Below are 121,896 nucleotides of genomic sequence, written 5' to 3' on the forward strand. Positions count from 1 at the left end.
ATATGTGTTTTTTGTACGCTTTATAATAATTATTCTTTGAGGACTGGAACAGGTTTAATTATACAAGTTAATATACAAGAATTATTAAATTTTAATCTACTAAAATACAGCATGATGAAAATTCAGTTTGTTTTTCATCTACGATGTAGCCAATACAGCACTCAGACTTTTCTCCTACGGATTCGCAATATACAAACAAGGTGTGTTTATTTAGCTGCAGGTAGCCAAGGTATAGGTCTTTAGAATGGAAGTAAAATAGTCTATCCAGAAGCATTGCCGTGTGCACGAGTCCGATGGTCAGCCTGCGATCTGTCCAACCGTTTTCAATCGGCCTCCCCGTACATGGGTATCTCAAGCATCGAACTTCCCAACACGAACGAGACTGCTTCTTATCATTCCTGAGTATCCATTAAAATAAATCAGTAGTCACGGCGATGACGGATCGCGGTTATTGTTGTGGTAATGCGGGAACTCCTGACCTGTACGACGTCCCACGAGGGTACAAAACTTGGGTAATGTAACCTATAGGTTTTGTGAATTTCCTGATAAACTATGTGGTAATTTTATATGAAGAAGTTTGGTGAAAGATGTGGTGAGGAAATTAAATTAACGAAATACGAGAATACTTTTACAAGTTACACCATGTTTTTGTAAAATTTCTTAAGCATCTTCATTCCTTCTAATGTGGCTTCATGTTATAGACAAAGTAATACTGTAAAACAGAAATAAATACACAACATGTACTATACATTAGGGAACTCTGAAGAACTTTCAATTCAATTCAAATTCAAATATTCTTTAATGTGCACACAATACATAGAGAATACAAACAATTTAAACAAGATTTTACATAGGTGTCACAATGGCGGCCTTATTACTAGGTAGCAATCTCTTCCAGGCAACCACGAGCGAAGGTGAAAATTGTGGAAGAGATAAGTGTGCATGCGCAGACAAAAGAATACAAATATTATATTATTATAAATATATAAATAAATATACATATATATACAATAATACTATACATAAATACCAAATATATATATCACAAAATAATACTATACAATATACATAATTTATAGAACTATATTAATAGGAATAATGACTTATGACATAGTACAACACGGACGGACATACCATGAACTTGAAACATAAACATAAATTATATTTGAAACATAAACTTTCCTTGGGTAACGAATTCGTTTCCGTCAGGCGATAGCACGTTAATAAAACAACGAGTACCTATAGGTACTGGGTGTAACAAAACTATAAGTGATAATACATATTTTGGGTTTAAAGGCTAAGTGGTAAAAGTAATCAAAAAATGGTATAGTCAAAACCATACAATTCAACTCGAAATTTTGTGTGTCACTATGCAATTCGCCTCACTGCTTTACTATTAAAAGTTAAATTTATTTTAAAAAATCTGTAAATAACGTAATTACGTATAAGATATCTGGGTAGACATGCTTCCTAGCTTATCATGTAGAAACTCCGAAACCCACAAAATCTCACTTAAAAAAAAATTCATAATCGTTTTGCGTAACTTACACAAACTCCTCCTAACTTCAAAGAACAAAACACATGCCTATTCATGTGGAAAATGGCAGCAATCGTAACAAAGAGTCGATAAGGAACATCACTAGATGATGGATGACGTGTCGCTAGGGAGGGGACGCCGGAAGTGACGCAGAATTAACGAAACACCCTCACTACAGAAAAACAATGTGGAAAATGTAATTGTCTGTGTTGTCACCGTCATGGAAACTGCTGTTTCAATTTTATCTCTACTAATATTCTAAATGCGTGTGTCTGTCCGCTACCGCTTCACGCCTAAACCACTGAACTAATTTTGCTGTTTGGTATGGAGATACTTTGAGTCCCGGGACGTTAAGAGGAGTTAAGACGTTGCTGGTCCGACAAGGCTTTATAAAAGGAGAACTGTCAAAAATGGCGTTTTTGTATTGCATTGCATTTAAAGCCTTGTCGATCTCTGTGGTTATGGTTAAATATGGCTTCTTGATGGCGCCCATTTTTAACTTTAACCAAAGATTTGACATTTTGCATGTAGCTAAAGTTACAGCCGTCATATAGTCTTGATATTATGAATGTAACTGGTTAGTACCAAAGAGTATATAAAGTTGATATTAACATAGCTGCTCAAGAAAAGAAAACAATGACACATTAATTTGGTCTTTGCAAGAATTATTATACAATTTTGTTTGCTACGTAGATAAAAAATTTTGCAATGTAATTATTATACTTACTTTAACTTAAAAGACGAATGTTGACAAATGTTAGCAAATATATTCCACTTTGAATAAGTTCCAATAACAAAACTACACGCGCCGTATTATGTAACAACAGAATTGGACTTGAAGAATGGATACAACAAAACCCCTTGCAATATGCTTTAATCCACAAAATGGTACCGAATTGGAAACAGAAGCAAATAGCGATTGACATGCGGCAATAAAACGTGTTAACCGCATAAGCAGATTTCAGAAGTCAATTTCCAAATTGCCTGCGACCATAACCCCTAGCTTGTCAACCGTTTTGTTGCTTCTCTCACCCCACCAGGTCAGAAGACCTTTCTTCCCTCCCCGAATGGCTCAAACAAACCTTTTGCAATATCGATATCAAGATACAGAGGAGGTCAACGTAAAATGGTTGGTATCATAAAGAAGCGACGCGGAGAACAGTCAACCCTACGCGTCGATCAGAATTTTTAAGCGTTCAAACGATTTTATGCGCTAGGTATTATAGGGTTAAGGGTGAATTAACAGTCGCAGTGTTTGTATAATACGCCGCCTTCCAATAAAGCAGATCAAACATTGTTTAAAAAAACACAAAGAAAATAATCCATTTAGTCGCGTGGCGCAAATACTTCCGTAAGGGACGCAATAGTAATGAGATCAAAAAGCGTTCGAATTTCGAACCGGTATCGCCATTATGAATGGCCCGAGCCGGGGGTTAAAATGTACTTAAATGCAATTCGAATTTTCGTTTCTGGAATGTTCTCTTTTTTAATTTACATTCGTGTCCATGGCGAGGTTGTTTTCAGCCATTCATAGTTAGCATGAGTGATCTTTTGTGAGTGCTCTCTGCGAAATTAACGCAATGTTTTTAGCTTTTTGCAAATCAAAATGACCCTTTTATTTTGTTGTGGACTGTTTTCTTGTGGGACACGTTACATACACGCCGAGTGCATTTTATTTCCATGCTATTATGCGCGAACATTTCGTATTTACATACTTTTTCATCATGAATAAACCACGATTTCCATTTAATTCCAAATATTGTTTGGCTTATTTCTATTTTACTACATGTAATATTTACAAAAGTTATTAAATGAGTAAAACCTGTAAATAAAAGTAACTTTTTAAATGTAAAAACTAAACCGCTTCGTTCAATATTAATATCAATTTCTTTGCCCGGGAGTCGGGACGTATAACGTCCTCTAATGTCAAAAATGGCGCGTTAAAAATGTATTATCTGTGAAATATTTGACGTTTTGTCGTTTTTCGTTTTTCAATGGGCACTTGGGATGGGTGAGGCGTGCAACCCTATGTGTGGCCGACCACGTGACACTTATCCTTAACTACCCGATTAAAGTTAGGGGTGATACAAACGGCTACTGGATTTTTCTTTGATAAAATTTATCCTTTGCCTTTCCTGAAGTTTGTTCATAAAGGACTACATTATTAAATAGGTTTAGCAGGTTAATCTGAAGATTTTACTGACAGTGACGGAAAGACATTGTATTGTATTTTTAATATTAGTGTAGGCCACCGACATCTAAGAAAGAAACAAAAATTTACTTTATCAAATCTTTTCAGTGTGACTGACCTCCACAGGTTACCGTAAATCTAAAAAAAAATATTAAATTCGACTTCAAATAGCTACAAGAGTTGCCTTTACATATAGTATATACTACAGTCTACACTAAGCCTTAAAAAAACAAACAATAGGGTTAAGGCGAAAACGAATTAAAAGAAACCGAAATCAATCTCCCGATTTCGTTAAGAAATCATGTCGTGCGAGGGCTCCCTAAGCTAATCTATTGGAAACCATTGAAAAACATCACTTAAGGAACGTATACGAGTGGCCTGGAAAAGCGGAAAAACCGGAAAAGTCGGGAAATAGCCAATTGGACAGGGACGTCGCTCGCTACATTACCCACGGGGCTTGGCAACTGTAAAATGGGTGAATTTAAAATAAGGACCAATAGTTTTTGATAATGGCACATTACAAAAGAACTTGCTGCTGGAAAAATAGAAAAGGTTGCGTCTTTAGCCCTCACTAAATAAAAAAAAAAACAAATTATTAGAATATTCACGCTGTTGATTTAAAAATTTAATTTTGTGTCTTTAGCAGGTTTTATATTAAAACAAATGATATTAACTCAACAATAATATTATGAACTGTGCTTTACATACTTAATTAAATACTTAGGGCCTGTTTCATCACTTTCTGAGTAAGTGGCGAATAGGCTATTCACAACTTTTTTGACAGATTCTCCATACTTTATGTCAAGTTAAGTGGTGCATAGCTTATTGGACACTTATAAAAAAGTAGTGAAACAGGCCCTAAATAGTGTACAAAATCAAAAAAAGAAAAAAGTAGCTACGCGTTACGCTACGAGCCAACTACGAGCTACGAACTCGCTACGAGCCTCTACGAATATTATTTTTAAATACGTCGCCTATGCTTTAAATACTAATGATTCTAAATGTGAGGTAGCTGCATAATATTTTTTTTTTTACCATAATACAAGTACAATACAGTATTTTAACTCTGCCGAGCACTTGAAATAAAATTCTATGCAGCAATTCTTATCTACTTTAAGTTTTCTGAAAGCACACTAATTTGGGATGTGTCTGATTTATGTTGTGGTCTAGACTGAAGATAACTGTAAATATCTACTGTTTATTAACAAAGGCGACTCCGATGAAAAATAACTGAGAACGCTAAAAAAAAAACAAAATAGGAACTGTTATGAATTTTAATAAGACACTTTTAACATGACATCAATTTGGTGCGGAACCATAAATTTATTAAGCAACACCTTCGTAATGTGACTCCGTTGTTTTATATTAAAAGTTAGAAAGTAATTTTGTCATACCCCGATAAACCTTATAGTTCTTACTTCATTGGAATAAAGTTGAGAATCGCTTGATTATTTCGGTGTAACAGTTTTCGTCTGCAAATAATTTTTGGCGCAGAATTTAGGGTGGATGAAGTCAGTACCACGTGGTCTTATGGATCCATAATCACAGCAGGGGGTCGTGTTACTAACGATCGAATATCATTTTTACCCAACAGCGACACAGCGACAGAAGTATGGGAGAGCCATGCTTCGGCACGAATGGGCCGGCGAGACCGGAGAAATACCAGGTTCTCACAGAAAACCGGCGTGAAACAAACAGCGCTTGCGCTGTGTTTCGCCGAGTGAGTGAGTTTACCGGAGGCCCAATCCCCTACCCTATTCCCTTCCCTACCCTCCCCTATTCCCTTCCCTTCCCATCCCTACCCTCCCCTATTACCCTATTCCCTCTTAAAAGGCCGGCAACGCACCTGCAGCTCTTCTGATGCTGCGAGTGTCCATGGGCGACGGAAGTTGCTTTTTATCAGGTGACCCGTTTGCTCGTTTGCCCCCTTATAAAAAAAAGGTGGTATGTTTTTTTATGTAAGTCAGTGTTTTTTAACCTGTGGGTCGCGAAGCTTCTAGGGGTCATCGCTAGAGGTCGAGAAACCCAATTCAGATAAGTTTCAATAAAAAATATTAATATACAGGATGCAACAAAACTAAGTGATAATACTTTAGGGAATAGGAAGTGTAAGTGCCGCTTATACAATTATTGAATCAGAAATTTCTACAAGAATTCGTGCGTTCTTTTATTACAATAAAACTTAATGTTATAACTTTTCTTTAATTTCCTAAGATTTTAATCAGAATCTGTAAACAGTAGGGACTTTGAAAGAACTTTGAAAGAGCCAAAGAGTGAAACATTAAAGGACTTCCTAGGCGGGTCGCCGCAAATGTCGTAGACGTGCGGTCTTGCGGAAAAAGTTCCTCCACGTCGCGTGCGCCGATGTACTGTATTAAAGAATGTCGCAACTTGATAGGTAGGAATTAGTATACAGTCTACAGCAGAAAATCGGATTCCTATATAGAAGTTTTAAGACTAGTTAGTGTAAATGTCGTCATAGGAGGTCTTTGTAATAAGTGAAAACACACGAACGCTGATGCTACCTGGCAGTGGCACCAGCATGTTGGTTCGCATTTTCCACACACTTTTAATATGCTGAATGCTATAAAATTTTGTCAAAAAATGCTTGAAACTTTTTGACATTAGATTAATAATTGTTTGTCCAGCTTCATTCTGAAATTGTTGACAGAAACGACATTGTACTGTTTTCGTTTCAGTACGCAGATATATTTCTCTAAGCTTCATTTTTTTTTATTATTGATTTAAAAAAATGTAATGTTTGTTCTCTAAAATTATAATATAAGACTTTAAAGTTCCCAAAAATTGCTGTAGCGGAAACCCAGTCAGCAGTTATTCCAGCGGCGACATTTCGAATGCGACATCCCTATCCTGTATGTCGATGTCGTCTTATATCTCGCGTTAATATTGTGAGGAGTTCTGTCTTTGTTGTTGTCGGGAATTCTTTCGTCCGCTTTGTTTGTATAAATTAATTCTGGAATATGACGGTAGCGACTACAAGTATTTCAGCTATTCAGGCTTTTGATTCAAATGCACGTCAAAGAATAACTTAGTTTTGTTTGCTACTTAAGTCCTTCGACAAATAATAATAATTTTACATTTATGTAGAGCAGTGTTTTTCAAACTTATTTATGACGCGACTCCCCTAACAAAATATTTCACGACCCCCCCATTGGCTTTTTTTATCATGTATGTATTTTTGAAGATTTCCTTCTGTTAAATTGCATCCTTAATCTTTTTTTTTTTTAAATAACATAGTCCTCTTAACCTTTGGCGACCAGAAGCTTCACAACCCCCCTGGTGGTTGGGACCCACAGTTTGAAAAACACTGATGTAGAGAAGTCTACTTTATAACTAAACTTCGTTTTGCTTAAAAAGAGAGCTACCGTTGATAGGATTGCGTTAGTACCCTAAAGTTTCAAACAGCGATTGTAACGTTATGTTATTTTTTTACGTGGTAGAGCCATGCTTCGGCACGAATGGGCCGGCTCGGCCGGAGAAATACCACGGACTCACAGAAAACCGGCGTGAAACAGCGTTGCGCGCTAAAACTTGCGCTGTGTTTCGCTGAGTGAGTGAGTTTACCGGAGGCCCAATTCCCTACCCTTCCCTTCCCTATTCCCTTCCTTACCTCCCCTATCCTGTAATCCTATTCCCTCTTAAAAGTCCGGCAACGCACCTGCAGCTCTTTTGATGTTGCGTGTGTCCATGGGCGACGGAAGTTGCTTTCAATCAGGTGACCCGTTTGCTAGATTGCTCCCTTATTTCTTTTTTTTTTTTTTAATTAAAACCAGTATTTCTAAATCCTTTAGATAACGTACAAATAGACGTTTAAAAGAGTCTTGTAAGACAGGGTTGGAGACTAATCAGTAATCACTAATAGTGACTACGACTTACTGCCGCATTCAGAGACGAAAATTAATGACCTAGTTGTAATTAAATGTATTTTGGCATTATCTATCAAACTCTTCATTAAATTATAGTTTAATCATCATTAAATGTCTTTGAGTGCGGCGTTTAGTTAAATAAAATTACGGTCTTACATTACAGAGAAAAACAAAAGAAAAGCCGTTTCCCCAAAACTATAAAAATGCACACGGTAGAGTAATTAACCGGTTTCCTTAAACCAAGCTCTCCCTGATTTTACAAGGGTTTTTGCGAGTGCGACGTGATGATGCATTGTTTTGCTAAAGTTGGTGAAGATCCTGGGCGGCTTAATATCTCTACTGTATATTATTATAGTGTGATATAAGGAAAGTGTTGTTTTGGTTAATGTCGGTGCTGGTGTCGCTCCGGCGGTCATATCCGGTTCCGGCCGCCACACGCGCCAAATCGCCCGGCTAATTCGGCGATCGTTTGTCTATGCTTGTCTGTGTTCCTTTGTTTTGGCGGCCATGTTGATTTGTCGTGTGTTATGATTTATATGATTGTTTATATGTATGTTCTGAATTGTGGCCAAGATGCTTTCGTTAATTTAAGCGTCGAAATTCTAATAACAAATACTTATGGAATTATCAACACAACGTTAATTGGCTAGATTTCATACATCATCTATACTCTGGTCTCTATCTATACAGAATTTAGACACTGAAACTAACGAAAGCATCTTGCTCATAGACCTATCTATAAAAAAACGAATGTATTATATTCTGTAAGATATTATATTTATAGATAGGTCTATCATGAGCAAGATGCTTTCGTTAGTTATATTCTTGAAAATAAAATATTACATGTTTTTTAAGTTGTACCAGAGACCAGCCATATTTATTACTCTGTGGTTGTACTTAATAATGTGCCAGTCCGTCCCAAATAATAATCAACCGATTATGATGTTTTCATCGAAATATTTAGGTTTATATTCATGTATATATATTATTTTACACTACTGAATGACTGGAAACTTAATGAGTATACATCTTGTATATAATTCTAATTTCTTCAAACACCCTCAAGTCTCAACATACGTTATCAACGATCACAATTCGGGAGGAAAGAGCAACAATCGTTTAATCACGTGATAGTTAGATGGTCGTTAAGCGTCACACGTTCGTGGAGGGGGGTAGGAGGTAGGAGGGAGGGGGTCAGCTAATGAACTGTGTGTATTGGCAGGGCGGTGAATGAGGTAGTGGTGCTGGATGTGGCCTGATGGAAAGTGAGTAGGAAAAGTGAAAAAAGCTGAAAAAAATAAAATGATTTTATTGTTGCCCTGAAAGTTAGTTGACGCAGGGCAAGGCATATTTTGCCATGGCAACAATAAATACGGTATCTATGGTTTTCAAGAATTGCCATGCTGAAATTCATCAAAATTCACACTATAATATTCATTAAAATTGTTTGAGTGGTATCACATATCTATTACATTTTAAATAATATTAGTAATTAGTATGGATCCATGCGCGAACGAAAGATAGAAAGAGACAAACTGCGACTGCGACTTGCATGCCAATTGACAAAATCAGTAGTACCCCAATATATATATATATATATTATACTTCGTTCATTTTTCTAGCCAGTCCGTTACGTATTGTGTCCTAGGGACGAAGCAGCATCAACGTTGAATTATAATATTAGGATGGCGGTACTGACTAAAATCTATTTGTTTTTATATATTTTTTCCTATCTCATCCAGTAAGTGACGGGGACAGCTGGCGGACAGCGGTTAATTACGTGCGATGTGCGGACTGCGGTGCGGACTCACGAGAGAATGATTGCCGGAGTAACGATGGACACAAGAGGCCAGGACATCAGCGGATATCAAGTGTGTAGCTTATCTATGTTTGGAAAGGCTCTATGTAGGGCTTTGATACCTGAGCTGGATAAGCTTAGGTATCATAGCCCTGAGGAGAAAGGCTCCCTTTGATGCCCGGGGAGCCTCTCAGTGAAGGCAGGCGGCGGCGCAGGCTGCTGCAATGATGTGGTGCCAGAAGCGGCAAGCGCTGCGGAGGACGCGGTGCGATAACGATCCCGCTCCTTCGCGTGTAGCGTTGACGAGGGCATGGGGGGGTTTTAGTCGGTAAACCTCCGGTGACCCGGAGGGAGTCCGACATACCCCTGCCCCTTCCCCCGAGGGGCGGGGGATGCGTAATGCATTTCCCCTCAAAAAAAAAAAAAAAAAAAAAAAAAAAAAAAAAAAAAAAAAAAAAAGGTATCATAGCCCTACATGGCATGTTTATAACAATCACCGTCGACTGTCGAGCAGCCCAGCTTGATGATCAATATTTAGGATTTTTTTTTTTTTATTATAAAATTGGGGCCGTCTATAGACTGTTCGTCCATATCCTTTTTTTGTTATTTTATTATTTAGATTTTTCGCACCAAGGATAATTGAAATAATATTATGAATTTTAATTAATTGTGGTCCATCACGCCATGGACACTTTTTTTTTATTTTTTTTATATATATGTGTATATGTATATTTAATAGAATAGAGTATAATATGTTATACATATAATAAATAAATATATACATTTATTGTTTTATAAATTGCATAATAATAATATTAATGTTTTGAACGGTGAGGTCCCAGTCGGTGTGGCGGCCAGTAGATCCGACATTTTCCGATTTCCTTAGATTTTATGCTGCTCCACCCTTTGCCTTTAGATGTTGTGACATTGGCTTGGTGGAGAGGGGTCACTGAAGCTGGGTGGAGTTTCTAGGTTGTTAAAAAGATATCGTTCTGTGTCGAATCTACCCGCCATGTGGCTTAGGACTTTATCGTTCCTGTCTTTTATAGCCATTTTTATATTATAATCTTTTATGTGTTCGGTTGACACCTCCGTGGCTCTTTTTATGAAGCTTGCCACAGCGTCTCCATCAGTGTCAGTGTAATAGACACAGGTGTTAGTGTGCCGGGATATAGCTACAACTGCATGAGGAACGCTGTCATGGATTGCCAGCTTTCGGGACTTGGTCTGTATGATGATCACCGAAGGACTCGTTAATCCCTGAGCTTCATGGATTGTGAGGACGCGAGAGTCCGTTCCCGATCCATAGCCTGTATTAGTGAGGGCTGCTTTCTCCTCTTGTGTGTGGACAAGATACAGGGTATTTAGATCGGTTTTAGGTATTCTCGCTCCTGTATACTTCATTAGCTTTAGGGACCGCACAATTTCCTTCGATGAATAGATGTTATTATAGACCATGTTTAAGGCGTATGCCACATCCATAGGGCTCCTGTGTGTGCAAGACAACTCCTGGGTGATGCTGGTTACCAGGTTTGGACGAGTGTAATTAAGTTTAAAGAGGTTTTCACGCTCTATAAACGGAAGTTGGTTAATATCTCCAATGAGGATGACATCGTTGGCGCCTGTTAACTGATTCGCCATGACGATTGAGCCGAAATGGTTCATGAGGGCCTCGTCAACTATCAACCTTTTGTAGGTTCCTTTTGTCCCATTTACCAGCAAGGAGGCCATGGTACGAACTTTATCTTTAACTTTGTTGCCAGTTCGTAGCGATAGCCTTTGCTTTAGATCCTCGGCTGCTTCGATTGTAGTTGTTATTATAACGTCTGTTTCCTCATTGAAGTTATTAATGATCCAAGTTGTCTTCCCACATCCAGGAACTCCATTGACCCACGAGCAGTTGATAGGTTTCGCGAATATGTCCCAGTCCATGCTAGATTCGGGGTCCCCAGATAGGACTTCTGCCATTTCTATTATCCTGTCTTCCAGCATTATTCTGGTACATTCCGCTATTACCACTATTGGATCCTCAGATTTTGTAATAAATTTGAGTGTTCCCGTGCGTTTTGTCTCTTCCTCGTCCAGAACCACGAATCCGCAGTCGGCACTTAATGCCGCCATATACTGCCCTGTCATCGCCCCGGCAATTATTGTGGAGGTGACATTGTCGTATATGGCAGCTTTTGCATCCTCGAGTCTCACTTCTAACAGCTTTTGATTTTTCCGCTGATAGGCTTGCATGATCTTATTGCAGGTCAAGAGCTTTATGGTCTTGTTTGCTCTTATTATTGCCTGGAACTCGAGGAAGGCATTTATTATATGATCTTCGGGGCTCTGGGCCAGTCTGAGTTTTGGCGGGAGCACTTGCCCGAGATCGGCCCTATATCTTTTGTTTTTATTTGCCGGTGTTTGTGTAGATGGTTTCCTCAAAAAAGCCTCCATTGCTAAAGCCTGCCGATTTGTTTGTGACGAAGCCTTGATCCGAGAAAGGGTGTTTTTATCCTCGATCATTCTTTCACGATGAAGTACTTTTTTGATGGATCCCACAAACGCTTTTAATTTGGCCATTGAGTTTAGTTAGCAATATTTAGGATTAAAAATGTTCCGAAACAATACATTACTATGCTTTGATTTTGATAGTGTTTAAAAATTGTATAGTGTTTACGCCATAATATATTCGCAGTAAAAGAGAGAGAAGTATCGATGATTTAATGTACTAAGGGCCTGTTTCACCACTTCCTGATAAGGCTATCCACTAATTAACTTGACAGATCAAGTATGGAGTACTGTCAAAAAAGTTGTGAATAGCCTATTAGGCACTTTATCAGAAAGTGCTGAATCAGGGCCTAAATCTACGTGCTCTGCGATTTTAGTTATTATCAACACTTTATGCTGAGATTATCGGATCCTCCATGATATAATAATAGAATCTAGAGCCAAGACCCTAGTGTCTCTAGATTCGTCGTAGATAGGTCGTTAGTCGATAGGTCGCAGGTTCGATACATGCAGTGACGGATTAGCCCTTAATCAAATTAAGCAATTGCCTAGGGCATCACGTCTGAGGGGGCACCAGAAGAGTAAAGGTTCAAAGACCGATTCTAGTTGAGATACGGATAGGTCATAGGGGGGCCCACAGGCATGGATTGCTTGGGGCATCAAGTAGCCTTAATCCGTCACTGGATACCTGCGTTGTTTACAATTTACAAATCGCTGTGTTGATGGCCGTACATGTCAAAACACGTCCTCAGTAATGTCATTTCGGTAGCACAGTTTATGTTGTGTTGTTGATCACTGGTGTCGTTACAAGCTAGTTAAGAGTTATGGGCTGTAGGTTCCATGTTTATTGTTGTTCTTGTTGTTGTGTACCTTGTTTACCTGGCTATTGGCTAATCAAAGGACTAGGTGGTAGTTCTTTTGCTTGTTATGTTTGATAAAGGAATTGCATAGACATTGGATAATAATAATTTGGTTTACTTATCAGAAGTAGATTTTGTCCGCAAATTACAAAGTACATTATCGCGGGATAAAATCTAATCTATGTTATTTTCAAGACTCAAAGCATGTCCATACTAAACTTCATAACAATCGGTTAAAGATAGTTTAAACAGAGAGGTAAAGGATACAGATAGGGAAACAGACTTTTGTATTTGGGATAACTTATGAGTGTGGATTAACAACTTTATACTTACTGCTTATTTGCTTAGTAAGAACCAGAAGATAAATATGTTTATAACACTCATTATCAAGTGTAAAGACTAAAGCCTAATCAGGAAAAATAAAGAATAAAATTGAAAATGTTGCCAATTTAAAAAGTAATTAATAAAAAGCGATCAGTTCTTATATCATCAATAAGGTAGTTCATTATCCGAACTCATTTCGGAGCCCTCGGGCTGCCCCAAGTGACAAACTCATAAACATTTGTCTCTGGTCCGACTGTCCAACACTCCATTACAGGACCGCCAATTTAAATAGACCCTCGCCGGTTCCGCTCGTTATACGCCCATAGCTCATTGTAATTTGGCGGTATTATTTATTAAGGACCCGAAACGTTTAACCGATTCCCGTTCCAAATTTGAACAAATTTACAATGGCCGCCCGGCCGCCATGTTGCTTGTCACAGGGGTCGCTAATTAAATTATAGCTTGTATTAAATTCACGTGAGACGAGTGGGTTCTGTTGGGATTAATTTTGTAAATCGCGTCTTAATTTAATAAGCCGTATCATATGTTACATGAATCAAAGTACAATCAGAGTAATTGGTCCAGATTCCAGACCTACTTAATTTTGCTGGATAATGTCGAGACTCGGGCCCGGCTGAAGAATTAGCAAAGCCGACTAACATTGATTTGACAAGAAAAGGTTGAGTAAATAAAATAAATTTGATATGTGTTTCAAATCTGGATTTCTGAAACAGGTAGATATTCTAAACAATCAGGTGTGGTGTGACAGTGACTATTTTGCCGGTTTCTCTGACTTGCCACTTGACTTAAGATGTACTGTTTAATAATATTATTATTTAGATGTGCTTATCAGCCCAAAGAATTAAAAATCCGGCCTATCCGGAAAAAGAAATTGCTAGTTGGGTAGTATGTATAATGTCAGAGTCATAGGACTATAATTTTTTATTAAATAGGTGTAGTTTTTCTACAGGTAAGCTATAAAGATACACCTAAGACCTAAGTGATCCAAGAAAATAATCTCATCCGTAACACAAGACGCAAATAATTCTGGTCAGATTTTACCTCGATATTCCTGTATGGACCTTATGTCCTATGAAGTTAAGGTTATGCCAGGGGTAAAATAACGTTGTACAGATTGAGAAGGCTACAGTGAGCGATGTGGTCACGTCGTGTGAGTTGTTACAACCGGTGTTTGGTGCACTGATAAATGTCGCAGGGTGACGTCATTTTTCCCTTCTTGTGGGGAAAATAGCGGGAACACACAATTGGGTGACCTAATACATTTTGTTATGACTTATTTAGTACTTATTCATAACTTTGTTGCATCAAAATTCCCGCTTCGTCCTCTAAATTCATTCCCGTCTTTAGGAAACTTCTTCGTCAGAAAATTTATAAGCATTTTAAACAGTTAATTTTTATGTTTATTTTTCTCCATATCTGTAACTCCAAGTAACGCTTATCATCATTAAATGAAACATAATTATTATTAAATATTAGGTGTCGAATATAATATATTTTAAGAAGCCATTCATTTGAAATGAACGTTGATTTTAGTGAACTATCTGATATCACTCAACATTAAATACTCTGAAATAATCTTTGCCGGTATTTAATCATATTTTTATAACCTCAAAACATTAGCCCAAGCCTTCAATACTCCAAATACTTATCTAATTTAAAAAAAAAGAAGATCAACAACACAAATCTCACGCGATAGGTTTCGTGACGTTCTCCATCTCGGGAGCCCCAGCGCGCCGAATGTCCTCTATAATTACCCGCTTTGTCTTTGGTTGACCATAACCATAAACAATCCGCAATTTATTTGGGGGCAACGACAAAATTACCCCCACGTTGGTCATACGAGTCTTAATTGTAAATGCGTTTTTTGGAACTTTGATGCAGAGTAATTGTAGTCAGGTAATTGGTTATTAACTCAATAATTCGGGTCAATTTTTTAGATATGCTAATATTTAATAAGCTTAGCATACATCAAATACTTTTCATCTATTACTTATTTAGCCTTTAAGAGAATCGAAATAAATTAAAAAAAATCTATTTCGATTTGCTTATATAAATTGTTAATCTGTATGCTATAAGTAATAACCGCATAAAATAATTTTTACTAATCCACTGAAATTCACGTAATGTTTTGTTTGTAAAATGTGTGTTAGGTTAGGGTATTAAATAAAAATTCACAAAAATACACCAACAACATCAGACGCACTGTGTCCAATCTTAAAAAGCAATTTACCTATATATCTAATAATTTGAAAATATATTATTAAAAGTCGAATTTATTACCAAAAATTACCCATGAATGCCCATTCTGCACCAACATAAACCTAGCAGAAGTGTCAGACGCTTCCACAAAGTGACAAGTATAGCTTTCCGTAAGCCTTTTTAAGCCAATAACGCCACCCAATGAAAATAACGAGATGGTAAATGTACCGAAACACCTTAACACCAAATTAGGCGATCCATCTAGGGGACGAGGGGCCGTAATATGTCGGGGACAGGCCAAAGGGGCCAAACTTACAACCCCACTTAATTAAGTAAAAACTCGTACGTAATTACGTACGAGTTTTTCTTGAGAACTTTTGTGCAATTTCTTGAAACTATGCACCGAATGTACTGCTTGACAATGAGAATCACTGTCGATATTTAATGTAATGTGAGGTAAATGACCCCTACATTAAGGGAAATACCTTAGAGGAAAAAGTATTTAGGTTTCTTTTTAGAAACGAAACGAAAAAGGCACTACTACATTTTCTGTCTATTTCTATCGTCCTAGTCAGTACTCAGTAGTCACACAAGAGTTATAAGACTTATAAGATAATATGTTATCAATAATTATCATACTACTACTTGCTTCCTAACATAGACATCAAATCCCATGGAAGCACTGTAATTTTATGGAATAAAAAGTAGCCAACGTGATAATGCAATGCCCGAACGAATTTCCATGAAAATTGAAGTATCATAAATGAAAACACCTTAACAGTTGTTACGTGAATTTGAAACAAACGAACAGACATTTTAATATTATGATTCATCTACAAACACATTGCACAAGTGGTAAATAAGCTTTTCAAGTTATTTAGAAAGATTCCCAAATTTCATTATTTTCTTTTAATAGGGCTTGGTCTACGTTCTGTCATAACTAGTAGCAATCCACCAACCAAGCTAAAAATACTTCGGTCAGCATGTCCTTTATCCCACGCTGACATCAGTAATAAAATAGAGACAGTATATAGTAGGAGCGTATCGAGCGTATCGCAAGCGCGGTGTATTTGTCACCGCCGCGATAAGCCTGTCGGTCCCTGTTGGACGCGCTCGTTTATCGGGCTGTGGGTCCTTTTGGGCCCGCTGTTTATCGGGCCGTCGGTCCTTTCGGCCCTGTCCTTTATCGCGGGCTGAGTGGGCATGCTTGTAGGACACTGCCGTGGTTTACATACGGCGCTTGTACTAGATTAGCGTGATAGACGTATGGCTTGCATATATGGAAGTTTTTAGTTGTACGCATCTAAGTTAGACCTTTGACTTAGCTGTGACTATGAAATGCTCATTGCTAGTACCTAATTTAAATCTTCATAGAGAAAAAGACTATATTTTATTAACTGAAGCTATTTCCTATCTCTTATTTACCACACTAACGGCCGAATCCTTAAAAGCTACCCACTTAAATAATTAAATGAATCCAAAATCACTGGATAGCTATGTCCACACTGTGCACTTTCATCTTCAATTTTCGTCATCAACTTTCATATTGGCGCATTCAATAATTGAATGCGTCAAGGAACGCAACGCCAATATTGTCATTTTTGAAGTATTGAATAGTCAGAGGGCATGCGTCGCGGGCATGCCTCTCGTTCGCTGTTTACTGCGCTATAACGCATGCCCTTGACGAACAGAAAAAGGCACAGTGTGGACAAAGCTGATGATGTTTATAAGGGCTTCTTAATATTAATAGGTAGAACTGGTGTTTAAATTTTTTGCAATTCAATTTATTTAATGCCTATCTCAAAGATGGATGGATGAATAGATGTAAATCGCATACATAACCTGACTAAGCAAATTATATTACTAATCTATTGACAAATGACACTCTTAAGCTCGGACCTAAGATTTAGGCGCTACGGTGAAACGTACCCTTCTTCACTACGGTCGGTTAAAAATGAACATTACAACACCCGATCTGACCTACACGTAAACTTGACCCGCGATAAAATCAGCGTCGATTTATGTTCGCGACATCGCGACACGTCGCTATCGAAGCCCGATATACAGCCGCGCTTTATCTGCACCTATAAAGTACCATCATATCGTCATAAACACTCAATAAATTGCTTTTGAAACTCGAGCGCGACGCCCGCTGAAATATGCGCCGAAGGCCGCCAGTTGAGCTGACTTTATTGATTGTGTACTAGACTCAAAAGAAAAGATTTTGCTATCATCACAAAATAAAATATTTTACATACGTTTATGCTAAACATAAAACTGTGATACTTTACGTCATTTTTCGGTATTGTGTATATTGTGAGTGACCCACACTCGGTTAAAAGCCTTACCTTGTTTTTCGAAGGATTTTGTCGACAAAATTTAAAGGTAAAATCATAATAATTTAGAAGACAACCGCAATAATAATAATTATGATACGTGGACGCTAAAGGTAGGAGAGCCATGCTTCGGCATGAATGGGCCGGCTCGACCGGAGAAATACCACGTTCTCACAGAAAACCGGCGTGAAACAGCGCTTGCCCTGTGTTTCGCCGAGTGAGTACCTAAGTTTACCGGAGGCCCAATCCCCTACCCTTTCCCTTCTCTTCCCATCCCTACCCTCCCCTATTACCCTTTTTTCTCTTAAAAGGCCGGCAACGCACCTGCAGCTCTTCTGATGCTGCGAGTGTCCATGGGCGACGGAAGTTGCTTTCCATCAAGTGACCCGTTTGCTCGTTTGCCCCCTTATTTCATTTAAAAAAATGAACTATTTGATTGTAGATAAGTAACATGTACAAATAGCTAAGTTCTGTAGGTGATACACATAAAATATATTAAAGATGACTATTTATATCCTTCCCCTCTGGATACGAACGAGTGTGGACGTGTCTATGTTACCAAAAATTCGATTTTATTAATATTATTTTAAATAAATTCGTAAATTTAAATAGTCAATTTCGCGTTGTGGTACCAGGAAAGCATAACTTCCAAGAGCTGTGAGTGCAATTGCACCAACAACTACCTATACCGTACTCTGTCGAACCGCTACGAGTGCTACGACACGTGAGGAGTGCTACGCGTAAAAGCTACGCCAGCGAACAGTGCTACGAACTAACCTTCACGCCGTGCGACTCCTACGCTCATCTGTGCTCCTGGTACTTCAACTTAACTACACAGCGGCCGGTGAGAATATTTGGAGCGGGAAGATTCAAATATACTTGAAGCGGACCCAAATTAAGTTTGTGCAAAATGCCTTTACGTCGCTCTCCCCCGCAGCCTCACCTCCCTTACTCGCCCGCACACTATGCAACTCCAATACAAGACTCAGATACGCCTTCAGAACGGAGTGAGTACCCAAGCGGGTCCAGACGCCAATCTAAACGAAGACGGGAGAGTGATGAGAACCTGAAGGACCTCAAGGATACCATGACTGATCGCTTTCTTGCCTTAACTAGTTCCATGGAGCAACGTTTTAATAAAATTATAGAGCAGAATAATGAGCTTAAGTCTAGTGTACAATTTCTTTCGGAGAAATATGATATAATTTTAGAGAAATTGAAACGGCTAGAAACGGAAAAAGAATCCGACAAAAAACATATATCATTGCTAGAGGAAAAGATAGAAGTATTAGAGAGGAAACAGAGATCAACAACGCTTGAAATACAAAATGTACCACCTTTCAAAAGTGAGTCAGTAAAAACAGACAACAAGGAGGAGCTACTAAAAATTCTGAAATCCCTTGGGACAACATTAAATGTCGAGATAAATGATCATGACATAAAAGATATTTACAGAATTAATATGAAAAATAAGTCGGCGAAACCTATAATCGTGGAATTAACTAGTGCGATAAAAAAAGAGAAGATTATCTACGCGACTAAAGACTTCAATAAGAATAAGACTAAGGAAGCCAAATTAAACACGAGCCATCTGCAAATTCTTGGGCCTGAAAAACCAATATATATTTCGGAAGCTCTTACATCTAAAACACAAAAAATATTTTATCTTGCAAGACAATTTGCGCGGGACCACAACTTTTCTTACTGCTGGACAACGAGAGGAAAAGTCTACATACGTAAGTCCGATGGCTCTCCTTTTCATCGCATAGAGACAGAACAAGATCTATCTAAACTCAATAATAATATTTGACTCTGTAAAATAACAAAGTTCCTAGTTTCGCAATTTAGTATTATGTTATTCATACTTAGTATAAGTCACATTCTTACGTTTATATTAATTTCACCTTGGCTTCTTACCTTAGCCTATTATTTGTATAAAAACTGTTACTATCTTATAAAATACTCTTTATGCTATATGAAATACGTAGTAATATATATTATGCTTATTTTACAAAAAGCGTCACATACTTTACATATTTTGCAACTAAAGAAAATTTTTACCATTATGTTACATTTATATTTACACATTTTACATCTGCTACCTGGAACACGACTTTCTCAATATGAAATACTAACAGATAAAACACATATAAGGAATCTTTGTATAACAAATACACATCTTTCTTTACTTAAGATACATCAAATAGTAAAAGCTATATATTTTATGCATAATATTCGATTCCACTAACAATCTAATGCAAAACGTAGACGAGTTTCAAAATTCTGTGACTATATCGTGTCAACCTGAGGACTGCACTTCTTATATACAGCATCCTACAATGTCCCTCAATATATTGCAACAGAATATACGAAGTTTAAACCGTAACATACATGAGTTGCATGTACTATTAAAAAGAATTAACATTTCCTGTGACATTATAGTGCTCTCTGAATGCTGGTTATCGCGTGTTTCCAAACTGCCAATACTAGACGGATACTACTCGCACAAAACAAATGACAACTTCAATCAAAACGATGGTCTAGTAATTTATACTCACCGTAATCTTGACTGCACTGTAGAAGAACCTGTACTGCTTGAAGCTAACTGTCTAACAGTTAAGGTACAAAATGACACAATAGTGATTGCAATATATCGGCCTCCCAGTTTCAGAGCAAGTGAAAAATTTATAGACTCCTTACACAATTTGTTGGAAAATTACAAATCTTACAAAAATGTTATAGTAGTTGGCGACATAAATATTGATCTCTTAAAGACGAGCTCTGACAACTGTGCTTATTTAGACACCATTAGCTTTCATGGCCTGCTTCCTGCCATAAATACACCAACAAGACAAAAATCTTGCTTAGATCACGTTTTGCTAAAAACTAAACACAGTGCCACTACATTTTCCTTAGGAACTACCATTACTGATCACGAGTCTGTACTTTTCAGCTTAAACACTGATATCCATAATTATAAATCAATAAGGCTTAAAACTGTTCTTAAAACTGATATAGACCAATTAATGTCAGATTGTAAAGAATACGATTTTGCTGAAGTGTATAATGAATCAAACTTAAACCTAGCCATGAATAAATTCATAAATATAATACAAAAATTAATTGCTAAAAACACAAAAAGTCGATTTATTCCCAGAAACAAATATATTATAAAACCGTGGATAACAGCTGGAATGTTGCGGTGCTTACACAATAGAGACAAATTACATAAAAAATTAAAAGCAAACCCAAATAATGAAATATTAAAAACAACGTACCTAAGGTATCGAAATCATTGCAACACTATTGTAAAGAAACTAAAAAACCAATATGACAGTGAACAGATAAATCTATATAAAAATAACTCCAAAAAGCTTTGGCACAAAATTAAATCACTAACTAATAACAATAAAAATACAGAATTACCAATCCAACTTTTAAAAACAAATAGCAATCCGGTAGAGTCAGTTAACGAAATAAATAAATACTTCTCTAATATAGGAAGGAACTTATCTGAAAAATTTAAACATGTGAACATCCCAGCATCTGAAAAAACTTTTAATCCTCCAAGCAAATCTTTTGTTCTTCTACCTACGGACAATCAAGAAATACTCAGAACAATTCAACTTTTAAAAAGTGACTGCTCTCCTGGTGTTGATGGTATAAGTGCCGACATACTGAAAAAACTGTCTACCATTATAACACCAGTTCTGAATGACCTAATTAATCGCTGTTTTGACCACGGAGTCTTCCCAGATGCACTTAAAAAGGCTGTAGTTCATCCAATCTACAAATCAGGTGACAGAAGCAGCGTCAACAATTATAGACCGATTGCGATCCTACCTACAATATCAAAACTGTTTGAACGACTTATAAATACTAGGCTGGTTAAATATTTAGAAGACAACAATTTACTATCGAACTCACAATATGGGTTCAGGCTAGGACGCTCAACTAACAATGCAGTACTAGATCTTGTTAACTTTATAGTTCAAAAGTTGGATAACAAAAAGAAATGCGTTACTATATTCCTGGATTTAGCAAAGGCATTTGACACTGTTTCTGTCCCCTGTCTTGTAGATAAACTAGAAGCCCATGGTATCAGAGGAACTCCACTGGCATTGTTAACTGATTACCTGCGAAATAGAACTCAATCAGTAAAAATCGGTGACAATACTAGTGAAGAACTTCCGGTCACTTTTGGGGTACCACAGGGAAGCATATTGGGTCCCACCCTTTTTCTGTGCTATGTAAATCAGCTCTGTGCACTTAACCTTCAAAAATGCCGTATCTCCGCATATGCAGACGACACGGCTCTTACCTTTTATGGAGACTCATTCGAAGAAGTCTTTAATTCTGCTCAAGTAGGATTTAACAAAGTGTGCAATTGGTTATCGTCCCATTCCCTTACTTTAAATGAGGATAAAACAAAATATATTGTGTTCTCAATTCAAAACCGTAAAGAAATAATTAATCTCAAGAACCAAATTTATGCACACAAATGTCACTTTTCTCCACTTTCAAATAATTGCAACTGCGCCAAAATTTCCCGTGTTAATAATATAAAATATCTGGGTATTGAGATTGATTCTAATCTAACCTTTGAGAACCACATCAATTCCTTAAGCAGCAAAATTCGGAAATTGTCTTACATTTTTAAAACACTACGGGAAGTGGCAGATAGACAGATTATAAAGTCAGTATATGAGGCATTAGTACAGTCCATAATATCGTACTGTATCACTACGTGGGGCGGAGCCTCCAAATCTAAATTACTAACCCTCGAAAGATCACAAAGAATGTTACTCAAAGTTAGCTTTAGAAAACCTCGCTTATATCCTACAACTAAATTATACGAAGACGCCCAAGTCCTTTTAGTCCGTCAACTTTATATATACCATACTCTACTACACACACATAATAATATACCACAAGAAGGCCGCAGAACACTTATAGCCCATACGAGACGTAGCTACGCTACATGTGAGCCTACAGCCGTCAATACATCTTTTGCTCAGAGATTTACTCAATATTTAGGTAGCGCCCTCTATAATAAATGTAACAAACAACTTTATATATCTAATTGTACCAGAACTGAATGCAAGAAACTAATTTATAAATGGTTACTAGGTCTTAATTACGAAGAAACGGAAAAGCTATTATTAGCTAGAATGTAAATTTATTTATTTATATACAAAAAGGTAAAAATCATATTTAATATTAAAATATTGTTATCTTATAATCATAATATATACAAACACAACCAACAAACAACACACAAACACCACATACACAATTACACTTACAACATACACACACCTAAATTAATAAGATTATTTTTTACTATTTACTTTAAATTAAGAAGGTAAGAATATCAATATGTTTGACGCATATTTAACGGATGTATAATATTATATTGTAATATACATATAATGAGTGTAACTAAGTGATGTTCACAAATTGTACACAAATACATATAATAATTTTGGTTGGGGGGGCCTGGAGATCTATATTACAGGCTTGGCCTAGTTTAGACTCCAGATCTCCCACAAGTTACAACTTAATAAATATGTGTAAACTATTAGTTTTTAAGTACCTTTATATATCCTTGTAATTTGTGGAGATGAATAAAATGATTTATTATTATTATTATTATTTACTACGTAACTGCAACTTTAATACCACGACTTTAGTGATAAGCGGCTAAACTCTAGAAAGTTCATATCCGGATGATCTACAGTAATTTCGTCGTAATATCACGACCGGGTATCCGGTAAGTGGTTCCCGGGTATACCCGGGCCGTTACCGTCAAACTGCCGGATATGGCGCACCTCGATCACTGATATGTCCCATTTGAGGCAGGGAGGGATTCCAACTTTTATCTTTACAAACTTTAGGTTAAGTTTTAGGTTGTGTTATCTTTTTTGGAAAAGGTAGAGTTTATGAAGTGTAAAATGTTAAGAAGGTTGATTTGTGAGTATAGTTATTTTATAATAAACTAACTGTCCCGGCAAACGTTTCTTTGCCATATAAAGTATTTCGCCCGTATTATTTTATTCAAGTGACTAAATAAGTATGTCACCATGGCAACGTCCATCGCTATCCCGTCGCACAAACAACGGTCGCCATCAGTCTCGAGTTGTAATAATTTACTATTATTTATTCAACAAATGCACTTATCAATATAAAAAGTACCCATTAGCCAATTCTCAGACCCACTGAATATGCATATAAAATTTGGTTAAAATCAGTAAAGCCGTTTCGGAGGAGTACGCGGCCTAACATTGTGACACAAGAATTTTATATATTAGAGACTATGCCAGTTGGCTACTGCTTTCATGGTCCAGAATTAGAACTTAGTTTTAGGCATTCATGATGGAATAACAAAATAAGCTGTTTTCAAGTTTAGTTAGTATCATCACCATCGTCGTCCACTGCTTAACATATCACCATCGCCCGTCCACTTCACCTTGCCCTAGGAGCGGCAGCCATCCTAAAATTAGACAGTCCTCCTTCAGCCTTCGTCAAATCGTCAGTTCATCGAGCTAATATTGCTCTTAACTGACGATTCCCCTTGCCATTACACCTGTATAGGGCATTCTAAGATACGCTTGCCTAGGTAGTGTTGCATCCCCAACCCGGGGCACCCATGATGGGTTTCCCCTGCGCACAAAAAAAAAAAAAAAAAAAAAAAAAAAAAAAAAAAAAGTGTTGTCACTTAAGTTGAGGTAATGCAGGCTGATCACCTTGTAGCATAGACAATGAAGAATTTTCAACTCTGTGCAACAGCAATCCAACGTTACCTTCAACTTTTTGATCTGTTCGTCTGTGCAATGCTAATTTAAGTAGATTATATTTGATTCCTATTTCCTTCAAATCCAACCCAGCCATCAATCGGTCGCGCCCCGAGAGGGCCGTGCACCGCAAAAATCATTCCTCCGTTAAAATATCAATAAAACAACCCGAGCCCGCGGGACGACTCGGCCTGATGGGACACTTTGTACCCGTAATGGCCGATTGCGGGTTTTTTATGAGATTTACATTTAGTGTTATTGCGGTCGGATGTATTGGGTTTGGGAGCGTGAATTATTGATGTAGGTCGTGTTTTAGGGAAGCTACTTAAGATTATTTTTTTTATGAAATAAGGGGGCAAACGAGCAAACGGGTCACCTGATGGAAAGCAACTTCTGTCGCCCATGGACACTCGCAGCATCAGAAGAGCTGCAGGTGCGTTTCCGGCCTTTTAAGAGGGAATAGGGTAATAGGGGAGGGTAGGGAAGGGAAGGGAATAGGGGAGGGTAGGGGATTGGGCCTCCGGTAAACTCACTCACTCGGCGAAACACAGCGCAAGCGCTGTTTCACGCCGGTTTTCTGTGAGAACGTGGTATTTCTCCGGTCGAGCCGGCCCATTCGTGCCGAAGCATGGCTCTCCCACGTATAAACCACAATTTGCACTGATACCGAAGCGAAAATTGGACGAGTGTTCGTTACTTCTTCGAGCAAAAACTAGTGTCCGACCGAAGGTCTATTTTTGGCCGAAGCCGAAGCCGAAGGTTTATAAACTTAAGAGGAGTCCACACCGCCCTTTTTTCCATACAAACGTTGTCCCCTGTTTCCTCCCTGGATAATGCTAGTAGAGTTATAATTTTTTTCCTGAATATCTACGGCCACTAATACGATGTCCCTATGTTTTCTTTTTTTTCATAATTTAATTATTAAATAAGATATGAACGTTCTAAAACCCAAAAAAATGGCCAGATTTTCCGCTGTGTTCAAACGTCCAGAAAACAGATTTGGCTAGATTATACAAAAAAAGCAAAACATAGGAACACAGCTCAAGCCTTTTTTTAATCTTTAATGAAAAAAGTACTTAAATCGGTTAAGTTTTGGAGAAGGAATCAGGGGACAACGAATCGTTGATTTTCTGGATTTTCTGCAGTTGTCTCTATCGCGTTCTGCGGTATAGGCTTGAGGTAAGGGAGACAGCTATAGATATTACGCGTGCTTTTTTTTCATTTCTCTAGCCCCTGGTGTATCCTCTTAATCGCTCGACTCTCGGTAATTAATTTTTAACCGACTTAAAAAAAGGAGGTTATCAATTCGACGCGTATGTATGTAATTATATTTCCAGAACTGCCCAATTTTCGTATGTTAGTCTGTAATCTGTATCAGCGTCTAAACAAATGTCCCAAATTACAAGTGTATGTATGTATGTTTTTATATTTGTGTTCGCATATCTCTGGAACTACCATTCCGATTTCAGTAATTCTTTTTTTGTTGTACTAGGTATTGTTCAACTTAGGGAATAGTGCAAGTTTCATCAAAATCGGTTCAGTAATTTTGGAGATAAGGAGTTTTAATTCTCAATTACGTATAATTTTGAAGTCTGTTTTATCTTTTTAAAATACAGTTATTTTCAATATGTCTACAAGCTACAATTAATTAAGTATTTCAGAACTTCAATATTACCTTAGATATTATATTGACTGTTTCATAGAGAAATTGATTTAAATTTAATAAAAGTTTGTGATTTCGTGATTTATTTATTACTTAATAATTTGTGGACTTAAGTTTAAGGAATGACTCAAATATGTAGTTCGAAAACGGCTGAGAATTCGGAAAAAGTGTATAGAATCAAAATTATAGAAAATTTAATAAGCTTTTTTTTATCGTACAAATGTTTTTTGCTACAACGCATCGTTTTTTAGTAATTATTAGCCAAAAACCAAAAATTAAGACTTTTGTCAGTCTCCCCTTACTCCAGCTCACCTCCTAGACTTCAAGACTTTTAGTATGTTTTGTCCCTAAGCAACCTGAATAAGTTTCAGCAGAAATCTCTTAGGTTCCCGCTGACGCATCCTACAACTACTTTATTGACTGAACTTTTGTAAAAAATAATAATTTCTTTATTATTAAACAAATAAACTAATAATTAGACCAATCAATCAGTCTTTGTTTTACTCGACTAGACCAAAACTAGAGTAATAAATAAAATAAACAAATAATAACTTCTTAATAAATAATTAAATGATTTATTAAGAACTTAGTGTTTGTTTATTGTATTTGACAGTGACTCCCAGTGGCCTCTGCATACACGACCGATCCGTCGCTCTCTCACGAGTCACGACTCACTCAGTCTTTCGTTCAATTTCGACGGTTGCTCGGACCTTCGGCAAAGCTTCGGCTTCGGCCGGGTTTTAGGCCGAAGCCGAAGGTTTCGCCGAAGGTAGTTTTTTTGGCCGAAGGTGGCCGAAGCCGAAGCCGAAGCCGAAACTTCGGTCGGACACTAGCAAAAACTTAGTCAAGTTGCGTTTGGTCGTTCGGCTTTGAAGTTAGAAATTGTATGAAAGACATTTACCGGGGGCCCAATTCCCTACCCTTCCCTTCTTTATTCCCTTCCTTACCTCCCCTACCCTGTAATCCTATTTCCTCTTAAAAGGTCGTCAACGCACCTGCAGCTCATGCTGCGAGTGTCCATGGGCGACGGAAGTTGCTTTCCATCATGTGACCTGTTTGCTCGTTTGCCCCCTTATTCCATAAATTAAAAAAAAATGCAATTGTAAAATCAATGACACAGCTATGCGACACACACTAATCAGTGTTATCAAATCCTTAGGCCTCCGGCTGCCTCCGGGTACCTCTCTCATCCGGCGAATAAAACTTAACTTTTGCCCTCAGCTAGGGCTGTGCAGTTTTAATAAAAAAACATAGTTACTTCCTACTTATTCTTGGAGGAATATGTTTTTCGATCTACGCATAAAAGTAATATTCATACATCATTATTACGTAATTGTGTAAGTACTATGAATTAGCAAGTACCAGTATTTTTAAGTTTATGTTCTTATAAATAAATAAATAAATAATATTATTATCCTTGTATAGTTTATATAAAGAGAAAAATCAAAACCCTCATGAATAAAACAAGACCAGGACAATTAAAGACGAAAGTGAGTACCAAGTTTGGGTCAATTTTCCTCTTCCTCATTCCGTTGTCATCGCACTATCGGGAGGACATCCCTTTGGACCCCTCGGGACCTCCGGGGGTATTTATTGGGGGTAATTAAAAAGAAAACAGACAAAGCACGCAGCTGATCGGAACGTGCCTCGAACGTTAACACTGGGGTCTGTAGGGCGGAGAAAAATCTTTGTCTATATCGGTAGAATATTTTTGTTACCACTTTTATTGTGTCATGCGTGCTAAAGAAAATCTTGTTGGAGGCGTTTTCAAACAATAATTAACCTATTTCTTATTCTTAGTCTACTCTATATCTGTGCAGACAAGCGATTCTATAATTTTAAAACTATTTCAGTTCAAACAAGTATCTAGTATAATATATTGTATTATATATACATATTAGAATATAATTTAGTTGATAAGTTTCATTACTTCTAGTTTTTAGTGCACAGTATACCCTAAATTAATTGTTTATTGTAATTTGGTATAATTTGCTTGGTACAAATTGCTCAATAGCAATAAAGCCGCCTTTGTGTTCATGTGTCCTTGTTGAATGTATGTTTATGTTTGTACAACTTTTTTGAACGCAATAAAGTATTTTCTATTTATCTATCTAGTATACAAATAAATTTCTGTAAAAGTGAAGCTAAAATTTTAAACTGTTTCAGTGCAAACAAATTGAAGCTGTTTAAAACGACAAAAACCGAGACTTTACTATACTAGGCATGTAACCTTACTATCTTTTTCTCAACCTACCTTTTCACCTACGAAATTTTATAATAATTTATTTTTGTAACAAATATCAATGTATTCTTCAACTACTCATAAAAATCGATAGCCAACATTTTTATATTTTTATCGATATGTATCGATAAAAAATGGATATGTACTCATCACTAGAGGAAATCCACGATCCGGTGGAGTGAAAAAGGAGTTTTATCAGTTGTGGCAATTCTTCGCAGTCCTGCTAGTTATTTATAACCACTAGAAGAAATCTGCATCTAATTACTAATATGTACTTTATTGCTTTGTAATAGAATATGTTTTCAAATTAAAATACTACTTGTAAAAAATTAAATAAAATGTTAATAGTATTGAAAAAGTACCTATTTAGTAATTAATATAAGGTTGTAATTAGTTTGTAAGAGGTTCTGTCATCAATATAAGTAAAAGAAAATAAAAGAGAGTTAACTTAGACAAAACATAACATTATAAAACAATTTTCCTCAATTCCTTACAGTTTGGTCTCAACGTAGAGGTCTTTAAAATGACCTACCTACGGGTTACCTACCGCTAACTACAACGTGATAAATGACATTAACAAAGTTAAAAAAATTAATCATAATTGTGTACAATTATCAAACAAAAAAATGAACTTTGACTGAATATGAATGGAAGCCCTTTATGAAGATTCTTCTACTAAGCGATAGCCTACAGGCTAGAAGGCTGAAGTTTTCAGTAGTTTTCAGCTATCATACATACACCGTCGTACTTAGGAACCTTTGATAGTGCGATTCAGAATTAGCCTGCTACACCTATAATAATTCCATGTCTAAAGTGTTGAGGCACGAAAAAATTCCGTGCCATGATATCTGGATCATACTCTATGATATCTAGAGATATCTAGAGATATCTAGAGTTGAGATGGGAAGGATGTAGAATGTACTTATATCCTAGCCCCTAGGTCAGATGTCAATTCAACTATTTAATGATCGAATAGCCTCAAAGGCATCTCGTAAAGTACAGTAATGTGGTGTGTCGGGTGTAAATAATATGGACAATTGATACGTTAGCGATATTCGCCGAGAGCCGACACCGCACCGCGCCATGCTGAGCGGTAATCGCCCTAATGTGCCGGTGGTACGGTACTTGGGAACCCATCACAGTATGCTTTACTATCTACGATTCAATAATTCAGCAATAGGCTACTTGACTTATATTCAATTTCATTGAACAAATGCATATTTCTAGTAGAACTTGGACTAGGAAACCGTATTTCACCTTTATCATCAAATAAAAACTTATGATTGATAAATAAAGTCGATTTGAAAATATGATTTTATGAAAAAATGATTTGTACTGACGAAAACGCTTTTGCGGTACTTCCGATTTGGATGTGACGTCATCGGACTCTTAATTTAATATATTTTATTTATCGCGCTCGTTATATGTACATATACAATTAGATGTTTATTTGTACATGATAAATAATAAGAATAAGCCTAAAAAGATTTGTAAAATATATTTTCCTGAATAATTAAAAAAAAACATCAGTTTTATATATTATCTCCATTTATGTAGACGGGAAATGAAATGGTCAAAACTTTTCTCCAAACGTTTTCAACATTACAAATGATTTCTAATTTCTTATTAAATTCTTTTACAATTTTTGGGCACTTTTAGACTCGTACATTTAGCACATAAAAAAATTAAATAAAGAAAGTATGAAATACAAAAAATATGACGTCACACTATGGCGGACAGTGTTGTGGTCAGTGTTTTCGGCGCCATTTAAAAGGCATATTTTTCCATCAAGATTTTTATGGGTACTGTTTAAACTATTAAAATATTAGTTTTTTGGTGAAAATGGATGATTCAGAGGCGATTAGCGTGAAGAAAAAAAATAGGTCAAGTAGCCTATTGGTAGTGATAGGCTACGTAACGCAAAATACAAAAAAATCTTTATACAACCTTTTCGAATCTCAAATTCAAAATGGTCCCAAAACATGTCAAATGGGTGCCTTGCACGCTTATTGGCTCGACATGTTGGTTTGTTAAAAGTTAGTTATTTCTGAAAACTTAGCATTTCAAATATCAAGTAGCAGTTTGCTGTTAACATCGAGATTTGAGTCTTTCTTTATGCATTGGAAATCGGGGAATACCACCAAAAAAATTCTCATACAATTATTTTACTCGACACTATAGACATTTACATCTGCAAATTGGCCAAGAATTTCAGTAGCTGAGAAAATGTACGAGAATTTCAGTAGCTAACAATATTGTACTATACTCCACTCGGGCTAACTTGTCGCTAACGGTCATTGACTCCCTGTCAAAAACTTGTCATTTTCCATATAAACCGCTATTGACAATGAAGTGTCAGATATTGTCAATCGTGGTTTTATATGGAAAATGACAAGTTTTTGACAGGGAGTCAATGACCGCTAGCCACAAGTTAGCCCGAGTGGAGTATAGAAATCCCTACTTTAGTAGAGCATACTCCCAACCAACTCTACCATCCTACAGTGCGTAGTTTATCGTCGTGTACGCGCGCGCTTTGTGTCGCCGGCTGCCGGTACATCAGCGCTATCGCGACATCTGACTGCGACTGTACCGCCGACAGCAGACGTGCTAGATGATTGTAAGCCTTATGCCAAAAGTTTAAGAGTTTAAGATCGTTTGACAACAACGAAAGATGCGTGAAAATTTCAGAAGTCTAACTACAGCGGTTCTTGAGGTACAGCCTGGAGACAGACGGACAGACAGCCTTGTGAGTTATGACAACGGCCAAAGCGCAAATGTCTTACTATTGCTGCCTCAGCGACAAAAGAAATTTCCCTCTGATTGACGAATCAAATTATATGCATGATGAAAAGCTCTGTACCATGGACGATCGACGTCAATCATGGGCAATCTCAATACGTACGTAATTGCTTGTTACAAGCCAAGCATACAACTTGTCCTAGCAAGCTTGTCCATGATGGACAAAGTTGAGCAGCCTAACAAAAGTTTTCCGTAATTTCTTAATCGTTCATCCTCAGGGTTAGCGATACGTAATCTGAAGATTTCATTTTCCATTACTCATTCTATCATTTCGTGATTATACCTAAAATATTTTAGGATCATCCAGCATCCTTAATGTTATTTTTGCTTATAAAAGGTGTAACAAAACTAAGTGATACTTTAGGGTATGTAATGTGTATATGTCCCTACTTCCTTGTATACAGGGTGTAACAAAAATAAGTGATAATACTTTAGGGTGTGTATGTGTTCCTTGTAGACAGTTCACTGTGAAAGTAGCAGCGCTGAAAGACCAAAATTTTTTTTCACTTTTGTATGGGGAAACTCGTGACGCTCGGACCCTTGCCCATACAAAAGTGAAAAAAAAATCGTCTTGCAGCGCTGCTACTTTCACAGTGAACTCTCTACAAGGAACACGTACACACCCTAAAGTGTTATCACTTATTTTTGTTACACTCTGTAGAGTTCACACTGAAAGTAGCGGCATGCTGAAAGAGTTCTTTGTTGTATGGGCAAGCACTTTAGCGTCATGAATTTTCCATACAAACGTGAGAAAAAAGTTACTCTTTCATCGCTGCTACTTTCACATCGAACTCTATATCAGGAGAACAATACACACCCTAAAGTATTATAGTTATCACTTAGTTTTGTTACACTCTGTATACTTTTATCATAATCATGAATTATGATAATTTCTAAGCTCCTATTAGTTTTAGCATGATAAAAATATATAGCCTATAGGCTTCCTCAATAAATGGGCTATCTAACACTGAAAGATTTTTTTCATACGGACCAGTAGTTCCAGAGATTAGCGAGTTCAAATAAGCCCATTCAAATAATTTCCCTCCGTTTTTTCCACACTTTCCTCTATTTGTTCTCTAGTATTAGTCTTAGCTTAACAAAATATAGCCTATAGCCTTCCTCGATAAATGGGATGGATCTAACACTGAAAGAATTTTTCAAATCGGACCAGTAGTTTCTGAGATTAGCGCGTTCAAACAAACAAACTCTTCCGCTTATAATATTAAGGCCCAGTAGTCCCTAAAATTAGCAGGTCGATGTCTGTCAGTACGAATATCGACGTTAAGGACATTAAAATAACATTCATATCAGCGCGCCTTGTACAGTGGCTGTTACGCGCTCGCCGCGTTCCTTGATAATAGAAATTAGGAGTAAAAACCTTTTGTTTTTAGTATTACACAAATCAAATATATCAAATCGTTTACGTTAGGTTACGACACATATACTACATTTTTTGTTTTTTATAGAAAGCGTGTAATTTAGCCATAAAATGATTTAATTAAGAGGATACCACACCGCCCTTTTTTCCATACAAACGTTGTCCCCTGTTTCCTCCCTGGATAATGCTAGTAGAGTTATAATTTTTTTCCTGAATATCTACGGCCACTAATACAATGTCCCTATGTTTTCTTTTTTTTCATAATTTAATTATCAAATAAGATATGAACGTTCAAAAACCCAAAAAAATGGCCAGATTTTCCGCTGTGTTCAAACGTCCAGAAAACAGATTTGGCTAGATTATACAAAAAAAGCAAAACATAGGAACACAGCTCAAGCCTTTTTTTAATCTTTAATGAAAAAAGTACTTAAATCGGTTAAGTTTTGGAGAAGGAATCAGGGGACAACGAATAATTGATTTTCTGGATTTTCTGCAGTTGTCTCTATCGCGTTCTGCGGTATAGGCTTGGGGTAAGGGAGACAGCTATAGATATTACACGTACTTTTTTTTCATTTCTCTAGCCCCTGTTGTGTCCTCTTAAGTATGAAAAACAGCGTTATAACAGTCATCTTTGAGATTTTTTTCTATCGAGCAGAATTTTTCCAAATTGTGCACCGATATACCTTTGCGTATAGGAAATTTTCTCAATTTTAAAACGGTACTTATTTTATACTTAAATAAAGACAGTTCCTTTACTTTAGTAAAGTGTTTTAAAAAACCCATTTTACGTAGTTGCAACAACCACAGCGCCACAAGTCTAGATTCTGTGCTGGTACTATTAACTTCTTATTGTTTTGCTGGTAATATAACTTATAACGGATTCTTTATCGTTTTAAGGCGAATACTTTGTAATTTAGTAATTCAGAGGGTTCACTTCACATTCTATTCCAAAAATATATTCACAATATTATTGTCTCTGTTAACGAACATTGCATTAACAGCGACAAAACCCCCGAACAAGCTATCTTGAAGATATATCTTCTTTAGGAGATTATAAAAGGCCTTAAGCAAAGTGCGTCCAATCCGTAATAAATATCGTCGTTGTTAATAGCACACGGCATACCTCCGATACAGCTAGATAGCCTAACTTCATCACCATTGATATAGCGGAATATATAGGCAGAGATTAACACATAATATATTATATGATACCATAATGGCACTGATGATTCTGATAGGTGCCGCAGAAAATATAGTCTGTAAGCAAATTCTTTGACTGAGATAGGCTTTGTTAAAGAAAGCGAGAGGATTTTGTTATTCAAAGTTGTTGTTATTCAAAGCGAGTTGTTTTGCTATTCAAAGTATTTCGCCCATATTATTTTATTGAAGTGACTAATTAATAAGTATGGTACCATGGCAACGCCCATCGCTGTCCCGTTGCACAAACAATGGTCGCCGTCAGTCGCGAGTTGTAATAATTTACTACATTTTTTTATGTTATTTATTCAACAAATGCGATTATCAATATAAAAAGTAGCCAGTAGCCGATTCTCAGACCTGCGGAATATGCATATAGGTAAAAATCAGTAAAGCCGTTTCGGAGGAATACGGTAACTAACATTGTGACACGAGAACTTTATATATAAGACTAAGGGGCTGTTTTACTTTTTCGTGATAAGTTCCGGATAGGCTATCCAATACCTACCTGGCATATATTCCATACTCCGTCTGTCAAGTTAAGTTGTGGATAGCCAATCCGGCACTATTAGGAAGTGGTCAACAGGCTCTAGTATTAATTAATATATTAGTATTTTTTCACTTTATCAATTTTCTATTGTAAATAAAGAAGGATGCCAAAAACCCAGCTTCGAATAACATTAGTTATTAAACTTTGGTAGATGTCTTGGACTTTTCGGTGAAAAAAGTCCTCGATGAAAGCTTTTAAAGACTTTCCTTCGCACGACAATTTTCCATCCTACCATTCTAAAATTGTGAAGCCTTAAAAGAAAGTAAACATGTAGATGATTTATAGGTAAAGTTGAACCAACATTTTAACGACCATCGGCCACATCTTCATCTCTCTCGCAACATAATATTGTATAGTCAGGCTGTTATTAGCAATATTTTAGGATCATCGAAGTCGTTAAAATTATGAGTATTTTATCGTTTTTATGTTTTTTAATGGTTCGGCGACATCTTATGTTCTCTTCCTTTTTTGGCGTGTTGTATGTCGACACAACAATGTTGACATATTTCTTTTTAGCCATACTGATGACAAAATTCTTCTCAGAATCCTTGTAGGCCAGGAGTTGCACTGATGTTTTGAGAACATAATTACTATGTAATTCAATAAGAAATATTTTCATTTGCTCCGCAAATTGCTTCAGAGTTCAGAGTAATAGACTGAATAGAGTATAACAATACTACGGTCTCACAGACAACGGGTGGAAAGATACAAAAAAGATGGAAGCTAAGTATCCATAATACATAATAATAATAATATAGATACTGTTGGGTTCGTTTTTCATATTCATTTTATATGTTTAATCTTGTAATCATTATTTAAGTTAACCCTAGCTTAATTTAGGCTTAATTACAATGGTACTATAGAGAAAAAATCTACATTACGTAGAAACCTACATGTTCAGTCCCTCCCATCAAGACTATAAGCCTTTTCGTTTTCTCAGTCACTCCCCGGCCTATGTCGCATTATACCTTGTAAATTATTTAATAAAGTGTCACATAAACATGTTGTTCGAAATTGGGCGCCCGCGGTTCTTAGAACGTGAGGACAATATGGAATTTGTGTCACACGACAATTTATTATCATTCGGTTATTGTTTTTTAATATTAAATTATTATTATTTACGTTTAAAATTTGTCCCAACGTGCGGCCTCTCCATGTTGGCTCATGATTGGACTGATATAAGCCCTTACAAACGTGTATATTAATCTATGATTGTCTTTTCTTTATGAAATTAGGGGGCAAACGAGCACACGGGCCACCTGATGGAAAGCAACTACCGTCGCCTAAGGACACTCGTAACATCAGAAAAGCTGCAGGTGCGTTGCCGGCCTTTTAAGAGGGAATACGCTCTCTTCTTGAAGGTTTGCAGGTCGTATAGGTCCGGAAATACTTCTGGTGACAGTTCGTTCCAAAGTTTTACAGAAAGTAACGCGAGTTGTCTATAATCGAATTCTATTTTACACGCTTTTGACTTCATAAACATGATGACAATCATGATATCCCATATGCCGCAAAAGCCAAAGTACAGAGGAATAGTACCTGAAAGGAGGATAGGCAGAAATGTATCTTGTTCAAAACCTATTAAATCAAATCATTACCTTTCGGGATTTAATAATATCTATTGACGTTTCACACCACGTCAGTCGAGCCCCGTGCTAAGTACCTGAAGGACTTGTGTTACAGGTACCAGACAACGGAAATTTATTTAATACTTTTATACTATACATATATTTAAGATTTTTATTTATTTTTTAATTTTATTTAATGATTTATTGTGCACAAGAAATATTAACAAAACAATGATTTACACAGTAAGACGACACAAAGGATCTGCTTATTTCTAATAGAAATCTCTTCCAGCAGCCCTACGGAGAGAGATTGGATAAGGATATCAGATAGGACGTGCACAATAATGAATGTAATATTATGTCAACATGTACTTCTTATAATAAAACTTATAAAATAATAGTAATAATAATAATAATGAACAAATACGATAATAAGATATGAATGACAAAATAAATAAATTATAAATATACCAATGCTAGCTACAACATACAATAAAATATAATAAATAGTAATATAACTATAATAAATAAATACTATATGTATATATAATAATGGTATTCAAATGAATGGAGATTCGAGGTAGTGCTCTTTCAAGCGTCTTTTAAAAACAGCAATGATGGGACTGTCACGGATGGTGTGAGGGAGCGAGTTCCACAATCTGACAGCATGAACAGTAAACGAGTAGGAGTAGAAGTTGGAACGATGGGAGGGGAGGGAAAGGTTAGACCGGACTTTGGACCTACAAGGGAGATCGGGATCTCGAGAGAAGTTGAATCTGTCGAGGAGGTGTGAAGGAGAGAGAGGATTGTGCAAGATGTTGTAAAGTAGACAGAGGGTGTGGGAGTTACGACGGTGACGGATAGGTAACCATTTAAGTTTTGTACGGTAGGCCGAGATATGGTCGAACTTTCTCAAGCCAAACACGAAACGTATACACAGATTCTGTAGACGTTCGAGTCTAGTTAACTGCTCCTCAGTGGCATCTAGGTAGCAGGAATCGGCGTAGTCTAGGATGGAAAAGATGAGTGTCTGGACAAGGAAAATTTTGGTATGTATAGGTAGGAAGTTTTGGAGGCGCCTCAGTGTGTGTAGTGAATAGTGGACTTTCTTGCTCACTTCGGTCACTTGCGGGTTCCATGAGAGGTTACGGTCAAGAATTACGCCATGGTTTTTGGCCGAGTCTGTGTAATCGATAACGGTGCCATCATAAATTACGCTCGGGACATTGTTTAAACGTTGAGACATGTATCTGCTGCCTATGATCATGGCTTGCGATTTGCTGGGATTAACCAACAGACCAAAAGACTTTGCCCAGATAGCTATTCGCTCAAGATCTGAGTTGATGTCATTGACTGCAGAGACGATGTCGAGGATGTGAGAATGACGGTATATTTGCAAGTCGTCTGCGTAGAGATGGAAGTAGTTATATCATACACCTATTTAATACACATCCATGACCCAGGAACATTGAAAAACTTTTTTGTTCCGTCGGCGGGATTCGAACCCGCGACCCCCGGCTTGAGTTGCCACACACTCTAACCATTGAGCCACGGAGGTCGTCAATTCGATTTAACATCATGACTTATAAAGGCGTTGGACCTTTATGTTTTACGCTGATTTCTCCAATGCCGTAGCAACTGCTGAAGCTGAATTTTAGCCAAAGCTCTCCAGCTCCTAATGAAGAATCTAGTTAAAGACAAGAAAATATGCGCTGTCACGAAAGGCAGCTTTTCGTCTAGAAAGATTTTCGTCTACATCACAGCCGTGTGATAATCTAAATAGAGCTGTGTACTTACTGTTGTTGTGATTAATAGTTTAAAGATTAATTGATTTATCATAATAAGCATTTTCTTTACTCATCCTCTACGTTTGGTCTGGTGAGTGGTACCCACGCTATGAAATTAGCATATGTATAGGTCGGATGGGCACTGACCAGTGATCTACCGATAACTGTCCCCATATTGTCACAATACTTTCATACCACACCGTTACTACTGTGTCCATTGTCTGATACAATTAATTTACAAACTGTGTACTGATTTAAAACTGCCTAAAAGGAAATCTTAGCTAAGCTGACTTCTAAACGTTGATTTTTCGATTTCGATTCCCTTTGTAGTGGTGAGTTTTTTTCTTTGCATAAGCAGTTCTATCATTTACTTGAAGTTTTTGGTTTGTTAATTTATTTGCCGAAAAACTCAATGATCGCAATGACTATAATAAATGTGTGACATAGAGTGGATATCTCCTACTCCCACCTTTTTAGGGTTCCGTAGCCAAATGGCAATAAACGGAACCCTTATAGATTCATCATGTCTGTCTGTCCGTCCGTATGTCACAGCCACTTTTCTCTGAAACTATAAGAGCTGTACTATTGAAACTTGGTAAGTATATGTAGTCCGCGAACGTGAACGTTGCGAGAGACTCTTCCAAATGTATATAATGGTAAAATGTGTGCCCCCCCCCCCCCTCTAACTTCTAAAGTAGGGGCACGATAATTCTAAAAAAATATATGATGTACATTACTATAAAAACTATCAACGAAAATTGGTTTGAACGAGATTTCGAACGAGTAGTTTTTTTATACGTCATAAATAGTAAACCTTTATTAAACCTTCAAGCGGTCGCGTGGCGTCGAATCGACTCCCCTTACTTTCGTTTATATTATCGACATTTCTCGTTGAATCTGTATCATTCTCTCAGTAGATTTTCATAATTTATTTATCTACAAAATAAATAGCTTACACTTACTCTCCGCACCCCCTTTGCAGCAAGGACCTCAATTGTTTTGGCCTCGGCGCCGGCGCCGAAAAGACTCCGCGCGCCTCTCTTATAATTTTATATGTAGTTTTCATATAATTGTGGCAAATTATGTGTTTATTTATAAAACTAAGTCGTCGGTGACCAATAACACCGAGTGTTATTGCTAGATGAAGAAAAAATTGGAACTAGGATAAGCAGGGTTCACACAAGATAAGCTACTTTGGATCACCGGATTTTATAATTAAGTTTTTAATATTTAATGTAAAAATACATTTAATTTTCTGGGTTATCTGTTTACTTTTAAAAAGGGTAATAATTAAATTTATGAAATAATAAATAATGTTGAATGAAAAGTGTTTTGTTTTCCAAATTCACCTACGACGTCTTTTAGGTTAGAGGGGCGGCAAATTTAGCTCCATTTTTTATCTTACAGAAATAAAAAATCCCACCAAAGACCACATAAGGTTACGGTGAAAAAGATATGAGATCTCATGTAGAGCCAAGCTTCTGAATCTACACGGCCTAACTCTACTGACCTAACTTAAACAAATTCTATATAATATCAGTATTAATATGTATGGCTTCGCCGTTTCGCTACAGCACAGGGTGAAACCTTGTGTGGTCGTCTCAGCAAAAATTTTCAAAAAATGTTTTTGGTGGGATATGAGTGTGCACTAAACTAACGTATTGAATTTCAAAGGTCAGTAATTATAGGGGCGGCAAAAAATTGAATTTTGAAAAAGTTTGAAAGGGCCTGAACTGGATAGAAGATGAACTAGGTGTTGGCATGATATTTTAGATGATATTTTAGAGATGATATTTTAGCTGCGAGTGTCCATGGGCGACGGAATTTTTTTTCGAACGGAAGTTCCATCATGTGACCCGCCCCTTTATTTCATAAAAAAAAGAAAAAAACTATTTGGCCGTGCCGTCCATCACTACAGTAGACAATGGACCCACGTCCTGTCCACACCAGTAACTCCGTGATGCGTGACAGCTGACAGGTCGTAACCCGCGCCACCCACACTCCAGCGACGGATATCGACGTGACACCACGGATTATGTGTAAGAGAACTGTTATAATGCACATTGCACATGTTAGTAGTGGTAGATGTTTTATTCACAATCTATACTTGCACATGTTGATAGTAGAGGTTTATCCGCAATTGTTCATGGTTTTGGAGTTAAGATTCTATCCTATCGGCATTTTCGATAATGGATATCCATTATCGAAATCTATATCATATGATAATGATATAGATTTCATATGTCACAATATTCATATCTTATATCTTTAAACGAGCAATTCTTGTATATATATATATATATATATATATATATATATATATATATATATATTTTCCGAGATTCCAATTATATATATATATATATATATATATATATATATATATATATATATATATATAATTGGAATCTCGGAATCGGCTCCAACGATTTTCATAAAATTTAGTACATAGGGGGTTTCGGGGGCGATAAATCGATCTAGCTAGGAATCATTTTTAGAAAATTTAATTCGTGTTTTAACGAATACCGAGCAAAGCTCGGTCAAATAGCTAGTAAATTATAAAGCTCTTAAAAGCTGGCTTAAAGCGCGAGCAACTCCACATGACTCTGAAAACGCACTAACATTTGATAGAACCACCAATTTTGATAGCATACGTGAGACCATGATACCATTGGAAGCACAAAGGGCCTTCTTAATAACACCTAAAACAAGAGGTGTTATAATTAATTTTAAGTGGCCCTATATGTTTCTGCTGTAACAGCGATTCTTCTGTCGTTGTTAATAATAATTCAGGTCCTGTCATTAGTAATATATTGTGTATCATTGAATTGACTCAAATTTCTAAGGTTGGGTTGCACCAGAGGCGTGGTTAAAGTTAAAGTTATGGTTATAGTACATATGGCGTCCTTTAGCATTAACTTTAACGTTAACTTTAACCGGAGAAATTCACATATGTCTGTTGCGTTATTTTTTTTTTATTGAAGCTACAGAATTGCAGATAACGGGATTGAGGGTATAAAAAATTGAATTATCCGTAAAAATCGACAGAAAAAATATGACACTGTAAAACATAGTAAATTTTCAGATATACGTATGAGCGGAGGTTAAATATGGCGTCCTTGGACGCCATATTTAACTTTAACCAAAGATTTGACATTTTGCACTGTAGTTATAGTTAAAGTTAGTTGGTGCAACCCAACCTAAAATTTTTAAAGTGCAGAGAAAAATAATTAGTAATAGAAATCTAGTTTACTCTAAACTCTAGTCACTACTACCATGTGATTTTGCTAACAATAATATTTTCATATCTAATTGATTTCGATGTTCGTATAGTTATTTAAGCGTGGAAATTTCATGCCTTGGCATTAATGGTATTTTCTTCAACTAAAAGGAACCCCCCCCCCCCCCTTTCACTCGAATACTTAGTCGAAGACTAGACAACTACTAGACGGTCACCCATCCGGTTTTTCGATCGTCCGCGTTGCTTAACTTCACCCTTTCAACTCGGCCAACTCACAATGCTCATTGTCACAGTTAGCGGTAGTTCCACCTCAATGGGACATTGTCAATATATTATATAGAGCAGAACGAGGTACGGTTATTTTGGGTTTTCCGAGTTTTTCCTACTCTTTCACGAGTTTCCCAAGGATTGGCCATATCGCAAGCACCCAGGAATTAGAGGAATCCACTGTCCATAACGATAAATTTATCAATTCATAGCATAAATTAATAAATAATATTCAGATATCTTAGATACCTGTATATATAAAACTCAAAGGTGATTGACATAGTGATCTATCAACGCACAGCCCAAACCACTGGACGGATCGGGCTGAAATTTGGCATGCAGGTAGATGTTATAACGTAGGCATCCGCTAAGAAAGGATTTTGATAAATTCCAACCCCGAGGGGTTCAGATAGGGGATGAAAATTTGTATATAATAATACTTCTTAACGCGAGCGAAGCCGCGGGCAAAAGCTCGTATTTTTATAAATTTTACAATTTTTTATGCGTCTCAACTCCGCTCCCGGGATAATTTCATACATCGTAATTCGGGACGGACAGAAAAGACCGAGGGGAATTGAGGATTACAAAATATACTTCCTACTTCTATATTATTTTCCTATTCTGAGCTAATTAACTGATTTGGGACTCGCAATGGAGTCCCAAATCAGTTAATTAGCTCGACACTCGGGTTTTCTGAGATCAAACGGAATAAATTTTTCATGGAAGGCTAGCACTGCAGATCCTGATTTACAGAAACAGTAAATTTAAGAACTTAGCAAATAAAATCTGTCCTGATTAAATCGCCATAATCCCAAGGACTTTTGGCGTCAGATCATTAAATTAATTTTTGATGCCCAAATCATATATTTGATTTCTTTGGCCTCGATTATATCTGTTGAAATGATATAATGTATGATGGTGGTATATTTTACAATAATTATGATGACGACCAAATTCACGGTGAGTGGGCTCGCGACTTCCGGTATGTCATCAGCATCACTTCCGTCCGCCATTACCGTCCTATAAAAAGATTAATTCCAGATAAATATTTTAACGCACATTATTTGATTTTTAGTTGTTTTTATTCGAATACCAGCCAAAAACTTTATTTTGTCAGTTTGTGTGTTATCTACTTTACTTTTCGCCATAGTGCCTAAAGTCTAAACTAAATTGGTAATCAATTTACAAATTAAATACTTACACGTCTTTTTTCATTATAAAAAATACGCGCTTAGTTTTAAATACTAAGCGCGTATACTTTATTTTTATTAAAAAAGACGTGTAATTTGTAAATAGATACCTACCCAATAAATCGTTTTTTGCATTTGCGCCGTTGGCACCTTTGTTAAAATTCTTATTTTTCGTCAATTCTAAAGGACTTTAGTCACTAGGTTGACTTCAGTAGTCTTGTTGTACATTTTACAAAAATAAAATTGTTCACTTTTTTTACAGAAGGTGAAATTAAGCGGATAACAACATGATGTGGTTGAAGATCATTGTGAGCGCCTTGCTGCTTGGGGCGGTGTTGGCACAAGAAGAACAGAAGAATGAAGAGCTAGAGGTAGAGGTACGTATTTTCTGTAATTCTATTAATATACTTAACTATTCTAATATTTAAATTCATTTATAATAAAAAAAATCTACCGCTCGGGAAAAAACTAGCATAATATTATGCCAGTGCTCGGCAAATAACCAGCATATATTGTTTTTTTCCGAGTGTAAAAAAAAATTAGAAACAGAAGATAGAAATTTTGACCCTTACAACTTTTCAAAAGAGTTCGAACCTTTTTTGTATGGAGCGGCATACCTAATAAGTTTCAAGTATTTTAAATGTCGTATTTTGGTTAACACCTATATGAAACATAACTGATACGCCAATCGATAGAGAAAATAATTACAAACAACAAATACTCTTTGACAAAATGTCGTAAAAGTTATACTTTTTGAAATATTTCAGGTTGTATCTTAAATGTATCTAAAATGTTATGTATTTTACATTTTCAAACTGAAATAACTCAGAAAGTATATTATTTACGACATTTTTTCAAAGAGTATCTGTTGTTTGTAAGCATCTTCTCTTTCGATTGGCGTATGTTTCATAGGTGTACACCAAAATACGACAGGTATGCCAATAAGGTTGGTTTTTGTATTTTATTGAATTTTTACCGCATTAGGTACTAAGTATCGGTCAGTGCCAAACTTTAATTAAATTAAGAAATTTAATAAAACCCCCGCCAAACAACTTTAAAAAGTAATGAAATAATATTTACTGCCTTTAAGTTCAAATAATTCCTAACTTGTGTAAAGTAATATTTTAGTCCATAATTGTCGTCACGGTGTGTCGGTGGACCGCCAAGTAAACTCCAACCTACAACCGCCAAGTCGCTGATTAACTCCATTCGGTTCACTGTGAACTGATCCTTATTAAATACTATAATGTTTAATGTGAAATCTCAAATCAAACATCCACATTAGCGGTAGGATCAGTTCACAGTGAACCGAATGGAGTTAATCAGCGACTTGGCGGTTGTAGGTTGGAGTTTACTTGGCGGTCCACCGACACACCTTGACAACAATTATGGACTAAAATATTACTTTACACAAGTTAGGAATTATTTGAACTTAAAGGCAGTAAATATTATTTCATTACTTTTTAAAGTTGTTTGGCGGTTTTTTTTATTAATTTCTTAATTTTATTTTATTTCATACTTTTTAAACTTGTGTTGGTTATATAGTGCAGAATAATTCCTATCAACAGAATCATATTATTCTCATGGTTACCATCTATCAATGTCCATTTCGATGAGGCCGTTAATATGAACCCAAACATGAAATCTCCACTTTGGGCTCATACAAAGCTCGGTTCCTATAGAATCCAGGTGATGCTGCAGCAGCAGCATGTAAATAGTTACTGTCTATCTACTTCTTACTGATTGTCGCAATTAAAATGAGCCCAAACACGACACCTCTGCTTCATGTTGGCAAGGAGTTGAATATACTATTGATTACCAGGTGATGCTGCAGCACCAGGTCAACTTTCCATTAATATGTATATACGTATTGTTTATTGACATGACAAAATGTCACGAACTAGAATGAAATATAAAACCCATCAAACGAATACAAGTTGCTAACGGCCTTTCATGAACCAGATAAACCCTGATTGTTGCACTGAGCAGGCTGATGATGATGAATTATGGCTAAGAACACTCTCGATCATGTCAGCTTTCAAACAAAAGAAACTAGATCAAAATCGGTCCATCCGTTTGGATCGCACACAGACAAACAGACAGACAGACACGTCAAACTTATAACACCCCTCTTTTTTGGGGGTTAAAAAGATTGAAATACAAAAAGTTAATATTTTGTACATAATATAATCTTTTATTTTCCAGCAAAACGACGACTCTACGCGAGGCCGTCGTGACGTCATAGAGGAGGAGAAGTACTACAACATCCGCGCCGACAACCAGCCCTGGCTGCCGGGACACACCACCACCACCAACAGCTACCACACCACGGAAGTCATCACTGACAAACCCACAGGCCGAGGCGCACGCGCATCCAACGAGAACTGGATAAAACTGCCCTTCCCCGACCGAGATGAGCTATCCAACGACCTCCAACCGCCCAAAACAGATTTAATCAACTCCAGAATGCCCCGCGTCAACTTCGTCACCCAGAATAAGCCGCTCGAAACGTCAGAATCGCGATCCGACACGACCCCGGATGATTTACGTACGGTCGTCCGCGACAAGCCCGTGTTCCCGCGCCAGGCGCTCTACTACCCGGAAGAGCACCGCTACTACGATGATCGATACTACGTCCCCGACGATTTATACCGCCGGGAACCGTACGATTTATACGACAGACGATACAGGCTGGACCGCTATGATGAATACGACGCGCCGCGGAAGCCCAAACGGATTATTTACTATGCACACCTCCCGGATGTCGTGCGACCCCCGCCCGATATCGCACCGATGCGGTACCGATACGACCCCTACCGACGCGACGACGACTACTACGCGCGCGCCGGACGATACGATTATCGGTTCCGGAATCGGTACCCCTACGCTCCTCTTCGAAAGGAGGAGAGAAGATTCGGCTACCGGGATCTCGCCCCAGCGGGTACCGTAGCCAAGGACAAGAAGGTAGACGACAAAGTCACCCCCACTCCAGTTCTGCCTAAAAAGGAGGAGAAACTCCGAGCCGATGATAATGCTAACAGGAATAATATCAACAGTCACCAGTATCATGATTCTAGCGACAATTTCTTCCTGAACCAGGTCAATAAAGGTTTCAATAATGGGATGAGATCTGATGATAGTTACTTGAGATTCGATGGACCGTTATTCCGCGGGACAGTAGAAGATCCGTACCAGAGGAAATACTAAAAAACATTGATTGGAAAAGTACTGTTTTGGATTTGGCCAACTTACAAAACTAATATTCGATTTTACTAGGTACATAAATGGATGTGTGAAGTTAAAAAAAAAACTGTATAATATTCTGATGTACTTAAGTATAAGACGTATGAAACATCTTACATGAAATTCATACGTTACTTTATTAATTTATCTATTATTTAAAAATAAAATTATTATTTAACTTTTAAGTAAAAATGTAATGTGTACTTACTTAGTCGATGATTTTCTTTCTATATCCCAAAATAATATTATAATAATTAAGAACCTGTTTATTAAATTATACAAAAATATTATAACAAACAGAATTGATAGCTCTACAAATACAATTTAAGTTTATGAATTTTCCCATACAATAATTAAATAAAGTAAATCTTTCAGCGCTGCAACTTTTACAGTCAAATCTATAACATTCGAATAATAAGGGACAATACACACCCTAAATATAAAATTTAATCACATAGTTTTGATACACTGTATAGTTTCTTTAGAACGAGCTGTGCCCAGTAAACTTCTGAGTTTTATCCATTTCAATGAAAACCTATTTTAATGTGAACTACAATCTAAATTTATTCAATAACACAGAATATCAGCTGTGAATTACTTTGTATAATTTGTCGCTAATAAATGTAGCAAGATGTCGTGTCGTAATTCCCGGGGCGAGTTGCACAGCAATAAATCGGCCGTTTAAATTAAAACGGGGGCGAAGATGAATTTCATTAAGAATTAATTAATGTCATTCTTAAACGGTTTTGTTTTTGGCGGGAATAAAAAACATCTGTCGGGCGACGCGTTTTCTTGAGGTAATTAAGCAATAAATTTTGCGGCCGGCAACATCTCGAGGTGCGGCCGATTACGCCGTTTAACTAAATGGATGTTCGCCGCAGTCTTATTATGGTGATTCTGAAGAGGGAAAATTGTATTCATTGAGAGATAAAAATTTACATGTTTGCTTACACGGTACACCGAAAAAAAAAGATAGAGTTTTACAAAGATTGTTCTTTGTAAAACTGGATGGATGGAATAAGGCCGAATTTTTAATATTATGCATGTCAATGATGAAAAACTCAAAGCAGATATGTTACTACCGCGCGCGTTGTGAAGATTCAAATACGGCCCAATTGGGCCGTCTGTTGCTTAGTCTGCATCGAGCGCAGTCACGAACGTGCCGCGCCTTGTCTTACCTAAATAAATTGAAAATGACGTCGTGCGTGTTTCGAAAATGTACCAATTATAACTCGAAAGTAAACAAAACACATGGAATCTCTTACCACATGTCTTAATTGCAATAAATACCTCGATTATTTACATTTTCAATTATTTTTTCGAACAATCTGGAAAAAAACCGAATTTTCGTCATAGCTTAGGCGAAGAAAGAGATAGCGATACGATTCGACGTTTAAAAATAGAACTGTCTCTTTTATGTAAATGGTTTTTCGTATCTTTTGTTTCACTTATCTGTCAAATTTGTCAATGTCTGCAATTTTGAATTTGAAAATTGTTCGGAAGAGATTTAAGCCGCAAAATAGTATGGACGTAACATATCTGTATAAATAGAATATCATTGATGCATGTGTTAGTCAAACAATTACTTGCACAACACTAAAACTTTGAAAGATATTTTGATATCTTTCGAGAGCAAAATATTATGCACTTAAAAATTTTCTTTGTTCTCCATTGGTTGTGTTGTGCCTTAATTACAAGTTTTACAACAACAAGCCTTTTGTATCTAGAGTCTAGACTCTTGACTTTAGAGCCTAAGGCCCTATTGTATAATCTCATTAATTTTAGACGCTATAAGCAATCTAAAAAATGACCAAATGATCCAATAGCTCATTCTAGCTCTACATAGTAAATAGGAAAAAGACAATAAATAAATGTATCAAATATAGATTTAATAATATATTAAAAATCTATATAATATATAAAACTCAAAGGTGAGTGGTGACTGACTGACATGGTGATCTATCAACGCACAGCCCAAACCACTGGACCGATCGGGCTGAAATTTGGCATGCAGGTAGATGATATGCTACGTCATCCGCTAAAAAAGGATTTTGATCAATTCTACCTCCAAGGGGTTAAAATAGGGGATTAAAGTTTGTATATAATAATACTTCTTAACGCGAGCAAAGCCGCGGGCAAAAGTTCGTAAATAAATAAAAACAATACATTCTTACATTATTAATAAGTAGATAAAGCCTAGGATACAAGCCTTCTCCAATCTCCATCTTCACTGCCATAATGCTAAACGAAGCAACACTCAACTTTAAACTCCAGAATAGGGCTCCTTACAAAACCGACATAACTAATTACATTTGAGGGCTTAGAAAAAATCCTACGACATGACAGCTTGTAATCGGGGGATAGATTTGGTGTTTTTTTCGTTTTTAACTGCTGGAGCGGAATTAATGGGCTCAGATAAATTACGGGCGATTAAACGGCGGTTAGGGGTGGGGGCACCGGCGCCGACGTGTTCTATTAAATGCTGAAAATCAATTAAAGTTTAAAAAGAAAATTAATTCTATGCCTGAACTCTAGTCTCTAGCTAATAAATATCGGTTCGAAGATTTTTCACCCTATTCAACTAAATCGGATAATGCTCTGACTTCTGCTTTTCTAAACCAAATATTTTCATGAAATGTGACACATATGAATACTTACATATGAATTAGAGGTATAGGAGGGGAAGAGCTTGATGTAATACTTTATTTTGTCATTAATTATTTTAATTAATGGCTGGTTTACAGGTATAGATAAGTAGTAAGTAACTAAATTTTAACATAATTTGAAGTGCCTGCCTGAAATGTGTCAAGTGACAAGCCCCGCCTGCCAACATAATAGAAAATAGTCAAATTTCTAATTTCCTTGTTTAGTACTTAACTAAATTTAAGTTGCTACTTGCTACTAAATTTTGTGTTTACTTGCAATAAATAACTTAAAATTAAGTTAAAATTTAGGTAACTACTTACTTATCAACTTAATACGTTGCTTAATACGTGTAAACCAGCCCTAAGTCCTTAATTACTATAGTATAATATATTTTTACAATTTACTTTTATCATTCTTTTTTTGACCGTTATCACTTACGACCGTCAATACATCGGGATCCGTACATAAATAATTCAGTTCATCAGACCTCGCCTACGGCTGTCCGTCTGTTTGTCCACTACTCCCTGCCGTCACTGTCATGTAAACACGTATTAGTTTCGACCCTATTAAACTTGATGCTGTGATTTGTGGAGGTTTCTGTGTTTAATGTTGTGGTCTATATTATTTGAAAATGGAATAAAAACAAACGAATTTATTTCCGAATAGCTGTTGCGATTTTGTTGTGTCGGAAATCGAAATTCGTGTATTGTGCATGCAGCATGTCGCATGATACACTTTGGCGATATAAAAAATACAAAATTTATCAAACTTGGTGTAGCATTCAGCGGGGCTAAAATGGTCGCTATGAAGAATCATGATATGAATCATAATATGGATTCATTTTTCTAAAATCGTAAAACGCAACTCTGCTTGCAATTCATTTCTGTATTTTTGTACTGATTTGACATATTTTGTCATTTTGACAGTTTTGACAATTCATTTGCTGAATCGATTGAGAGGAATTGCTAAATGTGACAATTTTAGCCCCGCAGGCTTCTCGGGAGTCGGGTATATATTCGAATTAAAGATAACCATCAGACCTACTAGGTACTAGTACCACAGAATATACAATAGTACAAGTACTAGTACTAGCTAACTCTTTTCAACAAGTGTCATAATATTAAAACTGTTGCATGTGAAAACATTCCAGTTTTCATCAAACATCCTCTTACTCTACTGCAAAATTATATCACAATAAATAGATACTGATAATGATACCTAATATCATAACGACATAACAAGATTCAATATCCCTCCGCGAAAGGGTAAGGGCGACAGATGCGGCGCCCTAGGGCTCCGGGCGGCGAGTTCAAACGGGACTACTGTCTTAGGGCGACGTCGTTAGTAACCTGACAATATTACATCGTCGACAGTACTTAATTGGATTTAGGCAAAATTTAGACGACAGGCTAAAGTAAATTTAGGGCCTGTTTCGTCACTTCCTGATAAGTGCCGGATAGGCTATCCACCACTTAACTTGACAGATGAAGTATGGAAAATCTTTTTTGACAGATTCTCCATACTCTATCTGTCAAGTTAAGTGGTGGATAGCCTATCCAGCACTTATCAGGAAGTGGTGTAACAGGCCCATGTCATAACTCATAACGATACCGTACTAATGATAAATGATAATAGTTAATTCTTAATACATATCTATTACTATTTTCGTGTTGACTAGCTACTTAGCTAAGCAGCGACAATATTATCAGCAGTCTGCCAGCAGCGTTTTTGTGTTCGTCAATGTTCGTACTCCGTACCACTGGTACCACGTTGTCACAGTATAGCAATATAGGTTAAATATATTGCTTGTGTGACCGCGTGATATTGGCTTTTAGTTGGTATATTTTATGTTGCTCTATGTATAACATCGACATCAGCTGTAGAGTCGTTTGCGCTCAGTGAACCGCCAACGTCCATACCACGTTGAATACACCGGTTCTCGTCCGATCACCGAAGTTAAGCAACGTCGGGCGCGGTTAGTACTTGGATGGGTGACCGCCTGGGAATACCGCGTGATGTTGGCTTTTTTGATGCTAAAACTTTTTTGTAGAATCACTACCATCTACTAATAATATTCTATAGGATTTGTTGAAGAAAATACTGATAAAATTCTTTACTTTCAACAATTCATAATACTTGGGAAATTTTGGGCTTGATTAAAATGAAGGTACATTACATTCGCCATCAAAACTAAGTAAGTACGGTATTGACACGGTTATAACAATTTAGCGAATTGCTTTTATGTGGAGATATGAGCTAGGGGTGGTTATTAACTTGTTACGTAGGGCTGTCACGATGCAATTACGAGCTAATAGTTAAAAAATATCATAATTATTAACTAAAATAAACTAGGTATTAGATAACGCCCGCGACTCCGTTGCGCCAAAATTCATGTATGGCGCCAGAACCGTCAATTTTCCGGAATAAAATGCATCCTATAATATTATGATAATATATCCTTTTTCGGGACACGAAGTATCTTCATATTCCATCGAAATCGATTCAGCGATTTTGGGCGACACTTTCGCATTATTTTTGTCACCATTGCGGAGTGCTGTTATTTTTTAAACCATAATAATAATAATATTATTAATTAAATAACGATATTATTTATACGAGCCCCACTCTTTAAATACTAATAAGAAAAAATATAAATAACAATGTCACTGTATCGCCAACCCTAAACAGTTTGAAGTTTAAACAAACATTCGAGGGTCGTCTGTCCCGTTGTCCCGGCCGTCCTTCCCGGGACATGCCGGGAAATTGATAATTTCTTGTCCGGGAGACGGGCATTAGTTATTCATTAAACTAGATATGATGCCGCGCCGGTCCGGCCAATTAATATTTATACTCGACCCTCATTGTCCCAGAAGTTAACCCCCGAATGTTCTGAAATTATTATAATAGTTCTGTGAGCCGAGTTACTAGTTTCGTTTAATAATAAATGTTACATTCTGCTTGACGTTCCAGTGGCAAGCATTATTACATGGGCGTACCCAGGTAGGGGCAGCTAGGGGCCCTTCCCCCTTAGAAGATAAATTAATAAACGTCAGTTTTCCTGGCAAGTGGGAATTAAAAACGTGTTACCTATAACCACGGAGCTAATACACGAAGCTCCGTGCCTATAACAGCTCTGCGCAAAATGTTTTGTGTCATTTACTCATAATCAAACTAATTAATAAAAGTCAAATATTTAGATTTTTTGTTTCAATATCAGACCGACCATCTTCTCGAAACAGGTATTTTTAAGCTGCCCCGCCCCTAGCTGAAACCCTAGGTACGCCCTTGGAGCGAAACCATTATAGTTCCTTTAATGTGCAAGAATCCTAGCATGAATAGACCATTCATGCTAGGATCCTAGCATGAATGCTTGACCGGTCTCAAGGAAACCCGGCGAAAAACAACAATATTCTATGTCATGAACACCAACACTGATGTCTAACAAAAAGGTAAGGAATCAAATGATTAAACAATATAGTTTTAAGCGCATTTAATCACAAATAATACTATAATTAATATAATATTTAGAAATAAATGCTAGTGTTACCAGAACGTATCAGAAATAAGCTTAGAATAAAGGCGAAAAATGTGACAATTTGAAGTTTAACAAAAAGTTACAAGTTTTTCCAAAACTTTAGTGTTCCTAAGTTGCAATACAAATTATTTAAAATCTTTATCAAATATTACAAATGTACTTAAGTTATTGTTCCTTTTAATCCACCTTTTTACCTTACTTTTATGAAAGAAGTGTTATCTTTTATCTTTAATGTTATTAAAATGGATTGAATGTATTAGCGAAATGTATAATAAATATATTTTAATAGACTCAAATCTGAGTTTATAAACGTGTAACTCAAATTATAACTAACGTACAACTAAGCATTAATTGTAAGGCCTTTAAAACTATATTAACCTTCGGCAGTATAGCGGAATATAAATATTATATTACTCCTGTCCGACATTGCATTTCTGGCTTGACCAATACAAGTGTATAAAGTCAATCTCTTGCTAACAAAACAGGTATATCTTGGTCTAACGTATGCTTATAAATGCATTTTAACTGCAGGCTTAACATGACCACAGTAGAAATGGCAAAAACGAGAAACAGTGACAATTTTTAGGGGCTTTCTCATACATTTCCCTTGCCAATCAGTCACAGTTTATTCTACCATAGAAAGCAAACATTTATATGATCATGCTAAGTGTGTTGGTTAATATAGAGGGTATTAAAAATAGAAGTAGCTTCCGCCATTTTTATAGCGTCCACCATTTTGTTAGCATCCGCCATCTTGTTACTCCATGGCGGCCATTTCAGCGGGCGCGGGCGGGTCGTTGCCGGCCTTCTTCTTGGATCCCGACACGATGTCGTCTATTCTGAGCAGCAAGATTGCGGTTTCAATCGCTGTTTTGTATACCTGAAAAATATACGCATACGTTAGCATACTATTATAAACAATAGGATAAATATTATAACAGAGATGTTTTCATACATTTATTGTTAGTACATTCAATTTATTCTAAATGAAAAAGAAACGCTATGTGCTACAAATGTTTTCCTTTTATCGTAATTATTTAACATTGAATTCCCTTGGGTTTCAAGTTTAATTTAATTTATTATTTTAAAATGTAGCGCATTGATATATCTTGTGAACGTTAAGCTAGCATCGAGTGAGTGTGCTGAGTTCTAGTTTCATCACAACTCGCCGTAAAGTAGACGACTTCAGTTATTATTATTTATGTCATGGAAATTGGTAGTCATTTTGTGGTCATCTCCACATTGTAGTGACAGCTTTGATTGCAATCTTTGCATGTTTCAAAGTAAAATAATAATACAACAACTGTTTTGCAGAATTTTCTCGGGACTTTCCATGTTCAGCAAACAGAGACAACGACACGACGAGAACAAACAAACACCTTCACAATATTAGTATACAATATACATATATGATATAAGGGCGTCGCCAGCTTATGAGTAACGGGGGGCAATATTATGAAGGAAGGATATACGCCTGGTACTGGAAGGAAGGATATATTACACTTTTGAAATCTTTGCCTCGATGACGATTGTAATAAGAACCGTTCTAATATCAATGTTTAAAACTTTACTACATTTGATCTCTACGGGGGCAACTGTCACATTTTACACATACCTGCAGTTTAACAGCTAGCGGCTCCCATATGCCCTTGGAGGGCATGTCCACGATTTCGCCCGTCTCGCCGTCGATGCCCGCGCCGCTGTGGCCGGCGGCGTGCTTGGCGCGCAACGCGGTTAGCGCGCGGATAGTGTTCGCGCCGCAGTTCTGTGCCAGCGTGCGGGGGATTATCTCTGTAATAAAGTGTCATGTTATTAAATGGAGTGATAATGAAATGTGTCATTTTGTTCCCAATTTGATCTGTAGCGTAATAAGAGTAACTTAGATTTGAGTAAGGCGCTGAGAGCACAGTCACAACCAGCAACGACACCAAAATATATGTGCTGATTGCTAAGATATCTGGACGCTGTTAAGTATTTGAGTACAAACCTACAAAAAACTACGTATTGAGTTATGAGTGTTATTTAGATTATTTAGAACAAGACTGCATTCATAACTCAACATTTAATTTTTTTGAGGGTTGAAACAAAAATTTTATCTAGATCGCAAAATGTTTAACTGACAATCAGCGAACAATAAGTCAACATGGTAAAGTACCCAATTATTACTTTAACACTGTAACTGCCGCACTCAAAGTGGAACATTAATTACTTAAATGTAATTAATTCAAAATTTTAAAATCTCAGGTGCAATTAATAAGATGACTGCCAATGATGGGGAAGTTTTTCCTAAAAACATCTTAAAGTATACTGCGGTAACATTTGTCATAGTTTAGCCTTACCGCAGTATTGTTTTTGTGTGTGTGTGTGGTTTCCCATGTGGTGACTATGTATGGTCCAGAGATGACACCATGGATATAATTATGGACCCCCAGGGGTCCGCGGACCACAGATTGAGAAACACTGCCTTAGTGAATACTAACCTAGCGCCTGCGTGACGGCACGGTAGGGCGTGTGGTGCGGCGCCTTCGCAGCTAACGCCAGGGACAGCGCCATCTCCGCCGCGCCGCCGCCCGCCACCAGACGCGGGTTCAGCACCTAGAAAGTATTAAATTAAAGTTTATTTATTGCTATTTACAAGATAGCCATGTCAGTAGGCTGCACTGCTACGCCTACAAGGCGAAAAAATAAAGTTTATTTACAGCTACTGCGCGACCACTTTGTTAAGTCGACGCCTTGATAATTTGGCTGTAGCAATATCGATTTTTCTCAGCAATTAGACTAAAGCTAAGAAATTAAAGTTCATTGTCAGTATTCATCATGTCTTTGTCTTTGAATTACCCATAGCATAACACGATTGGTCAACTTTTATAACACAGAATAATCAATCAAAAAGACCTCTATAAAATTGATCCATTTCTTGTTTTTTAGGCCGGCTAGGCCTCTCATAGAAAACAAGCAATCTAAAACATATCCAACACGGTTTTTTACTTTAACGCGGTGTCACCTTAATATTACTCGGCAATTGTAGCTTTTCTATCATAATTTCTATAAATGACGATGCGGCCATTGTATGAGCACTAATATTTTGGGGACTGCCTGAATATAGACATTAAGGCAGAAAACTTACATTTTTATTATTACAATAAACAACATCATTCAAATTAGTAAAACAGCCGTTAATTCGCCAAGACTGAATCTCAAACATTTGTATCTTTTACCATTTCGACTTAAATGATAAATCATACATTAGAAATGAAGTACTTACCAAATTCTTAGCAACATGGAGGGCGTCCTGGAGATTTCTTTCGATTTCATTGAGCACGTCCTTGGAGGCGCCACGCAAGAGAATTGTACACGCCTGAAATTACACAAATCTATATTAAAAATCAAAAATATAAGTTAAACATTATTCAGTTTGTTAGTGTAAACACCGTTACCCTTGAACCATCAAATGAGCCTGAGAACAACTTTTTCTATGAGAACAATGCTGGGAACTCAAAAAAATCCCAGAGTTCCCAGCATTGTTCTCATAGAAAAAGTTGTTCATTTTGACAGGTTCATTTGATGGTTTCAAGGATAAACACAACGGAGTTGCAGACGTCATCTAGTCTTGTATAAATACTTACTTGAATTTTTTATTTGCATATTACAACAATGAAAGAAAATTTAATTTGACATTAAGGACAATGAAGACTATACTCCACTCTGGCTAACTTGTCGCTAGCGGTCATTGACTCCCTGTCAAAAACTTGTTTGTCAATCGTGGTTTTATATGGAAAATGACAAGTTTTTGACAGGGAGTCAACGACCGCTAGCGACTCTGACATTGGCAACTCACCGAGGCGGCCATTTTTAAAAGAAGAAGAAGACCGCTAGCGACAAGTTAGCCCGAGTGGAGTTTAGTACTATTGGACTTTGGGCCTGCTGCCAATATTCAGTACATCTAAAAAATCATTTTTAGATGTACTGAATATTGGCAGCAGGCCCAAAGTCCAATAGTACTAAATTAAAATATTTCATTCATACCTTAGGGTTCTTGCACTCGGTCACAAAGGTGAAGTACTCGTCTCCGATCTTCTTGATCTCGAATTTCCCGGCCTGGGTGCCCACGTCCGACTCCTTCAGCTCCTCAGTACGGTTGACGATGGTGGCGCCGCACGCGCGAGCCAGGCGGTTGTTGTCGGTCTTGCGGAGTCTGTAATTGTGTTGTTTAATTTAAATTCTCTATGAGAAAACTAACGGCCACACTCAGACACATTCAATGATGATTAAACTGGTGATGATGACATAAAATCATCATTTAATTGCAGTTAAATAATTAATATTGGTCTCTGAGTACAGTAAATGTAAAAGTGGACACAGGTACGCACCTGTGTCCATGTGAGACTGGCGTCAATTTGTACTATTCTTTTCTTCTTATCAAAAATTCTAGCATGTTATTAAAATTGTTGGTGAGAGTAAATAAGCACACACTCTATCTCCTACAATTTTATTTTAATTTGATCTGTATTTGAGGATTTCTTAGCTCTAAACCAATACTAACAATATGTACCGTTTCTGAGTGTTTTATTGTTGCATATTGAAAGTCAAATACAATGAAATGAGACCTATAATAGTAGCAGCAGTGTTGCAGCCGATGACAACATAAATCTTGTTATTTTGCAAAGTGCAAAATCGACTATAATCTTAGTCGAATGGCCCTCCCTTGAGACTTAACAGTGTTAAGACAGACTACATACAAATATAATGAAGATGCATTTACTTACAAATATTTTGTATTACAATAGTGACAATGATTGTGTCTCAAAGATAATAACCCTAGCGGAATAGAGTAACAATGTCGAGCTGTCAAACAAAACCGAAATTGATTTACGTCTGTGTGTAAAAAATTGTTTATGTATACACTTACAAAAGCATCTTTCTAAGAGATTAAATTGTCAACGTGCCGATAAGTGCCGACTGGACGTCAAACGGATAAAAAATTGGTTCTGCTGTCATGTATCACACGTCTCTTTTTACCATGCAGTGTTACTGATAGTGACATCTCGCTTGCTCAGGCCTTTGTTCATCTATTCTGCATCTGGCCGGCAACGCACCTGCAGCTCTTCTGATGTTGCGAGTGTCCATGGGCGACGGTAGTTGCTTACCATCTCAGGTGACCCGTTTGCTCGTTTGCCCCCTTATTTAATTTTTAAAAAAATCTATTCCGCTAACTTTATTAGTTAACATTCACCCTTATACATAATATAATAATTCCTGTTATAGAATATTCACCTTCTGATAGCCGTAATGCCGGCCTTCACGAGGTAGTGCTGTGCGAGGTCGGACACGCCCTTCTCTGTGAACACGATGTCTGGCTTAAGCGCGATGATGTCTTCGCACTGACGCTGCACATGCTCCTCCTCTAATTGCAGAAGTTTAGTGAAGTCCTGGAATTGAAATAAAGATTGCTTACATGCACTAGAATGTATTCTGTAGGCCTACTACGGACGAGAATACCGCGTCCTGCTCTAACAACGTCATTTCACATTTGTTAGAGTAGGACGCAGCATTCTCGTCCGATTGTTTGAGTCTCAAAACAGTATCATGGTACAAGGCCTGTTTCTGTAAAACACTTTTTTTTTTAATTTTTTTAAAAATTAGTTTGTAGTAGTACTCTAGTTTATCTAGATCAGCTATACTCAACCTGCAGCCCGCGGGCCGCATGCGGACTTTATCAATGACCCTTCAAAAATTATTACAGTGACTATACTAGATTTGTCTTTATTGTTAGTTTTATACTGTCTTTTCGTTACATCAGCCATAACTTAAAGGACAGACTTCCTACGTCCATCAGCTTCATTCTAAAATAAAAACTATACAGGGCGTAACAAAACTAAGTGATACTACTTTAGGGTATGTACGTGTTTCTTGTAGAGAGTTCACTGTGAAAGTAGCAGCACTGAAAGACCAAATTTTTTCTCTCACTTTTGTATGGGGAAACTCGTGACGCTTGCCCATACAAAAGTAAAAAAAAATTTTGGTCTTTCAGCACTGCTACTTTCACAGTGAACTCTCTATAAGGAACACGTACACAACCTAAAGTATTATCACTTTGTTTTGTTACACCCTGGTTACTTGCTAAACACAAACTATATTTTACCTGTTCCCCGACAATTTCAATGTTGGTCTGACTCTCGCCTTTCTTGTATTCAAGGGGACAGTCGAGCAGGACGATCCTGGGGTTCTCGATGTATCTCCTCATCTTGGGATGGGTTACGTCCTTGTTGATCATCACACCATTCAGCACTTTCGACTCTTCGATTGTGCCACCAGGAATCTTCTCTACTTTTGCGTAGCTGGAAATTATAAGTTGGTAACTTCAGAACTTAAGATTCTTCTTCTATATAGAAGCATAAAGAATGTGACATACGCTTACTTTATACGTGGGAGAGCCATGCTTCGGCACGAATGGGCCGGCTCGACCGAAGAAATACCACGTTCTCACAGAAAACCGGCGTGAAACAGCCAAGCGCTGTGTTTCGCCGAGTGAGTGAGTTTACCGGAGGCCCAATCCCTTACCCTATTCCCTTTCCTTCCCTCCCATATTCCCTTCCCATCCCTACCCTCCCCTATTACCCTATTCTCTCCAAAAGGCTGGCAACGCACCTGCAGCTCTTCTGATGCTGCGAGTGTCCATGGGCGACGGAAGTTGCTTTCTATCAGGTGACCCGTCTGCTCGTTTGCCCCTTATTTCATTAAAAAAAAATGGCCTACTCTCATAAAAAAAAATTCGGCACTGCCTTTTACATACTTTGTAATTGTATTAACGCTTGGAAAGAAAAAAAATTTAATGGCATTTTATGGCTTCAAAGTAATAAAAGTAATTACTTTTTAATATCAACTTCAATTCTGCCATTGTCATTGATGGTCACAGTGTTGACAGCGTCCAGGGCAATGTCCACAGCCAGGTCGGCCCATCTGCCAATGTACTTGGTGCCAATGCAGGAGCGGATCTGTAACATGGCAACACAACATTTTGTTTGTCATATTAAATAATGAATTGAACTTTCATATTAAATAATGATTTTTTAATTTTGAAATTAGGAAGAAGTACTACATTAAAAGTAATACATTTAAAACTTACTTTAATTCAGATTGGGCAAAATGGGACTTATACTATGAACTAGCTGAAAGTAAAACTAGTATAATTTTTATCTCGAGCGTGTTCGTGTGTCGACTGACAACCTTGACTGACTGATAAGAACTACATATAATACTACATATAAATAAAAATTACTACGTTAAAGCACAAATCAATGGGTGTCACAGTTTCTCCATAATGTTTACCACAAAAGTGCTCAGCTGATGGGATATACTCGCTTTGCTCGCCCTGATAACCCTACTAAGTAGTAGTGATGTAACAAATGTTGGATTTTTCAGATTCGCGAATGTGATTGCCAATATTTATCTTCGACATTCGCGAATGCGAATGCGAATATTTTAAAATTTCAAAAAAAGCGCGCTATTCGTGGGCGTACCGAGGGGGGGCAGGGGGGGGGGGGGCAGGGGGAGGCAGCTGCCCCCCCCCTGGATCATGTTGACGTCCCTACTAAGTATATTATCTAGTACTTTCATCTATAAAAATAACGATTGCCATTTGTTTGCAATACAACTAAAAATTATTAATTTTTTATTCTTTATAAACACCTAGCTTATAAAAAATCTGATTTGCCCCCCCCCCTGGCCCAGAATCTGCGTAATTTGCCTCCCCCCCCTGGCCCAGAACCTGGGTAATTTGCCCCCCCCTGGCCCAGAACCTGGGTACGCCCATGCCGATATTGCTTATAGTCTGTCAAGAAAGTGAAGAAATTAAAAAGTGGCAACATAGTAGTGTCATCCCATTTTTCTTAGATTGATTTGAAAGGGAAAGACACTAAGATGTTGCCACTTTTTAATTTCTTCACTTTCTTGACAGACTATAATTGAATGAATTTAGTCACAGAAAGTTCATTCTAAAAGTTTTGTTTTGTTTTGAGGTTAGTTTTATGTTTTATGTTTCAAGTAAGTAATTGTTTAGATTTGAGAATGATAGTAAAGTAATAATATACTACTAAATGTATGCAAACCTTACATAGTTGTAACAAGGCTGATTAATGTTAGATTTCTGAAGTTCTTTAGAGATCTCTGAAGTTCTTTTTTCATAAATGACTAATGAGGCTTTAATTTACAATGTAGAAGTATGATTTAATAAAAATATCTAAGTGTTATCTATTGTATCATTATATTATTTCAAATGCATGCATATAATAATTTCCTTTTTGATTATTAAAACATTCGCTAAATATTCGCATAATTTTTGTGAATGCGAATGCGAATATTGAAAAATACGTGGATATTCGCTAATGCGAATATCCGTTACATCACTACTAAGTACGGTAGGGTACATATTAAGTCTTATGAATAACCCTACTTTTATGTAAAAAGCAAACAAACTTACAACTTCCTTCAACTTTTCTCTGTCATTCAAATCAACAGGTACTGATATCTTCTCCTGCAACAGCTGCACTGCATCTTCTAACGCCTGACGGTACTCTCTGATTATGACAGTGGGATGGATGTTTTGTGCGAGGAAAGGCTCAGCGACGGCCAGGATTTCTCCCGCCAGAACAATGACTGACGTTGTGCCGTCACCAACCTGTAATATTCATTTTAAAACATTTTATTGTGTTGTCTATGGTGAAAATCATGTGTGGAATGAAACATCATGTGAAACTTTGTGTATCATTCCAAATTCTGATGATATTTACAATGATATGATAAACTTACACAATGACTAAGACTAATTACTAATTATGTAAATAAGGTTTTTTTTTCAAAATATTATAAATAAAATAGCCAAAAGTGGTCAGGTCTCAACCACTCTTAAGATTATTTAACAGTCAGAAACAGAAAAAATAATATCCAGAGTAATAACTATTAAGACAATACAGTACAATGTGTTGGTCCTGTCTGATGATATTATGCAAATAAGTTGCTTAACAAACAAGAACATAATATTGTATTTGTATGTAATTTTTCTATAACTGTACACCTTTCCCGCGTTTCACTTGACGGTAAAAAACGATCAAAGCGTTTGAAATGCCTCCTATTTTGAGCGTTTTGATCGTTTTTAACGTCAAGTGGAACGCGGGGCCTTATGGACATTATATCACCTGACCATCTACACTTTTTGTATAAAATAGTAACAAAATTTATAACCTCTTCATCCTGTGTTCTCGCAATTTCGATCATGGTTTTGGCAGCGGGATGTTGCACGGTGATTTCTCGAAGGATAGCATTACCGTCGTTAGTCATTACAATACCGCCCATGGGGTCCATTAACATTTTCAACATTGCCTGAGGTCCGAGGCATGTTCTTATAACGTCCGCTATCGTCTAAAATAAACAAAACACACAAACTTTTGATGTAATATCATGTAATTAATTGTGAAAATGTTCATATTCTACATAAAACAGACATGATTCTACCTTTCCAGCATTAATATTTTCCAACTGAACTTTCCGGCCGGACTCACGTTTTGTGTTTTGACCTGTATGAACATTTTACAAACGTTAGTTTCATGAAATACAAGGGAAACAAATCTGAAACACTATTTACTCACTCAAAACTATAATAGGCTGTTGTCCGTACATTTTTAGAGATATAAAATTAAATTCTATTCAGTAAAATTAGTCACAATCAAAGAAAGAGATTTTAGAAAACCACAAATCGCGTGGTCTCAATTTTTTTTTTTAATTTTGACGTTTGCGGTTTGACAGATATCAACTCGACATTATTATTTTTTTATGTGTCAATACAGATTATTTAACCATCACCAAAATCCAATAAAATGGCGGGAAAATATAAATTTTGTAAAAGTTATTCTACAAGTTATTTAATTTCTTTTCCTTAGATTTAAGACGTATTATATTTTAATTTTTCTTTCACGTCGATCACGATCTTGTGGCACTTGGATACTTTGTCAGCAGTCTATCAAGAGTCAAGATTCAAACCACAATATTTACAGACGGTATTTGTCCAACATTTGCCACGAGATGGCTGCTCCTCGATCATGAATATTTCAGGAATCGAAGCGTCCTCTGCAAGCGGAGCCCCATATAGGTAAAGATATTAAACTTAAATATTAGATATTCAAATTTATACAAGACTCCTTTTTGAAATGGACTTAGAAAAAAAGCAAACATATCGGCTAATGGCAGGCGATTGATGCCACCTATTACAAAACAAGGTCCTACATGATTCATGAACACATTACACATTATTATTATGTTACTTGTAACTCCCATGGGGTTACCCACTTGGTCCTTAGAGTCCCGGGATAGGACTTCGATAATTTTGCTCACTCTGTTGAATTAAAGGTCCTACATTACACAATATTGTAACGAGGGCAACATATGGCGTGCCCTCTCACTCGCACATCCCGGGAATTTTGGAAAGCCCAAGCGTGCCCCAAGCCCCAACAGGCGACGCGTCCGAGACGCACCCGCCAGATTCCCGCGCGCTTCCGGCTCGACTAGTTCATAGTTCTTTTATTTTGTTAATAGTAATAATCCGTACTTAATTAAGATTTAAGAGTGATTATTTTTGTATGTGTTGAATACAATAAAAGGTGTAATATAGACTTTTTACTAATAATTTATCACACCCCCGGTCAACGCATTAAAATATTAATATGTTACTAATAGGTATGATGATGAGGTCAAAGAAATCACGGTGAAAAATAAGTGTTCCCAAAATTACAGCTCGATAGCATTTTTATTTTTTTTTGTCATGCGCCTTCAAAGTTAGATAATCAAGTCGATTTTTTTTTCAATTAAATTTCTTAATATTTGTATACCAAACGATAACTTATGCAATTAAAAGCAACTTTTGTTACGAAACCACTTTTATAAACGCTATATTTAATATACCTATCGAACAAAGTTCTCTCCCGATGCGTACAAACTACGAAAGAGTGACGTCAGTCTTTCGTAGCACTTTGTATGGAGCGTTTCAGGCAGGTCTATTTTATGAGATGTTTGAATTGTCATATCTTGGTGAATTTTTAAGCTATCAGAGTCATTCTTTCAGCGATGTTTCTATTTCTTAAGGGTCTTTCAATTACCAATAAGAAAAAAAAATCCCCGTATAGGACTTCGATAATTTTGCTCACTCTGTTAAATAAGCGATTTTTTGTAAGGCTGTCGTATTAGTTCTGTCGTGCCGGCGCGTTCATGCAAAACCATGGCTCTCTTACGCATTTCCCAATCCTTACTTTCTCACTAATATCATAAATGCGAAAGTGTGTCCGTCGACTATAATTATGTCCGTAACCTCTTCTCGCTTAAACTGCTAAACCGATTTTAATTTTTGGTATGCATAATGTTATTAATGCAGATACTTTGAGAGCCTATAACTTCCTGGTAAGGACATAACTAGGATAGTTTTTATCTACTCTTTATCCCGAAAAAATGTAAGGTACCCGCGCGATAAACAATTTTTGGCGCAACGGAGCTACAACCAGTTTATAAAATTTGCATTTTTCTTGTTTTTTTAATCCCATCATGTAAAAAAATAATCGGCCAAGTGCGAGTCGGACTCGCGCACTAAGGGTTCCGTATCTACTGTTATAGAGCAAAAATAGGCCAAAAATTGTGTTTTGTGTATGGGAGCCCCCTTTAATTTTTTTTTATTTTAATATTATTGTTTAAATATTAAAGTACTTACACATAATATTATAAGAACAAACTTTGTAAAAAATTCAAGTGCCTACCTTTTTCCATTATGGATGTAGAGCAAAATAGGCCGAAAAAATCACGTATGTTGTATGGGAGCCCCCCTTAAATATTAATTTTATTTTGTTTTCGGCATTTGTTGTTATAACGGCAACATATATTTACAACCTATAAAAATTTCAGAAGTCTAGCTATAGCGGTTCTTGAGATACAACCTGGAGACAGAGGGACAGACAACGAAGTCTAAAGTAATCTAATTAGTCCCGTTTTTTTACCCTTTGGGTACGGAACCCTAAAAACCATGTGCGCATAAGGTAAACTGTAAAGAAACGCTATATTTCTCATAATATAGGTTTATTTTAATAATATAAATTATTTATAATAACATTTTAAAAGTACACACATTTTCTACAATTTTACTGAAACAATTTACAATTTAATATGCTCTATTCTCTATATTTAAGAGGAGTCCACGCCGCCGTTTTTCTATACAAACGTTCTCCCCTGTTGCCTCCCTGGATAATGCCGGTAGAGTTATGATTTTTTTCCTGAATATCTAAGTATGGCCACTATAAGCATGTCCCTATGTTTTCTTTTTTTTCATAATTTTATTATTAAAAAAGATAAGAACGTCCAAAAACCCAAAAAAATGGCCAGATTTTCCTCTGTATTCAAACACCCAGAAAACAAAACTGGCTAAAATATACAAAAAAAAAACATAGGAACACAGCTCAAGCCTTGCTTTAATTCTTAATGAAAAAAGTACCTAAATCGGTTTGGAGAAGGAATCAGCGGACAACGAATCGAAGATTTTCTGTTCTTTTTTTAGAACTTTTGTCGTGTTGTCTCTATCGCGCTCTGCGGTGGGAGACTTGAGATTGGTGAGACAGCAATACATTTTCAAATACCTATTTTCAATTTCTCTCGCCCCTGGTGTATCCTCTTAATGTACGCATCACAAACAAATCTGTAAATAAGTACAATATGCTATTGAGTTTAGGTACCCTAACTTTACAAGATTGGTAATTTTTAGCATTCTAGCTAGCGGCCCGTCCTAGGTTTTTGGCCGCATGACCTGGGAAACACCTTTTTCACATTCTTGTCACTTTTTGATAAGTCCTGACTCCTGAGTTCCTGACAGAGGATTGATTTTATCGCGGCAAAGTGGTAACCGCAGTAAACGGATTTCTGCTTGAAATAAAGTTTGCTGAAAATATTTAGATTAAATATACAATATTAAAGAATGCCTGCAGTTGTAAATTTAATTCTATGAAAGACGTATTATCCACAGTATGTGCTGGCATTTTAATTTTTAGTGAATTAACCTACAAATTAAAATATTTACACAGCAAATTCATAGTCTTACCGCCGCGCCGTACACAGAGACATATTATTTTACTAACTGAACAATTTAATGAAGAGATTATGTCAAAATTTATTAGGTACTAAGTTTCCACTCTAAGTACGGCAGTCGGTCTTATTATTTTTATATTTTTTATGAAATAAGGAGGCAAACGAGCAAACGGGTTTCTCCTGATTGAAAGCAACTTCCGTCGCCCATGGACACACGCAACATCAGAATAGCTGCAGGTGCGTTGCCGGCCTTTTAAGAGGGAATAGGATTACAGGGTAGGGGAGGTAAGGAAGGGAATAGGGAAGGGAAGGGTAGGGAATTGGGCCTCCGGTAAACTCACTCACTAGGCGAAACTCAGCGCAAGCGCTGTTTCACGCCGGTTTTCTATGAGCCCGTGGTATTTCTCCGGTCGAGCCGGCCCATCCGTGCCGAAGAATGTCTCTACCACGTAAGAAAGCTCTTAGTTTTTGTCCAGCACATTGAAAAAGTCACATGACAGACAGAGACTTCGACCCTATAAATTACGCTGCGTAGATATTTCTAATAGGGAAGGAATAATTTCCTGTAAGTAAATTGAATTTGTATTCTGATTTTTGTATCTATACTTACCTAACTAGTTGTTACTGACTATGATAACACATGACTAGAACTGGTAACTATACACAATATTACATTGTAAGTAAGTATATATTTTTATGAGTAGTTTATATTTTAAATTATTTAAGAATTTTTTTTTATCAATAAATTAGAAGATACTACAATGTACGTTCATTAAATCCACGTGCGAGCTCTGAGAACTCGGTGCTAAAAAAATGTGGAAAAAATAGTCCATGGTCTAAACCTTCATGGTCTAAACTAATTTTATAAAATGCGAAAACGCCACGCCGGTCTGTCCTAAAAAGTGCATTGGATGAATTATCATATTATACGGGCCTGTATTCCCAGAAACGGACGATTTTCAAGATTTAAAAGTGACAGTAGACCAATGATATTCTACTTATGGCGGCTCTCGACATAGGCGAACGCGTTGGCCAACGCGTCTGCAGACGCGTTGGCCCAATGTGTAGAACGGGCGTTCGCGCGTTGGCCGTAGGTATTTAGACGTTGGCCAACGCGCGAACGCCCGTTCTACACATTGGGCCAACGCGTCTGCAGACGCGTTGGCCAACGCGTTCGCCTATGTCGAGAGCCGCTATTATACAAATCTGTTACGTCCATACTATTTTCCGGCTTAAATCTCTTCCGAACAATTTTCAAATTTAAAATTGCAAACATTGACCAATTTGACAGATAAGTGAAACAAAAGATACGAAAAACCATTTACATAAAAGAGACTTCTTAGATTCAGACTAAACGACAGACGACCCAATTGGGCCGTATTTGAAGCTTCACAACGCGCGCGGTAGTAACATATCTGGTTTGAGTATTTCATCATTGGCACAAACGAAGATTTTAAATAAGATTCTTATATATTTATCTGAGCTCGCACGTAGAGTTATTATTTTTCAAATTAGCCTAAAATATAATTAATCCGTGATATCATCTTCTAAGTCTGTCGATTCAGCTTTGGTGTCATTTTCGTCTTTCGTCTTTGTGTCCATTTTTCTGTCTGTATGCAAGGTTTCGTATACCCGTTTCAAATTCTTCATGATATAGGAGGAGCCGTTTGGTTTCCCAACATACCTATTTTGATCGAAGTATTTATCTGTTTCCGGATTCTGATTCCGAACGGGAACGGAAAAAGCCGACAAATGCCGAGGTTTCTGGCCGAAATCCTTCCCGATGCCCTTGTCTGGTCCCGTTTCGGGTCGCTCTGGATTGGCATTATTATCGGTTTCGGTCGGCATTCGTTTCCTATCGTAAATATGTCCGGAGACGCGAAGGTCTATGAAGAAGTTGAGTGGATCGACGCTGAATTGGGGATTGTAGAGTGGGGGATACCACATCGGCGGCGGTGGGGGTAGAATGAGATTAGAGGGAGGAATCGAATTCGCTTCGAGGGGACTCCTACCGACGCACGGCGCCGGTTTGGGTAGCTCCTCTGTTCCAACGTCTACGAACGTCGACTGTCTTCCAGGAGGTCCCGGGCTGCTCGGCTTCGGAGGGTCAGATTTGGGAGACAACCTTCTCGGAGGGGAACAAACGCGAGGCTGCTTGTCTACGGTCAACTCCAGGGGTACTTCCGGTCGTGTTTCGTGCTCCTTCTTATCTTCTTCGGGCTTGGGCCAGTCCCTGCGCCAGTCCTCGTTCTCCGCGAAGTATTTGTGGGCGCGGCGCTTGAATCGTCTGTGATAGTGAGGGGGGCGGCAGCCGTGTCTGGCGCTCACGAAGGATCGCAGCATTTCACTGAAGAAGAACGCGTGCGGCTGGAGAGGGAGCGCGCTGTAGAGGTACGGAGGTGTGGCTGCCAGCAGTCGAGACACCAGCTCGGTGTTCCGGATGTCACGGACGTGGGTCTTCGGTACTGCTTCCGGGGGCTTCTCCTCTTGAACGGAACCCATCTGGAAATAAACGACTATGGTTAATGGCACCCAAGGCTATGGAAACGGTTGAAAAACGTCAGTTTGTAATGTTTGCTTTAGCAAATTTTTACCAATATGAGTAACGCTTAGTTAAGTTCTGGTTCTAAGAATAAAAACGATATGGATGACGATATTAATAACAAAAGGAACACATTTTTTAACTGTTTGGCGAGTTCAATTTCAGATTCAACAGTGCAGTGCAACAATTTGTGTATTCAAATTCACTACAAACATTCTAACATCGCGCATCTGGGGGCACGGGAGTGCCCCCGCCAAGATGAGCCAAGCGAAGCGCGCAAGTTCACTATCTACCTTTTCTCGAAACGATTCGTCGTATTTTTGAACCCTCGTAACTTTGGTTTGAATAATGCCAGATAGCTGAAATTTTTAAGATATAATGACATGAGTATAGTTATTAAATGCGTAAATTTTGAATATCGTAGCTATTATACTTTAGATTTTACAGGTGTCCAAAATCCACAATTTGGTCACTGACTCACCGATCATCAAAACTGTTAGGGTACTTCCTGAAGTCTTAAAAGGCTGAAATTTGGTATGTAACATAATATTAGTACTGAAACAACACAAAAATTATCAAACCCAACTTAACCTATATCGGATATATCCGTACCATTATAGAGCAAAATTAGGCAAAAATTTGTGTTTTTGCCTAATTGCCATTTTGTTATTCGCCAGGGCTTTGAACTTAATATACAGTAACTAATGATAAATGGCCAGGCCACCGATTTTGACTAATGTGTAGAGTTTATAGATTCTCCTCGTGCGGCTGACACATTATAATATTATTATCAAATATTTTGCCGCGCTTTAGGGTAAAATTAAGGTTTTTAGATTTAGGGTTGTGTATGTAAGGTTAGAAACTTGGCTCTACATGAGATCTCACTACTTTTTGACACGACGAACTATAATATTATGTTCTCATCTTGGCAACATTTTTACATGAAAATGTTTTTGGTGGGATCGGTATTTCTCAAACCCGATGCGGCTTGTTAAAAATTCTAAAAAATTCTCGTACGTAGTCGTAGTTAGTCATGTTTATATATCGTGCCTATCTGCATCTATCTGTCTGTCGACATCGATTTTTCAGCTCAGCGCTGTTTTATTGCCAATATCGGAATTCGGTATCCGCGGCGTATCCCGCTTTGAGTTTCACTGACCTATTTTGGAATGCCAAATAGAGTAACGAGAGTTAATTTTTTGCGTTCCCTTTGCTCCCGCACTGGTATGTTTGTGATTTTGTTATTATTACTGAAATGACCGGATGTCTATCTAAAATTCATACAGGATAGCAATTGTACGCCTTATTCAATGCTTCTAAAACAGGACAAATAGACAGACATCTGTTACTCAAAGACTTCTATTTCAATTTGCTGTTACTTCGCTGGGAGGTAACTAAATAATCTTACGAACCTTAGAATTTCACGAAGATCTCGGTATTTTTGGAGGACATCAGTTCTCACAGATTTCACCACTTTTTTATATAAAATAAAAAAGTTTTTTATATAAAATAGATCTATTTTATATAAAATAAAAAACTTTTTTATTTTATATAAAATAGATAAAACTTTTTTATATAAAATAGATAAAACTTTTTTATATAAAATAGATAAAACTTTTTTAAATCTGATTGGCAAATCCCTAATCCTGTGCCATCTGCCAAAGTCTATGAAAGATTCCTCCTTTATTAATTGCTAACTAAGAACGAGAGTGAAACTACTTAGGAACTTATTATTCAATTAGAAACTACCCATATGGGTTAGAATAATTATAATTCATAACATTTCGAATTCCCGAAGTCGGCCATCTTGTCAGTATATTAATAAAGGATCCGAGCACGAATTAAACGCCGTATTACCATATCATTGAACGAGTTTCGAGTGATACATTGGATTTGCGACAATGGCGAGGGGGATCACAATAAATTCAGAGTGGCGTGTCTCTATTCAAACAGTTGATACGAGCGTGAAGCGGGATGAAATCTTACGTACGCGACGATGGGCAAACACGCCACCCTCTCGCGTTTAACTACACTCGTGTTCCTTTTTTGAATTCTTATTTTTTTTAATTCTTCATGCCAGCGCTCTTGGTCTTAATTCTACAGCTTCAAATTAAACTTTTTTATTTCTTCGCCCAGATAATTATTTTCAAATCTCATAGTCAACAGCAACATTGTTTTAGTCCACAATTGACACTGTTGAATATTGAATTGCGTATTTTTATGCCATCGGATATAATATATATAATTATTAATTGGGACTAGCTCACAGCTACATTATTAATTACAATTTGGATATCACCGAGGAAGATATTCACGTAGTCGAGTGTACCATCCGCTCTGAAAGGTACCGTGATATACTATCACACGTTGATTATTGAAATGAAGCGACCGTCGCAAATGTAATATTGTCATAGATCGTCAGATAAATGATCTTAATTGAAATGTTAAGGGATTTTGCAACATTTTAAAGTGAAAAATTTAATTGTGGAGTACCTATGACATTTTTCATACTCCTCTTACATTAAGTGGTCAATAAGACGTCCGAGTTAACTACAAGTTTTAATTCTTATCGTAATTAACAATTTTCTACCCACCTTATTATAAAGGGGGCGGTTACAAAGGATTTACTTAATTTAACCAAAGTCTTGCTGATCCTTGGGTTTTAAATCTTTTTGACAAACTCGACATAATAAGCGGAAAAAGTACGGTACTTTTTTTAAACCATCCCAATGATAAATCTTTTCCCGTCAAAAAGCATAACCGTTCATAAAAAGTGTCCGTTGAAATTAGCAGCTTAACCGATCAAAGAATATGGAATGTAATTAGGCCCCCGACTGTATTTAGATCCCGGGTGGAGGTAGAACGTTAATTTCCATATTAAAACCGTCACAAAGGAAAATTCAAAAACCTGGGGTGGATAGCAGAGATATGCGAAGCGTGGATGCGGTATTTACGTTAAATGCTGTGTTTTCTTTTTTTATTTATTCTTTTAAGTAACTTCCGTTTGAGGAAGTTGACTTTATAAAAATACGTTTTTTAGGGAAAGTCATAAAGCTTATATAAATTACATTATTAATTTTCATTTACAGTCATAGGCTTTTCGTTGATTTCGTTACAGTTCGCTGTTTAGACAGAGATTTATTTTAGAAAGTACTTTGTCCTTTAACATTAACTACGTTTTGAGGAAGCACTTGGGAATGAGCGTATTTTGCTGTTCTCATCCCTGATCCCGGCCTGTGTGCTGCTATATTATTGTTACCTGCTTTTTGTCATAGAGCTGGACAGTATCTGAACGTCTCTATGACAAAAAAATGAAACAATACTATCTCTGAACTTTAGAGATAGCATTTGGCCATAGTCCGTAGAGTTTACTTTTACCAGATGTTAATTATATATGCATAAATAAAAATGCATGCAATATAATTATATAATATAATTATATATTATATAATATTATATTGCATGCATTTTTATTTCATCTCCATTCCTCGCACCTAGCAAATATAACGCCACATCCACATTTCGCACATCCGCTCGCCACAAACAATATTTCGCCGCGATACGGGGTATGATAATCGCGTCAAAACGCACGTGAAGTGCCGCGGTGGGGCAGAGGGGGTAGGGGGGAGCGAGGGGGGAGGCCGGGGGGTGGGGGGGCGCTAAGCCGGTGACAGCGCCCGATTACCCAGCAGAGTGTACAGACAGACGGCTATGTGATTTATAGCCAAGGGATTTTGAACATTATGATTTTTATATGCCAATTAAGGTGTCACATCAAAGTTAATAATTGAACAGCATTCAAAGTCATTTAATGATTACTTAACTTTAATTTTATGCGGATTTTGACAGAATTTGTATGAGGTTGTGTTAAAATCTTTATTAAAATAAAGAATATAACAATAATTTAATCTCTTCGAGTCCGCGGACCGTAGAGTTTTTCGAGATAAAAAGTCGTTTTAACATTTATCAACGCCAAAACAGCCGTGTTTTATACTAAACCGTTAAAATAAGTAACTGGAACATAATATTACGTACGTACCAAATTGTTGGTTATCAGTTGACATACCAATTTCTGTTAAATTTCAAGATTGTCTCGATTAAAATATAAGATGAAGCAATCAACAATATTATCATTATTAGCATCAGGTTCGTACAAATCACTCACGGCCTCCCCCATATTTTTTCTTGTCATTTTCTCAACAGATTTGCTACGCGATAGCGACAGTATCAAATGAAGCGACGAGGGGGGAGGGTGGGCAGGGGGGGGGGGACAGCCACGTCGAGAAATGATAACAAAACTCCAGTGATGCCGAATAATGATTGTTATCACAGGTAGGTATAATGTGGTAAAGTTAAATTGAATATTTAATAATACGTTCTACTTAATATTGATTTAAATGTCTGCAAATTGAAACTTTATAGTTGGTAACATTATAGCCGCAGCTTGACATTTAGAGCGTCCGTGGCCTAATGGGTAGACCTTCGGTTCGCACTCCTAGAGGGTGCAGGTTCGATCCCGGGTGGAGGCGTGTACCTATGAGACATTTTCTGATCTCAAGTACATATTTACTATATATGTACTTAATAAGGGCGCACGTACGGTGAAGGAAAACATCGTGAGGAAACCAGAACATAGTTGGTCCCAGATGAATTGACTAGTTCTTTCCCCTGTACTAGGCCGACTATGATGCGAGAATGCCATATGCGCTTGGGCAACCATACGGACATTTAAAAATCTTGTTCCAGGCACTACAGTATTTGAGTAGTGGTTACTTTGCTCTGAAAAATATTGTATAAATCATCCACAACGGATGTAAAGGCCTAGTTTGTTTGACAATTAGTAGTAGAGTAGTAGTCTTATAGTATAATAATAATAATAATAGCTCCCACACCGGTTTCGGTGACGGTGGCCGGTTTCATTGAAACCAGACCAGGTACGCAGGAGTAATTTTATAGTGCCCAAGTGTGTGCGCAGTACACAAGAGCACTCTCTATTCCTTTACTCTCATAACCCAGTGGGACGGAAGACCGACACGACTGGCGAGAGATCAGGCGCAGGACCGACTTTTTACATGCCCATCCGACGCATGGATCATCTTACTTGTCAGACAATCAGGTGATCAGCCTGCATTGTCCTAACCAAACTTGGAAATAACATGTTTCCAATGCGGGATTCGAACCCACGAACTCCGGAGTCGAGAGCGACGCCCTAACCACTAGACCACGGAGGCGTTAGTCATATAGTATACCAATATATTTGCACAATGTTAGACTTCAGTTGTCGTGTATTAAAAAGATCTATTCCAAAATACTTCTCCAAAATATATTCTAAAACCTTAGAAACGCCCTGCAACTCTTCTGTTGTTACGAGTGTCCGTAGGCGACGGTAGTTGCTTTCCATCAGGTGACTCGTTTGCTCGTTTGCCCTCTAATTTGCACTATTAAATACAATAAATATATGCACGTTGTACCTCTATATTAAAATTATCCTATCCATTTACCAAATAACAAAGATGGCGCTCAATTTTGAAGAGCGTCGACAAGTGCGGCTTGGTAAACCGTCTCCACACTTTAATGAGTTGATAATTAATACGTGTGTTTGTGTTGCTGTAGTCACACATTATTAATTAGCGTTGTTTATATTCATAGGAACTTGTTAGTATGGAATTGTACAGGTATTATAATTATTTTGGTCGTAAAAGCCCAATATATTCTGGCAAATATAAAATATTTGAATTGAGTTGAATTGAATTTAAGTCTATAATGCAACTATTTTCATTAATATTACGTCTTAGGCGCGCTATGATTGCAATCTATATCTTATATATAAAAATGAATTTCCAAATGTGTTAGTCGCGCTAAAACTCGAAAACGGCTGAACGGATTGGGCCATGGGCGTACCCAGGTTCTGGGCCAGGGGGGGGGGCAAATTACCCAAGTTCTGGTACCAGGGGGGGGCAAATCACCCCGGTTCTGGGCCAGGGGAGGGCAAATCAGATTTTTCATAAGCTAGGTGTTTATAAAGAATAAAAAATTATAAATTTTTAGTTGTAAAAATATTGTATTGCAAACAAATGGCAAAATTTCGTTCTTAATTTTTAATTTTTATAGATAAAAGTACTAGATAATATACTTAGTAGGGACGTCAACATGATCCAGATCCCTCCCCCCCCCCCCCCCCCCCTCGGAACGCCCATGGATTGGGCTGATTTGAGTCTTAAAATATTCGTAGAAGTCCAGGGAAGGTTTTAAAGTGACACGAAGTTCACCGGGACAGCTAGTATATATATAAAAATGGATTTTCAAATGTGTTAATCGCGCTAAAACTCGAAAACGGCTGAACCGATTCTGATAATTTCAGTCTTAAAATAATCCTTGAAGTCCAGGGAAGGTTTTTAAGTGACACGAAGTTCACCGGGACAGCTAGTGATACATAAATTTGGAAATTTACAATTTTTTATTTACATTCATATTAAAATGAATCCAAACCGAGTTTTTAAATTTCTTGTTTTTAAAAGAACAGTTATGTATAAAATCTATATATTAATACGTGAGAGAAAAAGTTTGTAACCCTTTTTAAGCAAAATGGGGAAACGTAGGTGCATGAAATTTCGCACAGTTATAGTTTATATGGTGAAGGAGTGCATCGAGCTAATATTATTTTAAAATTATGCTTTTATCATATATATTTTTAACAAATAAAACGTTACACACACTACGACACTACTACTAGGAAAAATGACAGATTTTTGAGTGATAAGCCTATACATACGAATTATACTTGTGGCATAATACATTATATGCCTATACATACACAACACACACATAAGTATATTTATTTAATAAAATTAATTTAAATATATACATTTTACACACAATAATTAAAAATAAGATATTTACAAAAGTTCTAAATTTCATTCATTCGTTAAAATAAGATTAAAATAATAAAAACACTAAATCTAAACATTAACATTAACTATTACTTAAATTATTAATATTTTATAAACTTCGTTTGCATAGTAAACACGTTACGTCACAGGACCGCCGCGCCGCGCTGCACTCACCCTTAAGTACCTAGCGAGTTCTTATCGCTAGATGTGCGAGCGCAGCACGCCGCGTTCGGTCACCTTGCCACTCCAGTCGGAAATTCACCTTCGTACGTTGAACCCGTGTCGCTTGCTGCCTCGCCGCGACAATTATTTCTTACGCGATCTTAATATATTTGGTCCGCGTTAGTTATTAATTAATAGACTATAATCCTTATATCTTTCTCCTTCTTAAAATATGGTGTGTGGTTTAGTGTGAACTGTATTCGCTAATTAACTGTTTAATAAACGAAAGTTTTAGTGAATTGTGTTAAATTATTGACTCTGCCTAACACTCGTCTACGCTGTCACCGCACCCCCCATAACTGGTGACCCCGGGAACACTTTTAAGGATTATAAACTATTACAAACATGAGTGAAAGTGATGGTGACAAAAATGTAACGCGCCGGGCGCAACGTGCTCCGGAGGCGCGCGGTCACACGATACGTGACGGATCCGACACGATATCGTCGTCGAACTTTAAAATTAAAGTTCCACCATTTTCTCCCGATGACCCGGAGCTGTGGTTCGCGATGATCGAAGGTCAGTTCGACGTACAAAAAATAACGGACGACCACATAAAATTCACGAATGTTGTCACAAATTTAGACATTCAGTACGCTAAGTCGGTCAAAGACATAATCGTGGCACCTCCTTCAACGGACCGCTACGAAAAAATAAAACAAGAATTGATTAAAAGACTTTCTGCGTCCCACGAAAAGAAAGTAAAACAGCTGTTGATTCACGAGGAGCTTGGCGACCGGAAACCGTCCCAATTCTTACGCCATCTACAGGACCTTGGTGGACATTCCGTGTCAGATAATTTATTGAAGTCTATATGGACTAATCGGCTTCCTCACAATATCCAGACCGTTCTCGTATCTCGGGACTCCGATACTTTAGAGCAATTGGCAGATCTGGCAGACCGTATTCAGGAGTTGGCGTCACCGTATACTGTTGCTGCTATGTCGACCGGTACTTCGCAGTCTAGTAGCAGTAACGAGATTGCAGAGCTGAAGAAGATGGTCAAGGAGCTCACACTCAAACTTGAGTCCCATACCAGAGCCTCATGCTGTACTACCTCACGCTCCAGACCGTGCGAGCGTAACCGTTCCAGTTCACGACAACGACAGCGTTCTTCTTCTAACTACAATAAGCATCCGTTATGCTGGTACCATGCCAAATTTGGGAAGAAGGCTCACAGATGCATTAAGCCTTGTGACTTTGTTGCTGATAAGGTGGGAAACGCCTTCGGCAGTCAGTGATGGCGACTACCGACTGTCCGACCGCTTCGAGTCGCCTCTTCGTGATCGACCGCTGTTCGAAGGTACAATTTTTGATAGACACTGGCAGTGACTTGTGCGTGTACCCTCATTCTTTACTTCGTGAACGCCGTGTTAAAACTGGTTTCCAACTCAGTGCTGCCAATGGATCCGCAATAGACACTTTTGGTACTGTTAAGCTTAGTTTAAATTTAGGTTTAAGGCGAAATTTTGTATGGAATTTTGTAGTGGCTAATGTTACCAAGCCAATAATTGGTGTTGATTTTTTATGTCATTTTAATTTAATTGTAGATTGTCGTCATCAACGCCTTATAGATAATACAACTACTCTTTCCGCTGTTGCTTCTATTGCAAATGTTAATATTTTTTCTGTTAAGGTCTCGACAGGCAGCACGCGATACCACGAAATATTAAGCAGGTATCCTGAAATTACACGCCCATCAGGCTCGGTAGTTTTCCCTAAACATAATACGGTTCATCACATTAGGACTACACCGGGCCCACCTATTTCATGTACTCCTAGGCGTCTGGCCCCGGACAAACTTAAAATTGCCAAGAGCGAGTTCGAGCTTATGCTTAGTGAGGGTACAGCGCGTCCTTCGGAAAGCCCTTGGGCTTCCCCGCTGCACCTTGCACCTAAGAAGGATAACGGCTGGCGTCCCTGCGGTGATTATCGCATGCTTAACGCGCGGACGATACCAGACCGTTACCCTATTAGGCATATACACGACTTCACACATAGTATTTCTGGTTGTAAAGTGTTCTCCAAAATCGATTTGATGAAAGCCTACAATCAGATTCCTGTTTTTGAGCCTGATATTCAGAAAACAGCTATAACGACACCATTTGGACTATATGAATTCCCCTTTATGACCTTTGGTCTTAGGAATGCGGGACAAACTTTTCAGAGGTTCGTTGATGAAGTCACTAGAGGCCTAGATTTCTGTTATTGTTACGTGGACGATTTCCTTATATTTTCAGAAAACGAAGAGCAGCACGAGGCACACCTTCACCAAATATTTAGCCGTCTGAAAAAGTATGGTGTTGTCATTAATACTTCTAAATGCGTTTTTGGAGCTTCTGAAGTCTCATTTTTAGGTTACACCATTTCTGCTTTAGGTACTAAGCCATTGGAGTCCAAGGTGCAAGCCATAAAGGATTTCCCAGTACCTAAAACAGTGAGACAGCTCAGAAGATTCTTGGGAATGCTGAATTTCTACAGACGTTTCCTTCCAAATTCAGCAAACTTTCAGGCACCTTTAAATGCCTTACTTACTGGCTGTGTCAAGTCTTCTCAGGCAGTTGACATTTCTGGCGAGTCTCTTATTGCTTTTAATAAATGCAAAGATAGTCTAGTCAATGCTGCATTACTTGCTCACCCGGATTGTCAGGCCGAGCTCGCCCTAGTAACGGACGCGTCCGACCAGGCAATGGGTGCAGTATTGCAGCAATTTAAAAATAATGTTTGGCAGCCTCTTGCTTTCTTTTCGCGGAAGCTAAGCCCCGCTCAACAAAAATACTCGCCATATGATCGCGAGCTTTTGGCGATATACGAAAGTATAAAATATTTTCGTCACATGCTTGAGGCAAGGCATTTTGTCGTATACACCGACCATAAACCTCTGAGCTTCGCTTTTTCGGAAAGAAAGGTTAATTGTTCACCCAGACAATTTCGTCATTTAGATTTCATCTCGCAATTTACGACTGACATTCGATATATAAAAGGAAAAGACAATATAGTTGCCGATCCCCTTTCGCGTATCGAAGAAATTCATGCACCTATTGATTTTGAATCGTTAGCTGCATCGCAAGCTTCTGATGAAGAGCTTGCTAAATTTTTGAGAGTTGAATCTTCGTTACGCATTAAAAAGATTAAGATCCCTGATTGTGAAACAGAACTTTACTGTGACGTCAGTATTTCTGTTCCCAGGCCTTTTGTCACTAAACCTTTTAGAAGGCAAGTTTTCGACAGTTTCCACAGTTTTAGTCACCCTGGCGCAAATGCCACAGCCAAACTTGTAGCAGACCGTTTCGTTTGGCCGGGTGTCAGAAAAGACTGTCGTGAATGGACTCGTCATTGCTTGTCCTGTCAACGAGCTAAGGTGTATCGCCACGTGTCTTCTCCATTGGGCATGTTCGATATACCTCGCACACGTTTTTCATTTATTCACGTGGACATTATTGGCCCTCTTCCTGTTTCACAGGGTTACCGTTATTGTTTAACGGCGGTGGATAGGTTCACACGATGGCCAGACGTCACACCTATGTGCGACATCACAGCAGAAACAGTAGGAAAGGCGTTAATATCATGGATATCCAGGTTTGGATGTCCAATGGATATTGTAACTGATCGCGGCCGACAGTTTGAATCTTCGCTTTTCCAATATCTTGGAAAAGCGATTGGATTCAAGCATCGGAGAACAACCGCGTATCATCCTGCTTCTAATGGCCTCGTGGAACGTTTCCACCGCCAGTTAAAGGCGGCAATAATGTGCCACGCTGATGCAAATTGGGTCGACACTTTACCCCTTGTGCTGTTAGGTATAAGAAGTGCATTTAAAGACGATCTCAAAACATCTTCTGCTGAGTTGGTCTATGGTGAGCCGTTGAGATTACCTGGGGAGTTTTTCCAAACCTCGCTACATCAGAGTACAGATATATCCGATTTTACATCTCGACTTCACCAATTCGTCTCCAAATTGAGACCTTCACCAGCATCACGCCATTAAAAGAATAAAATCTTTGTATATCGGGACCTCAGCACTGCCAGTCATGTTTTTATTAGAGATGACACAGTGCGTGGTTCATTACAGCCTCCTTATTTAGGCCCATTTTTAGTACTACAACGAGGTAGTAAAACATTTAAGATACTCGTCAAAGGGAAGAGCGTCACAGTGAGTATTGACCGCCTGAAACCGGCCTATACACTGGTTGACCCTCCGACCTCTTCTACTTCCGAGCATCCTCGCTCTGCAAGTCCTGGTGACGATTCCTCACCGGATCCTGAAATTTTAATCCCGGATCAACTAAAACGTACAAGATCTGGTCGAGTAGTTCGCTTCCCTGATTTTTATCGTCCGCAGTGACGGCCTCTGGGGGGGAGTGATGTGGCATAATACATTATATGCCTATACATACACAACACACACATAAGTATATTTATTTAATAAAATTAATTTAAATATATACATTTTACACACAATAATTAAAAATAAGATATTTACAAAAGTTCTAAATTTCATTCATTCGTTAAAATAAGATTAAAATAATAAAAACACTAAATCTAAACATTAACATTAACTATTACTTAAATTATTAATATTTTATAAACTTCGTTTGCATAGTAAACACGTTACGTCACAGGACCGCCGCGCCGCGCTGCACTCACCCTTAAGTACCTAGCGAGTTCTTATCGCTAGATGTGCGAGCGCAGCACGCCGCGTTCGGTCACCTTGCCACTCCAGTCGGAAATTCACCTTCGTACGTTGAACCCGTGTCGCTTGCTGCCTCGCCGCGACAATTATTTCTTACGCGATCTTAATATATTTGGTCCGCGTTAGTTATTAATTAATAGACTATAATCCTTATATCTTTCTCCTTCTTAAAATATGGTGTGTGGTTTAGTGTGAACAGTATTCGCTAATTAACTGTTTAATAAACGAAAGTTTTAGTGAATTGTGTTAAATTATTGACTCTGCCTAACACTCGTCTACGCTGTCACCGCACCCCCCATATACTCTTTTATTTATGGTTGAAGTCTGTTGACAACAAATTGACAAATTGAAAATGAATTATTGTTTTTTTTATTTAATTTTAGATACTATTAGACAATACTTAAACGGCCAGCCTGAGATCAGCTGAGTCCCAGAGACAAGAATTGAAAAAAACTATGATGAAGTCAATATTTTTTACAAAATATAGGTAGTAGTCTACAAATAATAAAAACTAAGGAATCGTAACTCCCATACTATTACCGTTTTAAATTTGGTTCCTTTTGATCTGTCATGTAACGTCAGCCTAGTACCGCTCAAGGTCACCTAAATATTGCAAATGTATTGAAATAACACTTTTTTGACAAGTATTGTGGAGCATGTTTTTTGACGGAGTTACTTTTCCTTAGTTTTTATTATTCGTAGGTAGTAGTCCTAAATCCTAGTGTCGTTGCAAGTAAGGTCGAATTTCGACCATTGGGCGATCTCTAGTAATAATAATAGTATAAATGTTTAAAAAAGTCCATAATAAGCTGTGTTCGCATTGATCATCTAAAACAATAGTCATTAATGTTTAATGTCTGGCTTTTTATGCAAGTGGACAATATTTAAGTTATTTTTAACCGACTTCAAAAAAGAAGGTTATCAATTCGATGCATATATTTCTAGAACTTCTCAGTTTTCGTATATACTATGTTGGTCTATATCAGCGTCTGAACAAATGTGCCTCAAAAGTGTATGTTTGTAAATGTATGTTTTTTTATGTTTGTGTTCGCATATCTCCGGAACCACAAGTCCGATTTAAGTAATTCTTATTTTGTTTAACTAGGTATTGTTCAACTTAGAGAAAGCTGCAAGTTTCATCAAAATCGGTTCAGTATTTTTGTGATAGGGAATTATAATTCTCAATTAGGTACGTATAATTTTGAAGTCGGTTTTATCTTTTTAAAATACTATTATTATTTATTATTCCTTAGCAGGATTAAGTTATTAAATTCGTATAATTAAAGTCTAGGATAATTTTATATGTTATCTAAAATACATAAAGAGGTATTCTTTAAAATCTTATTGAAGTCATAGATGTTGCTTAAAAGCTTTTTAAACTTAAAAATCGTAGTTACTTTTCTTTTTTATTCAAGATCAGCTCCAAGACTCAAGGCGCTATGTTATGTTCGTATTATTCTTGTAATAAAAAAGAAAATCCAACGTAAATATACAGTATTCCCCGTCATTTTATTACCGCGGAGGCTTCGTCGCAGCGCCTAATAAAAGCGTTATCGCAACACAATAGCAAACTGTCGTCATGTTCCGTCAAAGCCTTCGACGAGGAACTACGAGTTATGGATGTGACTTTTATTGTTAAATGTCATGTAGTTACTTTTATGTAATTTCCATAAAATTTTGGGTTTTAATTTTTCTTATCTTAGGTTAAATAATTATTTACCTATATTTTACCACACTAAATTATAATCTGTCCCAAACTGTCCATTTAAAAAAAACATTTTTTCAGCTCTTTGACCATGAGGAGGTACCAAACAACAGAACGATAGACACACATAATATTAGTTAACTATCCTTTGGTCAATAAGAACTTAGGTTTTAAATGTCCAAAAAGGTAATAGTTTCATTTCAGCTTAAACATTCTTGTTGGATATTTCATAAGACTAGAGACCGCCCAATGGTCGAAATTCGACCTTATACTTTCAACGACATTAGGACTACTACCTATATTTTGTAAAAAAATATTGAATTACTTAATCATATTTTACTGTGCAAAATTTCATTCACCTACATTTCCCCATTTTCCGTCAAGAGGGATACAAAGTTTTTGGCTCACGTATTAATATATAGATGTTATGGTAGGTAGAAAATAATATAATATGACAAAATATATAAAAAATAAAATATAAAAAACAGCACATCCATTCCAAATACTCCACGTGAGTATTATTCACGGGCTTGCTACGTAGCTACGTAGCGCCGTAGAACCGTAGCTACGGTTCTACGGTCTTTGTAGAGCGCTACGCCGCGCTACGAATGGCTATGACGATTTATAAAAGTGTATACGGACTACGCTATACAACTGTTTTGTGTTAGTTTGAAAACACTGCCTAGAAAACAATGCCTAGAAAGTACTGCCTATAAAATACTGCCTAGTAACACAAGCCTACTATAGAGTTTAGTCTATTCAAGTTTAGGCAGTTCAAGAAACTCTTCTGGCTTCTTTGGTCTGCATAGTATATTTACGACAGTCGACAAGACAACAGTGAGATATGAAAATAACTAATAACGGCCAACGCCCTTTGTGCCACTGATAAACAATAGGTTGCTTTTTTGACATTAATATTAATATATACTTTGAGAGTGAGAGATACGCGAGATTTGTTGAAATTAACTGTCTTATTATCGCTAATATCCGAAGATACCGAAATGGGGATTGTCAATTTTTTTTTAATTTTCCTCATTACAAAAACATTTCGAGGAATAAGGAAAAAAAAAACCCATTAGTTACTTATATTTTTGAACAAATATGTTTAACCTTTGTTTGACCTTCAATGGCGTTAAATTAGCAATAAATTCGACCAACATTACGTTTCGAACTTTTTTTAAGCTTCTCGTATCAGTTTTCACACAATGAGAACTTGCATTTGATGAACCAGCCATTATAAATAAGATTGAAAGGAAATTTAAAACATATGCAGAGGTCAATTATTGGCCGCCGATGATGACGTCAGAGCGAAACTTTAAAAATTAATTGAGAAAAAACTAGCCAATGAATTTCAAAATTATTTAATTCATATTCTTAAAATACCCTATTTTAACGAAAAAGTTTAAAACACATAAAATTGTGTGCCGCGTTGTTTGTCAATCAATCGAGGTTAATGGAATTTAACACTTGTTTAAAGCAATTAATTCCTGATCAGCGGCGCGAACTTCCCGCCGAAAAATAAAAGAGTTGCCAACATTCAAATAAAAAATAAAAACTGCAGTCCCACAAAAATAAACTCTACATTTATGGATTTAGAATTGAAATTGCATTGACAGGTATGTGATTGACACGTCACAAAGCTAACGCGCTCTGAGTGGGTTTGCTTGTAGTCTGTCAGGAAATACGATACCAGAGGAGCGCCATGTATCAGATTTCCATATGGAAATGCAATATTTACATGCGATATAAATTGAAGTATTTGCCAACAAGGCGGATTTTGAATTTGGAACGTGTATCGAGAAAATCTTAGAACATGTACCGCGCTGGAAACGTAATCTCCTTATATATAAAATTCTCGTGTCACAATGTTAGGCCGCGTACTCCTCCGAAACGGCTTTACTGATTTTAACCAAATTTTATATGCATATTCAGTGGGTCTGAGAATCGGCTACTGGGTAATTTTTATATTGATAAGTACATTTGATGAATAAATAATAGTAAATTATTAAAACTCGACTGTGACCGACGGGATAGCGATGGACTTTGCCATTGTGACATACTTATTTAGTCACTTCAATAAAATAATACGGGCGAAATACTTTATATGGCAAAGAAACGTTTGCCGGGACAGCTAGTATCATTATAAATTATTATACATTAAATCTATATTTCCGATTGTAAAATTACCAGTAACTACTTAATTTACGCACGTGAAACCAGGATAATTCAATAGTTATAATTTAACTTGAGTCAAATAGTATAGGGTCTTAGAAATGAAAAAAAAAGACCAATGCCTGCTGGTCTTAACAATTTTAAGATATTACTTGGAACTTTTTCAGTCCCTATTTCTATGTTATCTACATTCTCAAGCCCGGCCATTTATATACACTTAAACGATAGATATGCAAAATCTAGATGAATCACTTAAGTAGAGTAGATCTCAGCCGAGTCGGCAGACAGCGGGCAGGTGAGTCCCCCGGACAAACACAAGACCACCCTGTTTGCTCAACAGATTATAAAACCGCGTCTACCGAATATTTCACGAGGATGGAAGATTCATTAAGCTTAAAATATAGGATGTAAGAAAACAAAGTAATAATACTTCAGGATGTAAGTGTATCCCTTGTATAAAGTAAACTGTCAAAGTAAAAATTACTTTGAAAGTTTAGTATTATTATATTATTACTAGCTGTCCCGGCAAACGTTTCTTTGCGATATAAAGTATTTCGCCCGTGTTATTTTATTGAAGTGACTAAATAAGTATGTCACCATGGCAACGTCCATCGCTATCCCGTCGCACCAACAATGGTCGCCGTCAGTCTCGAGTTGTAATAATTTACTATTATTTATTCAACAAATGCACTTATCAATATAAAAAGTACCCAATAGCCGATTCTCAGACCCACTGAATATGCATATTATAAAATTTCGTTAAAATCAGTAAAGCCGTTTCGGAGGAGTACGCGGCCTAACACTGTGACACGAGAATTTTATATATAAGAAGATATTACAGGTAGTTTTGACTTCTATGTTTCTAAAACACGTACCCCAACGTTATGAATTACGTAAGAAAAATAAAAAAGTTTTTAGCGCTGCCACTTTCAAATTGAACTATGTTTAAGGGACACGTATACATGTACAGCCTAAAGTATTATCACTTAGTTTTGTTACTGTATATCACTAGAATCTAGATGCTGTCCGCAACATTGTTACGGCAAATTTCGTTTATGCGTAGTCCGTACGTTTATCCAAGATAAAAATCCTATGTCCTTTCTCGAGACTCAAATATATCTTTATATAAACTAAAGTTGCTTCTGTTCAGTGGCTTAAGCGTAAAGAAGAAACAGACAGACACACTTTTGCATTCATAACATAGTATGGATAGGACTGCTGCTTTTAGCAATATGAAAAAAATATATGGTCAAACAGTCAGTACAGATGAAATCCCTATTATGAAATTTTAAAAAATGGAATCATTTTAATATAATTTCCCCGCGGAACCCCAAAAGACTGCGGTCCCGTGACAATAGCGGCGGGGCTATTGTGATTGTGGGACGAGTGTGGGACGACTGGGACGAGTGACACGATCGATTCACTGTCGCATCCATTGTTTTATATCCATGGTGATTGGGACCATATTCTTCGTTCTCTGTGTTTCGCCGAGTGAGTGAGTTTACCGGAGGCCCAATCCCCTACCCTGTTCCCTTCCCTACCCTCCCCTATTCCCTTCCCTTCCCATCCCTACCCTCCCCTATTACCCTATTCCCTTTTAAAAGGCCGGCAACGCACCTGCAGCTCTTCTGATGCAGCGAGTGTCCATGGGCGACGGAAGTTGCTTTCCATCAGGTGACCCGTTTGCTCGTTTGCCTCCTTATTTCATAAAATATTTTATGTTACAAATTACAATTATTACAACTGTATTTGAGATTTCGGTGATTAAAATAAGTAATCTATTTAATTTAATTTTCACTTGTCCATAGGTGACGGTAGTATGCTTTTCATCAGGTCACCTTTGCTCGTTTGTGCCCAAATTTTAATCACCATTAGACAGTGGCTTAAAGTCAAAAATATATGTATGTGTGTATGATAAGCATCTAAGTGTAGTAGTACAATCATATTTCAATGTCATATGCTACTTTAACTTAATATCATATTGACCTATTTAATACCAAACATAAAACGTCGGTTTTCAAGATACAAATCATGTCAGCAATTATAAATCACTACTGTGCGACAGAGAGGGGAGATGCTCTATATGTAATTGTCATAATGACACAGAAGCACCCATCATACTCGAAGCACTTCAACACTAAATATGTTCTTGAGTGTACCGCTAGAGGGAATTGTTTTACCACAGTGTAAAATACAGTAGATCTTCATATTCAACTGACTATAATCGGGCGCACGCACACATGGGCGTGAGTTAACCCAATACCCATCAATCCCCAAGCGGCACCCGGCTGTCGCATAACAATTGAAAATCTATTGTGTCTGCGATTTCTACGATCGAGGTATTAAAATAGCTTTGAAGAGCATAAGAATAATGCAGTATTACCCAAATAAGTGAAATTATAGATAAGTCGCATGAATTTGATTTCAAGGTCACGACTGAGTTACGCTACTGTATATACGTGCGAGTATAATTATATAGTGTTTTTTCGTGTACTGTCACGACCAGAGACTGTACGTTATACAGCTGTGCTATTATCAGTGGTGTTCCTAACGGCTATATTTACATAACACGCTATATGGAATATGCTACATTTTTCAAGCGCGCTAGTTTTGACGCTACGTTGTAACGAATGAAATCTCGATTCTTTCAAGCGCGCTTGCTTTGACGCTACGTTATAACGAATTTCAAGCGCGCTAGTTTTGACGCTACGTTCTAACGAATTTTAAGCGCGCTAGTTTTGACGCTACGTTCTAACGAATTTCAAGCGCGCTAGTTTTGACGCTACGTTATATCGAATAAAATCTCGATTCTGGACGCGTTGTAAAGTTACCGACGTTATTGAAATTCTTTCTTTATGTAATATGTTATATCAATAATATGATGATGCGTAACGTCTACAATAATTATAACGCGGTGGGTGAGTTAATAATATAATATAACGTGTTGCTTACATATTAAGATTAATATAATCGTTATAATTTAATAATGCATTATTTGGTTAAATATATATTTGTTGCCAATATTAATTTTAACTCTGTATTTGAATATTTGAATAAGTATTTGAACAAAATGATTAGTAAAATTATAGGCGTATTTCAAAGTTCATTATATAATATGTACCATGTACATAAATTGGTTTAGGTTAGGGTTGTATATTATATACAATTTTATTATTTACAAATGCTTTAAATGTTTTTTTTCTTTTTTGGTACTACATAATATGTACATATTTTTACATATTTTTTTAAAATGTCATTTTTTTACTTACATTTTATTTACATTTAAAAATATGACTTGCACCACTTTTGTCGACGACAAACGATTTCTTCTGTCACTAGTAACGTATCCAGATTCAGAAAAAATACGTTCACATGGAAGTCATGATTATAATATTATAATTTACCCGTAATTTACTTAACGCGCAACGCAACACTGCAAATGCAATGACAGCCGAATTCACTCGATTTGACAACGAAACTTTTGAAAACTAGGTCAGTGACCGCGCGGTACGTTATAACGTAGCGTCTTATGCATAGATTTATAGCGCGCGCTATTCGTTGCGAAGAACTAGCGCGCTATTTTTATCAGCTATACGTTATATTAACCACCACTAGCTATTATGCTCTAGATCTTAAAAAAAATTGAACTAAAGTAAATGCATACTTGTTCAAAATAAATTACATTTCCCTCCACTGCAAACACTTTTAGTTAGTCAAGTAAATAGTCATAAAAACTACAAATCTAAAATATTTTTGACTAAATATAGTTAAGTCTAAGTATATGCTTAAAAACATTTCCGGGTATGGCATATTTAAACGGAAATTATGGAATTCTATCAAAATCATTATCACTTCAACCCAAAAGCGGTCAATGAATAATGACAAATGGACTATAGAGAACAGATATAAATTATGAAATCAAGCCCACAGACCTCGATCCGTCATCCATTACAGTATTGGCCAGACAATGGGTAAGATTTGCCCAAGATATTTGCAGATGAGAATTCACGACGGCATTGTTCCACCCTACTTTACAGTTCGGATTGAAATGCGTTTTGATAGACCTTGTAAAACGACGGAGTCCGTCTGGGATTGTTCTCGTTGTGCATTGTGATGTTATGAAGACAGTGTTTGTATGTTTTCACATTTGGACAGTATAATAAAGCACGTTACAGAACGGATTTTGATTTTTCGCATGGCAGGAGTTTAGGCTTTGGATTAGCATAATATAGTATTTATGCTGCTTCTAATCTTAAGTTTACTGAATAATGCGGTCATAACTAGATAAAAGCCGGTATTTTATTATCCCACTTGCAAAAAATCCAATGTAGCACACACTGCTCTCATTATAATATGTAAAGATATAAAATTATATTACATTTCTAAATACGAGTATAAAATTTTTACAAATAATTAAATATTTAGCCAAAATTTAAAAGACAAAAGTCACAAACAGGTATGTCAGAACTAATAATAGGCCTCTTTACCACAATATTTACATTGACCCATGGACCCCATGGTGGATAAAGTATTGCGAAGCATACACAATCAACGTAGACAAAGGGCAATCATAGACGAATTAATATAGAAGACGTACCGTAACAATAAGCCAGCTAGAACTATTTTTACTGACACTAAAGTGATGGTATGGTATAGTACCAAATTACAAATCTTTTTCATGTTAACTAACTCCGCAAACTGCATACATTCCGCTTACAAGTCGTCAAACATCCATAATTCCACATTGATTACAATAATAAAGGAGTTTCAATAAAGCCTTCGTAAAACAAAGGTATAATCTTACTTGTTGCTCCCCCATCCAACCCCTTCCAGCGAAAAGTCGTCACCAAGAATTTATTGCTCAGCCATAAATATTAAAAAGTTTGAAAGCATAAATCTTGGGTATTAATAACGGCTGTAAACATACCATATTGTTCGGGTACTGTTGGGTTTTTTATTAGAAAATGGTTGTGTTGGCATTTAGGTACCATGTTTTCCTATGTCACATTATAATATGTACGGTATTATAATATGTTCTATTATTATGTTTTGAAATAAGTACTTGGCAACATATCAGAAAAGCAGACTTAAATATTTTATTAACATCTGACTTGTAACAAAAATTAGCCATACGGCATACGCCATAAAACATAACAAAAGCAGCATTACGCATCAGTATTCCATGGTTTATCTTCGAAGATCTTCTTCACGTCTTGAAACACTGTAAGACAAGAACCTTCGTCGATAAATTCCCTATTTAACAATGAAAACCTCGTCAAAATAGCATCAGTAGTTTTCGAGAAAATCGCATACAAACAAACTGCAAATTCTTTTTTTAGAGCCGGTTTAAAAACATACTAATCCCCCATCAAAAAGACATCGCGTTTAATAAGCCTGTCCCCTTAAACAAGAATCAATCCGCACAAATTGTGGGAACACAAAGCGAACCATTAGCGCGATGGGTGGCCGGTGGAAGTCTCCGTGGAAATCAGAGACTCATTAATTAGAGCTATTCTTTCTGAGACGGATCAGAAAACAATATGGCCGACTTGAACGGGTTTGGTAACGGAACGGAAATTTTAATTTTTGTGGAAGATGGAAATTGGAGAATAAAGAGGTATGAAGATTTTTGTATGGAGCCTGGCCGACCTACTGTCCGCTAAATGTGTTTTTTCGCGTTCAATAATATTTTTTTCAAAAATGGATAGCCAACATCAATACAAACAAAAAATGATCTTGGACAAAACCGCGTAAGGTATCTTCGAAATGTGACTCTTTACGTGGTTTTGTCTAAGATTATTTTTTGTTTGTATTGATGTTAGCTATCCATTTTTGAAAAAAATATTCGTGAACGCGAAAAAACACATTTAGCGAAAGGAGGTCGGCCAAAATCTTCGTACCCCTTTGGAGTTAAGTTTGGTTTTTAACCGATTCCCAAAAAGGAGGAAGTTATATTACGTTCGGCTGTGGATAATGTAATTAAAAGCAGTTTACAACGATAACTGTACTAACAGTCACTAGTTACTACTTACTAGCACACTATTACTAAGGGCCTGTTTCACCACTTCCCGATAAGTGACGAATAGGCTATCCACCAATTGACTTGACAGAATTAACTTGACAGTATGGAGCATCTGTCAAAAAAGCTGTAAATAGCCTATTCGGCACTTTATCAGAAAGTGGTGAAACAGGCCCTAAGTAGTATAGTTATGTGATATACAGGGTGTAATAAAACTAAGTGATAATACTTTAGGGTGTGTATGTGTTCCTTGTAGAGAGTTTCAAGGACCAACATTATTTTTCACTTTTATACGGGCAAGCGCCCCAGCGTCACGAGTTTCACCATACAAAAGTAAAAAAAAATGGTTTTTCAGCGCTGCTACTTTCACAGTGAATTCACTACAAGGAACACGTACACACCCTAAAATATTATCACTTAGTTTTGTTACACACTGTAGATTATATGTATGTATGAAACTTTTACGGCCATTCCCAATATTTGATCTATCTCTGGTTTTGCCCTACTAGAGATAGGAATGACTCACAATTGACATAAAATATATGTCTCTAATGTCTAATGTGAGCTATTCCTATCTCTAGTAGGGCAAAACCAGAGATAGATCAAATATTGGGAACGGCCGTTAGTGTCTGCTATGTGGAGTCTTTTGTTTTGTTAGCTAGTACAATATTAGGTAATAACTAATACTAATGTTTTTTTTTAAGAAATCACTTTTAGAAAATAAATTGTTATTTTTAAAATGAAGGTAAAGAAATAACATATAATAGTCCTTTCAACGTTGCATTTGAAACAAACTATAAAACATTATTGTATGAACATGAATTTACATTAGAAATAGTGGACATAATACAAGAGGACAATCACAGTATAACATTTTAAACTTTCGCGTTGCATTATAATTAAACTTTTTAATCGGGACTTAACGCGACTTATTTAAGTAGTAATGCTTCTACGAGTACATACTTTTTCTCGACGTTTCGGCCGTGTTGCAACGGCCGTGGTCACGAGGGGACCTCGTGACCACGGCCGTTACAACACGTAGTAGCATTACTACTTAAATAAGTCGCGTTAAGTCCCGATTAAAAAGTTTAATCACAGTATAATGTTTAAAAGAATCCCTTTTACCCCGCCAATACCAGTAAGAACTAAGAACCCCACTCAAAACGCGGATTGAAAAGAATGTAATCCGAAACCCAAATTACTTGAGCCGTACAAAAAGACTTAAAACAAATCCAACTTTGATTTGTTCCAAAGAACATTTAAAGAGAAAGCAAGGTGGTTATTGGCTTCCCCCCTATCCCCCTTGGTTTGGAGGGGGGAGCCCCCCCTGGCTTCCCCCCCGGACGGTAATTAGTAATTAATGCTTGTCAACGCCGCCTCCGTTTCGTTATTGTTTAATTGTTTTTAAAGCAGACGTTAATTTTAGGATTCGCGGTTGACTTGACTTTGATTTTGAGGGTTGAGGGATCTTAGACTGAGTTGAGATGTGGATATAATAATATATTCCAGTTGTCGTCCACTTTACCTTCTAAGGCCTTTTTGATTGTGTTTATATATTAATCTAATTATTATTGAGAAAGATAATGTTGGCGAATTTTAATAGACTGGCGGCTGGCCCATTTCGTATACTACAACTCGTAGATACATTATATATTATGACATGTTTACTACAGAATACAGATATACTGCGGTAGATAGTAGATTTTACTTCATAATTTTCTACAAAATGGATTGGAAATGGACTTTCAAAAACTATTTATCCATTCCAAAAAAGTTTGAGTAACCCGTGGCTACAATAATTTCAATGTGAATTTCGGAACATTAGAATTCGACACGTCGACATAGCAATTATGGATCGCGACATAGTGGTTATGGAATAGAATGGAATAGAATTAGCGGTAAAAAGTGTGGGGCCAGACCCTCTAATGTTATTAGTTCGTAACCCCGAATTACCGCACACGGTCAAGCGTGAGACGGGGCATGTGTGCTCCGCGTTTATATGGTTGTGAATTGTGATGTCTTCTTGACATAGTTTAAAAATACATAAATCAAAACCTATTATTTTAGGGTTCAGTAGTAGTAACTAAACGAACCCTTCTTTATATTTATAATTTTTTAATATTATAATATTTTATTCTAGTAGTTTAGTTATTTATAAATTATAATTGTTAAAATGTCGATCAGGTTTCTATTTAAATTGTAAGAACCAAAACGCAGCAGTGGCCCGGTGGTTAAACTTTGGACTCGCTCCCGAAAGTGTGCAGCGGTGATAGAGTATACCAATGAGACTTATTTAGATTTTAGATGTTAAATATACAAGAAGCTCTTTGATCAGTGTGTTACACACTTGATACTGATCAGAGAGCTATCCACTATTTATTTTCCTTGAATTTATTTTCTTGACATCAGTCATTTTTCTCTGCATTTGTCACTCTGATTCTCATGAGTGACCGCTAAGGACAGGATTCGGCAATACGAGAATTAGGGCCTGTTTCACCACTTCCTAATAAGGTGCCGGGTAGGCTATCCACAACTTATTTGACAGATGCTTCATACTTTATCTGTCAACTTAAGTTGTGGATAGCCTATCCTGCACTTAACAGGAAGTGGAAACAGGCCCTAATTCTCGTATTGCCGAATCAGTTCTTAGCGGTCATTCGTGAGAATCAGAGTGACAAATGCAGAGAAAAATCACTGATGACTGACTATAATATGAGAACCATGATGCCCTATCATGAGAACCATGATAGGGCATCATGGTTCTCATATTATAGTCATTTTCGGTTATAACTTTAGGGTGTTCTCAATCGGGGGTCGATATTAATTATGTCGTCAGCGCGGGCCGCGGTGCGACAATCGGTGTCACCGCTGCGCGACGAATTGCGCTGACATTACGGTGGCGGCCGCGGGTGACATTTGTGGCGGCCATAACATTTCTGACGGTAAGAAATATGATTTGTTTGCAGAAAGTAGAAGCGAGGATTTCAAAACTCATGATTTGGCACTGAAATAAAAATTAAAATAAAATATTATGATTTTGCTCAAAATAGATATCTATTACATAGGCCCAATTTCACCAACGTCTGTTAGTGTTAACAGATTGTTAAAATGTGATGTCTTCTCTTTCATTCGTATGATAAACGAAAGAAGTAACGTGATACTAATCCGAGCGTTAACTCTAACAGTCGTTGGTGAAATTGAGCTAATTATTATAAATACAGTTTTTAAACGTCTGGACTAGGATCCCTACCACCGGTTCGGGAAAAACCGGCGTATGTAACTCACAGGTAGAAGTATGAGTGAAACTTACAGGAAGGTGTCATGACTCATGAAGTCAATATAAAACTGTCCAATTTTTTTGACGTTTTTTTCTTTTTTGATCATTGAGTGGCACGAAGCATGTGGAAAATACTATATTTCTCCGTGCTACCTGAAACTACATAATAACTAGTTATAGCAAGTGTTTCGCGCCTCCTCTAGCGCTTCGCTTGCGTAATATAATGCATTATCCAAATGCAGCATAAACACGGCTTAAACGGCTTTTCTTAAGCTTGATAATGAATGTCACTATATTATTATATTATGTTCAAAAAAAATATATGAACGGTTTTGTACCCACTGCAAAATTAGCGCGTAGAGACTAACCCTCTTATTAATAAACGCCCTATAAGCTTTGAATAGTTATATAGTGTTTTGTTCCTGTCACACAAGTGAAATTTTTAATTGGATTGAAGAAGACAAAACACTGTATAACTATTCAAAGCTTATAGGGCGTTTATTAATAAGAGGGTAAAAGTTGTTTACAAATCGTAACTTCATCCCGTAGCAATTCATATTTTACTGCTCGAAAAATGAGGACAGGCGAAAAATTTATTTGCGAGGAATACTCTGCCGGGACTTAAAGTTCCTTAAAGCCAAACTTAGAAATAAAAAGGTATCAGACAGACAAACGTATGCTAAACTTTTGATATTCGAAATACACTGTATATTTTGCAAGTATGGATGTGTATTCATGGGGCCCATGTGGAAGTATGTTCCACACTTCCATACTTCCATCCATACTAATATTATACTTAAATGCGATAGTGTGTCTGTCTGCCTGTCTGTTACCTCTTCACGCTTGTACCGCTGAACCGATTTTGCTGAAATTTAGCATGGAGATACCTTGAGTCCAGGGAAAGGACATAGGATAGTTTTTATCCCGGAAAAATGTACGGTTCCAGCGCGATAAACAAATTTTGGCGCAACCGAGTTGCGGGTGTCCTCTAATCTGTATATAAAAAACTCAAAGGTGACTGACTGACATGGTGATCTATCAACGCACAGCCAAAAACACTGGACGGATCGGGCTGAAATTTGGCATGCAGGTAGATGTTTTGACGCAGGCATCCGCTAAGAAAGGATTTTGATCAATTCTACCCCCAAGGAAACGTCGAGAAAAAGTATGTACTCGTAGTAGCATTACTACTTAAATAAGTCGCGTTAAGTTCCGATTAAAAAGTTTAATTATAATGCAACGCGAAAGTTTAAAATGTTATCTAACCCCAAGGGGTCAAAATAAGGGATGAAAGTTTGTATATAATAATACTTGCTAACGCGAGCGAAGCCGCGGGTAAAAGCTCGTAAAAATATAATTACGATTCTAGAGTTCTCAAAATGAAAAACTATTCAACCCCATACATCATAGCCACAGTGTTCAGTTACACAATGAGTTACACGTATTGTCGACATGTCGAGGGCCTGTCGCCGAGATTACATCGCTTTGTCCTTCGACCTTCATGTGTTTGAACTTAGAACGGTGACCCCGAGTGGTTTTGGGGTTAAGTTTTATAGAAAGTGTTTGATATTATAAATAGGAAAGTATGTCTGTCTTCTTCACAGAGACGCAGAATCGATTTTGTCAAAGATTGATCTGGACATACTTAAAACTAGTGACCGACCGAACTTTCGGTTTCGGTTTCGGCCAGTTTCGGCCAAAAAATCTAGTTTCGGCCATAGTTTCGGTTTCGGCCAAAATATAGCCGAAACTTTCGGCCCCGCCGAAACTCATGCTTCGTTTGGTAAACTTCGCAGTTAACTCGCACTGCTTCGCACTTCGCAATGCTTGCTTGCCAGCTTGGCTCAGTTCGCCACATCTATTTAATCGTGATTTGAGATTATGTTTTCGAGATTAGTCCTAAATCAAAAATTAACACTTCATTTTATTTTTATTAAATTGTATAAACTTATTGTTATCGAAATTATATTGAATTTCATTTCTACGACAAACGCAGGCTTATTTAATACACATAACTATTGGCAAATTACGTGCTATTTTAACAATGTTTCCCATATAAACGATTTAGTAAATGCTATGATAAATTGATTATAATATTGTGTATGAACTTTATTGACTTAAGAATTTTGTTTGACTGTGAGACGGTAGGATATATTAGGATATATCTTGCGAGATTTAGTGACGCCTACTGCAAGTTTGCTTAGTAATTTCATTTTGAACTTCAACCACGGTCGTGTCCATGCCTCCCATAAAAATAATATACTGCAATTGATTTTGTTGTCAGTAGTACGTCGTTAATGTCTAAGGGAGGATTTCACCAATCACACAACTTTGTTTTATAAAACCTAGTTATCATTAAACGCGTACCTACGGAGATGTAAATCTCGTTTTGTTTCAAATGGATTTCATAATCTTAATCACGATTAATAAATCAAAGGTTATGTGACGTCACGCGATGATTTTACATGGTTTTATCATTTTGGAGTCTAGTTAAGTTATTTTATCAACAAAAAATCAAGAAACGATACATAAGCTACCCAAACGCATCTATCAAACCTATCATCTTGACATTTTTGCGTCTATGATTTTCGATTTGCCATGACACTACACCTTAATAGCACTTCAACGGCTTTTATGAAGTTTAACTGTACAACATTAGGCATTCTGAAGATAAAAAAAGTTATATTAACAAAATAGCAAAAACGATAAATATGTTCCCCAAACGCATCTGTGAAAACTATCATCTTAACAAGTTTTTCGATCCGTCATTACACTACACTGACAGGACTTAAGTGTGTTTTATGAAGTTAAAATATTGGGCGTTCAGTAGATAAAAATCGGATTTGCTGTGAACGAGTTTAGGTTATGTTGGTGAAATGCAATTGAGTGTTACAAACGTGTTTATAATATGGTTACAACCGGTTTAGTGTGCGCTAAGCGCATTCAATTTCTTTGGTGAAATCGCACCTACTTGGAATCGTATAAAAACGGAATATAGTACAAAAAAAATTCTAGGGAACATATTGGAGTCTAAGATTAAGTAGATAATAATATTTAAGAAATGTCGCAAAAAGTAAAAAAAAATCAATGCGGTACTTTTTCTTTAGTTTAAAAAAGTTGTAAATTTATGTCAAAAATCAATAAATTTCAGTAAATAATCGTAATCTTAAATGTCTTACCAAGTTTCGGTTTCGGTTTCGGTTTCGGCCGAAACTGAGAGTAAGGCCGAAAGTTCGGTTTTGGTTTCTGCTGAAAACCAGTTTCGGTCGGACACTACTTAAAACGATATAATTCTAAGATTAAAAGTATGTCCTGGAAAAGGACATAGAAAAGTTTAATCGACGGATACGAATTTGGAATTCGAATTCGAAAAAACTCAGTTACATTAGAACATGGTGTTCTAACATGTTTTACCAAATATCACCACTTCTTTCTGGTGATTTTAATCTTCAGGTGATTGTAAAAAGAGATACGGGATACCAGAAGCTACTAACGAATCTCTTTATCTAATACCTTCTTATTTCAAAGTTGGCAACTTTGTTTGAACGCGGCAAAATTATCTAATACTTTTTATGTTGACAAATTGAAAAAAGAACAGCTAACAAGACCACTCGAGAAAATGGAACGAAATTAAAAAGTAATAAACATACAAATGAGACGCTTTCAATCATCCCCCCGTCCCCGTCGTCGGCCGCCATGTCACATGAGATTAAAAAGTTTGACGAGCTCTCCCACGGAAATTAGCATTTTATACTCTGCGCGCCATATTCGCATATTTTTATTTTCAGGAACAAGCGTTGTTCATGCCGAAAATGTGCGTGCTGAGATGTTTCTTTTTTTGTCATCGACGTGTCTTCATCATTCCTTCAAGTTGTATATATATAAATTATTCTAACAGATTTTTGAAAATAATATTTTAAACTAATAGCGTTTTCGGCATCTGCACTGCCCCGGGGCAGGGTGGGCTGACAGGATACGGAAACATCCGAAGTTTAAATTAAGAACATAAACAGTTCAGATGCCGAAAACGATATCCTACAGCCTAATAATATTATAAAGGCGAAAGTTTGTTTGGATGTATGGATGTGTGGATGTATGGATGTTTGTTTCTCTTTCACGCAAAAACTACTGAACGGATTTTAATGAAACTTTACAATAATATAGCTTATACATCAGAATAACACATAGGCTACAATTTTAACCAACTTTCAAAATGGGGGAGGTGTTATGCTCGTTTTCTTATGTTCAACGATTACTCCGCCGTTTGTAAACCGATTTTCAAAATTTTTCTTTTGGTATATAGGGTATCATGCCAATTTAGTATTATGTTCACAAAAGTGGTGTTCTGATGAAGGATCCATAAGTAATCGAGGGAACTCCTCAAAATTTATAGGGAAACATGTGGTGACTTCGGTTTCGTGAGAATTATTCTAAGCATATGCTACCAACAAGTAAGATTTTGCACCGAGGTATACCTGGTATACCGTGGTTCGGAAGGTGCTGAGAGAACTCCTGATTCTTTATAGATACAAGTTTGGGAGTTTCGGCGTTGTTTTAAGAACGGAAAGCATATTATGCTACTATGCAAATTACATTCATCGTCATCATCATCACTACCATATTACACTTTGCGTCGTCGATTATGAGCCTATTATGTGTTATTGATACTTTTCATAGTCTTTTAGATCGAGACTCGAGTTTGTCAAGCGATAATTTAAAAAAATCTAATTATAAACCTGAAGAGTATGTTTGCTAGAGCGCGCTAACCTCTGAAAATATAGGTCCGATTTAAAAACTTCTTTCAGTGTTAGATAGCTTATTTATCGAGTAAGGCTATAGGCTGTATTATATGTATCATAGCGTGATAATTCACGCTAAGACTAATACCACCAAAGAAACTCAGGAAAATGTGGGGAAAACGGGGGAAATATTAGAAAGAGTTTATCTCACGAACTACTGGAGCAATTTTTATGACAATATTTGGCACAGATATAGAGTAGACCACGTGAAGGGAGTAGGGACATAAGCTATTTTTATGGGAAAATGTACGGTTTCCGTAAAATTTCTAATTTACGCGGGCGAAGCCGCGCGGGACATCTAGTAATAATATGTATATCGACTCGGTCTACCAAAACAAAATGTGATAACACTTAGGTGTGGGCATATTCCCCGCGTTCCATTTGATGTTAAAAACGATCAAAACGCTCAAAATGCCTCCTATTTTAAGCGTTTTGATCGTTTTTAACATCAAATAGAAAGCGGGGATTGTGTCCCTTGTATATTATAGACTTCACTGGAAAAGTGGCAGCGCTGTGTAGTATAAAGTATTTAATTAAGTAACAGTGTGTTAGTGTAAACACGTCGTTGTCCTTGAAACCATCTAAATATGAGCCCGTCAAAAAAATCCGTCGTCATCTTAATATATTGTGTGCGTGTGTATGTGACTGAACTCCTCCTAAACGACTGGACCAATTTTGATGAAATTTTTTGTGTGTGTTCGTGGAGATTCGAGAATGGTTTAGATTTACAGTTTGGTCTACTGGAAAATGTTTTTTCAATTAATTTCTTATTTATAAGGAGTTGTTGATTTTGGAATGTTTTACATTAGTTCCGGCGGACGGCGCTATCATCGCATTCAATATTATTCTATTTCAATTTTAGTTTGTCCTGACAGATGGTGCTACGATTAATTTGAAAAAAAATTTGTTATTCAATTCATGTGCTGATTAAAATATTAAATAAATAACACATAGGCTACAATTTTAACCGACTTTCAAAATGGGGGAGGTGTTATGTTCGTTTTCTTATATTCAACGATTACTCCGCCGTTTGTTAACCGATTTTCAAAATTTTTCTTTTGGTATATAGGCTATCATCCCAATTTGGTATTATATTCAGAAAAGTGGTGATCTGATGAAGGATCCATAAGTAATCGAGGGAACTCCTCAAAACTTATAGAGAAACATATGGTGACTTCGGTTTCGTGAGAAGTATTCTAAGCATATGCTACCAACAAGTAAGATTTTGCACCGAGATATACCTGGTATACCGTGGTTCGGAAGGTGCTGAGAGAATTCCTGATTCTTTATAGATACAAGTTTGGGAGTTTCGGCGTTGTTTTAAGAACAGAAAGCATATGCTACTATGCAAATTACATTCTTCATCATCATCATCATCATCATCACTACCATATTATACCATTTCATAGTCTTTTAGATCGAGACTCGAGTTTGTCAAGCGATAATTAAAAAAAATCTATATCTACCTAATATTATAAACCTGAAGAGTATGTTTGCTTGAACGCGTCAATCTCAGAAACTACAGGTCCGATTTAAAATCTTATCTCAGTGTTAGATAGATCATTTATCGAGTAAGACTCATCATTTATCGAGAAGGTTATATTATATTATTACTCTAAGACTAATACGACAGAAGAAACTCAGGAAAATGTGGGAAAAACGGGGGAAATATTTTTTATGGGAAAATGTAGCTACGGATTCTGTAAAATTTCTAATTTACGCGGGCGAAGCCGCGCGGGACATCTAGTACCCATATAAGTTTACATCCATATACCATACAAATTACCGATCCGTTATATGGGTATGAAGACGGCATTTTTTTTTGAGTTCCCAACTTTTTTGAGAACATTGTTCTTATAGAAAAAGTTGTTCATTTTGACGGGCTCATTTGACGGACAACTGTATTTACACTAACACACTGTATATTATATTTTATTATTGACACTTAATAATATTATCACTTTGTTTTGTTACACGTATGACGTACTGTTACACCCTGTACAGTGTACCAGTACTTATTAAATTATTACTTATATTGCTAATAAGTATATTTACTATTGTGAACATAACTCTACTTGAATGTAGAATATTTATATAATTTAATTTTTTTTTAATTTATTTATTTATTTAAATCAGGCTACGTAGGCCCATACAATATATACCTTAATGACTAACATACATAAAAATTATATAAACTTAACAACTACACATTATCACGAATTAACGACGACGTGACGCGCGCTTCATTCCGGAGTCTCCCCCGGAACCTTCGGTAAACCACATCAATCGGCCAGAATTCCTCCGCTTCAAAGGTCGGGAGAAGATGTGTCGGTACTCTCACCACTCACACCAACTGAAGTTGGTGTGAGTGGTGAGAGTACCGACTGCAGACGTTCGACCCTCAAGTGGAGGGATGTCTTCTTACTGATGTAGTCCACGACGTCTTCGACCTCCATGGACCAGTGCAGGCGGGATATGTACAGGGGCGTCGCGGGGACCTCGCTCCGCAGACGCAGCTCAGGTACATATGGCGCGGTGCCGCGATGGTTGCGGGCGGCGGGCTTCTTCTTCCTTCTCCCCACCCGTATGAAGCCCTCCTCATCGCACCTCCTGCTCTCGTCCTTGCCAGGTCGAGAAGACTTAGCCTTGCGGTTCTTCGTAGCCTTGCGGCTCTCCGTAGTCTTGCGACTCTCCGAAGCCTTACGGCTCTCATTTTCCCCATTTTTATGCGCCCGCGGAGGAGGCGCGGGGCGACCAGCAACAGTCGCGTAGTTTTGCTGAGTCGCCTGTGGACTCGGCGTCGGCGCAACCGGGAGGGGAGCGCGGGCGGAGGCGGCAGCGGCGGCGTTCGTTGACCGGTCCGATAATGCTGACGGGCTAAACGTGATCGCTTGTGCGCCTCGGCGATGAGTGACGAATGCGGCGTCAGCTGGTGACCTACATAATGAATTATTACTTTTTAGTTGTGATAATTCATTACGTAGATCACTAATGATAGCTTCTGACGCCTGCAATCTACCCCGAACTCCGGTCAGCTCCTCCTTCAGGAACCTGATTTCCTTCAGTAGGCTGACGACGTCGACGTGGTCCAACGTGACGGGCGGCAGCTTGTGCAGCTCTTTAGCCACAAAAGCCGGTACCTCATCTGGATCAGTCTGCTTCAGCAGGGAGATGATGTCCTGCACGCTTCTTTCGGTTCCGTCTCTTCGTCGCGACGGCATGTTCTCGCTCTGGCCGAGCGTCTCATACAGCAGCTGCTTTCCCTTGCAAATCTCCTCACTGGTGAAGGAAGACTTGCAGATCTGCATGATGCTGACCTCGTCCATAGTGTCGATGGCGTGCTGGATAAACGCCAGCAACTCGTTGGCTACGAGCGCCATGGTCACGTGCAGCGGCAACGTGCCGCGCGATTCGCGAAAATATTAATTAAATAATATTTGCGGCGTGTGTAACGTGGAGCACGACCGTTCGCTAGCTCGACACATTATACATTTTTATACATTTTAATATTACGTACTATGTTATATTAAGTCTTCAAAATCTTAACTGGCAACTAAGGTTATCTATTAGTAACCTGCCACAAAAAGACCTTAATACTTTTGCCAGTTTAACGGTCCATTAACGGAATGACAAAATGAACTTTTTAAAATTTTATGCTTTTTAAAACTCCAAATGAGCAAAAAGAGGATTTTTTGCAAGTCGAAAAGCGGGCTCAAGTTAAAATGCACTTTGAATCTGTAAATTTAATGAGTGTTCATTTTACAAGGGGTTGAGCGACAAAATATATTTCAATACGTCACCGACGCCGGGTTTTTAATCATATTTTTCGAATATACTTTTTTAATAATCCTATAATGAAGAAAACTCTTGACGAAAATTGCTGAAAAAAAGTCATATTGTGGTACAGTTCTTCACAATATTATACGCAGTGTCGAGCGTTGTGTTATGTTTATACAGTGTGTAACAAAAATAAGTGATAATACTTTAGGGTGTGTACGTGTTCCTTGTAGAGAGTTCACTGTGAAAGTAGCAGCACTCAAAATTTTTTTCACTATTGTATAGGCAAGGGCCCGAGCGTCACGCTATTCCCATATAAAAGGAAAAAAAATTTGGTCTTTCGGCGCTGCTACTTTCACAGTGAACTCTCTACAAGGAACACGTACACACCCTAAAGTATTATCACTTATTTTTGTTACACACTGTAGAGTGTATTCCGAAGTTTTGGCCTTAGGTATCTAATTGAATCTTAATTTATTATCAGCATTTTTTTTTAATAAAATAAGGGGGCAAACGAGCAAACGGGTCACCTGATGGAAAGCAACTTCCGTCGCCCATGGACACTCGCAGCATCAGAGGAGCTGCAGGTGCGTTGCCGGCCTTTTAAGAGATAGGGGAAGGTAGGGAAGGGAATAGGGGAGGGTAGGGAAAGGAATAGGGTAGGGGATTGGGCCACCGGTAAACTCACTCACTCGGCGAAACACAGCGCAAGCGCTGTTTAACGCCGGTTTTCTGTGAGAACGTGGTATTTCTACGGTCGAGCGGACCCATTCGTGTCGAAGCATAGCTCTCCCACGTTAAAACTACGTCTACGTAAAGATCGTTGTAAAATACCTTCCTATCATTTAGAGTTTTTGATATACCTACTTAAACAAGGTGTTTAAAATACTTTTGAGTTGTACCGGTAGGTATGTAACCTCTTTATTAATTAAACTAGATGTCCCGCGCGGCTTCGCCCGCTTAAATTAGAAATTTTACGGAAACCGTACATTTTCCCATAAAAATAGCTTATGTCCCTACTCTCTTCACGTGGTCTACTCTATATCTGTGCCAAATATTGCCATAAAAATTGCTCCAGTAGTTCGTGAGAGAAACCCTTTCTAATATTTCCCCGTTTTCCCCACATTATCCTGAGTTTCTTTGGTCGTATTAGTCTTAGCGTGAATTATCACGCTAAGATACATATAATATAGCCTTACTCGATAAATAAGCTATCTAACACTGAAAGAAGTTTTTAAATCGGACCTATATTTTCAGAGGTTAGCGCGCTCTAGCAAACCTACTCTTCAGGTTTATAATTAGATTTTTTTAAATTATCGCTTGACAAACTCGAGTCTCGATCTAAAAGACTATGAAAAGTATCAATAACACATAATAGGCTCATAATCGACGACGCAAAGTGTAATATGGTAGTGATGATGATGACGATGAATGTAATTTGCATAGTAGCATAATATGCTTTCCGTTCTTAAAACAACGCCGAAACTCCCAAACTTGTATCTATAAAGAATCAGGAGTTCTCTCAGCACCTTCCGAACCACGGTATACCAGGTATATATCGGTGCAAAATCTTACTTGTTGGTAGCATATGCTTAGAATACTTCTCACGAAACCGAAGTCACCACATATTGTTTCCCTATAAGTTTTGAGGTGTTCCCTCGATTACTTATGGATCCTTCATCAGATCACCACTTTTGTGAATATAATACTAAATTGGCATGATACCCTATATACCAAAAGAAAAATTTTGAAAATCGGTTTACAAACGGCGGAGTAATCATTGAACATAATAAAACGAACATAACACCTCCCCTATTATGAAAGTTGGTTAAAATTGTAGGCTAAGTGTTATTCTGATGTATAAGCTATATTATTGTAAAGTTTCATTAAAATCCGTTCAGTAGTTTTTGCGTGAAAGAGTAACAAACATCCATACATCCATACATCCAAACAAACTTTCGCCTTTATAATATTAGTAGGAAAGTAGGAAGTAGGATATATATTATCAACTAGAACTAGATGGCAGGTTCCGGCAACTCCGTTTTTTTTTTGTTAATCGCGCGGGAATCGTTCATTTTTCCGGGATAACAAATATCTTATCTATAATATGTCCATTCCCAGGGCTCCCAGGTCCATACGAAATTTCAGCAAACTTGGATTAGGCAGTTTGGGCGTGAAGAAGTAACAGACAGACAGACACACTTTCGCATTTATAATATTAGTTTTGATTGCTAGCACAAATATTATGTTAAGTTAAAATTAACAAACTTAATTGCATTTAAATAGAGAAGTAAAAATAATTTTAAATACTTAATAAATAATATGCATATTTTTAATTTCCTAGACTACGTTTGATATTATCAGAGACTAATGGAATCTACTGAACTTCTAAATTCTACTTAAGATTTTATTCTACATAGAGAAAAAATCTGTGTAACCCGCTCATTGTTTTATGTTTATCTAGAGATCGGCTGAACTGATTTCGTTAATTCTTTTTTGTTGTAATTGTTAATGATAAGGAAAAGTTGTCACAAAAGGAAAAAATAATAAAAATTATGTGGAAAATTAGAAAATTTACAAAATATATTGCACCGTCGCGAACAGTAGTATACAAATTAAATTAACTATTATTTCTATATATTACTAGCTGTCCCAGTGAACTTCGTGTCACTTTAAAACCTTTCCTGGACTTCTACGAATATTTTAAGACTAAAATCAGCCCAATCCGTTTTCGAGTTTTAGCGCGACTAACACATTCGTAAATCCATTTTTATATATAAGATTTACTGGCTTTTGGCAATTTAAACTTCATAGATCCGTCGGGCCCTCTAGTATTTGAATATTTATGGTTTACTAATTAGTAATTACTAATTCTATAATATAATATTGTATTATGTACTAGCTAAAAGTGCTAAAAGCTGAGCTTTGTGAGGGCTCGCGTCGTCACACCTTGACTAACTGACGATAACACATCTACATATTACAATACATAAATAAAAATTACTATGTTAAATCAATAGGCGTTATAGTTTTTTAGTAAACTTATGGGCTTGATTTACTATTAATGAACGATGAACCATCGCGGTAAAAATATTATACTCTAAACATGCATATTTTCATAATACGGACGACGAAAAAAGCCTTAAGTAAGGTAAATATGTGTGAAATGATTTGAATACTTATTTAACTTCAAGATAATATTTTGAAATTATTAAAAAGATCTTCGATTACATTAATTTCATGACACTATTTTTCCGAAAACAAAATCATTGCGGGCTATAACACCTTCGTATAAATCAGTGTATGTACCATCGAGGAAATTGATCCTTAGGCAGTTGACAGACCAACTTCATTTGGTCAGATTAAGTCACTTCAATGTTAATTGTGATCTGTCGGCTGGGTTTGATGTAATGCGACCGAACTTTTTTTTTATGAAATAAAGGGGACAAACGAGCAAACGGGTCACCTGATGGAAAGCAACTTCCGTCGCCCATGGACACTCGCAGCATCAGAAGAGCTGGAGGTGCGTTGCCGGTCTTTTAAGAGGGAATAGGGTAATAGGGGAAGGTAGGAAAGGGAAGGGAATAGGGTAGGGGATCGGGCCTCCGGTAAACTCACTCACTCGACGAAACACAGCGCAAGCGCTGTTTCACGCCGGTTTTCTGTGAGAACGTGGTATTTCTCCGGTCGAGCCAGCCCATTCGTGCCGAAGCATGGTTCTCCCACGTATAAAATACATAGGTCCCCCATCTGCCTAGGAATCAACTTCTCTTATAGTACGTTGAACAACTTATGTAAACTGTACAACACTTGCGGCACTTTTAAAACCGACTCACGATATTTGTAATCAAAAAACAAATTATTTTAAGCATCATTAAAATTCGTCAAATTTACACAAAAATTTTTAAAACTTTTACAACCAAAACAATTAACATCAGCTGTTCTATTTCTTCCGTTTCTTTAAAGTAAAATTGTATAAGTACGCACCTTTACTTTCTCGATCGTCGGTCGTCACAAAACGCGTGTGCCCGTAAGGCCGAGTCCACACTGAATGCCGGTAATCCGCCCAGCGCGTTGGGCGGGGCTTGAGCTGGGCGGGGCGAATACTGGCAAATCATGGTGAGGCTACTCAACTAAAAATTATAATGGTCAACTCACGGATTGTGTCTTGATGTCTTGGTAACTTAAGAAGGCTGTGTCTTATAGTATGTAGGTGGATAAGAGAAATGTATAAGATGGTCGAAATATTATCTGTAGAAACGTCTCGATGTCATAAGGCTGTTCTGATATATATTATGCAGTGATTTAGTAAAAGAAAAAATATTTTGTAGTACGCGTGGTAACTCAAATACATATAATCTTTCATACCTATAAATTAAGAACAAATCAAGAAACCGGCCAAGTGCGTGTCGGGCCACGCGCAATATAGGGTTACGTAGTACCGCTAGTTTTTTTTTTAATTTTTGTATGGTCAATGAATGTACATTTTTAACGTGTTTAACACTACTAACAACATCATCTCAGTCACTTTCAAAGGAATTTGAACGAAAAGTTCCTTTATACTTCGCCGAATACATTTTTTTTAGTTGATCGACTATTACTCAATAACTAATGAAGTCTTCTTAGCCGTGACGGTTTTCCTTTTATATTTAAATAGTAGTAGTAGAGTAGGAAATATGCTGTATTCAGCATATTTCCTACTCCCGTGAATTTTTCACATTTCCAGAAGCCACAGTTTAGCTGGTAGAAGGTCGTTAGAGCAGTGTCCTCTAACGACTTTTTCCACTTTAAAACTTAATATTTCACAAACGGATCCCTAAATCGGAAAATGATCTATAAATACTCATAATATTTTTTAAAAACCTATCCAACGATACCCCACACGATGGGGTGAACGCGAAACAAAAATTCATCCCCGCTTGATGTGTAGGGTTTAGGGAAAGTACTATAAAATTATTATTTTTTAAGATTTCACTGTGACCACAGCGCGCTGTGAGCTATTTTTCCGCTCACTGAGCGTTTTCGATGTTTTCGGTCTTTAAACGTAACATAATACTATAAAGTGAACTCTCTACAAGGAACACATACACACCCTAAAGTATTATCACTTATTTTTGTTACACACTGTATAAGAAGAAGATGGATCGACCTCAGTTGTAGACTGTAGTACGAGCATATGAATTATTATATCTAGCGACTTATTTATCATACAGTAGACCGAAGGGAAGGAGTCGGATCTCGGAAGGACATAGGGTACTCAGCGTTCGCGAAGAAAGTGCGGTGCCTGCGAAACATGGCGAAACTCCCTATTTAGCCCTTAGGTATGCGGGCGAAGCCTACTTGTATCTATTATAACAGTGTCTTTTATAACAGAATCTTTAATAATTTGTTTTCTATATTATGATAACTTGTTGTTGCCCGCGACTCGCCGCGTGGACTTCAGTTTACAGTTAAAACTTTGACCCCCGCTGCCCGCAGTATCCCCCCTAATAACCTTTTTTTCTAGAAAGAAGCCTGTTTTTTCTCAGGCTCTAGAGTCTAGACCCGTGGTCGTCAAATTGCGGCCCGTGAGCGATATTTGTGTGACCCGCCATACAGTACCTAAATAATTATATGTCCATATGTCTCTGTGTGTCTGTTTGTGGCATCGTAGCATGTAAAATGGAGCTGGTTGGATCTAGTTTTTGTTTGAAATCTGACATGATGTAAGGTGTTCTTAGTTCATCATCATCAGACCATTCAGTGCTGGAAAATTGGGGCTTTTCTGTTTTATGAACGTCTATATAGTAGAATAGTTGACCATTCAAATTATGTTGAATGGTCAACTATAACACTACTCACATTGGTTAAAATTACGCCATACTTAACGATAAACATTGATGTTTAGACAAAAATGTCATAAGTACCTACTTAATAATCATTCATAATTATTAATAAGTTAATAACCTAATCCAGTTGTTTTAAATTGTGAAGCATTTCACTCATAGGGCTTGATTCAGCGTTGCCAGACGTCCCGATTTTGGCTGGACGTCCCGATTTTTTCATCAAAATTAAATGCCCGCGCGGGACAGGCTCAGTCCCGCTTTTCAGGGAAAGCCCGAACCTACGTGCAGCGTGCTGAGAAAGAAAGGTGCGTAATGAAGATAGGAGTGTGGGAGGTAGAGGGGTGGATTTTCTTTGGGTACTTTAGCTATCTTTTGTCAAGTAAACGTTATTCTAACGCAAACAAAAAGATAAAAAATTCAAAACAACTTTTGATTTCATACCTTTTTTTTTACATTAATGTCCCGCTTTTGACTGAAGAATCCCGCTTTTTTTTCTCAAAAAGTTCCAAAGACCCGACTTGGTACAAAAAAATCTGGCACGCGCTGGCTTGATTAGACCTACCGAGTAGAGTCAACTCAGGGCCCCCGCAAGGGCTACTGAGTACTGGCGCCTGTGTGCGAAAAGGATTTTGGCGCCCACAGCTGACCTTCATTATACTTGTTTAACGGAGGTTAGTGTTGGCGCCCCTAGGCATTTAGAATTATCTTTTTTATTGATAGTAGACCAGGTACTTTAAATAAACCAAAGCACTAAACTTCAAACTAAGTAGTTTAAAGTTTAGTTCTTTGCTTAAATTAATTATATGGCATGCTAATAAAATTTCGTGTGTACCTACATTATACCTAATACTATTCAATTTCTGGGAGCACGGCAGTGCTCCAGCCAAGCTTTTTAGCAAAGGCACGGCCGTACCATACTTTTCTTGAAGCGGTTCACGGCTTTTTCACACCCCCTTTATCTTCGATGTTAACAAAGCTAGGGATTTAGAATTTCGGTGACTAGGAGCAATTATTAAAACTAGCTTAACCTCCAAATTACATAACATTACGATAAATAGTTTAAAAGTTACGGATGATCAAAGTTACTACATTTTGTCACTCACTGACTGACAGATCATAAAAATTCTAAGGTACTTCTAGCAGACTTAGAACCTTGAAATTTGGCAACAAGGTAGGTCGTTATCCACAATGAAAGGAAAAATTATGAAACTGGCCAAGTGCGAGTCGGACTGGCGTACATAGGGTTCCGTACCGTAAATTTGTATGGGAGCCCCCCTTAAATCACAAGTTCATGTACTTTTTATTACTTAAATTAAAGTTGAAATACAATTAAGTTTTTTCTGAAATTTTCAAAAACCTTACCTTTATATAGAGAAAAAAAGGGCACAAAAACGTTTTTGTTGTATGAGACCCCCCATTAATCATTTATTTTATTTTAGTTGGACTATTGGCTTTTATAGCGACAACAAAAGTACATAATTTGTAAAAAAATAAAATCTCTGGCTATTGCGGTTCTCGAGATCTAGCCTCGTGACACACGGACGAACGATAGACGGACTGCGAAGTCTAGACTCATTAGGAATAATAGGCTCCTAAAAACTAAAAAGTATTATATAACTTTATTAAATAAAAGAAAAGATTTTTATGTTTGTGGCTTTGCAAGAACATTAAAAATGAGTTTCGACTTCATAATAATTATTTTACGTACAAAAGAAAAAATAGTGTTAACAAAGTTAACAATGAAACTATGACAATTAAATTCGATTAAAATATAAATGAAATCAGAACTGCGAATTACGATGTACACTGGAGTGTACATCGTAATTCGCAGTTCTGATTTCATTTATATTTATATTTTATCGAGCGAGTATGGATACTCGCTCGATAGATGGTGTAGCCATCCCTTTATACCGGTGTCGCTTGTTTGCGGAGTATAATTATTATGATTCAAAAGTTGTTGGGCTATCGTCATAGAATTTGTACTTTTACGACCTGGAATATATGTATACTTAGGCCCACTTGCGCCAGACTGGGTTAACACGCTAACTCTGAGTTAAATTATACTTCGAATTTAAATTGACAGCATGTCTTGCACCACCAAGAGTTAGGAGTTAACCTCGTGTTAATTTTTTAAATTTTTAATCCACCGATGTCGGAGGGTTAAATCAACTAACTCTGGGCTAGTAATATCAAAACTGAGATTTTTCGGTTATGACTTATATACTTTGTTATGTTCAGTAATAGGTACCGGTTTTATTTTGTGTTTAACCATGATAAATGATCAGTGGTTGTTATCTGATGATGATGAAGAAATTATGGAATACATTAGTTCGGACTCGTATTACAGAAGGATTGTAGAACGGACCGATCTGTTTAGGGTCCCGTATTTACTCACAAAGAGACAAAGATTTCCATCCAAGATTTCGCCTAGAAAAAGAAATTGTTCTCTTTTTATTAAATAAAATTGAAAATAATTGCAATATACAAATGAGCATAAAAAGTAATTCCCTACCAAAGTTTAATAATAATATCATTGGATTAGTGCGTCTTTAGTGAACTCCTTTATAAATAGGTAGACTAGACAAACATTGGACACAAGTGTTTTTTCCCAATTTTCATCATTTTCCGCTTAATTTATTTGCACAAAATATCACAATTCACAACACAATGCGACATAGAACCACGTGTCATTTCAAATCTGACATAAGGAGATAGCCTTATTTAAAGTACTGTGGAGCGAGAGAGAGCAGTACACTTAAATTATTCAGCATTCGCTCTATCATATTTGGCTGGATGTAAAAAGAATGAATGAACATGACTTAAGCCCGGGTTAGTTGACTCTGGGATAAATTCTTCTGGTGCAATATGTAGTATGAATTAAAAAATAATTAACGTTAAGGCCCACTTGCGCCAAAACTTTGAGTTAAATAAATAACCCGGGGCTTAATAACTCAGTGTTAAAGTTTTTAATTTTTAACTCATACTACATATTACACCAGAAGAATTTATCCCGGAGTCAACTAACCCGGGCTTATGTCATGTTCATTCATTCTTTTTACACCCAGCCAAATATGATAGAGCGAATGCTGAGTAATTTAAGTGTACTGCTCTCTCTCGCTCCACAGTACTTTAAATAAGGCTATCTCCTTATGTCAGATTTGAAATGACACGTGGTTCTATGTCGCATTGTGCATGCGTGTTGTGATATTTTGTGCAAATAAATTTGGCGGAAAATGATAATTCAAAATTGGGAAGAAACACTTGTGTCCAATGTTTATATCTAGTCTACCTATTTATGAAGAAGTTCACTAAAGACGCACTAATCCAATGATATTATTATTAAACTTTGGTAGGGACTTACTTTTTATGATCATTTGTATATTGCAATTATTTTCAATTTTATTTAATAAAAAGAGAACAGTTTCTTTTTCTAGGCAAAATCTTCGATTGAAATCTTTGTCTCTTTGTGAGTAAATACGGGACCCTAAACAGATCGGTCCGTTCTACAATCCTTCTGTAATACGAGTCCGAACTAATGTATTCGATAATTTCTTCATCATCATCAGATAACAACCACTGATCATTTATCATGGTTAAACACAAAATAAAAGCGGTAAGTACCTATTACTGAACACAACAAACTACATAAGTCATAACGGAAAAATCTCAGTTTTGATATTACTAACCCAGAGTTAGTTGATTTAACCCTCCGACATCGGTGGGTTAAAAATTTTAAAAATTAACACGAGGTTAACTCCTAACTCTTGGTGGTGCAAGACATGATGTGAATTTAAATTCGAAGTATAATTTAACTCAGAGTTAACCGTGTTAACCCAGTCTGGCGCAAGTGGGCCTAACACTGAATTAGTAAGCCCCGGGTTATTTATTTAACTCAAAATTTTGGCGCAAGTGGGCCTTAGACAAAGAGATTTGGTGCTAAGCTAAGTATAGAAAAGTTTTAACGTGACCTGAAAAGAAAAGAAACCTTAAAAAAAGAAATGAAATCCCACCAAAACATTAAATGTAAAAAGGAGCCAAGCAAAATATTGCATAGCCATGCAATATATCTATCGTAAAAAGTTTTCAGATCACATTCAAGACAAGCCTTCAACTTATTTTGTAATTTAAATCAACATTCAGTGAATTTATCAATAGTTTTCTTTATTTTATAATTATTATAGTGGCTTGGCAATGAGCACTAGAGAAATAATCATTAATCAGCGACTGATTGGATTTATTGGCTACCATCGTCCACATGCGTCGTTACATACTAAAAATCACTTTACGCTTGCCGTTTGTGTAAGTATGAACTACCCCAAATATGAATTTTTATATTTTTTTTTTGTGCTCATTGCCGAGCCACTATAATAATTATAAAATAAATAAAACTATTGATAAATGCACTGAATGTTGATTTAGATTACAAAATAAGTTGAAGGCTTGGCTTGAATGTGATCTGAAAACTTTTTACGATAGATATATTGCATGGCTATGCAATATTTTGCTTGGCTCCTTTTTACATTTAATGTTTTGGTGGGATTTTAACTTTTATTGGAACGGAGTTCCTCGGCGATCGCGCGTTCGGACCATAAAGTTAATATACCTAGCGGAATAGAGAAACAGAGGCCAGAGCAAGAGAGATGTCACTATCAGTAACACTGCGTGGTAAAAAGAGACGTGTGATACATGACAGCCACTCTTTTTCTGACGTCCAGTCGACACGTGCCGCACGTTGACAATTTAATCTCATAGAAATCATGTTCAATCATGCTTGTGTAAGTGCATACGTTCACATATTTTTACACACAGATGAAACCAATTTCGGTTTTGTTTGACAGCTCGAGATTGTTGCTCTATTCCGCTAGGTATATTAACTTTATGGTTCGGACAGAACGATATTTTGATCTGACACTTTTTTATTAGTACCTAGGCATGGTATATGGGCAGAGGGCGTTGATAGTATTCCTGTGCGTCAACTAGATGGCGTTTTTTGAGAATAAACCGACACATCGCTAGTATTCCTGGGCGTCAATAGATGGTGTTCTTCTTAATATTTATTTTTTTGAGTGTATATTGTACAGGTTTTTTGAACATAAGAAATAATTTCGTTACATTCGGGTGTCCCTTGACACCTCTCAATTTTTTTAATAGTTATTTTTGTTTTCTTTTTAAAAAAAAATTGTTCCTTAATTTTGGCGGCCCTGGAGGGCGGCGCTGGGTCAACTGAACAAAATATAAAGACATTAATGTGGAACCGCTCTAAAGTTCTAAAGAGCCTTCCAAGAGCGGTTCCACACTAATGCTGGTGCTGGCACTCACATTGTCATGTATGGCCACTGGCCCTATAGGCCAGTAAAGTGTGACGACCGCTGGTCCAGACTATCAGGCTGATAGTATCAGCTGTGTACCTTCAAAGTTTCATTACAATCGGTTCAATAGTTTTGACGTGAATAATATTGGTATGGATAGAGTGATTTTAAATACGGTCTTTCTTTACCATGGCAATATTCAAAAAGGGAACAAATATAATGACCACCAAAAAATGCTCTGATACCCTAAACTTGTTTACCAAAAAAAAAGATACCACCAAAAACAGAAAGTCTAAAATTGCAATACCTACTACCAGCTATTTTAGTCACAGCTACACTTCAAATTGTAATCGAACGCCAAATATAGTAAATGATCACCAAATATAGTAAATGATCACCAAATATAGTATATGATCACCAAATATAGTAGATGATCATCAAAGCGAGCAAATCAATGCGATATTCTGTCCAAATAAATCACTACAATAGAGATGATGACAAGGTCAAAGATTAGCGAATTTTGTTAATAAAATAAAGAAATCACGGTAAAAAAATAAGTGTTCCCAAAATTTCAGCTTGATAGCATTCAATGTATTTTTTTTGTTAAGCGCCTTCAAAGTTGGATATTCAAGTCGTTTTTTTTTTCAATTAAATTTCTTAATATTTGTTTACCATTCGATAACTTATGCAATTAAAAGCAACTTTTGTTATGAAACAACTTTCATAAACGCAATATTTAATATACCTGTCGAACAAAGTTGTCTCCCGACGCGTACAAACTACGAAAGACTGACGTCGTACAATCTCAGGAACTACAGGTCCGATTTAAAAACTTATCTCAGTGTTAGATAGATAGTTTATTATATTATCACGCTAAGACTAATACGACCCAAAAAACTCAGGAAAATGTGGGGAAAACAGGGGAAATATTTTTTATGGGAAAATGTACGTTTTCTGTAAAATTCCTAATTTACGCGGGCGAAGCCGCGCGGTACATCTAGTTATTAGGCGGGTCCACACCAAGCGAGCCGCCTCGGCCGCGGCCCGCCTCACAGTGTTTTAGAAATCCGCAAAATCGGACATGTCACATGACTAAGTTAATGCAATGAGTCGATGGCGTCTTATATTTCAAATGCAAGAGTAGAACTATGGGCATTTGTGTGCGCATTTTACTTCGTTTTTGAGAAAACCAATTTTTAAAATAGACATTTTTTGACTCCCTGAAAACGAAATTATTTTATTTAAATTAATTACGAGTGTTTGTAAACTTGCTATCCAGTTGATTAGATTGATCATTAAGAGAAACAAATTTTGTACTTTATTTCATTCCTATAATTCAAGTAGCTCCTGAGATTTTAATGTTTTTAAATATTTAGACTTTATTTTTTTTCTGCTTTCCTATATGATTTCCGCATTTTCTGTCCAAACTGAAAAATACCTTGGTATAGTCTTTACACTACAATATTTTTATTTTTTGTGAATTGCGTCTCATACCAGAGATTTACGAATTTCTAATTTTTATTCGCGCCTTAAAAATTTTAAGAGCAAAGTTTCATCGAAGTCACACACAGTTTCCCTGACGTCAATACCTGTCAGCGTTAGCGCTCTCCATTGGCTATTGAAACCATATATGACGTAAAATAGGATCAATGAAATATGATAATGTAATACGCAGATATGATCAAATGATCATATATGTATATTGGATCCTATATATGATCATAGAAATGATCCAATATATATGATAATGTAATACCCCCTTACATTGATTTGAATGGGATGACACTACGATGTTGCCACTTTTTAATTTCATGACTTTTTTGACAGACTGTACATAGCGCAAAAAAGGCCAAAAAAAGACGTTTGTTGTATGGGAGCCCTCCTTTAATATTTATTTTTAGTATTTATTGTTATAGCGGCATCAGATGTACCTACATAATACTATATGTGAAAATTTCAACTCTCTAGCCCACAGGTTCCCAAACTCTTTTGTTTCGAAGATGTTGGTCCATCATACAGCATACTGCGGACCCCCTGTAACACCCCCCCCCCCCTACAATACTAATCCTCATCCATGAAACTTGCTATTATTTTAAGTAACAAATTATCCGCCTATGCCAGGGATGGCGAACCAATGGCACGCGACATGAAATTTTGAGCATATCAATGATCACGATCACGAAAAGTGGCACGTTTCCACAATATGATATAGCCACGACTTTAACTGGGCAGCACGGCATCGGCGAGTCTTGACCTCTTATGACACACTCTTTCTGAAATTCTAAATATTGAATATTGCAAGTTATTACAAAAACAATTTCTGAGCTTCTTACAAAGACTTCTATTTAAACTGATGGCTTCTTATGACATTGGCTGCCTATATTCATAGGAGAAGTCAAGTTGGGTCACTTAATACATTTTTATAGACCCCCGTTAACGACTTGTGAACCCCCATTTTTTTTCCACGCAAGCGTAGACCCCTGTCGGGCTCCCGTGGACCCCTGAGAGACCACTTGGATCACTTTGGGAATCAAAAATCTAGCCCAGAGTTTCTCGATCTTTCGGCTCCACGAACCCCTGTTAAAATTTCCAGTGACAGCGAACCCCTAACTAAATAAATTCGTAGTTTTTATTTGAATAAAAGGTAACACATAAAGTGACATCATTTTGAAATCAGCTTGACGAGTTTCATCTACGGACATTTTTCGTTCGTAAAACTATAATTTCTAGTTTTACGAACGAGAAATGTCCGTAGATCACCGCCAGTTATCATTTTACATTACGTAAATCTCCCTGTCGTCGAATGGCGAACCCCTAGGGGTTCGCATACCCCACTTTGAGAAACCCTGCTCTAGGCTCTAGCCAATACCGTTAGGGCCGCGCCACACTGGAATGGCAGCGGCGAGGCCGCCGGAGGCGAGCACTATCATATTATGACGCTGAAAGTGCTCGCCTCGCCGCTGCCCACGGAGTATGAGCTCCGTGCCGCAGCCATTCCGGTGTAGTGGGGCCCTTATTAAGTTACAGCATGACAGACAGACGGACAGACAACAAGGTCTTAGTAATAGGGTCCCGTTTTTACCCTTTGGGTACGGAACCCTAAAAACAAAAGTGTTTTTTTTTTCATAGTAAACGCTCTCGTAGCGAGTAAATTACCCAATTAAAAAATCAATAAATTAAATATTGATTAAAAGCAGAGCCATCTATTGTCATGGAACATGTAAATAAAATAACAAATGAAATATCACTTTACTAACATAGCATCAGTATGGCCCAATTTTATGTGCAGTGACTCAATCAATAGTTCCTACAGCAAGTTGCGCAGATGGCGGCACATGGAGTCAAGCTTAGCTCCTTTTGTTATTTGAATTAGTAAATTGTATTAAAATAATAAAATGCAACACCGTAAAACTTGGAAAAAAATAGTTTCATTATTGCCTTTTGTAAGTTTCATTTTGATTACGTAATCATTTATTGTGACAAAATAATTTCTATTATGACTCGAGCCAGCGGCGTCGCGCGCCGCTTCGGACAAAAATAGGACATCGATAAACCGCCATCTTGCGTTAGTTGCGACAAGTTTCAAGAAATTAGGTGCAGTAAATTTTGCTTGTCGCACGGTATGATTGTAAGCTAAAGTTTGAAATCCAGTGTTTATTCTTTTAATGGTAAGTTCAAGGAAATAAACATAAAATAGTGGCGCAAAATTCAAGTTTATCATAGAAAATTTTTGGACAATTTTATAATATACGAGTTGAGTGTTGTTTGTTCGAGCCCGCTAACTAACAATGACAAGAACGATCGATTACTTGCCTTTATTAGCAATTTTTACATCTAAATACTGTAGACGTGATAAACAAACAAACTATATTAACCTTTGTTTATTTCTTTTCAGCCGAAAGCGGTTTTTGATTCATGACAATGTTATAAATCGATAACAAAATGAGTGTAGTGAAGCAAGTGAAAGTGGACAATTGGGGGATTTATTTCCTCCAGCGGCTCAAGCATTTCTTCAATAGAACGGATTACTGCGACCTGACTCTGCAATTTCAAGATAATGCCCAGTTGAAAGTGCACAGGTTAGTACTGAGCGCCTGTACCGAATATTTCGAGCTTCTCGAGCGAACATGCGAGATGTACGAGGACCGGCTCGTGATGCCCGACGACCTGCAGGCCGACGTCGTCGTGCCCATAGTAAACTTCATGTACACCGGGCAACTCGAGTTCAAGATGGATCTACTGGAGAAGCTGTATCAGACCTCGCTAGTCATGAACATGCCAGTTCTCTCGAAGTTGCTCGACGCCCACCGCCAAAATCTACCTACTGTACCCAGGCCAGGGCCTGCCCATAGTTACGGCAAGAATTCTAAGCCAGACCTGTTCAAAAAGAAAACTGTCGCACCCTCAACGTCTTTGAGTGGTGGCACTTATAAACGTACCTACACTTCAGCTTTTGAAACAGTTAATGAACCAAAACCTAAAAGATCACAGGTTATTACTAAAGTGGAACCTGTCACGAATGGACATCAGACTGTGATAGAACCGTATTTCCCTATTGTTTATGAAAAGAATAAACACACAGATTTTGAACCTAGGCCGACACGATATGAACTGCCAGAAGAATTAGATGAGGATAATATTACAGATAATTCGTTTTCAAACATATCATATAACTCAAAACCTCTTGTGGTGCATCCAGAAACAGTCAAACAATATGGAGTTAAAAAACCAAGTTTGTTTGAAGATCCATCTAGCTCCAAAAAATTCTTCCGATCTTCACCTAATGATATAGTTGAATGCAGAAAAATTTCAATGAATTCGAGCATATTTGATGATGGCACTGAAACTACGCTTCATGAAGAGGAAATTAATCAGTTCAAATTTCTGCATAGAGAGGAGCACACGAAGGATGCAAGTCAATTATTTGATGAAATTATAGAAGAAGGGCCAAAATTAACAATTGAAACTAAAGATTCCAAACAAGTCAACAATATAGATCATGCTAAAATTATAAGTGAAGTACTTAAAAAATATCCACACCTAATGAAGAGCAATAAAAACATTAAACTAAAAATATTGGACACACCTGGGAAGGTCAAGAAATCTAAGACTGTGCTAAGTCAAATTAAGAAAGAAACTGTAAGTGTGAAACCGGAACCAGAGACCTCAGACTTCACTTATCAATCTGATGTAATTGATTCTAAAGAAGCTGCAAGACTCATAGCTCTAGGAGCTGAGAATGTACATGGACCTTGGATTTGCCTTATATGTGGCACACCGGGACGAGCACTACATTTCACAACATATTATAAATTCAGGCGACATCTTGTGGAAGTTCATAATGAAAAACCTATGCCCAAAATCTGTGAATATTGTGGGCTTAAATCTTTGAAACGAAATTACCTTCTTTATCATCTGTTTACTAAACATGGTGTACCACCACCACCAAATTATTCTTTCCCCAAGTGTAATTATTGTAACTATGTTGCTCTAACTGAAGCTTTGCTTGTTAAGCATAAAATGTCCCACAATGAACATAAAGGTTTCCGATGCTATGTTTGTACATCATCATTTGGCACTTCCAACCAACTTCTTGCCCACATCCAAGAGTCTGGCCACAAATATGGTGCTGAGAGAAAAGCTAATTTACAATGTATTTATTGTTTGAAGGTATTTTTAAGAGAAGCTAATTTATATACTCATTTGAAAACTAATCATAAAAAAGCTGCTATAAGTGATGGTATTATTGAGAACTCAGATGAAGAATCATATGCACCACGAGTCAGAACAGATAAAATGAAGCAGGAAATTCAGATTCAAAAGCAGTGTAATGAGTCGGCTAATGTGCATGATCCCTTAGATGATTCTTATGAAAGCATTCAATACCAACTTGAACAAAAAGAAGACGGCAATATAGAACTAGTCACAAAAACTGTGACTACTCCTAAAACTCAAACTAAACATAAAATATTAAATTCTGGGCTAGAATCACAAAGTCAAATAATACAATCATCAAACACAACTCCCAAAAATAAAGTTTTCTATGATAATAATCAAGAAAGTAACAATTTCACAGAAGAAACAGAACAACCATCATCTAACAGTGAAGAAATTTTGTTAATAGATAATAGTGAATACATCATACAAAACAACCAACTCATCCCAAAAAAAGAAATTGCTAATGATGAATATATAATACCAACTTCAATTGCTGGGAATTCCCAAGCAGCCATGCCTGTTATAGCCGCTGAGACACTTCTTGAATTTCAGAATACTCAAAATACTCAGCGTCACTCTTCAAGAATGATTTTAAAGAAAAGTGCAAATATAAACCAACCTATTCAAATTGTTGTCTCAAATGAGGAAGAATATAAAGCTCTAATGGCATCAAATCACTCTATAATTTTTGATAACAGTGACCCTAATAAAACATTAACTGTTTTGACTTCACAATCGTGTACATCACTTGAGACAAGCACTATAGACTTGCAAGCGAGCCAGTCAAACGAAATGAATATTCCTGACAACTATCCCATTAGTGTGTCTGAAACGATAACTGGGGATAATTCTAATATAGTAGTTTTATATAGTCATCCGATTGATGACCAAAATAAACATTTTCATCAGCAAATAAGTCAAAGTATAGCAGCACAATATGTTCAGTCTTCATCAATAATAAGCCAAAACTTTGAAACTGTGACAACTTGTTCACCTGTAATAGGTGAACATGCTGTAAGCACTAGCATTGAACAACCATGGCAACAAACATTACCTGTGTCTACATCACAAACAACTGTTACATCTATTGAAAATATTACGAATACTAATTTAAATGAATTGCCTGAAATTCAACTTGCAACATCAAAGGAGTTACCCATTGAAATTACTCAACAATCACTGGTGACCACAAATGAGATGGGTCAAACTGTAGATGTATATAATCAAGCAGAAGGTATACCAATTTCTCAATCAATGATTATGACTCAGAACCCCATGCTTATTACAGAAGAGATAACAACAAACAATGAAGGAAATATCAACAGTGAAGATGAAAATCCAGAGACAAACTCGCTAAATTTGCTACAACAGAATATTATTACATCTGAAATTCCGGAACATTCTAGTGTTATTGTTGAAAACTCATCACAATTAGATTTATCTGAATTAACAGTCGTTGAGACTTTGTGCGAACCAACAGACAGTGGGTCAAACAATGAGTCAGACATAACTGCCAATATTGAAATGATTGAAACGCAACCTGTTGAAACAGAAGAAGTTACAGAACAAGTGGAAATTGCTCAACTTGAACAAGAAATACCCGAGTGCTCTACAAACACACCTGGGTATGGACAAGAAATTATTAACCCCACAGAAGAAGTTACTGAATATATTGCAGAAACTTCTGAGCTTAATGTAGGACTCTCAGAACACACAGCTGAAATTATAGAACCTAGTCAAGAAATTACTGAACCTACAGAAGACACGGCTGAACAAACTCTACAAATTACTGAACAACACCCTGAAGAAGTAACTGAGCATATCCAAGAACATTCTGAATGTACTAAGGAAATCTCTGAAACTAGAAAAGAAAGCATTACAAAACATTTGACGGAAATTTCGGAGCTAGAAAGTGAAATCCATATTCCTGAGTATCCACATAAGGATGAGGAAACTAAAGATACCTTAACTTCAATAAATATACAGCAAGGAAAAGGATATCAATCAATAAATATTCCTAATGATTCAGTAACAGTTGATGTTCAACATAATTTGCAATCGCAAGAGAAGTCAGTGTTAAATAACTGTGAAGGTAATTCTCATTTTATTGAAGTTGATGGCACAGAGAATCAAATTGTAGAAAAAGTTCAAAGTGATAATGAAGACGAGACTAACATTTCAGAAGAAAATATGGAAACTGGAAATGAGAATGCTCCTCAAATTAATTCCTGTATTACTAGCGAACCAGTTTCATCAAAAAATATTAATAAACCAGAAATTGAAAATTTAACTTCAGAATGGTCAGAAGACGATAGTGATAGTCAACCAGAAAAGGCAATCACAGACTCAAAAGAACCAGAACCTTCATCAGAAGTAGAAGAGTCAATTGAAAGCATCCAAGAAGAAATAAATAAACATCTTGCTACTTCTGCACAAAAATCTTGTGTGGGGAAAGAACAAAAAAAAGATTTGGATGCAGTTGAAATAGTGGTGCCTGCCAACACGGCTTTGCCAAATGAAAAAATCTCGTCACTCCTTGATGATTGGGATGATAATGATACTCAAGAAGAAGATACAACTACTGACCAACCAACTGAAGAAAAAGTTGCATCTGAAAAAGAAAATTCAAACCAAATTGAGCCTGTTGATAAGAAGAGTGTCAGTGAAAATATAAATAAGGATAATGTACCAAAACCTGATAATATTAAAAGTTTAGTGAGTGATTGGGATGAAGAAGAGGAACAAGAAATAAATAACTGACTGATCTGATAGTCCTAAGTTAGATGTGTGTATTGTCACTTATAATACCACAAGAGCTTCAAAATTATCGGATATTTCCCGATAGGTTCGTTGCAAACAAATGAAGGATTCAAGTTTTTCAGGTTAAAAAATCACGAGCGCGAAGCGCGAGTGATTTTTCCTGAAAAACTTGACGACTTTATTTGTTTGCAGGGAACCTTGAGGGAAATGCCAGATAATTTTGAAGCTCGTGTGGTATTCGGGGGATTATTTTTCCGTCCCAAATGTCGGCCAATATAATTGCACCATGAGACACAATTGAATTCAACCTGTCAGTTTGACGTGTTTGTCTTTTATATATAGCAACTACCAGAGAAAATTTTCAAAAAATTATCAGTATAATACCATGTAGGTTGTACCATGTGACGTCGAATGGTGCAATTCTATTGGTCGATATTTGGGTCGGAAAAATAATCAATGTTATAAAATAATATGTTCTGAATGTAAATCATGCATTTGAATGTCTCTTGCATCTTAATTCTAGTATGATTAGCAAATATTTATTATTTAAATAGAAAAAAGCCTAAACATACCAATTGGTATGAATTGTATATTGTGTAATATTATCACAAGGTAGTTAAGTATAAATAAAAATATTTTTTTAATGTTTGTTTCTTGCACTTTCAGTATTTAAATTGAATATACCGTACTTAATGTACTATTACCTGCTCTGGTAAAAATATTTCATTCAATCATTGTGTAGATTTGGGTAGATCAATTTACGTTTTATATGTAAAAAATGCTTTGTAATATTATCTTAATTAATAATAATTGTAAATAGTTATTGTGATTTGTGCATTTGAAATTATGTATGAAAGTGGTTAAACTGTTGTAGAGCCTGCCAAGAAAATAAAAACCTTTACTTGAACATACAGAAAGTCTATAAGAATTAATTACAGTTGAGTCAGTTATTTTTTCCCTCACAGAAAAAGTTACGGAAAAATTGCTGAATTAACTAATAATGATTATGATGTAAGGTGGGCCAGCTAAAAAACCCGAAAGGGAGGTTTATATTTTCTATCTCTCCTTTCAAAGTATATTGTATACATAGAAGAGAAGTAATTAACTAATAAACAAGATATTTATAAAATATTTCTTTCATTTTTGTTTCTCTTACTATTGTTAAATTACTTACTAGCAATAGATTTAAAAATAAAAACAAAATCACTATAAAATATTTCTTCTGTACTTTATTTTGCTTTCATAAATAAACATATTTTTTGCTTTTGAATATTATAAATTATTATCAGAATTAAACAGTGTATAAGCAAAACCAAAGTTTAATATCACAG

The 121,896-nt window shown here is 36.9% G+C and overlaps 6 protein-coding genes and 1 non-coding gene across 8 annotated transcripts; 5 read left to right on the forward strand and 2 right to left on the reverse strand.

Moving 5' to 3' along the window:
• The first annotated feature begins 18,449 nt into the window (after positions 1–18,449).
• On the forward strand, positions 18,450–19,512 carry LOC121734316. The gene has a single exon (XM_042124846.1). It carries the CDS (start codon positions 18,560–18,562, stop codon positions 19,457–19,459), a length of 900 nt encoding a protein of 299 aa, XP_041980780.1. The 5' UTR covers positions 18,450–18,559; the 3' UTR covers positions 19,460–19,512.
• Positions 19,513–39,636: 20,124 nt separating this feature from the next.
• Positions 39,637–45,621, forward strand: LOC121734199. Its single transcript, XM_042124677.1, has 3 exons — positions 39,637–39,666; positions 42,588–42,702; positions 44,531–45,621. Exons 2-3 carry the CDS (start codon positions 42,613–42,615, stop codon positions 45,530–45,532), a joined length of 1,092 nt encoding a protein of 363 aa, XP_041980611.1. The 5' UTR covers positions 39,637–39,666; positions 42,588–42,612; the 3' UTR covers positions 45,533–45,621.
• Positions 45,622–50,119: 4,498 nt separating this feature from the next.
• LOC121734562 lies at positions 50,120–50,238 on the forward strand. The gene has a single exon (XR_006036755.1). It is a non-coding gene; the product is annotated as a 5S ribosomal RNA (ribosomal RNA).
• A 1,451-nt stretch (positions 50,239–51,689) lies between these two features.
• On the reverse strand, positions 51,690–61,519 carry LOC121734231 (T-complex protein 1 subunit gamma). The gene is made up of 12 exons (XM_042124711.1): positions 61,394–61,519; positions 61,260–61,321; positions 60,990–61,166; positions 60,229–60,426; positions 58,620–58,744; positions 57,892–58,087; positions 57,024–57,178; positions 55,776–55,944; positions 55,015–55,107; positions 54,230–54,344; positions 53,365–53,540; positions 51,690–52,629 (listed from the first exon to the last, which is right to left on the reverse strand). The coding sequence occupies exons 1-12, from the start codon at positions 61,422–61,424 to the stop codon at positions 52,507–52,509; spliced, it is 1,620 nt and encodes a 539-aa protein (XP_041980645.1). The 5' UTR covers positions 61,425–61,519; the 3' UTR covers positions 51,690–52,506.
• Positions 61,520–66,334: 4,815 nt separating this feature from the next.
• Positions 66,335–104,994, reverse strand: LOC121734282. Its single transcript, XM_042124778.1, has 2 exons — positions 104,941–104,994; positions 66,335–67,361 (listed from the first exon to the last, which is right to left on the reverse strand). Exon 2 carries the CDS (start codon positions 67,359–67,361, stop codon positions 66,387–66,389), a length of 975 nt encoding a protein of 324 aa, XP_041980712.1. The 5' UTR covers positions 104,941–104,994; the 3' UTR covers positions 66,335–66,386.
• On the forward strand, positions 74,859–75,752 carry LOC121734471. Its single transcript, XM_042125083.1, has one exon. The coding sequence runs from the start codon at positions 74,859–74,861 to the stop codon at positions 75,750–75,752; it is 894 nt and encodes a 297-aa protein (XP_041981017.1).
• A 10,652-nt stretch (positions 104,995–115,646) lies between the features above and the next one.
• Positions 115,647–121,683, forward strand: LOC121734398 (uncharacterized protein PF11_0213). 2 transcript variants are annotated; one of them, XM_042125007.1, is made up of 3 exons: positions 115,647–115,755; positions 115,983–120,603; positions 121,037–121,683. In XM_042125007.1, the coding sequence occupies exon 2, from the start codon at positions 116,030–116,032 to the stop codon at positions 120,563–120,565; it is 4,536 nt and encodes a 1,511-aa protein (XP_041980941.1). In that variant the 5' UTR covers positions 115,647–115,755; positions 115,983–116,029; the 3' UTR covers positions 120,566–120,603; positions 121,037–121,683. The 2 variants fall into 2 exon arrangements, with proteins under 2 accessions (XP_041980941.1, XP_041980942.1); XM_042125008.1 differs by having other exon boundaries at positions 115,983–120,600; positions 121,019–121,683.
• The last annotated feature ends 213 nt before the right edge of the window (positions 121,684–121,896 follow it).

The sequence above is a fragment of the Aricia agestis genome, chromosome 15, assembly GCF_905147365.1.
Source record: "Aricia agestis chromosome 15, ilAriAges1.1, whole genome shotgun sequence".
Taxonomy (NCBI): Eukaryota; Metazoa; Arthropoda; class Insecta; order Lepidoptera; family Lycaenidae; genus Aricia; species Aricia agestis.

Excerpts from the sequence above, each read along its gene's own strand:
- LOC121734316 (XM_042124846.1), top strand. The coding sequence starts at position 18,560 with ATGCCTTTACGTCGCTCTCCCCCGCAGCCTCACCTCCCTTACTCGCCC.
- LOC121734199 (XM_042124677.1), top strand. The coding sequence starts at position 42,613 with ATGATGTGGTTGAAGATCATTGTGAGCGCCTTGCTGCTTGGGGCGGTG. Across the intron at positions 42,703-44,530 it reads ATGAAGAGCTAGAGGTAGAG|CAAAACGACGACTCTACGCG; the intron begins GTACGTATTTTC and ends TTTATTTTCCAG.
- LOC121734231 (XM_042124711.1), bottom strand. The coding sequence starts at position 61,424 with ATGTACGGACAACAGCCTATTATAGTTTTGA. Across the intron at positions 61,167-61,259 it reads AAAATATTAATGCTGGAAAG|ACGATAGCGGACGTTATAAG; the intron begins GTAGAATCATGT and ends TGTTTATTTTAG. Across the intron at positions 53,541-54,229 it reads TGCCGTCACGCAGGCGCTAG|AGATAATCCCCCGCACGCTG; the intron begins GTTAGTATTCAC and ends ACTTTATTACAG.
- LOC121734282 (XM_042124778.1), bottom strand. The coding sequence starts at position 67,361 with ATGGGTTCCGTTCAAGAGGAGAAGCCCCCGGAAGCAGTACCGAAGACC.
- LOC121734471 (XM_042125083.1), top strand. The coding sequence starts at position 74,859 with ATGAGTGAAAGTGATGGTGACAAAAATGTAACGCGCCGGGCGCAACGT.
- LOC121734398 (XM_042125007.1), top strand. The coding sequence starts at position 116,030 with ATGAGTGTAGTGAAGCAAGTGAAAGTGGACAATTGGGGGATTTATTTC.